Source organism: Sebastes umbrosus, chromosome 11, assembly GCF_015220745.1.
Source record: "Sebastes umbrosus isolate fSebUmb1 chromosome 11, fSebUmb1.pri, whole genome shotgun sequence".
NCBI lineage: Eukaryota > Metazoa > Chordata > Actinopteri > Perciformes > Sebastidae > Sebastes > Sebastes umbrosus.
In genome coordinates this window covers 17,797,225-17,906,460 of record NC_051279.1, presented here as the reverse complement: position 1 = coordinate 17,906,460, position 109,236 = coordinate 17,797,225, and the positions used below count along the sequence as shown (strand labels likewise).

At 39.4% G+C, this 109,236-nt stretch overlaps 13 protein-coding genes across 15 annotated transcripts in view; 1 reads left to right on the top strand and 12 right to left on the bottom strand.

The window, feature by feature from the left end:
• LOC119497649 (G patch domain-containing protein 8-like) overlaps positions 1 to 895 on the bottom strand; it is a 35,543-nt gene extending 34,648 nt beyond the window's left edge. The window contains exon 1 of the mRNA XM_037785901.1: positions 73 to 895. The gene's annotated coding sequence lies outside the window, so the exon portion shown is untranslated. The remainder of the gene's footprint in view (positions 1 to 72) is intronic.
• Positions 896 to 25,715: 24,820 nt separating this feature from the next.
• On the top strand, positions 25,716 to 34,205 carry LOC119497296 (metalloreductase STEAP4-like). Its single transcript, XM_037785310.1, has 9 exons — positions 25,716 to 25,916; positions 26,029 to 26,136; positions 27,834 to 27,904; positions 28,371 to 28,455; positions 31,189 to 31,467; positions 31,564 to 31,658; positions 31,754 to 31,907; positions 32,011 to 32,181; positions 33,911 to 34,205. Exons 1-9 carry the CDS (start codon positions 25,716 to 25,718, stop codon positions 34,169 to 34,171), a joined length of 1,425 nt encoding a protein of 474 aa, XP_037641238.1. The 3' UTR covers positions 34,172 to 34,205.
• An 8,547-nt stretch (positions 34,206 to 42,752) lies between these two features.
• LOC119496973 (serum amyloid P-component-like) lies at positions 42,753 to 45,594 on the bottom strand. The gene is made up of 4 exons (XM_037784675.1): positions 45,570 to 45,594; positions 43,832 to 43,934; positions 43,442 to 43,733; positions 42,753 to 43,291 (listed from the first exon to the last, which is right to left on the bottom strand). Exons 1-4 carry the CDS (start codon positions 45,592 to 45,594, stop codon positions 43,043 to 43,045), a joined length of 669 nt encoding a protein of 222 aa, XP_037640603.1. The 3' UTR covers positions 42,753 to 43,042.
• Positions 45,595 to 48,837: 3,243 nt separating this feature from the next.
• On the bottom strand, positions 48,838 to 51,601 carry LOC119496972 (serum amyloid P-component-like). The gene is made up of 4 exons (XM_037784674.1): positions 51,577 to 51,601; positions 49,839 to 49,962; positions 49,449 to 49,740; positions 48,838 to 49,298 (listed from the first exon to the last, which is right to left on the bottom strand). Exons 1-4 carry the CDS (start codon positions 51,599 to 51,601, stop codon positions 49,050 to 49,052), a joined length of 690 nt encoding a protein of 229 aa, XP_037640602.1. The 3' UTR covers positions 48,838 to 49,049.
• A 3,263-nt stretch (positions 51,602 to 54,864) lies between these two features.
• Positions 54,865 to 56,562, bottom strand: LOC119497255 (serum amyloid P-component-like). Its single transcript, XM_037785234.1, has 5 exons — positions 56,517 to 56,562; positions 56,258 to 56,312; positions 55,886 to 55,988; positions 55,496 to 55,787; positions 54,865 to 55,345 (listed from the first exon to the last, which is right to left on the bottom strand). The coding sequence occupies exons 2-5, from the start codon at positions 56,310 to 56,312 to the stop codon at positions 55,097 to 55,099; spliced, it is 699 nt and encodes a 232-aa protein (XP_037641162.1). The 5' UTR covers positions 56,517 to 56,562; the 3' UTR covers positions 54,865 to 55,096.
• A 4,368-nt stretch (positions 56,563 to 60,930) lies between these two features.
• LOC119496971 (serum amyloid P-component-like) lies at positions 60,931 to 63,693 on the bottom strand. The gene is made up of 4 exons (XM_037784673.1): positions 63,669 to 63,693; positions 61,932 to 62,034; positions 61,542 to 61,833; positions 60,931 to 61,391 (listed from the first exon to the last, which is right to left on the bottom strand). Exons 1-4 carry the CDS (start codon positions 63,691 to 63,693, stop codon positions 61,143 to 61,145), a joined length of 669 nt encoding a protein of 222 aa, XP_037640601.1. The 3' UTR covers positions 60,931 to 61,142.
• Positions 63,694 to 66,956: 3,263 nt separating this feature from the next.
• On the bottom strand, positions 66,957 to 69,739 carry LOC119496970 (serum amyloid P-component-like). The gene is made up of 4 exons (XM_037784671.1): positions 69,715 to 69,739; positions 67,977 to 68,079; positions 67,587 to 67,878; positions 66,957 to 67,436 (listed from the first exon to the last, which is right to left on the bottom strand). The coding sequence occupies exons 1-4, from the start codon at positions 69,737 to 69,739 to the stop codon at positions 67,188 to 67,190; spliced, it is 669 nt and encodes a 222-aa protein (XP_037640599.1). The 3' UTR covers positions 66,957 to 67,187.
• A 3,282-nt stretch (positions 69,740 to 73,021) lies between these two features.
• LOC119496969 (serum amyloid P-component-like) lies at positions 73,022 to 75,785 on the bottom strand. Its single transcript, XM_037784670.1, has 4 exons — positions 75,761 to 75,785; positions 74,023 to 74,125; positions 73,633 to 73,924; positions 73,022 to 73,482 (listed from the first exon to the last, which is right to left on the bottom strand). Exons 1-4 carry the CDS (start codon positions 75,783 to 75,785, stop codon positions 73,234 to 73,236), a joined length of 669 nt encoding a protein of 222 aa, XP_037640598.1. The 3' UTR covers positions 73,022 to 73,233.
• Positions 75,786 to 79,068: 3,283 nt separating this feature from the next.
• On the bottom strand, positions 79,069 to 80,400 carry LOC119496968 (serum amyloid P-component-like). The gene is made up of 4 exons (XM_037784669.1): positions 80,397 to 80,400; positions 80,070 to 80,172; positions 79,680 to 79,971; positions 79,069 to 79,529 (listed from the first exon to the last, which is right to left on the bottom strand). The coding sequence occupies exons 1-4, from the start codon at positions 80,398 to 80,400 to the stop codon at positions 79,281 to 79,283; spliced, it is 648 nt and encodes a 215-aa protein (XP_037640597.1). The 3' UTR covers positions 79,069 to 79,280.
• Positions 80,401 to 84,766: 4,366 nt separating this feature from the next.
• On the bottom strand, positions 84,767 to 91,591 carry LOC119496932 (serum amyloid P-component-like). 2 transcript variants are annotated; one of them, XM_037784616.1, is made up of 5 exons: positions 91,290 to 91,591; positions 88,040 to 88,094; positions 86,958 to 87,060; positions 86,568 to 86,865; positions 84,767 to 85,861 (listed from the first exon to the last, which is right to left on the bottom strand). In XM_037784616.1, the coding sequence occupies exons 1-5, from the start codon at positions 91,335 to 91,337 to the stop codon at positions 85,643 to 85,645; spliced, it is 723 nt and encodes a 240-aa protein (XP_037640544.1). In that variant the 5' UTR covers positions 91,338 to 91,591; the 3' UTR covers positions 84,767 to 85,642. The 2 variants fall into 2 exon arrangements, with proteins under 2 accessions (XP_037640544.1, XP_037640545.1); XM_037784617.1 differs by having other exon boundaries at positions 91,265 to 91,582.
• A 1,956-nt stretch (positions 91,592 to 93,547) lies between these two features.
• LOC119496933 (serum amyloid P-component-like) lies at positions 93,548 to 96,416 on the bottom strand. Of its 2 annotated transcripts, XM_037784618.1 has the most exons (5): positions 96,301 to 96,416; positions 96,008 to 96,062; positions 94,605 to 94,707; positions 94,214 to 94,511; positions 93,548 to 94,067 (listed from the first exon to the last, which is right to left on the bottom strand). In XM_037784618.1, the coding sequence occupies exons 2-5, from the start codon at positions 96,060 to 96,062 to the stop codon at positions 93,849 to 93,851; spliced, it is 675 nt and encodes a 224-aa protein (XP_037640546.1). In that variant the 5' UTR covers positions 96,301 to 96,416; the 3' UTR covers positions 93,548 to 93,848. The 2 variants fall into 2 exon arrangements, with proteins under 2 accessions (XP_037640546.1, XP_037640547.1); XM_037784619.1 differs by lacking the exons at positions 96,008 to 96,062; positions 96,301 to 96,416 and adding an exon at positions 94,782 to 94,863.
• Positions 96,417 to 97,814: 1,398 nt separating this feature from the next.
• LOC119496934 (serum amyloid P-component-like) lies at positions 97,815 to 100,263 on the bottom strand. The gene is made up of 5 exons (XM_037784620.1): positions 99,669 to 100,263; positions 99,382 to 99,436; positions 98,701 to 98,803; positions 98,314 to 98,611; positions 97,815 to 98,223 (listed from the first exon to the last, which is right to left on the bottom strand). Exons 2-5 carry the CDS (start codon positions 99,434 to 99,436, stop codon positions 98,005 to 98,007), a joined length of 675 nt encoding a protein of 224 aa, XP_037640548.1. The 5' UTR covers positions 99,669 to 100,263; the 3' UTR covers positions 97,815 to 98,004.
• Positions 100,264 to 101,467: 1,204 nt separating this feature from the next.
• Positions 101,468 to 108,311, bottom strand: LOC119496931 (metalloreductase STEAP4-like). Its single transcript, XM_037784614.1, has 10 exons — positions 107,837 to 108,311; positions 107,367 to 107,477; positions 107,201 to 107,271; positions 106,996 to 107,083; positions 105,850 to 106,128; positions 105,657 to 105,751; positions 105,459 to 105,569; positions 104,546 to 104,588; positions 104,262 to 104,426; positions 101,468 to 102,651 (listed from the first exon to the last, which is right to left on the bottom strand). Exons 1-10 carry the CDS (start codon positions 108,059 to 108,061, stop codon positions 102,394 to 102,396), a joined length of 1,446 nt encoding a protein of 481 aa, XP_037640542.1. The 5' UTR covers positions 108,062 to 108,311; the 3' UTR covers positions 101,468 to 102,393.
• Positions 108,312 to 109,236: the final 925 nt, after the last annotated feature.

The window sequence follows — 109,236 nt, the reverse complement described above, 5'->3', positions numbered from 1 at the left end:
CTCATACAAACAGAAAGAGACAAAAAAAAAAAGACAGAAAGAAAGAGTGAGAGACATGGATGTTATACTGACCGAGCTCTGCCGCTGGAGTCTGCGCTTGGCATGCTGTCGTCGGTTGGGCTTCAATAAATGAATGAGCGCCTGTGGAGTGCCAGAGGAGGAGAGGAATCCATCCAATCTCTGTTTCACCCTCTCTCTCTCTCTCTCTCCCTCTCTCTCTTTCTGTCTTTCTCCCAGTGCACTGGTCCAGTCTGTAAAGTGCATGCAGCCTCAGCCCAGCAGCAGCAGCAGCAGCAGCCCCGTTGGGTTTCTCAGTGCAGAGAAGAGGGGCACGCAGTCACTCTCGCAGGTGCGTCTCCGCTTCACGCACGTCGAAGAGCAAAGAAAGGGGAAAACATCTGACCCTCTCTCTCTCTCTCTTCTCTTTCCCTCTGCTCACTATTGATTGGGGTTTTAAAATCACCCAGTCTTTGTGAATGAGATTTCCTGTCGGTTCGGAGGAGGTGGGAGAGACGAAAGCACATTCATCCAGAGCAGTCAGTCCTGTAGTTATTATCGGGCTCCAGCAGCGCAGGCAGGCTGAAGTGGTTCAGACTCCCTCTCAAGGAAGAAACACACACTCCCTCTCTCCTCCTCCTCGTCCTCCTCACCTCTCTCTCCCTCTCTCTCTCTCTCTCTCTCTTTCTCTCTCTCTCTCGCTCCTGTCTGCCTATAATATGCAGCCCGTGCACCATGCGTGGGTCTGGGATAGGGGGAATCACTTCTGTCCACGCTGTGTGCTTGAGTAACTCCGAATTGAAGTGCCCCTCCTCTTCCCCCTCCTCCTCCTCCTCCATCTCTTCAATTTCTCCTTTCTTTCACTTTCTTCTGCTCTTTCTCTCTTTTTTTTTATTTATTTTTTTTATACTTTATTTTTTTCACTTTTTTTCAAGGTTGTTTTCATATATGCAATCCACTGTTTGTAATTACAACAGTCTATAAACCAACTTTTAAGTAGATGAACTTTACAGACAAACCCAGCAAGTACACTATCGAGAAAACAACCTCAACATTTAAAAACCCCAAAACAAAACTAAGAAAAGAAATAACAATAATAATAATGACAAAAAGAAAGAGAAGAGTTAAAAAAACAACAACAACAAAGCAAACAAAAAAACAAAACCTCCCCCCCCAAAAAAAAACACACATTACAAAAAACAACAACAACAACAATAAAAACCCCAATAATAGTACAAAAATACGAGAGTAATAATAAAGGAAATCAACAAATATATATTAATATCATTTACATGGGCACACACATGCATCCTCCTTCACATGTCAGGTCACCTCCAAGCATCTGTATATGTGCATGTGTGTTAACCCATGTAACTTTCCTTCTGTTAGACTCCATCTCTTCTCAAAAACATCCTCCATATTGCTCTTTCTCTTGAGGAGGAAAAGGAGGATAATAAACTTTATTTACAAGGTGTGCGTCATTGTGCGCGTGATTTATCTTCAAATGAGCCTCCAACAAATGTGTCAATCTCTCTCTTTCCAATGCCTCCTGGTCCAACATCACCTCTCTCTTTTTTCCTTTTCCTTCTTCTGAGGGCATCAAAGTGAAAAAGCGCCACGCTTTTTTTTTTTTTTTACAAGGTCTCGGTATCGTCAGGGGGAGAAGGAAAAACCTGGCTCAGTTTGCAACCTCGGAGCCAATGATTTGATTACAGATAAAAGGGTCTTTCTCCGGCTTTGGCCTGTCAAACTGCACCGTCAAAGAGTGTGTAGCTCGGAAACTGGCTGCAGCTGAGCCTCAGTGAGTCTCAACGGCTGTATGGCGCTGTCCACCAACGTGGTGCTGAAACTAAACAGCCACAGCACCACGGCAAGTCATGCATATTCAGCCCGGGATTAGGGCGCCTTTTGTGCTCCACGTCAACACTTAAACGCTGCAGACAGCTCCGGGTGTTTAGAGGTAAACATGAGGTGGAAGGACACAGAGGGACACAAGTCAAGGTAAGGTAAGGCAAGTTTATTTATATAGCACATTTCATACACAAAGGCAATTCAAAGTGCTTTACATGTATAAAAGCAAGATAAAAGAGCACAAAGTTAAGTTAAGATAAAAACGAATAAAAGAATATAAAAGTATAAGTTAAAAGAAACAAAATTAAAAGGATAATAGAAACAATCAAAAGACAGTTAAGTGCAGCATTTGATCAATTAAGAAAAGCATCTGAGAACAGTTTTTGGTCTTGAGTCTAGATTTGAAAGTGGCCACTGTTGGTGCATCTTTGATCTCATCTATAAAAGCAGCCTCACCATGTTTCCTTCTCACCTTGGGTACTACTAATAGATTTTTTTCCCAGTGACCTTAGAGGTCTAGGAGGTGTGTACTGCTGAATCATATCTGAGAGGTAATTTGGACCTATCCCCTTTAGTGATTTGTAAACAAGCAGTAGTGTTTTAAAGTCAATTCTGTGACTTACTGGGAGCCCGTGTAGGGACTTAAGTACTGAAGTGATGTGATCACTTCTTTTGGTTTTTGTGAGAACTTAACAGCTGCATTTTGCACCATCTGAAGCTGTTTGATGGTCTTTTTAGGTAGGCCTATTGCAGTAATCGACTCTGCTCGAGATAAAAGCATGGATACGTTTTTCAAGGTCATGCTTTGACATGAGACCTCTAAGTTTAGCAATGTTTTTAAGGTGGTAAAAAGCTGATTTGGTTATCGCTTTCACATGATCATTGAAGCTGAGATCACTGTCGATTAAAACACCAAGATTTTTGACAACATCCTTTGCTTTAAATCCCTTTATGTTCAGATGATTAGCAATCTTAATTCTCTCATCTTTCTTCCCAAATAAGATAGTTTCAGTTTTGTCCTTATCCAGCAGTAGGAAGTTACAGCCTGCTCCTTTTAAACTTGATGTATGCACCCACAAAGAGATATATCCTAACTTTCATTCTGCTATCAAGTTGTTTAAGGTATAGAGGACACCTGCCACTGTAGATGAGTAATGTCTCAACAAACATGTCTGACTCTTGATAGGCTACTTATCCTCCCAAGAAAGTTGCTAGATTTAGTGCAGCTATCAATTCTGCTTTAGGCTCTTTTAAGTAGCTGCCTCCACATAGTGACTAGATCAAAAATAAGAGAAGGCTGCTGTTGTTTGTGATGCACAGAAAAACCCTCAACAAAACTTTCCTCTGATCGCATCTTTTATTCAACAAACACCCAAAGGACACCTTGCAGAAAAAACTTTTTTTGGTTTCTATTACCGTTTCTGAGGCAATTTAACCGCCAAACACTTGTATTACAAATATGGCTGACCCTTGTGCTTTTTTTGCAGCTTTTGCAAACAAGTTATTCTCGGCAACCTCCTACACTTTGTCAAACTGTTGCTCCTCTGCAACCTACTCGTCCTCTTCGTTCTACTGCATTTTCTGTCCAGTCCTCGAGGCCAGGTGCTGCCACTTCTCAGCCCTCTCAAACCACGGCCCTTTGTAGCTGCCTGCATCACTATACATGATGAACCAGCCTCGGAGCCATGTTAGTCAAAGCCAACATTGCATTTTGGTTTTGATCTGTTACGAATGAGAGAGTGTGTGATGGTGCCTTTTTTTATATGCATGCCCTCCTACATGAGAGGTTTATTCCTCTGGGATTCTGCAGCTCCTAGTTACAGTAAACACAGAAAGAATGATGTGTCTGTCTATACATACTCCTCAGATATGGGCCTATTAATGAACTTATGCCCTACACAACACACACACACACACACACACACACATATATAAGTCTGTAAGAAGAGGCTTGTAATACAGTAACATCTTTGTTGAAACAAGTATGGTGACCCTCTGTGGGTTCTCCGGAGACAGAGGTTCCTCAGTGATGGATTTCCCCTCTGCTGTAATGGTCGGTGGAGTGTACTATGGCTGTGTGTGATGCTGTGAAACAGAGAGAAACACATATCAGGAAAGTGAGGAGCTTTGGCGTTAGCCGACACATACGTGAAATGGCGTACAAAAAGCCTGGTTGAAAGCATTTTATGATATAACATAACAGCATGGGATGGCAATTTGAGTGCAAAGAGCAAAAAAGCAAGCTCTCCAAGATTGTCAGTGTTGTAGGGAAGGTGATTGGCAAGTCACAGAAACAACTTTGCCTCACACCCACTACATTTAGAGTTTGAGCTGCTCCCGTCTGGCCATCGATTTAGGGTCTCAAGGATCAGCCGGAACATATATAAGAAGTCTTTTATTCCCTATACCATACAGGCATTAAATTCAGAATGACTGCACCAGGGAACACTTGTTATATTATAAGATAAGCTATCTTTTCTATTAGCATTTATATACTGTGTATTTTATTTAATGGTGTTTTGTGCTATGTGTATTCTATCTATCTATCTATCTATCTATCTATCTATCTATCTATCTACCTGTCTGTCTATCTATCTATCTATCTATCTATCTATCTATCTGTCTGTCTATCTATCTATCTATCTATCTATCTATCTACTTATCTAGAGAGAAAACGTGTCAGAATGTATCCAACATGCATCTATTTGCTTCTGTGTGTCTGTTATACTATATATCTTCTGAAGTGACCTCAACAACCCAACCCTGTTAATATTTAGTAGGTCTGATTCCAGTGACCGAGTCAACATAATAAAGAACAGGTGCAGCACCTATTTTAGGATAGCCATCTAACCTTGGATTTAAATATACAGCCAAAGCAAAGTTTAATTAAGCCCCCTTTTTGAGGCAGATGTTGGCCCAGAACTCCAGTTCAAGCTGGTCATACACATTTTTTTTTTAGATATTACAGTAAGTTATTGGCTTCTTGCACATCACATTGTAGTCAGTAGTGTCTCTCTTTGTGATGGCATGTATTGAAAAGAGGAAGTCTATAAGAAATAGAAGTTGTGTCATGTTTTGTATTTATGTGGACCCTAGCTGCTACTGAGGACACGGCGGTCTTGTCCTTGGTATTTTTCTGGTTTACACTCTACATTAGTAGATATTTTACAGGCTGATTCCAGTATTTTTTTTATTCTTTTCATTTTTTACTTATTTTAGGCCAATAAATGAATGGATAAATAAAATGACCTTCCAGTATTGTATCTTCCTGTGCAGAATCGCTGCCCATTGAAATCTACGCATCTCCAAATTTGGTGGTTTTGCATTTTTCAGACAAATAAAAGGATTAAATGTTCTCCCTACTTCTTAGGCTAAGCCATTTAAAAAAAAAAAAAAATGGCTTATCTGAAAAATGTCACAAAGCAGGACTGTTTTTTTCAGTCATGAAAAGGTGGCCATACATGGTTTTCACAGAAGAGATCTTCATGTATAATATAACAATATAACTGAAACTGAAAAACTATTAAAAATGTTGGTGTGTGGTCAAGCTCTCCTGGGGGGGAGGAGGTACGTGGCCTCATGAATTCAGTATTTCCAATATGCTGGCTACTGCGCTGCTGTGCTGATCATGTAATTTTGCATGAGTTTGTAGGTCTGCATGCTCTTACATAAGTACACCAGTATTCCTCTGCTCATACTCCCTCCAGTGATTTTCTTTCTGCTAAGCTGTCTAGGATCTTTTGCCAGTTCATTGTAACCCGAGGGTCAACAGTGTGTGTGGCTGTTTACACTGTACTGATGCTGATCTGTCCCAATGGCCAGCATTGTCAGTTTGTTGACTGCTCAGCAGTCTCAACTCTAACATCACCTCGTCACTCTCCAATTTCCTCCTGCAGCCACCGGCCCGAACCTCGGCAGATCATATCAGCACAACTCCCTAATGACAATAAAGCTGTCTGGGTGGAGAAAATATCACTAACCTCATATCTGCACCCGGACACCTACACATACTACAGACACTCGACACTCGAAACATTGTCTTTATGCTTTTTCTCAGCCACTTTTACCACCTGGGAATACACTTCTCACACACGACGAAAAGGAAACCAATTTTACGCAGGAAATTACCTCCGTGCTATCTTCTGGCTAAAGCTTTAGTTAATGTCTCATACACTTAAGCACTGCCAGGTAATGTATTTTCTGTGTCCTGGAGTGCTACTGAGAGCGGAGCAGCGGCAGTAATGAGTGCATCCTGAACAATCAGGTAATGCAAAAAACAATGGCACAAACACTTAAGGCTCCTCGATAGTGATTGAAAAAAAGGAGCTCCTTCGTATTTGTTAATGATGTTCTAATAATGTCAGGGAGCGAAAAGCACACAGTATGGTACAGGTGTGTGATTCAGTACCTTCAGGTTATACTATGTGCAGAAGGGGGGGAGGGATTATTTGCAATGATCATTCACAAGAGGAACACTGTTGTGTATATTTTAAACACTCTAATTCCCTCAAGTACCTCCCCTCTCCCTTGCTATCTCCCTGCCACTGGTGCACTCATTACTGTTGGAGATGATGCAGTAATACTGAGAGGATGGGGGTGGGTGGGTGGGAGAGTCAGGGCGAGAGACAGACAGAACGAAAACGTGAGAGAGAGTAGGCAAAATCTCGGTGGTATCTGTTTTCCCCAGTTGCCGCCTCTGGCTCTTTCTCCCTCTCCTCTCTCCTTATAAACCGTTGAAATATTACAGTTAGGTTTTGGGCGCATATTGCTGTCTTTTATGCAGCGTGGATGAGATTGCATCTGAATGTATTATGATCCAGAAGTGGGTAAGTGTGTGTGTGTGTGTGTGAGAGACAATAAATCTGTGTGTGGTATGTGTGTGTGTGGCCAGACAAAGTCTTTGGCCTCCAATGACTCAGCATAGCATCTCTGTGAAAATAGTATGCAAATAATTTGTATTAAGTGTGGAGGCAGATAAACATTCTTACAAAAAGATATTTCTTTACCGCTCATACAAACAAGACCAAAGAGCTCCACAGAGAGGGATTTCTTTTATCAGATAAACATTGCACGGTTCAAGGTAAATTGTGGCTCGTTTTTAAAACAGAGTCCAATTTATGAACACAATATAACGGAGCTATGATTTGACTTTAAGCTACCATCAGCTACGAGCGGGTGTGCGAGCACTTACTGTATGTTTGCATATACGTGGGCAGTTAAATTAGGATTTACCACCCTAATTTGTGCATCTGTCCACGTGTGTGCTGGTGAACATTGAGATTTATTGCTCAGTGTGTTTGTGTGCATGCTATGTGTATGTATGTTTACTCACCTGAATGTGTGTGTGTGTGTGTGTAAATCTGAGTACGAGCATATGTGTGTCCGCACATGCACCAGTAAGAATATAAAAATGCCACGAACAGTTGTGTCTGCATATGGGCGAAGCCATGCACACGCTGGTCTTGCAGTGCAGATTGATAGGAATGAAATATTCTGTAATCTAAATGTAAATGGAAGTGAAATTTACCGGTGGGTTCTATGTAATTACCAGTGCCACAATTTATTAGAGTTGTGTTTGTGTAAGGTGGAGAGCAAGAAAGAGGGTATGAGAGAGAGAGAGAAAGAGGGGGATGGAGGGAAGAATAAAGAGAACAAATGAGAGTGTGGAAGGGCTATCAGAATGGCAGAGTAAGAGAAAGGATGATTTATATTTAGTTATGGTTTCATGGTTGAGCGGTAAAGGCTCGCTGCATAGGGAGAGGGGATAGGAAATAAGAAGCTGGTCAAATCTGGTCAGAAGACGACAGAAAAATAGGAGTGGAGCGTTGAATAAGACTCTGTTCAGCATAAAACAGAGACGGTAAAATATGGGATGAGGGCCAGACTTGGGCCTGTCAGAGCTGACAACCTGGCTTTGGATTTGGACTTGATCTCCAGGGTGGCGGTCAATTAGTCACTCTCCGGTAAAGGCTTCTGATATGTCTTTGATATACGGACGGCGCGCGAGTTATGCTCTGTCCCAGCCTGAACCCTGCCGGCCCCACAGTTAAAGTGAAATGGTGTCAGAGGCAGTTGCACCGAGAAAGATAGGGATCATTAAGGTGTGCTGCTGCGCTAACACTATTAATGAGACTGCAACTCTGCCTCATACATATGCGGAGGAAGTGTCCACTTACAAGTGTGTGTGTATATTTCTCTTTCTGTGTGTGTGTTTGTATCTGTATTTGCATGCATTTGCTCAAACTCCTTCTCCTGCTGCATTCTGGTGTGGTAGAGATTCAAGATGTAGTTTTAATGTACTTCTAGCAATTCATTTCACATATCTCAAAATCCTCTCCTCCTCCCTTTTTTTTTTGCCCCGTCTCCCCTCTGCAGCCCTCTCCTCTCTCTTGGCATGCTCCCTGGAAGCTAATCAGCATAATTCTGCTGCAGATGAAAGTAATGGCCCTCAGAAGAGTTAGCACTAACACAGAAATACACAACACCCGGTCCAGAATGAATGACATCAGTCTGAAAGTGTGTGCATGGACATGTGTGCATTTGTGCATTACTCTCACTCTTTTGTTTGTCTTTGTAAGCGTGTGTGCCATGAACTTTTACCGCTCTCGACCCCATACTTGTTTAACATTGTGAAGCCTGATTCGAAATGCTATTGACTGGATCAAAAGACGCCGCTGGTGTCTCGGTGCCAGAAATATGAATATGTTTCCTCTTGTTTGTGACAGTAGAAAGTTGTTTGGAATGGCAGTTAGCTTATTTATTGGAATATCAGCGGCGCTTTGTAAATAATAGATAAGGTCTGTTGACGGGGTCTCTGGTTCGTCCCGAAGGACAATGGGAAACACACTGTGCTCAGCCAATTTTAGTCAAACACAGGAGCACACTCAAGAGTCCTCTCATCGGCAGTTATTGTACTTCAAAGCAATGACAGTTAAGATTAAATACGGTGTTAGAGAGAGCACAGGGAGAGGAGAGGAGAGAAGAGGAGAGGAGAGAAAATGAGAGGAAGAGGAGAGGAGAGCAGAGCTATCATAGCGGTCCAAGCTGATTTGGAGGAGCCCTTATCTGGCCTGGCTCGGTGCCCCCTCTGCTCTTGGCTGACAGCCACGTCGAGGAGTGCCTAGCAGGGTCAGAGGAAGTGAGGTCATGTGAATCATGGAAGCAGTTAAAGATCCACTTGGCAGCAAATGGCAAATTCACCACTGAAGGTCAGACATACATCACCCATCAGAGAGAGATAGGGGCAGAAAGAGATAGAGAGGGAGGGAGGGGGGAGAGGGGGAGACAACAGAAAGGGAGATCTTCCATCTTTTGACTCTATTGTGGAGAGAGCAGATATAGGGCCCGTCTTTGCGGTAACATATAGCCCACCCGAGGGAGCTTTATAGTGTTGTTTTGTGCTTGAAAGCAGAGATGCCATGCAGATAAACAGCAGCTGCTGCTCTATTCATTTTATCCTCTCTTCCATCCAACTGCACTTGCACAAACACCTTTTAATCTCAACAAAAAGATATTTGCCAGAGAATTAAACACAGGCGAGCATCCGCGGCCATGTCGTCCTCCCGGTGGTGAGAGTCTCTGGAGCCAGAGGACCGGCACAGTGACCCGTCTCAGGCCGCTTTAATCCAATCTGTCTCCTCAACTTCCTAATAGGCTGGTGGTTTCCCAACAGTCTGCTCCACCGGGACTGTTGCTGCTTTTATCTGTTGTGTTGCTGTTTACTGTTCAGGGGTCAGGCCTCTCTTTCTGTTCGAGAAACCAAAGCTACATCACAGTACATTACATCCAAGCTCACTGTGATTAATGTGCTGGGGTATCCACTTGTGTGTTTATTCCATGCGCAAGTGTGTGTGTGTGGTGTGTGTGCTTGCGTGTGTTTTAATGTGCTGCGCTGGGTCTATCAGACTTTAATCTAATCTGGTAGCCAGGCCTGCCATGGTGACCTGTAATGATTTAGAGCTGACCTCAGCTCTCTAACTCAATACACTCTTTCTCCCCCCTCAGCCACAGCGTGCATATGTGTGTGCACATAAATGTGTGTGTAAGAGCATGCCTGCTTATGTGCCAATACAAGCCTATTAACATAGAGACAGTGAGGATGTGCTTGTGTGTCATGATGCCACCTTGACTTTGCCCCCCCCAGCCCACCCCCCGCACACTCTTTGACCCCCTCGTCCACAACACACACACAAACACACACACACACACGTTCATGCAAAGCCCCACACATACAACCCCCACTCTTATTCTCACCATACCTGACTCAGTCTTTCTTTCTCTCTTTGACCTTCAGTTTGAGTTTATGAGAGTAACCTCCAATCCTATAAACAGGCCACAGTCTACCCCCCTCTCCCCTCCCACACACACACACACACACACAATGGTTATTGGATTCATAACTGGGAGACTCCTATCCTCCTGCTCTCTGTGCAAGATGAGAGGTGTTGAAATGAAATTCTCCCGCAGAAAAGCTCTGCTCTTACCTGGGATTTAGAAAATCTCTCTCTCTCGCTCTCTCTCGTTCTCTCTCTCACTCACACACACACACACACGTGCACACACAGCCTCAGGGTAGCAGAGGCTGTACATTGAAAGAGAGTGAAAAATAAGTAGAGTGAGCGAATGAGAGTCAGAGAGACAGAGAGGGATTACAAGGGGGTAAACTGGGAATGGTAGCAGGATGACAGCAAGAGGAAGAGGAGCTATGAAGGCGCTCAAAAAGACACGGGGAGAGCTGAGTTTCAGACAGAACTGATCTGTCTATCTCTGAGGCTGAAGAGAGGCGGGCGAGAGGTGACCAGGGGTGGTCAATGGGGCAATGGAGAACTCAATCTGTTCTCATGACAGAGCTGATGTAGCTGCACTTATTTTTCCCAACACGTAAATTAATAAAATGCTCTAACAGGACTGGTTTTTCCCAAAATGATAGAGTAAAATACTTTGAATCTTAACAACATAATAGGTTGTATGTCATTGCTGTCCAAATCAACATGAGTCATATGAAAGTTTTTCTGATCTGCCATTTTTTTCCCCTGAGCACTTTCAGGACTTATCATCTCTGTTGACGTTGGAACACTAATCTCACCTCAGTGTCCAATTAGCAGCTGTTCTGGAGCTTTCAGTCATACCACATGCTCTACATCACCATATGGAGTGTGCACACTTTGTATTTGGTTCAAGCCTCTGAACACCCACACAGGTGTTTTCAGTTAATCTGGCCGATGAGAGTCTTCTCAGGAGTGTGTGGGGCGTGTTCAACCGGTGAGGGCGGGACAAATTAACACCTTTATCATTCTTATTGGTTAATTTGTGACCCGATAAATTCCCATCAAAGCTTCGACCCTCCTTCAACCTGAGCAGAGGTCTACTCAGCCAGAGTGAAAACACCTGTGTGGGTGTTCAGAGGCTTTAAAGGTATAATACGCAACAATTTCCTTAAAAACAACTTATAGACTGATACAAAAATAGTCCATCTCAATCATCACCTATACTAGAAGTGTGTGGCGGTGTCTGTTTCTGCAGAGACCCTGCAGCCCTCTGCCTGTAGTTTTTCTTTTCTTCATATTTTGATTTACTCTGGACGCTTCTGGTCGCCTGCAAACAGCCTTTGGGCCCCATGTGGTGGTATAACCACCCCCGCCCACAACAGTGCGCAAGGGTGTATGAGCCCGTTCAGGTGGTCAAATATTGCCGCTTTGTCACGCCCCTTGGCTTCTGATACCAAGGCACAAGCATTAGGCTCTACATCAGTGGGCACAAGTCCCCCTTTAGATGCTTTGCGCCGTATTTGACGGATGAGAACGGGTTTGTTACATCGCTGTGAGTTCCCCTGTTCCTCTGTCTCTCATCTGCTGTGTGCAGTGGCTGTTGTGTCCTGCTATCGGCATGTCAGTTTGACCGAGGCACAGACACCAGGCAGAATGGAGAGTCTGCCTTTCATTCAAAATCTGGCAACTCGGCACCTTCCTGTAGGGGTGTGCGGAGTTAGTTGTAAAAAAATAAATAATAAAAATAACATTTTATTTCTCTGATTCGCCACTGACGGCGCTCTCTCTCCATTCACAGTATAGCTCGCTTGACCATTGTTGCTTTCTCTCTCCCTCTCTCGCTAGTTGAGCTGTGGCCAACTTTGAATGCTGCCAACTGTTGTATAGCTTTAAGGTAAGGTAAATATGGGGGTCATGGTTAAAAGAAACCAACACTGATAGTTGTCAGGTGCCAAGATGTGATTCGCGGCCTCTGATGTCAAAGTCTGACACTTTTTATGCCCAATCATCCAGCCTGACTTCTTTTCTAAGAGGTTTTACAGCATTACAACTACATCACGCTATTTCAGCCTTTGCCGCTCTGAGACAAAAGTCATTATCCACATGACATTTGAACAGACAATGCTGTTGTTTTCTGGTCAGGTCAGTGCCCCTAAAATTGAATTGAAAATTGAAAATGCCTATTTGCCAAGATCCTCCCTTCCCCATTTGATACTCGTTGAGTTTGTAGGATCCAAGAGTGTAAACCTTAAGGCCTCTGATCAGCCACACATGTGTTTTCAGTTATTCTGGCTGATTAGAGCTCTTCTCAGGTTGAAGGTGGGTGGAGCTTTGATGGGTATTTACCATCAATAAGAATGATAAAGGTGTAATTTCTCCTGCCCTAACTGGTTCAACAAGGCTTAAGTTGACTTGTATTTCTTGTCTTATACAATAAGACTTCTAATGACTCCTCTTGTAATGAATAAATTGTGATTATGAATTTGGCAAAAGATTTACTGTGTAATTTTTCTCTTGATCAGTCCAGTTGAAGCATTGTCATAATAACACACTGTATGTTTAAATGAGTGACTTTCTCACTGCTTTGGCGATGCAAAAATATTATAATTATTGTTCCATTAAAGCTCTTTGAATTGCAGAGGCACAAACACAAAGGAGACGGAGACTTTAAGTAAACATCTTACAGAAAAACCTCACCTGAAAAAACAGACGGACAATAGAACATTATTTACACTATACTAAGCCAGCCTGCGATCGGCTATAACCTTTTCTAGGGTAACATGCAAACATGCACATTATCTGCTTTAAAGTAACAGAAATACAAATTATGGTAGCCATAATTACAACAGTACAATAAATAACTGCTGCAACAACTCCCCAGAGGAGTTTGCTTTGGTTATATAGAGACCACGATAACACAGCGAACCTCTCTATTCTCAGCCTGAAGCAATTAAATGACTCCCATGATTGCACCCATAAAACATCCCGTGTCTTTAACAGGTCCTCGTTTCTGTGTTGTTAAGCAGAGTCATTACGTCTAAAAATGTTTTTTTTTTCTGTTGATGGAGTGAGTGTGCTTGAAAAGTGAGGGAAAAAACTGCAGTTGGATGAATCCTGTGAATGATTTCATAAAGTCTCTATTTTAATTATGTCAGAGTCGGGAGAACAGAGACGAGGTCACAATGGCCCTCTTGCTCTCCCGCGCTATCGGCCCATCTTTTAATTATCCAGCACTCCTGTGTGGAAAGCAGAGGGTTGGTATGGAAAAGCAGAGATAGCAGGGGCTTACATTCCCTCATCAACTGCCTGCCAGAAGTGTACGATGATTTGATGATTGAGTTCCCTCTCTTTCTCTCCTCTCTCCTCTCACTATCTTTTTTTCTTGAGTCTAATATTGCAATAGAAGATTCATCTCATCTTAAAAGAGTCTCTTAAACACTTGTCTCTCCTCAATCTCCCCCTATACCTTCACAATCACTCTTTTGCATACTATATACTCACTGTAGGGCATTGGAATTCATTTTAGAAAGAGATACTAACATGACCTGGAACTTATGTGAGGATAAAGGGAAATACCCGCATGGAGAACAGAAAAATCCATCAGAGGAACATGTGAAGAATGTTGAATGCTCCTTCGAAATACGATCTATAGACAACTGAATCTCTCCTGCAAGGGTACATTGAAGGAAAGCATTACAAAATGTGTCACCATACCATAAATCACTCTCAATGGTTTGATATTTACCTTGACCCGTAAGCCACTGCAGCTTATTCGCTGTGCCTCTGTAAAAGAAGAGCTGCCTCTGTGAGGTCTGTTAAAGCAGATCGCCTTAAAGGACCAGACGTATCACAGATTTTTTTTTTTTCATTACAAATCATGTGCCTTTTACATCTAAACTGATCATTTTGCAAACAATGCTGTGGGGATTTTTGGGTGTATTTTTTTCTACAATTTTAGGAAAGCATTTGTCTTTTCAACTTGGTATCATGCGGAAATCAATAAGCAGACAAATGAAACTTGCTTGAGTTGTCTAATCCATCACAGAGAACATCAAGTTTACAATAATTTGTATCAAAGTTGCTTTGTTATTGCAGTTTATATGCAGATAGAAGTGCAAATCTGCAATGCATTACCACACAATGATAACGGAAACTTCTCTTCAGGTCTGTGAGTTGTGCTGTCGATGACTAGAACGTTCACTTTCTCACATTTTGTCACCTTTTTCTCATGTAATAAGTTATCCCTGTATCTGAAGAGCCTCTTCTTGTCTTTTCAGTGTGAAGGCATTTTTTTGCAATGAGATGAGAATATAATGCAGACTTAATGTTCACTGTGATAGATTACACAACTCAAGCATTTTTTCACGAGTCTGTTAATTGATTGCCATGAAATGGAAACCATTATCTGCTAGGAATGGTAGGGAGAACTGTACATCGCACATTTGAAAATGATCTGAACGAATATATTGGTTGCAAAAACATTGCAATATTCCTTCAAGGAAATCCACCAAACCTCATGTCAATATACAGTGTACTCCAGAGTAAATTATATTTACTGCAACCCATCAGGTCCTGTATTTCAACTTCCTACAATTTATACTATTAATGTTGACCAAATGTGTATAGGTAACAAATCTGAGAGAAATCTTCCTGATCGTTTATTCAAACTTTTCTAATTCACAGATTAATTCTCACTCATCCAGTTATTTAATCCTCTTCTTCCCAACTATCTCACAAGCAGAGGTCAATGTACAATCATAGACTGTATATAAGAAGTGGATGTAGTCACTGTGATGTCAACCATTGGTTTGTGGACTGACGTTTTGAAGCCTCGAGTTCTGCATTTTGGCCGTCACCATCTTGGTTTTTTAGCTGTCGCCATGTTGTTTTTTTGCAACCAGAAGCGTAGTACAACCGAACGCTGAATAAGACATTTTTAGGCAACCAAAAAGGTTATAATTAACTTTGATGAACTGAGAACACACCGTGAAAGGGTTAAAGTTGTAAGACAAACACACAAACAACACCCAGACCAGAAAACGCCGTGGTAGTGACCTGTCAATCACAAGGTAGCCACGCCCTAAAGCACACCCTTTATCATCTATTTGACTCTAAATGGGACCATAATTTACTAAATGAACATCATGCTGTATTGAAGAAGACCTGAAATTAGCAATTGAAACCATAAACTCATGTTTACAATGTTTACTGAGGTAATAAATTAAGTGAGAAGTAGGCTCATTTTCTCATAGACTTCTATACAATCAGACTTCTTTTTGCAACCAGAGGAGTCGCCCCCTGCTGGCTGTTAGAAAGAATGCAAGTTTAAGGCACTTCTGCATTGGCTTCACTTCTCAGACCCGGAGGTAGCCCACTGTGTACAATAAGATATAGTGGTCTTGGCTTATTATTATTTTATGATCATTTGGTTAAAATGAAATGTTCCGTAAAGTTCTACAGACTCATTAAAGTCCTAATGTCTAAGAAATATTGATGTCAGGGTCTTTTTTTCCTCTACATATTATTTCAATGTCAGTTGGTTTAACTTGGGTAAATAGTAAAACTCAAACTCTTACACATCCTAACCTCTTTTATAGAGGAGTTATATCACCTCACTCTTTATTTCAGTGTTTAGACTTCTTCGTAAAGACTCATTTTTAGACTTTCTTATTTGGACGGTGAGAAGAAGCTGCTGCCTCCTTGGCATTTGGCCTTCCTCTAGCGTACCACGACAAGAGGCTTTTCAGAAACTCTATGAGGCATTGTGTTTGTCAATGTGTGAGAATATCTGTTTGCATGTGTGTATTTGTGTGCACGCATGTGCTTGCCTGTTGACTGTAATCTCTAATCTATAATAAATCATTGTCACTGTCCTAGAATCTGAGCTTTTTGTTTCGCAAATGTGAATACCACTCGACAATCTCCCCTCTCTCTCTCTCTCTGTCTCTCTCTTCCCCTTTCTTTCCCATGGGGAGTGTCTATTTTAGGAACCTGATGTTCTCTGACAGCTTTCACACATTCCTCCGTGGTATTAACACTGAGAGAGGCTCTCTCACACACACACACACACATTAGAAGGGAAAGCATGCACAGCACCTATACATAGAAGATTACTGAGTCTCTCTAACAATAACATTTGCAGACGGTCCTCAGGACACGTCATGTCAGCCGCACTCGGGCAAATTAGCCTCTGGACATACACAATGAAATACAACACAATACAAAATGTTCTTCTAAAAGGCACAGTGCATTACCACGCACAATACATAACATTAGCATACAATACAATATGATGTGGCACAATGCAACTCTGCTCAATATGAAAACATCACCATACAGCACAATAAGATACGCTGCATTATGTGCATTTCTTCATCCATTTAGTATTGAGTGCAGTCAGGCTGTCTCTGTTAGGGGTCTGCCAGCAATGATGATATGATATCATGTTATACTTTCTGTCATAACTTGTCAAGTAAGATTACGGCCAGCTTCAGACATGACATAGAAATTGGGGGGGATCACATCTTGAGGCTTTTGTACAGTGTGTGTGTGTGTGTACAGTATGTGTAATACCAATACGACAGATGGTTCTGAATATGGCACGGACATAACACACACACACACACACACACACACACACGCACACACACATTTGTGCAGCGACACACACACCAAGACATAAGAGTGCGAATGACACTTAAATGTCAATCTGCAGCTCAGGACGTCAGAGACTAATTACACTCCTATGCTGACACAAAGACGCTCCATTGGCTCCTTCTTTGAATCTCCACGGCTACCTGACAGGATACGTGACATCGACAAAGCCAGAGGGATTACTGTCCTCAGGATGACCACATGGTCTGGGGAGAAACATTATACAAAGTGATCCCTGTCACAACACATGTATGCATTCATACGTAAAGTTTGTCGGGCTATATTTTGTCATCTTCTTCACAGCTGTAGAGATAGTGTATGAACAGACTACGCAGCATGTGATTATTTGACATTTTGAAGCTGGAGCTTTAGCTATTCTCTGATTGTTTTTTTTCTTTTTTCCAATCTAAAGTGAAGAACTATTCTGTTGCTAGATTAAAAACATCTCTAGAGAAAAGAAGCACTTAGAATTGTACCAATGAATTTAGTACAAAACGACTGGTAAAAATAGAAAAGTTTGCCACGCTGGACTGCGTTCCCGGCAACACTGTGTGTTTGTGTCTAAAAAATGTGTGCCTTGAATGTGTTCCTCTGAATATGAAGGTCATCAGCAAGGGTATTCAGAGTAATTATACATTTTTCTCTTCTGCAGGCCAATCAGAGGAGGCCACGCCTGACCTTTGACAGGTCAGAGTTCACTGCTCTCAGCATGGTCACACAGCAATTAACCTACACATACTGTACAAACTGTCTCTCCTCCTAACTCCCTGTCTCTCTCTTACACACACACACACACACACACACATTCATGCACACATGTGTGAACTGCAACTGATGCATATTTGAACTGCATGTCTCCCCCTCTGCTCCTTTTCCATCTGCGCCCTTCTAAATGGGGTCAGTTTTATCAAATGGATTATTTTAGCAGTCATTAGCACATTGGAGGGAATGTAAACTAGTGTGTACAGCAAGTTTTTTGCCAATCTTTGTCAAATACTGTGCCTGCATCCTATACAGTCTGTCTTTCTTTCTAACTCTCTCTATCTCTCTCTCACACACACACACACACACGGGGCGTATACTCAAACTGAGGCTCAATTCATCATCCAGTGTGTGATTTTCACCTGTTCTTGCCGACACCTGCCATTTCAGGTTTGCATGCGCTGCATTTTTCATCCAGCTGCCTCATGACACATAAACTCTCTTTCTAGCTCACACACACACACACACACACACACACACACATCTGCACACATCATTCATGCTTGAATTCTCTAATATTTTATTGCCGCAAGTCGTTAATTATTTACAATCCTCTCGAAATCAATTTTCCTGAACGACAAGGTCAGACGCTCAATTCAAAGAGGCCTTATTGACATGACCACAGTGAAACACAGCATTGCCACAACACATTGTACACTTCTCTCTCTCTCTCTCTCTCTGTCTATCTCACACTTGCAGCTCTACACAAGTTCGTCTCACACACACAACACTGAAAACCAGCTCTATTTCAGCTGTTTCTCACGTTGGTCTGACCTGTTGTAAGCCTCCTCTAATTAAGAAAAATGCTAGTATTGTTTGAATTATTTATAATAAAAAAATTAAGTCCCACATTTGGCAAGCATTATATAATAATGCACACATTTAATACCAATTATAAGATACATTTTCCATTAAAATGTGACATACTGTATGTGCTGCAGGTGAAATGCTTCACAATGGAAGAATCTCTCTCTCTCTCACACACACACACACACTGAAAGAAAAGGAGAGTAAAGAAAACACAGTTGTGTTCTTTTATGACAGCTTGGCAGTATGAATATTAGATATTACACCCAATCATCATTTTTATTTATTCATTTATCTGCTAAATGTCTGTTTCTTATCGCTGCTAGCAAACCATCTGCTATTTGGAAACACAATGTTGAATGAAGGCGCAGGAATGTTCAGCACAATAGAACATAATAGAATCACATAGACGTACGGTTTTACAGACTATAACAGATTAGTGTAGAAGACAATGAATAATTCTCGCTCTCTATTAAAACCCCCACATGAGACAGCAAAATGCACAAGGAACTGGTGTGTCTTATCAGCGCTGACAGTATGTATGGTTGTATTTTCTCCAGGGAAGCACAAAACGGGCAGGATGGTTCTGAAATACTGAGAATGTTTTTTTTTTTGCAATTAAGGAGAAATTTAAGTAACAATGCTTTTACATTAACATTACAATACACTTCAATTCAAAGCTAATCCCTGGAAATCATGTTTCCCCACTGAATTATTACATCTGCTGGCGACACAGAGATAGACGGGTGACCAGACGCACAGACAAACTCACAGACTGATAAACAGGCAGGCAGAGATACACATAGGTATTGTCAGTGAAGAGAAAGACAGACTTTCATATTGTCTCAAGAGGCTTATTTAAATTCCATGTACTCTCTTAGCTTGGTTTGTATTCAAACTGGGGAGGCACCAATAACCACACCACAAGCAGAAAATGCAGGTCGCCATCATTTTTAAGGCTAACTTTATTGCGGTTTGTTAGAAATCACCACAAAACATAGTTTTATATACATAAGGAGAGAGACGTCTGCTCTGATATTATCAACACCAAACCGACAGTTACTCATATAAAACAACCCGCAGTTGGAACCGATGCTCACATGCATATTTCATATATTCATAGCACTTCATGTATTCTTAAAACCAAAGGAAAGGTGATTCCAGGCAAAGCCATCATTCTTTGTTACAGGTACAAGCACTGAATTCTGATTTACCAATATTTTCTTGCACCACATTCTAACAAAACATCCTTTATGAATTTATAAGTATTTGAATGTTGTAACTAAAAAGCATTATTAAAGAGGACCTATTATGCTTTTGTGCTTTTTCCCCTTTCTTTAGTGTTTTATATCATTTTTTTGTGCATGTAAAAGGTCTGCAAAGTTACAATGCCCAAAGTCCACGCCAAAGGGAGTTACTCTCCCAAACAGAAACACTGCTCCTGAACTGTCTGAAACACCTTTCTTGAAGTCCCGCCTTTTCTTCCGTAATGTGGTGATGTCACCAAGTAACACATCTGCACAATACATGCCTAGCGACTAGTTTGGCACACCCTAAAACAAAGCTAGTTAGAGTGGAGCTGGAGTGGAGTCCGATGAGCTCAAACAGATTGTTTCAGACAGAGGGTGAAAAGAGGTGCTGCAGCACAGCCGGTATGAGAAAAATAAAGCGTCTTTTTTACGTTGAAGCATTAAAACATGTTCTAGTAGAAACCCAATATATAAGTAGCCAATGCACTTGAAAATGAGCATAACACCTCTTCCTAACTGGATGCGATGCGAACGAGCGAACATCAGATTGTTTCAGTTTTTCCAAATGAAGATGTCCCAACATCAGTGCGTCAGCGAACAGGCAAACCGACGTGTCGCTTGTTTGAAAAAAAAAAGCTTGCCCTCTCTCTATTTATGCAAAGCTTCGCCTACCTCCCACCTATTTCCCTACCTACCCAGTCCTACCAGTTTCTCAAAATCTCCCTCTCTACGTCATAGATGGTGACATTGCTTGTACCACAACCACACATCCAGAGGTCGCTCCAGAGGTCGCTCCAGAGTTCGCTCCAGAGGTCGCTGTATGTTAGGAAGAGGTGTAAATAGGTCCTCTTTAATTGTAATAACAACAATCCTGGTTGATGTAACGATCACCTGTCGTGATCAGTGCTAAACGCGATGACAAATACATTGTATTTCCTGTGGCTGCTTCACAATAAAAGCTGTGTGTGTTTCACCATTTGAACACTTTTAATATGACGCAGCGGCAGTGGGATGTCCCGTTTGCATCAGCAGTATCTTAATACGATATAAAGACAGTGAACAGTTAACAGTGAGGCTGATATTACGGGATTATACGTTGCATCATTTTCTGCGATGTGGACGGCAATTTAAATCCAGCGTGTGAATGGCAGACTCCGCCAGTAAACGGTAAAACAGATATACATGCAAGACAGAGAGATAGACAGACACGACAGACAAGACCTCAATTAAAGTTAGTAACCATGGTACTGATCTAACAGGCCTGCTGCAGGCTTGTAATTATTTTTCACCAATCATGGGTCTATGTGAGTTGCCATTGTATCCCAGAAGGCAGTTTGAAGAGGAATGAGAACAAATGGCATCCTCCCTTGTTAGGAGATTTTTTCCTCTGTGTTTCCTGGTGTGAAAATGTACATAGAAACAACAATTTACCTAATCACCATTTATCACCATACTGCTCATTAAATGTGTGCAGATTGCATGCTGCCTATAGCCCACTCTCTTCTTCCCTCACCCTTCCTGCTGTAAAAAAATACAGAGCAGGGAAAATACATCTCTGATGAGTATGAGGTTTTCATCCTTATAGAATTAGACTTCTGTGTCAGCTTTTTCCTACCTTGTCAGCTCTTTCACTCGACTGGAGGTAAGGCTGAGGAGATGAGGCGAAAAATTCTTTAGGCCTATTTCAGCCTCATAATGGGCTGCCGATTTCCCCGCAGCCACGAGGGAGGAGCTGTGTGGATGCATGCTATTTGCAGACCACAGCTGTTCGTCAAAGATATGATTATATAGAATGACACAGATACATCAGAGATTTCCATCTCAAACCTCTCACAGCATGGCAACCAAAATGGCTCTGTTCAGTTTCATCTCTCGTAGATCACACAAAGAGTGGCGTGGAAGGAAGGAAGGAAGGAAGGAAGAAGTTAGATGAGGCAAAAAGATTGTCAAAGCTTGCTTTCCAAGGAGGGGGGATAAGACAATCCCATGCAAGCATTATCTTTGTGGAGATATTTTCAAAGCGTCACAGTCCCCTGTGTTGTTGAATTCTGAAATAAGCAATGTAATTCAGCAGCGATGTGTGTCAGACGAAAGAGGAAAATCTCTAAATCTGCAGTTTCATGCAGCTCCTCCCCGCCTCTGATTTCTGCCGCTTGGCTTGCCAGATAAGATTCTGAACTTCAAACATGCAGTCAATGCTCATGCTGTTAAAGCAGAGATAGAGGACGATGTTATGTAGTATGTAGGCCTGCTGAGGAGATGGCGATAATGTTACTCGCACACAGTTTCTTTGCACCGAGCAATGACACACACGGAAACTCGCAGGAACATGAAAAATCCCAGAACACTGAGAAACGCATAAACAGTATGTTGCATATACATATGAACTATTAACATATCTCATCAGCCCTGAAGCAGCAATTTCATCAAAGACAAACATCTGCAGAAATAGGTTACACTTTCATCCAAACTGTTTCTGCTTCTCCTTAAACCTATTCTAAGTGTTTCATAATGAACATCCCAGGCGAGTCTGTCTGGAAAGCTGGTAATGGAATATTTATAGAATATTTCTGGGGATACTTGTGGGAAACTCTGGTTCTAACAAGCGTCTTTGTTCTACAGAGGCATAATTTCAGCTTTCCTAAGTTGCATCTCTACTTTTGTCTCTTTTTTCTGTGTTCCACTCGCTCTGCTATTCTCTCTCCGTTTCTTTCTCATTGTATATACAGTATCTTTTCTCTGCGCCTTCTTACCTGCTTTCTCAACAACCTGAAAACCTGAGCTCAGTCAGAACCTCAATCTGAACCTCATACCTAATGCATTACAGTAGTAGCCATCATATAACAGGAATCCCACAGAACTCATCTATCCTGCAGGCTTTTCCTTGTCCATTGTTGAACTACATGGGCTACAATATGCACACTGTAACTCAAAACTCTCTTTAATAACTGTGCCTCATATCATTCTGTGTGCCTTCTGACAGCTGGAAGCAGCTGGAAACTTCCAAATAATTGCCCTCAGGAATTGAACCTCAGCACCACAGCAGTTCACTCTTGCTCGCAGTGCATGCAGTGCACTGTTGGTGGTGAGAGTTGCAAATGAGATATTTTTTTTTGTCTGCTAAACTGGCAGGATAAATGTTTAATGTTCACTATTGCAACACTGCATGTTCTTACAGTAATGCTGTAGGCTGATCCAACACAACGATAGACACAATTTGAGCTTGTGTTGCTTCTCACGTGAGCTGTAATCTGCAACTCCACCCTGACATTTATAAAATGGCGGTTCAGCATGTGTTTGATATAAACATGTCCCAGAGCGCATCACTGTTAAATGTCGCAAGATGTTTCCGGATAAGCACAAAACTCTCCCATGCTTTCAAACCCTCTCTGGATTTCTGTGGAAACCTTCAAGGATTCGGGTCTGAAGACGTGTGTGTATGTGTGTGTGCATCAGTGAGTTTTTGTCTTGCCACATTTGGAGACACATTTTGGACTACACACTACAATAGCTGATTAGAGACTGGTAAATGTTTTCTTCTAAATTTACCAAAGTTTGTTTGGTTTAGGTTATGGCCACATTTAGCGTTTGACATACAGTATATTGGTTCCAGTTCCAGTTCTAATCCTTAAAGTTGCTTTATTTTTTCTATTAACAATAGATCAAATGACAATGTATAATGTGAAAGGGGTCAACAGAGAATGATCACCCGAGTCTGCATGGTCCTTCAACAATAGGGAGCATTTCAGCACCTTTTAAGTTATTGTTTTCGATTTACACAACGATTGGATTTACTGGGCCGGCGATTGGATGAACCATCTGTCAATCAAACTGTTACCGAAGCCAGACGGGAGAAGAGCGAAAACATCTTTTCCATTAAAAAAAGCCTTCAGTGTCGTTCTTTGCTCTTCTTTCAATGAAGAAATACTCTCCCGTTCTGATATAACCGATGCTATTACAGCATCTACGCTAACCTCTTCAGGAGCCGTCATTGTTGTTTAGGAGCCGTCACAGTCGCCTCTCTGTGTCGTCACACACACCTCAACCACGCCTGTAGCTGCCAGTAGCTCCTCACAGGACGCCGATTGGTCCTACACAAATGCATTACTTGAAGCCTGACGATGTATTTTCGTGTGACCTTGTGATATCGCGAGAATCCAGCTGCACGGGATTCAAATTGCATACTCACGCACAAGGGATTTACAGGAAATGATACATGAACATACTGGATGTGACAAAAGTTGGTGTCAGAGGACATTGTTGACTGTCTTCTGTAGTCTGCTTGAATAAAAACAATGTGACGGAATGAATCGTGTCGGCCCACAGTTTGTTTTGGTGCACAGATGCACAAGTTGCTCTTCTTCTTTTGCATCTCTGACCGACGCGCCTCTTGAGGTGTGTTTGCTGCCCCCAGTGGTTGACACGTGTCATTTCATGTCCCTCTGGAACCTGTTATTAAAACTCCCTTATTGTAACTACCAGTAAGCACAGGTGTCGCCGAATCAACCACAACTGAAATCTGAAGCATTAACTGGAGCAAGCCTTTAAATAGATAAGTAGAATAATTAGTAATAATTAGAATAAGTGCCTTAAAATGTTCAACCTGTGTGTTTCTGTTGATACGCTCGAGAGCAAAGAGGCATTCTTTTAGTTTACCCTGTTCTGTTGAACAAAAAATAATTACAGCCAGCTTCACTTGAATTTACTAAAAGATTTCGATAGTTGTTAATTTAGGGACAGATTGGAAAAGAGAGGTGGGGGAGCAAAGGGACCGAGCGAGTGTGGTGAGCAAAAAGAAGAAAGAAAGGCAGACACTGTGGGAGAGAGAGAGAGAGAGAGAGAGAGACTTTTAGGCAGATAGAGAAGGAAAAGGAGAAGAAAGGAGAGATGTCCCCGAGGCAGAGCGAGTAAATGAGTCATTGGAGTGGATCTGCTATCAGGTCTATTCTAACAGCGCTACAAGTGAATGGATGCCTTAAAGGTTAGGCATAAAATGATTTCTCATTTTGCTGCGATATCCCCCAAGGTAGACATTAATGCTTTAGTTATGGACTTGACTGTAAAAGCTCCTGAGGTAACGCGCTGCTTGTCTTCCATAAATATCTCCGGCTATCTATATGCACATTGTGATTCCAATGAGGCCGCTTTTATGGTGAGGAGCGTATTTTTGTGCAAATAGTCAGTAAAGTTGATGTGATGCTGTGTGTCATTTCTACAGCCCAGGTAGTCACCCCGTCTGCAGGGCCAACTCCCCAGGTGCTGCAGATCACAGCTGAGACTCTAGTCCGCTCTGATCATCCTGACCCATTTCAGCGTGCACACACATGCATGGGCACACACACACACACACACATACACCGATGAACACTTGCAAGCCGCCATGCATTCATACAAAGTAAAGCAGAACACACACAAAACACTTACATATGTGCCGAGCTTTATTTCTGCTCTGTTGAGTCTGTTCGTGTCACAACTTTGCAGATGTTTTAGCCATGGGGACATGAACACTATTTGCACAAATTGTCTTCCCAGTCGTTTGGTTGGAACAGTGGGTTTTTGAAATGATAATGAATCTGTGGGCCAGGATCTCCCACATGGCACCATGTCTAGAGTGGAAACAGAAGAAATAGAATAAGGCAGCCCTGGAAAGCAGCAGAATAAGATTTTTTTTTTTCTTCTGTCAAATGTGAAAGTCAAATCCTGGCTGAACTAGATATCCTCTTTAAAGCGGTCTGTGTTTCTAAGAAGCGATAAAATGTTAAAAAAAAGAAGGAAGATGTGAATCTGAGATTATAGTTACATCAGCAGAGCACAGATGGTTCCCCATACAAGTGATTTAGAGTTTAAAGTCCTGCTGTATCAATCAATCTCTGGGATGCACAAGCAATAATAAAAAGATAGAAGTTGTTGGGTGGAGTGACTCAGAGACTCACAGTGACAAATACACAATCATATGACTTCAGGCTCACATGTTCATATAATCTCAGGTGTTGATTGCAGGTGTAATAAACGAATACACCCCCACGTGCAAAGGGGAGAGGCAGGTCAGACTCCACAGCAATATAAATACGCAGCCAGGATCATTGACTATTTAAACTCAGAGTGTAAACACAACAGTGGTGAATGCATGTCGAAGATGGTGAAGCCCGGGAGTGTACTGCTGCATCCTCTGGGCACGACAGCTGCCCCTGAGCAGGAGCTGCTGTGTATCTTTGGGACGGGGGACTTGGGGCGCTCTCTGGGCCAGCGTCTGCTCCAGTCTGGCTACAGGGTGGTGTACGGCAGCCGCAGACCACACAGCTGTGGCCCCTTGCCTCAGGGAGCTCAGGTACAACACATGGCATCACATAACACTTTTTAGTCTGCCAAAATGTACAAAAACAAGTGTGTGTATGCAGCTCAAACATATCTTAATGTCTTGATATGTGTGTGTCGAACAGGTGATGAGCCATGCAGCAGCGGCCCAATCAGCCGGCCTGATCTTTATTTGTGTTCACAGAGAACACTATGAATTCCTGGAGACAATAGCACCCCATCTTGAAGGAAAGGTGAATCAAGGTTTGATGTTAGAATCTGTAACAGTAAGGTTCACAAAATCCTTAGTTACTAGTGGAAAAAATCAGGAAGGTGCTAATTAAAAAGTAGTTCCTGTTGCTGAGATATAGTATAAGTTAAGAACTTACTGCTAGAGAGCTTACTAAACTAGAAGATATTTCTCATCTGTGAATCTTCATATTGACAATCAACTTGTTGCCCCAGGTAAAATCTGAATCAGGTGAGGCTAAACAATAATTAACCAGTAGGCTACTGCGTGATTACATATCAGTTACTATTTTTGTGCCCCTCCCTGCGTGAAGTAGTTTTAAATTGACTTGAAAGTGAGGTAATTATGGAGTAATAATGATGCTTAAATAATGATAACAACTCACAGGGAATGCTATATTTCATTTGAGAGGACACAAATATGTACACAGTATAATAAAGTAGCAATGATACGTTTTTGGTTAGGTGATACACATCAGTATGAAGTAAGTCAGTTGACTTTTGAGTAGTTCCACCAAAGAATGATAATTTTTTCTCAGACTGTTTCATTTGAATAATTTTTTAGAGGCATGAAGAGGTTCAAGTATGCAGTTTTTCACAAGAAACAAACAGTGAGTCAGAACCTATTTTGTGTAGTAGAAGTATGTTTTGCCTCTAAATCATCCTGAAAGATTATGTTGTGATCCCTTGGAGGAGTCCCGATCCTCCACGTTGGGAACCACTTGAAGTAAGTGATCAGTATGCAGATTCACAGATAGGAACTAACAATGTAGTTCTCAAATAATGCATCAATAGTCACAATATAATCCATTCAGAGTTAGCTGTTAATTTGTGTTTGTTAGCTATTAATTAATTCCCGTTTAATTCCAGATTTATTCTATACATATTCCTCAGCACCTGTTCTGAATTTTGTGTACCATATTGTAACAAACTCAGTGTAACTTTTCGATCATCATAAAATGAATAAACAGATTTTCCTGTAGCACAAGCTTTACATTGTTTTCATTTCAAACAGTTGTACTACTGCGTTCACTTCCCATTGTGATACCTGATATATCTTGAGGGCAGAATGAAGAGGTTAAAAACAAAGACTATAACTCAAGCAACAACTTATAATGATCAAAAAACACTTTATACACATATTGTATATACCCAGCCAATTTCAAGACAAAGAGCTTAATAGGCGAAAATAAAGAAAAGATTTAAATATTTCATCACTACAAAAAATAAAATCATGAAATTACACGTGGTGAACTGAAATAAAATAATAATATATACCTAAATAAAAATAAGATAAGCAAAAACAATGCAGATGAGGTATATCTGAACTGGAAAATAAAACAACATAAAAATATGAAGTGCTAAAGTTTTAGAAAATCAGATCAGAATCAGAGTTTGTAATTCCTGACAGTGGAACAGTATGTAATCCACTTTACTCTGTTACACAATAAAGTAGTGTGATTACAGTAACACCTTAGATTATAAAACATTATTGCTGACGCTGCATAATCAGCTTTTTTTTCTTCTTTTTTTTGTTATCAGTTCTATTCATACCTTTATCATAATCTCTGAATAACTCAACATTCACCCTTAATTGTAAGAGGAATATGTATGAGACAAGATAAGAGTTAATTGAATTGATTGAACTCCTTTGTTTCTTTTGTTTCCTGCACCCTGTTGATGCCGATGGGCTGATCACAAGGTCCTGGTGGACCTCAGTAACAACCTGAAGAAGGACATGTACCCAGAAGCCAATGCTGCCTACCTGCAGAGGTAACACACTCGAGTGAATGCGAAGAGAAGAAATAAAGGATGTCACATTCATAAATATACTGTGCATGTAAAATGCTTCCATCCTCATAAATGTAATGTTTTATTCTTGCCATGATCTTAAAAAAAATAGAGCTAACTTTTCTGCAAACAAATCTATGTTTAATGTCAACAATCATTTTGCAACAGTGGGTGCCACCTTTTTTTTTTTTTCAAAATGCTGTCTGTCTTTTTTGGGAAAGTGCTCCTAAAAACCACTTAGAGCATGAGACATCAAAACCCTCAACTGAATCCAAAAGAAATGAAAAAAAATTGCGGGGTTGCAGCTCCCTTGGCAGGACGGCCTGCTGTGTGTCTATTCATTTGAAGTGGAAACATTGATTCTCACCATTTTGAGGCCCATCCTTCCCTGTTTCTGTATGTGTAGATAGAAAACAACTAAAGTCCTAAAGTGCTGTGTGTTCCTCAGACTGGTTCCCGGTGCTGCTGTGGTGAAAGGCCTTAACACGCTGTCTGCCTGGGCCCTGCAGAATGGACTTCTGGCAGGAAAACAGGTGAGAGAGGAGAGGATGTGAGGAATGTGTTAAAAGATGTCAGTGGGATCAGGGCGAAACAGAGCCGGGAAGCTTCCGAGCCTTAAGGAAGGCTTTGGTTGACTGGAGTACAGATACAAAGACAGAGCAGTAGGGGGGATTATCAACTTGATCTTTTCATGATGAGACATGTTTGACTTCAAACCCCGGCAACAATAACTGCTCTCAACATTTCCTGGAGTACAGCGGGATAAGTGGCTCTCAGTTAATAATAGGAGATGAATGCTTCAACTGTACACCGACGCAACATTTAGGAAGGGAATTTGATTTCATTTGCATTGATGCAGATGATTGATTTAGCCGTCTTTCCATAACAATGCACTAGAAAACGAGGACAGCGCTTGTATAAACACACCAACAAACAAACAAACAAACACACTTAATGATGTTACAAAGTAGATAGACCACTGTTTATTGCAGCTTCCGCTTCACAGCTACAAAGAGAAACACAAACATGCTGGAACCTCTGGAGACCAAACCTGAATCTGCCTCGAATCCTCTTCAACACAAACACCCCCCCTAACCCCACATACACACACACACACACACGCACACACGCACACACACGCACGCACACACACACACACACACACACACACACAGATACCACTGCAGTGCTCTATTTTCTTTGAAAACAGGTAGCTGTGAGAGAACAGGAGTGTTTGAATGTGTGTCTTTAGCAGTGCATGTGTAGGTACAGTATATATCCACATGCACATGCTTGTAAGTGTGTGCTACTCATCGGCCAGCAATTTCATTAGATCCACAGCGGGGCTGTGGCTCTGTCACATTTACATTCAGATGGAGATTTAGTCTGTCGGCCGTCCCCTGCTGTTACTGGTGCAGTAATGTAGGGAGACATGGCTGGCTGCCCGGTCCACTTATACACACACCTGGGGGAAAAACTGCTCAATCCCACTGACTCCACTATACGCCTGTCAAACTGCTCTCTCTCTCTCTCTCTCTCTCTCTCTCTCTCTAGCGCTCTCTATCTCTCTCCCTTTGTAGAATTCGTTTTTTCCCCCTTTTACAAACAACTTAATCGTCTTATCACAGAGCTGTGAGTGTGGTAATAACCTTCAGCATGGTGAAGCTCTAGAAATAGGATTACATATCGAGCAGCGTATGTATATATAGCATGCATGTGTCTTTGCATAGTCACACACTTCCAGGGGCTTCATCTCAAATTTACTGAAACAGCACGGTGGAGATCAACAATAGAAGGGTAATTCTGTAGACAGACGCTGTAGGTGTACGCGGTGCAGTCATGCGCTATTTATTCCAAACAGGGCCTGGTGAGTCATCTAACAATAATCTTAGAGTAATTATTAGCAACTGAAAAACAAAAGCTGAGCAGAATGCGGCAAGAGGAAAACATTTCTATTTTTATTGTTATTGTTTCTGAGTCGTTTTTTGAAGAAAAGATGCACTTGGTTTTTGGAATTACTGACTGATAGACGATATAATTGCAGATAAAGATATAATAACTTGCACATGTTGAAACTTTTCTGATTTTTTGAAAATAGTGCTCGTCAGGTAACTAAAGCTGAACTGAACTGAAGTATTCATCTACATTAAGTTATAGGCCCTTTTCACAGCAGCCATTTAGACATGTCATTGCAATGTAAATACAGGTGTAATTAATAACATTAATTATGGCCCTGGTATTGTGCATGCTGGCTGACTGAAATGGCTGTGACACTAAACACAACAGGACCATAATTAATTTGATCACTTACACCTGCGTTTATCCTGCAATGACATGTCAACATGGCTGCAGTGAAAAGGGCCTATTAGGACCTGGGCAACATGTCCCTTCATTACAATGAACATGGGCACTAGTTTATTTTGAGTCAATCCCTCGTAAACCATCCTGCTGCCCTAAATACTCACTGGCGCACCAAATATGTGGTTGGAAATACAGTAGTTCAGAACAAATACACAGTTGACTCTTGTTTGAAAATGTATTATATTCCTTTTTAAGGAAATTGTTTAGCCTTTTTTTAAAAAAATGAAAGTATGTATTTGTCACCACCTTTAAAGATTGAAAGATTCTTCAGCGGGAATCAACGGGCTTGGGCCGAAGTTGGAAAGTAATGAGAGATGGACCGTTGGTTATTTTATGGTATTTGTTGACAATTCAATCAGGAGAGACTCGCATGAATTGAATGGTGATTTATTACAAAGTGCACAAATTTATGAATAGTAACAATCTTTGGCGATTTAGACCCAATGTGACATAATAAGGGGGAAGTGATGCCGTAGTTGGATTTAGGATTATTCCCCCCGGGTCTAGACACTGCTGATGGTGGTAGTGAAGATTGACGCAGATCCGATGAATGAAGTGGAGCAGGATTGCTCTGATGTGATGAATCTGGAGGTGATGGGGTGGTGGAGGGTCGCATCAGTTTGTGCCGAATACTGACACTGAAAACAGCATAGAGGAGAATGTTTTTTAAACTTTTGACAGCAACAATGTGATTGGTTTAGGGAGATATGGCAAGATCTGATTGGTCACGGAAAAGAGAGACGCCCATGAGAGAGAGACCCAGAATGAATGAGAATGAATGAGATTGCACCTCTAGTCTTCCTGACTGAATTTACACATAAGCTTCATTAAAAAAATATTGGACATCACCACCCATGGCTCTACTGCAACCCATTTTAAAAATAACCAACACCTCCATGCTCCAGGTGTTCCTGTGTGGGAACAGTGCAGAAGCAAAGCAGGCAGTAGCAGAGATGTCCACCAAGCTGGGCCTCACTGTTCTGGATAAAGGGTCTCTATCAGCAGCCAGAGAGCTGGAGGACTTCCCCCTGCGGCTGTTCCCAGAGTGGAGGCTGGCGCTTTGTGTGGCTTTCGGCCTCTCCGCCTTCTTCTTCTTCTACCTGCTCATCAGGGACGTCATCTACGCGTATGTTGAACAGGGGAAAGACATCTCCTTCAGAATCACGGTGGCCCTGGGCAACAAGGTAAAGATTTGCCTCCCCCCCTCTGGTTAAGTGTCCTGTGGATGGTCTATCTATTACTTTAAAGGATGTGTTCTGTGTTTATCCCCCATCTTTCAGGTGTTTCCAATTGTGTCTCTCATCATGTTGTCTCTGTGTTACCTGCCTGGTGTCATAGCTGCCTTCCTTCAGCTCTACAGAGGGACCAAGTACAGGTCAGACATCAAACCAGGACATAAAGTACCTGTGCAATTTGTTGTAAAAGCTGTATCATTTTTGGAGGCCTATAGCTCACTTTTGCATGTTCCAGGCGCTTCCCTGATTGGCTGGACCGCTGGATGCTATGCAGGAAGCAGATGGGTCTGATTGCACTCGGCTTCGCTTTTCTCCATTCCATCTATACGTTCGTCACTCCTACTCGCTATTCCGTTAGACACAAACTCATCTCGCTTGTGGTGGATGAGGTAGAGCACAGCATGCTGGTTCAAACATTGCAGTGTTTCTACAATCCTATATGACATAAAAGCTAACCACACTTACAATACTGTCTCTCTCTGTCTCCCTTAGATGAAGAAAAATAAAACTACCCCATTTTACTTTGATAACACAGAGGCATGGGGCCAAGACTCCTTCTATGTGCTGGGAATCCTGGGCTTCTTTCTTTATGTCCTGCTAGGACTAACATCCCTGCCCTCTGTGGGAGGCTCTCTCAGCTGGAGAGAGTTCAACTTCATTCAGGTCAGAGCACAGCTGGAAGTGTACAGTCCTTTATGTGTATATGTTAGAGTGTGGGTGTGCATGCTTGTGTTCACCTTAACGCCTACAGACGTTATCAGTCATGTGCTTACTATCAGTAAAAAACGTCTTTTAGGGCCGAGATAATCTATATTTGGGGTTTTCCGAATCTTCATTAGAGTTATTAAAGTGTTGTAAAAGCAATATGTCACTGGCAGTCATATCCCCGGAGCCTAGTTAACTAACTGCCTGACAAAGGCACACAGAGTGAAAGCCTGGCTGACTTTAGCCCAGGATCTTAAATGTTAAGTTATTCATTAAATAGAATTATGATACCTGGTATAATCGTCAGGGAGGAGATTTGTTAATACAGGTCACAGGTCCATTTGTGTAAAGGTCAGGTCCATAGGTAGACCTCAGATAGGGAATGAGACTCCTCAGAGATAGAGGTCTAGGTCAAGATAATCATCATGATCTGGTGAGAAGAGTTGTGAAAAACATATTATAACTGGTATCAATTTACATAAACTGATTTTTTTTCAGGGGTTGTAAACAGAGCAATGTAATTTATTGAATGTTAATGCTCACAGCAGAAGGATTTGCTATCCTAAAAGGGTTAAACAAGATCCCTGATTATCATCATAAGGGCAATAAGGGCACCGTTCATTACTGCACTACTTTAATATGAATGTTTCCTTATTGTGCTGTTTACTTTAAGTCACTGTGGATGAGAATATCAGCAGCCAAATGCTAAAAATGAAAATGAAAGCACATTATCCAAGTAATTAACAATAACTAAGCCTCAAAGGCCACTGGTGCTACAAAAGCAATTACTCTGGAACGGCTGTGAAACAATTTGTATTTTTAGTTTATTGTAACACTGGTGGATTCCACACAATTCATCAGAAAAATACCACAGAAAAGTTCAGTATGTGACAGGGTTTCTATTCATAAAATCAGTTGTACAATAGCTTTAATCTATCCAAAACACAATTTTTTTTATTGGAAAATAGAAAGATAGATATTTTTTTATCAAGCAATATGTCTTATTTGTATATAAAACTCTTAAAGGAATAGTGTAATGTTTTGGGCAAAGTGCTTATTTGCTTTCTTGCAGAGAGATGAGAAGATTGATACCACACTCCAGGGCAAACAGAGAAATGTTCTTCTCCTCCCCACTGATTGCTTGCTGATTGGGCTCACCCGTGCCTAGTTCAGAGTCAACAAGGCACAGGTGAGCCTGTGGCTGCTCTCAGAACTCATTAGGATGTAGGCAGACATGATGCAGTTTCTAACACATAAAAGACTGACAACCGAAGAAAACAGCTAACTTGGCTCTGTACAACGGTCACAAAATCCTCCCACCAGCTCCTCTGAAGATCAAGTTTTGCAAGCACTTGTCATTATGAAAACCGGAATGTAAAAACAACACATTGTGTCTTTAGGGGGGGTTATGTGCCGGACTATTGGCTGAGTGTGGTAATGTAACGTATGAATTAGTGAGCTTTAGAGGTGCTGGTAGGTGGATTTTATTAGCTTCGAACATTACGGACTAGCTCCTTCTGCCTGTTTCCTTTGTGCTAATCCAAATATATATTTACCATAAAGACACGAGAGTGGTATCGATCTTGTCGTCCAACTCTCGTCAAGAAAGTGAATAAACGAAATTTCGTAAAATATCTCAATACCATTTTAACATTTCCATTTTATGTGTTTTTTTTTTTTTTTTCAGTCTAAGCTGGGCCACCTGACCCTGATCATATGCACGACTCATGGCTACCTTTACGGCTGGAACAAATTTCTTCGTCCTTCTACCTACAAATGGTACACTCCTCCTGGCTACATGCTCTGTCTGATTGTGCCCTCTGTGGTGCTGGTGCTCAAGGCGCTGGTCCTCCTCCCCTGCGTGGATCGAAGCCTAACCCGCATTCGACAAGGCTGGGAGAGGACCCAGCCAAGCGAGGGGGAGATTGGTAAGGTCACCAACCTGTGAACTCTGACCTCTGAAGTCGTCTGGGTTTCTGATTATTGAGAGTTTCATTCAGTCATTATTTTGAGGGGGAGAAAAAAATCTAAAAACTGTACATAACTATACATTTTAAATAGTATTAAAAATACTGATGATCATAAAGGGAAACATGTTTGTATTTTGTAAATACATGCAAAGGATGTTCTGAATTTGCAAAAAAAAACATAAGTTATTAATTTTCTAAAAATGTACTCTTTGGAAAAAATAAATCTATTTATATTGAGGTTGGTATGTAGAATACTAAAGAAAAAAAAAAACATATCCAAAGATAATTTTGTCCTTGCTCAGTTGGTGTGTGATTGTGTCCTTTGAGCAGTCGGCACTGCTTACTCTCAATTGTGCAATAGCCAAACAAAACAAAAAAGTATAGTTTATTTCAGCCAAATGGACAGGTCTCTGTGGATATAAATGCTTTTAATGTCTATTTCCTTTGAGCTTTGGGGAAAAAAAATAAATGATTTCATGTTTGTGCTGTATCTTTTTCACAGAATGTGGAGAAAAATAGATAGATATCCCCCGCTGACCCATTGTTTTGATAAACATAGGCAACAGTTTCCACTTCCCTCCCTCCTCCTCTCCCTTCAAGTTGTGCGATTGTATCCCTGAGGTTGCTCTCTTTTCAGGATGTTATTGATCTGCCTATTTTCTAACACAAATACCTCGCTAGCCAAACCTGCCTGCCTCTTAAGGGCATGCAAACGTGCACACTAACACACTATGCTCGCAGATGCACATTCACAAGGAGAGTAAGGTTAAGCTAATTATATTACCCCATGCAGAGTCAACACACACACGCACAGATGTACACGTACAAGTGCCAACACCACAGTGAATAAGAGATTTGGAAACCAAAAGCAGGCTCTGGAGGAAGAACGGGTCTTTTATAGATCTAACACAGGGCAGCAGAGGGCTCAAGCAGGTAGATAATCAGACCGTGTAGCAGAGCAGAATGCAGGCCGTATAACGAAGACAGTTTGGCGAAGACAGGTGACTCGATGAGGTGATGAGCCGAGGTGGCAAAGTCAATAGTAACGGCTGGTAGGGCAGAATGCCAGGTGTGGAACAACAAGATATGTTAGTATGTACAACACTAATCAGATGATCCAAAGTCAGAGGAGGGAAGAGAGGAGGATGGAGCAGCTGTCGCCATGACAGACTCTGGTGTTACGAGAGAAATATGCAGCGCCTTCTTTGCCCAAAGCAGAACATTTAGTCAGAGGCATCCTGTTATCTAGCATCTAACAGCATTATCTGCACACACAATCTGCAATTCCTTACATCCTCTCACATTGTATTATTCTCCTATTACCAAAGAACTGCTGTTGATTTTAGCCTATTTCCTGCTGTTGGGGTATGTGTGTGTGTGTCTATATAAATGAGATTGCCCTGGGAAAGAATTAAGATGTAGCAACGTACAAAAAAAGCTGTGAAAAATGCTAGCTTTCTACTCGTGTTTAATTTCACACACCCTGAAACCCATAATACGATTCTGTGTGTCCAGCCATGAAGGCTCACATTCTATATGGGCAAAAATAAACAGCTGACGGTAAAGACACATATCATTGACCGCATTTAATGAAGAGTTCCCCCAGGATTCATCTGTGTAATGTGCACTTAGAAGGTATATAATAAAATGACATACTGCACTGTGCCATGCCCAAAGTTTGGACTTTGCTTTGTAACAACATGATCTTGACATCAAATTACATGTCTTGTGTAAGTGCTGTAAAGTTGTAAGATAATATGTTAAAAAAAAACACAAAAAACAATTAATGAATCAAGATGTGTATTAGTCGCGCCCAAGTCTTTTGCTTAGTTGTACGAAATTTCATACATTATCTCTTATGCAGGTTATAGAAGTAAGATTTGAATGTTGATTACTATGTAACATTACATTAGTGTAATACTTTTTTCTGTCAAGCAAAGCTGATAACTTATCTCAGTAGAAGCTTAATCGATTTTGTTTTGTCTCGATGTTTTGTCTTGTCTCAGTAGTGTTTTTGTTCAGAGAAATCCAATATGCAGATTAAAATGTCCACAAGAAAGTACCTTGCAAACGGTTTACTTGTGAACAGTCATAAAAACCTAAATACACTGTTTTGAAAGGAAGAATTGTAACCCTAACACACTGAAAGTCATAGTGTTAGAAGTTGTTGAAAAGGACATCAGAGGAGGCTATACCGCATTAAAAGACTACTCCGATGAGAGACCTTTTGGATTGTGCAGCTAAAAGCAACAAAATACCCGGCCTCAATGATGAGATAGACTTTTCTCCTTTTTTTGTGAATTGTCACTTCAGGAATAAGATACAAAATGTGTTTCAATATATTGAACCATTGAAAGTAAAGGTGATTTGTAGATAATATGGGTTTGTGGCCATGAACAGAAATATTTATGAAATATCACTTCAGGAACAATAGACAATTGTATTTTAATATATTGAACTATTGAAGGGTAAGGTCACTTTGTAGTCAATATGTGTTTGTAGGCATAGAAAAATGTGGATCAGACTATAGTTATAGATTGAGGAATTCATCATGTGTAGACCTACATAAAAAAGTATTAGGTCCACTTTGGCTTAGTAGTCACGTTGGTCATTTTAAACAATTATTGCCATGTAAAATAAAGGCATTTTAATTTTGTTCAAACACTACAGTGTGCCTTGGATTATTTTTGAGGGAGACTTGCATTTTGTACTTTTTTGAGACCGTATTCCACCAATGCAATGAGCCCTTCACAAGACTGAATGAGCCCAGCACACCTGAAGGATCCAAAGAGCACTTGTATGTGGTTACCACAAAGACCCAGCAGCACTTCTCCTCCATTGTCTTCAAGAAAGTTTTTACACTGAAAAAACACTGTTTCACAAAATCTATTTAATGCACTGTTGAATGTTTCTTTTGAATTAATTTCCATTATTTCTTCTGTGAACTCTGAATTGTGAGCTCTCCAGGTTCAAAGAAAAACTGAGTCTTGTTACGTGGAATAGATTAAATAAAAGTCTTTACCCATATGGTAAATCTTTTTTCATACAGATCAGAAAGCCGGACTCTGTAACGCCTCAGGATTGCATTTAACACTGTATAACTCAGCACAGCATGGGGCACATGCACCGTGGCCCAGGACATCGAGGGGGCAAATGGCATCCCAAGCGACAGTGTTCCTCATTGTCTGGGTGAATTAAACTTTTACAATGTGCCCAAACTCTCAACCTCTCAGCCTGTTGAGGTAGTAGTTGCCCTCCATTACATCAGCGAGCAGCTACCGTACCACAGGGGGCTTTTTCTGAGTTCTCACGCAACACATAATGCTTAATTGATTCAGCAGGAATGTCAAAAGAGAGGCGTTTAAGGTGAGTAGTGTTACTGCTACAGCTCCTATCGTGCAGCCTAATTTATGGTGGAAGTCCCTTGACGTTTGCAAGCTGCCTGAAGCATCACTGGTGCCATATAGTGTGAGCAAATGCTGCAATTCATTCAGAGAGGAAAATGTGGTCAAGGAAATAAAGAAAGACTGGTTCATCTTGCCAATGAATCGAACAATAATCCATCACACACCTTGATGACAGTAAAAGTTGATGACATAAAGCACTGCCCGGTTTATCAAACCTGCAGGCTTGGTGTGTAGTTCCTTGTTTCTTGTTCCAAACGTCACAGCAACATGCAGTGAGAAAACACAGATCAACAAGATCAGCAAACAACACAAAGCCATGTCTACAAGGGCGTCTTCAAACTGCCTAAATGAGGAACCGGCATCTTTGACAGCAACGATGAATCATTTGAAACATTTTCAATAATACACCGGTCTCTCAAAGAGCTCACAGTTGTTATACTTTGATGTATTATTTAGATTTTATTTCCCGTCTTTATTGTCGCTAAGTACGGCAGTCATTCAGTTACAGAAGTTACTGAGGTTTCTGGTCTTGCTTGTCTATAGTACAAGTAATACTGAGCATTCTTGACTGAGACCATTTATTATTATATTATTGATTTATAAAACAGGCTTAGGAGAAAGAACTGAAATGAGGTGGAGTCATAAATTGTTGGGTGAAAAAGCCACAAAATGAAGAGGAATATAATCACAAGCCACCACTCTTAAGATCCAGGCATTGAACTTCCCCAGTCACATTGGTTCTGATTCAACCATTAAATCATGAAGCAAAAACACTGGAGCCCACTGTACAATAAATGCACAAATGGTCATTGTAACATTAAAGGCCTTATTGATAATATTTTCATGTAGATGAATATTTAAAAAAATGCATTTACAGAGCTTTTAGAAAGGTGCTGAATAAAAGTATGGCTTTTCTTGAAAAAAAATTATTATGATTGTGAATTAATTATTTAAAAAATTTCCTTTAGTCCAAAATTTCCATTTTGTTTATTTCTTTGGAAGATATCTGACGGTTGGTTACCACTTGTAACAATAGTAGTAAAAAATAGTAAGACAACGTTGGTATCACGTGGTATCTCTGGGTCGTCAGTTAGTGTGGAAAAAACTGATAAATGGCTGAGACTGACGGTAAGTGCCTGGCAACGACTTGTTGTGAAGTAAATGCAATGCAATGGGAGAAGGAGAATGTGACATCTAGTGGCTGAATGTTTTGAATGTTATCAATTGAATCTTTAATAAACTGACAAAGATGTTTAGAAAATCTAATTAAATTTTTGAATTTTGCACTATTGATGCACAGTGTAAAATAAATAGCCTCCGCCCCTATCCCCTGTGGAAAATATTCCCTTGCAGACACTGAAGCAGCAACCCGAGCAGTACCCGTGTCTTCATGGCCTAACGTCGTAATTGCCTATAGGCTAAAGAAGACAGATGTAACGTACAAAGTCAAGCTTTGGTAGCACCTCGGGGACCCAGAGCTGGATTGGGCCTCTGCAATAAGATAGAGATTAAAAGAAATGTGTTGCATCAAGGCTTGTTGAGCTGTTATCAAGGGACCCACCATTTCCAGGGCACCCCTGCCTTCCACTGATGTGCTAAATATTATTAAATGATTTATGTCAGAATAACGGACATGAGACAGGACTGCAAGAAAAATGTGCCGTTTTTAATGAACTGCAAGAAGTACATCACACCAAAAACAGCAGACAAGACAGATCCCAAGATATATCACTAATGTTACATAATTACGTGTAACAATTCAACAGTTAATAACACACAATACATTGAAGATGGTGATCAGAAATAAGGATTGTAATTTGTAAAACATGGTAGTTTTTTAATTCAAGCTGATTAATGCCACTACACTTCCCAAAGACTAAGCTGCAAACTTCTCAAAGCCACTGTTTAAGTCTACAGGCTGTTTGCTGTTCATACTCAATTGGAAAGACCTGGGCATTGCTAGCACTCTTCCGGTAGTCATGCTAGTCAGCGCACTCCAGTTGACCACATTCCCTGGGGTGTAGTTTTCATAATTTTTCTTTCTCACCACGGAAGGCCAGCAGCTCCTGCACCTAGATGTCTCGCCACACATCCACATAAGTATCCCTCTGCTCTCAGAAGGGGGCTGGGTCACGCGTCATCAGCGCGCCATCAGTTACACTGCGCATGTCTTATACCCTGTGATCTTAATGCTCAGGCTGATCAGAATCATTAAAGAAATTCCTGAATACGGATCATGATCCATGTAGCCACCAAAATCGAATGGATTGTTCATTGTGCTACAATCCACCCCTCCAAAAAACTAAATTCAAATCCATCGTGAACTTTTGGAGTAATCCTGGTCACAGACAAACAAACAAACAAACAAACAAACAAACAAACAAAAAAAAACAACAACGGTGAAAACATAACCTCCTTCCAAGGCCAAGAGGTAAACAGTGTACTGAAGGCCAAGCATGGGATAGTAAAAGATACAAACACAGCCATGCATTTCTCATAAGGGCGAAGATGACAACATCGGACACCTTTTGTTTTTTTTGCTCTAAAAGCAATAATTAAAATTATTTGGGTGAGGTTGTGATACCTGTCAAGTGTTGCATACTTGGAGACAAAGTGACTTCCTAGCGTGCATAAGTTTAAAAATAGAATCCTTTACTGGAAACACAGCACATTAGCATTGCGCGGCTACATACTGCCCATACGTCTGCTGAATGACACGCTATAAACATTCCCGTTTGTTTTATTTTATTTATTTATTTTTTATTATTTTGCACAATTTAAGACTAAGAGGGCGATCTGTGTCTTGCTTGCAGGGCTGTCTGGACTAGAGGCCTACAATGGTTATGTCATCTGCATATTTGATTGTTTTCACAGAACTGTCCTTGGATGTAAAGTGAGTGGTGTTCAGTGAAAATAAGCAGGGGGTGAGAACACAGCCATGAGGAGCTCCTGTGCTGAGGTCAAGAGGGTGTGAGGTTAGGTTATTAACCTTCCCCCTCTGTGGTCTGTTCCACAGGAAGCTCTGAATCCAGTGGCATATGACTGGGTCTATGTTCATATCCAAAATTGTGGTAAAGAGTTTGAGTGTGTTGATGGAATTAAAGTGGAACTGAAGTAAATAAATAGGATGAATGTGTGTGTTTGGGTTATTCTAAGTGTTGCAGGGCGTGATGGAGTGCTATGTTGACTGTATCCACAACAGACCGGCTGGCTTGGTAGGTGAATTAATATGTGCTCATCAGTGGGGAGGAGCAGGATATCAGGTGCAAAAAAAAAAATACAAAAGGAAATATGTGTCAACAACGTTGTGCACAGGAAATTAAAAAATGCAAACACTCCCACGCATATCTCATGAAGGTAAACCTGGGACACCTTTTGTTCTTTTGCTCTGAGAGCAATCATTAAAAAGGTATTTGGCTGAGGCCATACATGCTATCTGTCAACATCAAAACAGGTCACAGTATCTTACAAAGCATTTCATTTTTTACAAAGTATTTCATATGTACAGTATGAGATTGATGAACCAGCTGCATGTAGGTTATTGAAACCGTACATGCTGCACTTCCTGGGGATCAGTATAGTGCACTCCAAGAGGGGCAATGAAGGTCCGCACCGGATCATCAGGTTGAGTTTTAACGACGTCGGACATTTTCAAACTGTTGTTTTGTAGAAACTTTAATTTAGTTAAATGCATTGAGCAACACTGAATCAAAATGCTGTGATGTCTAGACTATTTAATTAAGCTGAAGGATCCTGCTTACAGACTTAAACACAAATTCTCATTGTATCATTAATCAACTCACAAAGATTTTTTAAAAAGCTAACTGAATTTTCGGTAACTCTTTACAATAACTGCTCCCAATCAAATTTCATAGAGTAGGTAAAACGAGTAGGTAAAACTGGGAGATCCTATATTAATGAATGATTAAGTAATGATTAGTTCATGAATATATGTGACTTGATCATACTAACAACTTTCATGAGTCGTTCCTGATTAACTCTGAATAGGCTGCTGAGTGGCACAAAACTAGCAACAACTCATTAAGTACTGATTACTTAAACATTGGTTACTGTTTTTGTGTCCAACCAAGTAAAGTGAGACATAATACTGAATAGCTACTGAGGAGTTCCTCATTACTTCATCATTAGCTTTAAATGAATTCCTTAAAAGAATCAGATCTTCATCATATTCGGACCACATATACATTAATATCCACATCCATGAATATTATGAAGTTGAGCATCATTCCAGCACAACAGCTCATAGGCCGCTCTAGTCCTTAAGACTGTTGCCTTCATCACGTTAGATTGGTGGTTGGCCTTCAGTATGTTTGCAGTTAGCAGAAATGCTAACTCTAATTATTTGTCACATAGGCTAGTTAGTGTTGAGGTTAAATAAGTGATAACATAATTTCAACTTGTCCACCTGACGGCCCCAAACATTATGTTTCACTTTACATGGTTGGACACAAAAACAGTAACTAATGTTTAAATAATCAGTAATCATTGAGTCATTGCTTGTTTTGTGCCACTCAGAAGCTGATTCAGAGTTAATTAGGAATGACTCATGAAAGTGGTCAGTATGATCAAGTCACATAATATTTATGAACTAATCATTACTTAATGATTCATCAATATAGCCTCTCCCAGTCTGTTCTCTAGTAAATCATCATTATCTACTATATAGTCCTCGTTAGAGAAGTACTCATCAACAATTCATCGATTATCAAATCATCCCTGATTCATTACTACACGGAAGAGACTTTTGTTTTGGCTATTTTATATTTCACATTTCTTTTAGATCTTTATTGGGTAAAATATTAATCTGACATCGTCCCTCCCCAAATGGGCTTGACACAGACACTGAAGCAGCAACCCGAGCAGTACCCGTGTCTTCATGGGCCAACGTCGTAATTGCCTATAGGCTAAAGAAGACAGATGTAACGTACAAAGTCAAGCTTTGGTAGCACCTCGGGGACCCAGAGCTGGATTGGGCCTCTGCAACAAGCTAGAGATTAAAAGAAATGTGTTGCATCAAGGCTTGTTGAGCTGTTATCAAGGGACCCAACATTTCCAGGGCACCCCTGCCTTTCACTGATGTGCTAAATATTATTGAATGATTTATGTCAGAATGACGGACATGAGACAGGACTGCAAGAAAAATGTGCCGTTTTTAATGAACTGCAAGAAGTACATCACACCAAAAACAGCAGAAAAGACAGACCCCAAGATATATCACTAATGTTACATAATTACATGTAACAATTGCACCGTTAATAACACACAATACATTGAAGATGCTGATCAGAAAAAAGGATTGTAATTTGTAAAACATGGTAGTTTTTTAATTCAAGCTGATTAATGCCACTACACTTCCCAAAGACTAAGCTGCAAACTTCTCAAAGCCACTGTTTAAGTCTACAGGACGTTTGCATTTCATACTCAATAGAGAACACGCGGGCATTGCTTGTGCTCTTCACAGGCCTTTTGTTTATCTTCTGTTAGCACTCTTCCGGTGGCAATGCTAGTCAGCGCACTCCAGTTGACCACATTCCCTGGGGTGTAGTTTTCATCATCCATGAAGCGCATGATCTCACAGGGTGAAAGGACGTAGTTCCACACGTGGACATCACATATCATGCCAAGGAAAGACTGACTCCTGTCAAACCGCCCGCCATGGGAATCCTGTTCCTGTAGTGATTGTTGAGATAAAAACCATTATATTCTGTCCAATTCTTGTTCAAAAATGAATACTTCACAGACATAAAATGAATCAAAAACTTAGCAACATACAGAAATTTGTAGAATTCTATAAACTAAATGTTTATCAATTGAACTGACCTGTCCGAGGATGATAATGGGATTTACAATTGCTGGTCCACCAAAGTATTTCTTAATTGTTGACTTTCCATCTAACCACAGCTGCACCAGACCAGACGCAGCGTCCCATGTAGTACAAATGGAGTGCCATGTGTTCAATTTGTAGTCCTGACCTTCAAATTCTTTATTTGCATTCCCGACATACACGTCAATGTCATCACCTGAACTGTCCTTGAATAGCAGGAAGGCATTGCTATGCGTGGCTGTGGCCAGAGAGAATAGTGCATGGTTTCTGCGGAGATCGGTCTTGAACCTGCAGACATCGAAATAAATAAATAAAATAAAATATGATGCTTCTACAGTGAGAGATATAGTGCGTTATTTAATTTATTTTTTCCCTTTAAACATTACCTGAGACAGACAGTTATAGCAGTGAGACGTGATAGCGCAGGTATCAGTTTCACATTAGCTGTGTTGGTTTCCTCTGGGAAGATGAACATTTTACCAGAAAGATCTACAAAAAAGAAGAAAGTTGCTAAATATTCATGAAACAAATGAATGTCGAGTTGGAATATGATATAACGTATATGTTAAAACATTTTTATATTTTACACATCATGACAATACAACAGATTTACTCAACATTAGTAATTGCAACTATATATTTGTTTCACCCTAATAATTTAGGAAAATAGATTTTTGCAAATGGTAACACACTTGTAACTTATTTGTGAAATTCCCTTCTGTTTCCCCTCTGTTAAATAAAGCATATATATGTTTTACCGTTAGGAATTGCAGCACATGCTGTCAGCATCAGCAGGAGAAGCCAAAACGCCATCTGATACAAAGACAAATAAAGAGACACCAAAATATGTTTTAGTTTAAATCTACTAAATTAAATGCTGTTGTGTTGCTATTAACGACCAGTGGACACTTCAAATTCAAAATTAAAATTTACGGTCACTTGCAATTGCATGACACATTATACAGCACAATACAGATGGAAAAATTGCAGTCAGCTTAATTTGCTCTTTGATCTTACCTTTAAGGTTGTTTCAGGATGTTGTGCACAACAGCGAATACGAGCGAGTTTTATACCCTCACTGCTTCCTCATTCTTCTCGGGGTGTGTTCCAATCTTGGATCTGTTACTTTAATAGGTTACTTAATGTTCACACGCTAATTAAAATTAAAAGGTCATGCTTGCTTGAAAAAAAAAAAAATGTGTTCACATTTATTTTCTTCGTCACCCAACAATGTTGTTACTAAGAGCAGGCAAATGCACATTACATGCTTTTAATGAAGTTTTATCACCCAAATTACATTCGCACACATCCAGTTGGAGCTCTTTATTTACTATACAAAGGTAAAAATTTAACAAATTTAATAATTTAAGGCAATAAAATCAATAGATTACATTGTTTATTAGCCACATGACCAGGGTTGTTTTTGTTACAATTTGTTGTTCTCTCCAGCACAAATACATAAATGGACACATCAGACAAACAAACGTAACAATGTAATTACCATAAATAAACAACAACCACCTTTAGCGGACTTTCTTACGTAACGTTACGTAAAAAGCATATACGTGTTTGTTTCACCCATTCACAACCCCTTCTGCCCTTAGTGGACTTTCTTGCTTGTTGTACTCATTATTATACCACGGAACTCTCAATAACGATCACTCACTGTACCACGTCACTTGCTCTGAATGCAAAAAAAAAGTTCACATTCAGCATATCCGTACTTTACCCAAATATCAAATTTTTCCTAGTGACTGAGCTGTCAACAATCTGCTGTAGTTTTTTACATGTTTGACTATCCATGCTGTTATATCCTTTCTGTAGGAGAGGATGTGATAACAAACTCAATGATGGCTGAGTAGAACAGGAACTGTTGCTTGCACCGGAATTTTTTTTTTGCTGTCTAAGGAAGTACAGTCAATGTTGAGCTTTTGCAATGATGTGTTCATGTTAGTTTTCCACTTCAGGTTGCTAAGGTGTGTTCCAAGGAATTTAAAAGAGTCAGTGGTGGAGATGAGGTCTCCATTTATTTGTATGGGTATTTTGGGATTTGGCATAAAATGGAAGTCAATAATGAGTTCCTGGGTTTTGGATGGGTTGAGCATGAGGTCCTTGCTTGCTCACCAAGTGACAGCTTGGGCCACCACATTGCGGTACTGGGTTTCATCATTATTGGAGATGAGGCCTACAATGGTTGTGTCATCTGCATATTTGATTATTTTCATAGAACTGTCCTTGGATGTAAAGTGGGTGGTGTACAGTGAAAATAAGCAGGGGTAGAGAACACAGCCATGAGGAGCTCCTGTGCTGTCAAGAGGGCGTGAGTTTAGGTTATTAACCTTCAACCTTCAACCTGAATGATACGCTGCAAATTACAAAATACAAAAGGTAACTAGAATGGCACTCGGAGAGCGCATAACTCCGCCAAGGTGCTTGACTTTAAAAACAGATCATCAGCTCACAGCTGGCGGTACCGTGACGTGGTCGGCTTATTATTAACACGGTGTGTTTCCGTGTAACGTATCGGCGGATACCGCTCTCATTCAGCAGCCTTGTTATGTCTGTATAACATTACACTACGTTGTCTCGTAACATAACCTCCTTCCAAGGCCAAGAGGTAAACAGTGTACTGAAGGCCAAGCATGGGATAGTAAAAGATACAAACACAGCCATGCATTTCTCATAAGGGCGAAGATGACAACATCGGACACCTTTTGTTTTTTTGCTCTAAAAGCAATAATTAAAATTATTTGGGTGAGGTTGTGATACCTGTCAAGTGTTGCATACTTGGAGACAAAGTGACTTCCTAGCGTGCATAAGTTTAAAAATAGAATCCTTTACTGGAAACACAGCACATTAGCATTGCGCGGCTACATACTGCCCATACGTCTGCTGAATGACACGCTATAAACATTCCCGTTTGTTTTATTTTATTTATTTATTTTTTATTATTTTGCACAATTTAAGACTAAGAGGGCGATCTGTGTCTTGCTTGCAGGGCTGTCTGGACTAGAGGCCTACAATGGTTATGTCATCTGCATATTTGATTGTTTTCACAGAACTGTCCTTGGATGTAAAGTGAGTGGTGTTCAGTGAAAATAAGCAGGGGGTGAGAACACAGCCCTGAGGAGCTCCTGTGCTGAGGTCAAGAGGGCGTGAGGTTAGGTTATTAACCTTCCCCCTCTGTGGTCTGTTCCACAGGAAGCTCTGAATCCAGTGGCATATGACTGGGTCTATGTTCATATCCAAAATTGTGGTAAAGAGTTTGAGTGTGTTGATGGAATTAAAGTGGAACTGAAGTAAATAAATAGGATGAATGTGTGTGTTTGGGTTATTCTAAGTGTTGCAGGGCGTGATGGAGTGCTATGTTGACTGTATCCACAACAGACCGGCTGGCTTGGTAGGTGAATTAATATGTGCTCATCAGTGGGGAGGAGCAGGATGTCAGGTGCAAAATAAAAAATACAAAAGGAAATATGTGTCAACAACGTTGTGCACAGGAAATTAAAGAATGCAAACACTCCCACGCATATCTCATGAAGGTAAACCTGGGACACCTTTTGTTCTTTTGCTCTGAGAGCAATCATTAAAAAGGCTGAGGCCATACATGCTATCTGTCAACATCAAAACAGGTCACAGTATCTTACAAAGCATTTCATTTTTTACAAAGTATTTCATATGTACAGTATGAGATTGATGAACCAGCTGCATGTAGGTTATTTAAACCGTACATGCTGCACTTCCTGGGGATCAGTATACTGCACTCCAAGAGGGGCAATGAAGGTCCGCACCGGATCATCAGGTTGAGTTTTTTCAAACTGTTGTTTTGTAGAAACTTTAATTTAGTTAAATGCATTGAGCAACACTGAATCAAAATGCTGTGATGTTTAGACTATTTAATTAAGCTGAAGGATACTGCTTACAGACTTAAACACAAATTCTCATTGTATCATTAATCAACTCACAAAGATTTTTTAAAAAGCTAACTGAATTTTCGGTAACTCTTTACAATAACTGCTCCCAATCAAATTTCATAGAGTAGGTAAAACGAGTAGGTAAAACTTGGAGATCCTATATTAATGAATGATTAAGTAATGATTAGTTCATGAATATATGTGACTTGATCATACTAACAACTTTCATGAGTCGTTCCTGATTAACTCTGAATAGGCTGCTGAGTGGCACAAAACTAGCAACAACTCATTAAGTACTGATTACTTAAACATTAGTTACTGTTTTTGTGTCCAACCAAGTAAAGTGAGACATAATACTGAATAGCTACTGAGGAGTTCCTCATTACTTCATCATTAGCTTTAAATGAATTCCTTAAAAGAATCAGATCTTCATCATATTCGGACCACATATACATTAATATCCACATCCATGAATATTATGAAGTTGAACATCATTCCAGCACAACAGCTCATAGGCCGCTCTAGTCCTTAAGACTGTTGCCTTCATCACGTTAGATTGGTGGTTGGCCTTCAGTATGTTTGCAGTTAGCAGAAATGCTAACTCTAATTATTTGTCACATAGGCTAGTTAGTGTTGAGGTTAAATAAGTGATAACATAATTTCAACTTGTCCACCTGACGGCCCCAAACATTATGTTTCACTTTACATGGTTGGACACAAAAACAGTAACTAATGTTTAAATAATCAGTAATCATTGAGTCATTGCTTGTTTTGTGCCACTCAGAAGCTGATTCAGAGTTAATTAGGAATGACTCATGAAAGTGGTCAGTATGATCAAGTCACATAATATTTATGAACTAATCATTACTTAATGATTCATCAATATAGCCTCTCCCAGTCTGTTCGCTAGTAAATCATCATTATCTACTATATAGTCCTCATTAGAGAAGTACTCATCAACAATTCATCGATTATCAAATTATCCCTGATTCATTACTACATGGAAGAGACTTTTGTTTTGGCTATTTTATATTTCACATTTCTTTTAGATCTTTATTGGGTAAAATATTAATCTGACATCGTCCCTCCCCAAATGGGCTTGACACAGACACTGAAGCAGCAACCCGAGCAGTACCCGTGTCTTCATGGGCCAACGTCGTAATTGCCTATAGGCTAAAGAAGACAGATGTAACGTACAAAGTCAAGCTTTGGTAGCACCTCGGGGACCCAGAGCTGGATTGGGCCTCTGCAACAAGCTAGAGATTAAAAGAAATGTGTTGCATCAAGGCTTGTTGAGCTGTTATCAAGGGACCCACCATTTCCAGGGCACCCCTGCCTTTCACTGATGTGCTAAATATTATTGAATGATTTATGTCAGAATGACGGACATGAGACTGGACTGCAAGAAAAATGTGCCGTTTTTAATGAACTGCAAGAAGTACATCACACCAAAAACAGCAGAAAAGACAGACCCCAAGATATATCACTAATGTTACATAATTACGTGTAACAATTGCACCGTTAATAACACACAATACATTGAAGATGCTGATCAGAAAAAAGGATTGTAATTAGTAAAACATGGTAGTTTTTTAATTCAAGCTGATTAATGCCACTACACTTCCCAAAGACTAAGCTGCAAACTTCTCAAAGCCACTGTTTAAGTCTACAGGACGTTTGCATTTCATACTCAATAGAGAACACGCGGGCATTGCTTGTGCTCTTCACAGGCCTTTTGTTTATCTTCTGTTAGCACTCTTCCGGTGGCAATGCTAGTCAGCGCACTCCAGTTGACCACATTCCCTGGGGTGTAGTTTTCATCATCCATGAAGCGCATGATCTCACAGGGTGAAAGGACGTAGTTCCACACGTGGACATCACATATCATGCCAAGGAAAGACTGACTCCTGTCAAACCGCCCGCCATGGGAATCCTGTTCCTGTAGTGATTGTTGAGATAAAAACCATTATATTCTGTCCAATTCTTGTTCAAAAATGAATACTTCACAGACATAAAATGAATCAAAAACTTAGCAACATACAGAAATTTGTAGAATTCTATAAACTAAATGTTTATCAATTGAACTGACCTGTCCGAGGATGATAATGGGATTTACAATTGCTGGTCCACCAAAGTATTTCTTAATTGTTGACTTTCCATCTAACCACAGCTGCACCAGACCAGACGCAGCGTCCCATGTAGTACAAATGGAGTGCCATGTGTTCAATTTGTAGTCCTGACCTTCAAATTCTTTATTTGCATTCCCGACATACACGTTAATGTCATCACCTGAACTGTCCTTGAATAGCAGGAAGGCATTGCTATGCGTGGCTGTGGCCAGAGAGAATAGTGCATGGTTTCTGCGGAGATCGGTCTTGAACCTGCAGACATCGAAATAAATAAATAAAATAAAATATGATGCTTCTACAGTGAGAGATATAGTGCGTTATTTAATTTATTTTTTCCCTATAAACATTACCTGAGACAGACAGTTATAGCAGTGAGACGTGATAGCGCAGGTATCAGTTTCACATTAGCTGTGTTGGTTTCCTCTGGGAAGATGAACATTTTACCAGAAAGATCTACAAAAAAGAAGAAAGTTGCTAAATGTTCATGAAACAAATGAATGTCGAGTTGGAATATGATATAACGTATATGTTAAAACATTTTTATATTTTACACATCATGACAATACAACAGATTTACTCAACATTAGTAATTGCAACTATATATTTGTTTCACCCTAATAATTTAGGAAAATAGATTTTTGCAAATGGTAACACACTTGTAACTTATTTGTGAAATTCCCTTCTGTTTCCCCTCTGTTAAATAAAGCATATATATGTTTTACCGTTAGGAATTGCAGCACATGCTGTCAGCATCAGCAGGAGAAGCCAAAACGCCATCTGATACAAAGACAAATAAAGAGACACCAAAATATGTTTTAGTTTAAATCTACTAAATTAAATGCTGTTGTGTTGCTATTAACGACCAGTGGACACTTCAAATTCAAAATTAAAATTTACGGTCACTTGCAATTGCATGACACATTATACAGCACAATACAGATGGAAAAATTGCAGTCAGCTTAATTTGCTCTTTGATCTTACCTTTAAGGTTGTTTCAGGATGTTGTGCACAACAGCGAATACGAGCGAGTTTTATACCCTCACTGCTTCCTCATTCTTCTCGGGGTGTGTTCCAATCTTGGATCTGTTACTTTAATAGGTTACTTAATGTTCACACGCTAATTAAAATTAAAAGGTCATGCTTGCTTGAAAAAAAAAAAAATGTGTTCACATTTATTTTCTTCGTCACCCAACAATGTTGTTACTAAGAGCAGGCAAATGCACATTACATGCTTTTAATGAAGTTTTATCACCCAAATTACATTCGCACACATCCAGTTGGAGCTCTTTATTTACTATACAAAGGTAAAAATTTAACAAATTTAATAATTTAAGGCAATAAAATCAATAGATTACATTGTTTATTAGCCACATGACCAGGGTTGTTTTTGTTACAATTTGTTGTTCTCTCCAGCACAAATACATAAATGGACACATCAGACAAACAAACGTAACAATGTAATTACCATAAATAAACAACAACCACCTTTAGCGGACTTTCTTACGTAACGTTACGTAAAAAGCATATACGTGTTTGTTTCACCCATTCACAACCCCTTCTGCCCTTAGTGGACTTTCTTGCTTGTTGTACTCATTATTATACCACGGAACTCTCAATAACGATCACTCACTGTACCACGTCACTTGCTCTGAATGCAAAAAAAAAGTTCACATTCAGCATATTCGTAGTTTACCCAAATATCAAATTTTTCCTAGTGACTGAGCTGTCAACAATCTGCTGTAGTTTTTTACATGTTTGACTATCCATGCTGTTATATCCTTTCTGTAGGAGAGGATGTGATAACAAACTCAATGATGGCTGAGTAGAACAGGAACTGTTGCTTGCACCGGAATTTTTTTTTTGCTGTCTAAGGAAGTACAGTCAATGTTGAGCTTTTGCAATGATGTGTTCATGTTAGTTTTCCACTTCAGGTTGCTAAGGTGTGTTCCAAGGAATTTAAAAGAGTCAGTGGTGGAGATGAGGTCTCCATTTATTTGTATGGGTATTTTGGGATTTGGCATAAAATGGAAGTCAATAATGAGTTCCTGGGTTTTGGATGGGTTGAGCATGAGGTCCTTGCTTGCTCACCAAGTGACAGCTTGGGCCACCACATTGCGGTACTGGGTTTCATCATTATTGGAGATGAGGCCTACAATGGTTGTGTCATCTGCATATTTGATTATTTTCATAGAACTGTCCTTGGATGTAAAGTGGGTGGTGTACAGTGAAAATAAGCAGGGGTAGAGAACACAGCCATGAGGAGCTCCTGTGCTGTCAAGAGGGCGTGAGTTTAGGTTATTAACCTTCAACCTTCAACCTGAATGATACGCTGCAAATTACAAAATACAAAAGGTAACTAGAATGGCACTCGGAGAGCGCATAACTCCGCCAAGGTGCTTGACTTTAAAAACAGATCATCAGCTCACAGCTGGCGGTACCGTGACGTGGTCGGCTTATTATTAACACGGTGTGTTTCCGTGTAACGTATCGGCGGATACCGCTCTCATTCAGCAGCCTTGTTATGTCTGTATAACATTACACTACGTTGTCTCGTAACATAACCTCCTTCCAAGGCCAAGAGGTAAACAGTGTACTGAAGGCCAAGCATGGGATAGTAAAAGATACAAACACAGCCATGCATTTCTCATAAGGGCGAAGATGACAACATGGGACACCTTTTGTTTTTTTTGCTCTAAAAGCAATAATTAAAATTATTTGGTTGAGGTTGTGATACCTGTCAAGTGTTGCATACTTGGAGACAAAGTGACTTCCTAGCGTGCATAAGTTTAAAAATAGAATCCTTTACTGGAAACACAGAAACACAGCACATTAGCATTGCACAACTACATACTGCCCATGCGTCTGCTGAATGACGCGCTATAAACATTCACGTTTGTTGTATTTTATTCTATTTTTTATTATTATTTTGCACAATTTAAGACTAAGAGGGCGATCTGTGTCTTGCTTGCAGGGCTGTCTGGACTCGAGGCCTACAATGGTTATGTCATCTGCATATTTGATTGTTTTCACAGAACTGTCCTTGGATGTAAAGTGGGTGGTGTTCAGTGAAAATAAGCAGGGGGAGAGAACACAGCCATGAGGAGCTCCTGTGCTGAGGTCAAGAGGGCGTGAGGTTAGGTTATTAACGTTCACCCTCTGTGGTCTGTTCCACAGGAAGCTCCGAATCCAGTGGCATATGACTGGGTCAATGTTCATATCCAAAATTGTGGTAAAGAGTTTGAGTGTGTTGATGGAATTAAAGTGGAACTGAAGTAAATAAATAGGATGAATGTGTGTGTTTGGGTTATTCTAAGTGTTGCAGGGCGTGATGGAGTGCTATGTTGACTGTATCCACAACAGACCGGCTGGCTTGGTAAGTAAATTAATATGTGCTCATCAGTGGGGAGGAGCAGGATATCAGGTGCAAAAAAAAAAATACAAAAGGAAATATGTGTCAACAACGTTGTGCACAGGAAATTAAAAAATGCAAACACTCTCACGCATATCTCATGAAGGTAAACCTGGGACACCTTTTGTTCTTTTGCTCTGAGAGCAATCATTAAAAAGGTATTTGGCTGAGGCCATACATGCTATCTGTCAACATCAAAACAGGTCACAGTATCTTACAAAGCATTTCATTTTTTACAAAGTATTTCATATGTACAGTATGAGATTGATGAACCAGCTGCATGTAGGTTATTGAAACCGTACATGCTGCACTTCCTGGGGATCAGTATAGTGCACTCCAAGAGGGGCAATGAAGGTCCGCACCGGATCATCAGGTTGAGTTTTAACGACGTCGGACATTTTCAAACTGTTGTTTTGTAGAAACTTTAATTTAGTTAAATGCATTGAGCAACACTGAATCAAAATGCTGTGATGTCTAGACTATTTAATTAAGCTGAAGGATCCTGCTTACAGACTTAAACACAAATTCTCATTGTATCATTAATCAACTCACAAAGATTTTTTAAAAAGCTAACTGAATTTTCGGTAACTCTTTACAATAACTGCTCCCAATCAAATTTCATAGAGTAGGTAAAACGAGTAGGTAAAACTGGGAGATCCTATATTAATGAATGATTAAGTAATGATTAGTTCATGAATATATGTGACTTGATCATACTAACAACTTTCATGAGTCGTTCCTGATTAACTCTGAATAGGCTGCTGAGTGGCACAAAACTAGCAACAACTCATTAAGTACTGATTACTTAAACATTAGTTACTGTTTTTGTGTCCAACCAAGTAAAGTGAGACATAATACTGAGTAGTTACTGAGGTGTCCCTCATTACTTCACTACTTCATCATTAGCTTTAAATGAATTCCTTAAAAAAATCAGATCTTCATCATATTCAGACCACATATACATTAATATCCACATCCATGAATATTATGAAGTTGAGCATCATTCCAGCACAACAGCTCATAGGCCGCTCTAGTCCTTAAGACTGTTGACTTCATCACGTTAGATCGGTGGTTGGCCTTCAGTATGTTTGCAGTTAGCAGAAATGCTAACTCTAATTATTTGTCACATAGGCTAGTTAGTGTTGAGGTTAAATAAGTGATAACATAATTTCAACTTGTCCACCTGACGGCCCCAAACATTATGTTTCACTTTACATGGTTGGACACAAAAACAGTAACTAATGTTTAAATAATCAGTAATCATTGAGTCATTGCTTGTTTTGTGCCACTCAGAAGCTGATTCAGAGTTAATTAGGAATGACTCATGAAAGTGGTCAGTATGATCAAGTCACATAATATTTATGAACTAATCATTACTTAATGATTCATCAATATAGCCTCTCCCAGTCTGTTCTCTAGTAAATCATCATTATCTACTATATAGTTCTCATTAGAGAAGTACTCATCAACAATTCATCGATTATCAAATCATCCCTGATTCGTTACTACATGGAAGAGACTTTTGTTTCGGCTATTTCATATTTCACATTTCTTTTAGATCTTTATTGGGTAAATTATTAATCTGACATCGTCCCTCCCCAAATGGGCTTGACACAGACACTGAAGCAGCAACCCGAGCAGTACCCGTGTCTTCATGGGCCAACGTCGTAATTGCCTATAGGCTAAAGAAGACAGATGTAACGTACAAAGTCAAGCTTTGGTAGCACCTCGGGGACCCAGAGCTGGATTGGGCCTCTGCAACAAGCTAGAGATTAAAAGAAATGTGTTGCATCAAGGCTTGTTGAGCTGTTATCAAGGGGCCCAACATTTCCAGGGCACCCCTGCCTTTCACTGATGTGCTGAATATTATTAAATGATTTATGTCAGAATGACGGACATGAGACAGGACTGCAAGAAAAATGTGCCGTTTTTAATGAACTGCAAGAAGTACATCACACCAAAAACAGCAGAAAAGACAGACCCCAAGATATATCACTAATGTTACATAATTACGTGTAACAATTGCACCGTTAATAACACACAATACATTGAAGATGCTGATCAGAAAAAAGGATTGTAATTAGTAAAACATGGTAGTTTTTTAATTCAAGCTGATTAATGCCACTACACTTCCCAAAGACTAAGCTGCAAACTTCTCAAAGCCACTGTTTAAGTCTACAGGACGTTTGCATTTCATACTCAATAGAGAACACGCGGGCATTGCTTGTGCTCTTCACAGGCCTTTTGTTTATCTTCTGTTAGCACTCTTCCGGTGGCAATGCTAGTCAGCGCACTCCAGTTGACCACATTCCCTGGGGTGTAGTTTTCATCATCCATGAAGCGCATGATCTCACAGGGTGAAAGGACGTAGTTCCACACATGGACATCACATATCATACCAAGGAAAGACTGACTCCTGTCAAACCGCCCGCCATGGGAATCCTGTTCCTGTAGTGATTGTTGAGATAAAAACCATTATATTCTGTCCAATTCTTGTTCAAAAATGAATACTTCACAGACATAAAATGAATCAAAAACTTAGCAACATACAGAAATTTGTAGAATTCTATAAACTAAATGTTTATCAATTGAACTGACCTGTCCGAGGATGATAATGGGATTTACAATTGCTGGTCCACCAAAGTATTTCTTAATTGTTGACTTTCCATCTAACCACAGCTGCACCAGACCAGACGCAGCGTCCCATGCAGTACAAATGGAGTGCCATGTGTTCAATTTGTAGTCCTGACCTTCAAATTCTTTATTTGCATTCCCGACATACACGTCAATGTCATCACCTGAACTGTCCTTGAATAGCAGGAAGGCATTGCTATGCGTGGCTGTGGCCAGAGAGAATAGTACATGGTCTCTGCGGAGATCGGTCTTGAACCTGCAGACATTGAAATAAATAAATAAAATAAAATATGATGCTTCTACAGTGAGAGATATAGTGCGTTATTTAATTTATTTTTTCCCTTTAAACATTACCTGAGACAGACAGTTATAGCAGTGAGACGTGATAGCGCAGGTATCAGTTTCACATTAGCTGTGTTGGTTTCCTCTGGGAAGATGAACATTTTACCAGAAAGATCTACAAAAAAGAAGAAAGTTGCTAAATATTCATGAAACAAATGAATGTCGAGTTGGAATATGATATAACGTATATGTTAAAACATTTTTATATTTTACACATCATGACAACACAACAGATTTACTCAACATTAGTAATTGCAACTATATATTTGTTTCACCCTAATAATTTAGGAAAATAGATTTTTGCAAATGGTAACACACTTGTAACTTATTTGTGAAATTCCCTTCTGTTTCCCCTCTGTTAAATAAAGCATATATATGTTTTACCGGTAGGAATTGCAGCACATGCTGTCAGCATCAGCAGGAGAAGCCAAAACGCCATCTGATACAAAGACAAATAAAGAGACACCAAAATATGTTTTAGTTTAAATCTACTAAATTAAATGCTGTTGTGTTGCTATTAACGACCAGTGGACACTTCAAATTCAAAATTAAAATTTACGGTCACTTGCAATTGCATGACACATTATACAGCACAATACAGATGGAAAAATTGCAGTCAGCTTAATTTGCTCTTTGATCTTACCTTTAAGGTTGTTTCAGGATGTTGTGCACAACAGCGAATACGAGCGAGTTTTATACCCTCACTGCTTCCTCATTCTTCTCGGGGTGTGTTCCAATCTTGGATCTGTTACTTTAATAGGTTACTTAATGTTCACACGCTAATTAAAATTAAAAGGTCATGCTTGCTTGAAAAAAAAAAAAATGTGTTCACATTTATTTTCTTCGTCACCCAACAATGTTGTTACTAAGAGCAGGCAAATGCACATTACATGCTTTTAATGAAGTTTTATCACCCAAATTACATTCGCACACATCCAGTTGGAGCTCTTTATTTACTATACAAAGGTAAAAATTTAACAAATTTAATAATTTAAGGCAATAAAATCAATAGATTACATTGTTTATTAGCCACATGACCAGGGTTGTTTTTGTTACAATTTGTTGTTCTCTCCAGCACAAATACATAAATGGACACATCAGACAAACAAACGTAACAATGTAATTACCATAAATAAACAACAACCACCTTTAGCGGACTTTCTTACGTAACGTTACGTAAAAAGCATATACGTGTTTGTTTCACCCATTCACAACCCCTTCTGCCCTTAGTGGACTTTCTTGCTTGTTGTACTCATTATTATACCACGGAACTCTCAATAACGATCACTCACTGTACCACGTCACTTGCTCTGAATGCAAAAAAAAAGTTCACATTCAGCATATCCGTAGTTTACCCAAATATCAAATTTTTCCTAGTGACTGAGCTGTCAACAATCTGCTGTAGTTTTTTACATGTTTGACTATCCATGCTGTTATATCCTTTCTGTAGGAGAGGATGTGATAACAAACTCAATGATGGCTGAGTAGAACAGGAACTGTTGCTTGCACCGGAATTTTTTTTTTGCTGTCTAAGGAAGTACAGTCAATGTTGAGCTTTTGCAATGATGTGTTCATGTTAGTTTTCCACTTCAGGTTGCTAAGGTGTGTTCCAAGGAATTTAAAAGAGTCAGTGGTGGAGATGAGGTCTCCATTTATTTGTATGGGTATTTTGGGATTTGGCATAAAATGGAAGTCAATAATGAGTTCCTGGGTTTTGGATGGGTTGAGCATGAGGTCCTTGCTTGCTCACCAAGTGACAGCTTGGGCCACCACATTGCGGTACTGGGTTTCATCATTATTGGAGATGAGGCCTACAATGGTTGTGTCATCTGCATATTTGATTATTTTCATAGAACTGTCCTTGGATGTAAAGTGGGTGGTGTACAGTGAAAATAAGCAGGGGTAGAGAACACAGCCATGAGGAGCTCCTGTGCTGTCAAGAGGGCGTGAGTTTAGGTTATTAACCTTCAACCTTCAACCTGAATGATACGCTGCAAATTACAAAATACAAAAGGTAACTAGAATGGCACTCGGAGAGCGCATAACTCCGCCAAGGTGCTTGACTTTAAAAACAGATCATCAGCTCACAGCTGGCGGTACCGTGACGTGGTCGGCTTATTATTAACACGGTGTGTTTCCGTGTAACGTATCGGCGGATACCGCTCTCATTCAGCAGCCTTGTTATGTCTGTATAACATTACACTACGTTGTCTCGTAACATAACCTCCTTCCAAGGCCAAGAGGTAAACAGTGTACTGAAGGCCAAGCATGGGATAGTAAAAGATACAAACACAGCCATGCATTTCTCAAAGGGCGAAGATGACAACATGGGACACCTTTTGTTTTTTTTGCTCTAAAAGCAATAATTAAAATTATTTGGTTGAGGTTGTGATACCTGTCAAGTGTTGCATACTTGGAGACAAAGTGACTTCCTAGCGTGCATAAGTTTAAAAATAGAATCCTTTACTGGAAACACAGAAACACAGCACATTAGCATTGCGCGGCTACATACTGCCCATACGTCTGCTGAATGACACGCTATAAACATTCCCGTTTGTTTTATTTTATTTATTTATTTTTTATTATTTTGCACAATTTAAGACTAAGAGGGCGATCTGTGTCTTGCTTGCAGGGCTGTCTGGACTAGAGGCCTACAATGGTTATGTCATCTGCATATTTGATTGTTTTCACAGAACTGTCCTTGGATGTAAAGTGAGTGGTGTTCAGTGAAAATAAGCAGGGGGTAAGAACACAGCCATGAGGAGCTCCTGTGCTGAGGTCAAGAGGGCGTGAGGTTAGGTTATTAACCTTCCCCCTCTGTGGTCTGTTCCACAGGAAGCTCTGAATCCAGTGGCATATGACTGGGTCTATGTTCATATCCAAAATTGTGGTAAAGAGTTTGAGTGTGTTGATGGAATTAAAGTGGAACTGAAGTAAATAAATAGGATGAATGTGTGTGTTTGGGTTATTCTAAGTGTTGCAGGGCGTGATGGAGTGCTATGTTGACTGTATCCACAACAGACCGGCTGGCTTGGTAAGTAAATTAATATGTGCTCATCAGTGGGGAGGAGCAGGATATCAGGTGCAAAAAAAAAAATACAAAAGGAAATATGTGTCAACAACGTTGTGCACAGGAAATTAAAAAATGCAAACACTCTCACGCATATCTCATGAAGGTAAACCTGGGACACCTTTTGTTCTTTTGCTCTGAGAGCAATCATTAAAAAGGTATTTGGCTGAGGCCATACATGCTATCTGTCAACATCAAAACAGGTCACAGTATCTTACAAAGCATTTCATTTTTTACAAAGTATTTCATATGTACAGTATGAGATTGATGAACCAGCTGCATGTAGGTTATTGAAACCGTACATGCTGCACTTCCTGGGGATCAGTATAGTGCACTTCAAGAGGGGCAATGAAGGTCCGCACCGGATCATCAGGTTGAGTTTTAACGACGTCGGACATTTTCAAACTGTTGTTTTGTAGAAACTTTAATTTAGTTAAATGCATTGAGCAACACTGAATCAAAATGCTGTGATGTCTAGACTATTTAATTAAGCTGAAGGATCCTGCTTACAGACTTAAACACAAATTCTCATTGTATCATTAATCAACTCACAAAGATTTTTTAAAAAGCTAACTGAATTTTCGGTAACTCTTTACAATAACTGCTCCCAATCAAATTTCATAGAGTAGGTAAAACGAGTAGGTAAAACTGGGAGATCCTATATTAATGAATGATTAAGTAATGATTAGTTCATGAATATATGTGACTTGATCATACTAACAACTTTCATGAGTCGTTCCTGATTAACTCTGAATAGGCTGCTGAGTGGCACAAAACTAGCAACAACTCATTAAGTACTGATTACTTAAACATTAGTTACTGTTTTTGTGTCCAACCATGTAAAGTGAAACATAATACGGAGTAGTTACTGAGGTGTCCCTCATTACTTCACTACTTCATCATTAGCTTTAAATGAATTCCTTAAAAGAATCAGATCTTCATCATATTCGGACCACATATACATTAATATCCACATCCATGAATATTATGAAGTTGAGCATCATTCCAGCACAACAGCTCATAGGCCGCTCTAGTCCTTAAGACTGTTGCCTTCATCACGTTAGATCGGTGGTTGGCCTTCAGTATGTTTGCAGTTAGCAGAAATGCTAACTCTAATTATTTGTCACATAGGCTAGTTAGTGTTGAGGTTAAATAAGTGATAACATAATTTCAACTTGTCCACCTGACGGCCCCAAACATTATGTTTCACTTTACATGGTTGGACACAAAAACAGTAACTAATGTTTAAATAATCAGTAATCATTGAGTCATTGCTTGTTTTGTGCCACTCAGAAGCTGATTCAGAGTTAATTAGGAATGACTCATGAAAGTGGTCAGTATGATCAAGTCACATAATATTTATGAACTAATCATTACTTAATGATTCATCAATATAGCCTCTCCCAGTCTGTTCTCTAGTAAATCATCATTATCTACTATATAATCCTCATTAGAGAAGTACTCATCAACAATTCATCGATTATCAAATCATCCCTGATTCATTACTACACGGAAGAGACTTTTGTTTTGGCTATTTTATATTTCACATTTCTTTTAGATCTTTATTGGGTAAAATATTAATCTGACATCGTCCCTCCCCAAATGGGCTTGACACAGACACTGAAGCAGCAACCCGAGCAGTACCCGTGTCTTCATGGGCCAATGTCGTAATTGCCTATAGGCTAAAGAAGACAGATGTAACGTACAAAGTCAAGCTTTGGTAGCACCTCGGGGACCCAGAGCTGGATTGGGCCTCTGCAACAAGCTAGAGATTAAAAGAAATGTGTTGCATCAAGGCTTGTTGAGCTGTTATCAAGGGACCCACCATTTCCAGGGCACCCCTGCCTTTCACTGATGTGCTAAATATTATTGAATGATTTATGTCAGAATGACGGACATGAGACTGGACTGCAAGAAAAATGTGCCGTTTTTAATGAACTGCAAGAAGTACATCACACCAAAAACAGCAGAAAAGACAGACCCCAAGATATATCACTAATGTTACATAATTACGTGTAACAATTGCACCGTTAATAACACACAATACATTGAAGATGCTGATCAGAAAAAAGGATTGTAATTAGTAAAACATGGTAGTTTTTTAATTCAAGCTGATTAATGCCACTACACTTCCCAAAGACTAAGCTGCAAACTTCTCAAAGCCACTGTTTAAGTCTACAGGACGTTTGCATTTCATACTCAATAGAGAACACGCGGGCATTGCTTGTGCTCTTCACAGGCCTTTTGTTTATCTTCTGTTAGCACTCTTCCGGTGGCAATGCTAGTCAGCGCACTCCAGTTGACCACATTCCCTGGGGTGTAGTTTTCATCATCCATGAAGCGCATGATCTCACAGGGTGAAAGGACGTAGTTCCACACGTGGACATCACATATCATGCCAAGGAAAGACTGACTCCTGTCAAACCGCCCGCCATGGGAATCCTGTTCCTGTAGTGATTGTTGAGATAAAAACCATTATATTCTGTCCAATTCTTGTTCAAAAATGAATACTTCACAGACATAAAATGAATCAAAAACTTAGCAACATACAGAAATTTGTAGAATTCTATAAACTAAATGTTTATCAATTGAACTGACCTGTCCGAGGATGATAATGGGATTTACAATTGCTGGTCCACCAAAGTATTTCTTAATTGTTGACTTTCCATCTAACCACAGCTGCACCAGACCAGACGCAGCGTCCCATGTAGTACAAATGGAGTGCCATGTGTTCAATTTGTAGTCCTGACCTTCAAATTCTTTATTTGCATTCCCGACATACACGTTAATGTCATCACCTGAACTGTCCTTGAATAGCAGGAAGGCATTGCTATGCGTGGCTGTGGCCAGAGAGAATAGTGCATGGTTTCTGCGGAGATCGGTCTTGAACCTGCAGACATCGAAATAAATAAATAAAATAAAATATGATGCTTCTACAGTGAGAGATATAGTGCGTTATTTAATTTATTTTTTCCCTTTAAACATTACCTGAGACAGACAGTTATAGCAGTGAGACGTGATAGCGCAGGTATCAGTTTCACATTAGCTGTGTTGGTTTCCTCTGGGAAGATGAACATTTTACCAGAAAGATCTACAAAAAAGAAGAAAGTTGCTAAATATTCATGAAACAAATGAATGTCGAGTTGGAATATGATATAACGTATATGTTAAAACATTTTTATATTTTACACATCATGACAATACAACAGATTTACTCAACATTAGTAATTGCAACTATATATTTGTTTCACCCTAATAATTTAGGAAAATAGATTTTTGCAAATGGTAACACACTTGTAACTTATTTGTGAAATTCCCTTCTGTTTCCCCTCTGTTAAATAAAGCATATATATGTTTTACCGTTAGGAATTGCAGCACATGCTGTCAGCATCAGCAGGAGAAGCCAAAACGCCATCTGATACAAAGACAAATAAAGAGACACCAAAATATGTTTTAGTTTAAATCTACTAAATTAAATGCTGTTGTGTTGCTATTAACGACCAGTGGACACTTCAAATTCAAAATTAAAATTTACGGTCACTTGCAATTGCATGACACATTATACAGCACAATACAGATGGAAAAATTGCAGTCAGCTTAATTTGCTCTTTGATCTTACCTTTAAGGTTGTTTCAGGATGTTGTGCACAACAGCGAATACGAGCGAGTTTTATACCCTCACTGCTTCCTCATTCTTCTCGGGGTGTGTTCCAATCTTGGATCTGTTACTTTAATAGGTTACTTAATGTTCACACGCTAATTAAAATTAAAAGGTCATGCTTGCTTGAAAAAAAAAAAATGTGTTCACATTTATTTTCTTCGTCACCCAACAATGTTGTTACTAAGAGCAGGCAAATGCACATTACATGCTTTTAATGAAGTTTTATCACCCAAATTACATTCGCACACATCCAGTTGGAGCTCTTTATTTACTATACAAAGGTAAAAATTTAACAAATTTAATAATTTAAGGCAATAAAATCAATAGATTACATTGTTTATTAGCCACATGACCAGGGTTGTTTTTGTTACAATTTGTTGTTCTCTCCAGCACAAATACATAAATGGACACATCAGACAAACAAACGTAACAATGTAATTACCATAAATAAACAACAACCACCTTTAGCGGACTTTCTTACGTAACGTTACGTAAAAAGCATATACGTGTTTGTTTCACCCATTCACAACCCCTTCTGCCCTTAGTGGACTTTCTTGCTTGTTGTACTCATTATTATACCACGGAACTCTCAATAACGATCACTCACTGTACCACGTCACTTGCTCTGAATGCAAAAAAAAAGTTCACATTCAGCATATTCGTAGTTTACCCAAATATCAAATTTTTCCTAGTGACTGAGCTGTCAACAATCTGCTGTAGTTTTTTACATGTTTGACTATCCATGCTGTTATATCCTTTCTGTAGGAGAGGATGTGATAACAAACTCAATGATGGCTGAGTAGAACAGGAACTGTTGCTTGCACCGGAATTTTTTTTTTGCTGTCTAAGGAAGTACAGTCAATGTTGAGCTTTTGCAATGATGTGTTCATGTTAGTTTTCCACTTCAGGTTGCTAAGGTGTGTTCCAAGGAATTTAAAAGAGTCAGTGGTGGAGATGAGGTCTCCATTTATTTGTATGGGTATTTTGGGATTTGGCATAAAATGGAAGTCAATAATGAGTTCCTGGGTTTTGGATGGGTTGAGCATGAGGTCCTTGCTTGCTCACCAAGTGACAGCTTGGGCCACCACATTGCGGTACTGGGTTTCATCATTATTGGAGATGAGGCCTACAATGGTTGTGTCATCTGCATATTTGATTATTTTCATAGAACTGTCCTTGGATGTAAAGTGGGTGGTGTACAGTGAAAATAAGCAGGGGTAGAGAACACAGCCATGAGGAGCTCCTGTGCTGTCAAGAGGGCGTGAGTTTAGGTTATTAACCTTCAACCTTCAACCTGAATGATACGCTGCAAATTACAAAATACAAAAGGTAACTAGAATGGCACTCGGAGAGCGCATAACTCCGCCAAGGTGCTTGACTTTAAAAACAGATCATCAGCTCACAGCTGGCGGTACCGTGACGTGGTCGGCTTATTATTAACACGGTGTGTTTCCGTGTAACGTATCGGCGGATACCGCTCTCATTCAGCAGCCTTGTTATGTCTGTATAACATTACACTACGTTGTCTCGTAACATAACCTCCTTCCAAGGCCAAGAGGTAAACAGTGTACTGAAGGCCAAGCATGGGATAGTAAAAGATACAAACACAGCCATGCATTTCTCAAAGGGCGAAGATGACAACATGGGACACCTTTTGTTTTTTTTGCTCTAAAAGCAATAATTAAAATTATTTGGTTGAGGTTGTGATACCTGTCAAGTGTTGCATACTTGGAGACAAAGTGACTTCCTAGCGTGCATAAGTTTAAAAATAGAATCCTTTACTGGAAACACAGAAACACAGCACATTAGCATTGCGCGGCTACATACTGCCCATACGTCTGCTGAATGACACGCTATAAACATTCCCGTTTGTTTTATTTTATTTATTTATTTTTTATTATTTTGCACAATTTAAGACTAAGAGGGCGATCTGTGTCTTGCTTGCAGGGCTGTCTGGACTAGAGGCCTACAATGGTTATGTCATCTGCATATTTGATTGTTTTCACAGAACTGTCCTTGGATGTAAAGTGAGTGGTGTTCAGTGAAAATAAGCAGGGGGTAAGAACACAGCCATGAGGAGCTCCTGTGCTGAGGTCAAGAGGGCGTGAGGTTAGGTTATTAACCTTCCCCCTCTGTGGTCTGTTCCACAGGAAGCTCTGAATCCAGTGGCATATGACTGGGTCTATGTTCATATCCAAAATTGTGGTAAAGAGTTTGAGTGTGTTGATGGAATTAAAGTGGAACTGAAGTAAATAAATAGGATGAATGTGTGTGTTTGGGTTATTCTAAGTGTTGCAGGGCGTGATGGAGTGCTATGTTGACTGTATCCACAACAGACCGGCTGGCTTGGTAAGTAAATTAATATGTGCTCATCAGTGGGGAGGAGCAGGATATCAGGTGCAAAAAAAAAAATACAAAAGGAAATATGTGTCAACAACGTTGTGCACAGGAAATTAAAAAATGCAAACACTCTCACGCATATCTCATGAAGGTAAACCTGGGACACCTTTTGTTCTTTTGCTCTGAGAGCAATCATTAAAAAGGTATTTGGCTGAGGCCATACATGCTATCTGTCAACATCAAAACAGGTCACAGTATCTTACAAAGCATTTCATTTTTTACAAAGTATTTCATATGTACAGTATGAGATTGATGAACCAGCTGCATGTAGGTTATTGAAACCGTACATGCTGCACTTCCTGGGGATCAGTATAGTGCACTTCAAGAGGGGCAATGAAGGTCCGCACCGGATCATCAGGTTGAGTTTTAACGACGTCGGACATTTTCAAACTGTTGTTTTGTAGAAACTTTAATTTAGTTAAATGCATTGAGCAACACTGAATCAAAATGCTGTGATGTCTAGACTATTTAATTAAGCTGAAGGATCCTGCTTACAGACTTAAACACAAATTCTCATTGTATCATTAATCAACTCACAAAGATTTTTTAAAAAGCTAACTGAATTTTCGGTAACTCTTTACAATAACTGCTCCCAATCAAATTTCATAGAGTAGGTAAAACGAGTAGGTAAAACTGGGAGATCCTATATTAATGAATGATTAAGTAATGATTAGTTCATGAATATATGTGACTTGATCATACTAACAACTTTCATGAGTCGTTCCTGATTAACTCTGAATAGGCTGCTGAGTGGCACAAAACTAGCAACAACTCATTAAGTACTGATTACTTAAACATTAGTTACTGTTTTTGTGTCCAACCATGTAAAGTGAAACATAATACGGAGTAGTTACTGAGGTGTCCCTCATTACTTCACTACTTCATCATTAGCTTTAAATGAATTCCTTAAAAGAATCAGATCTTCATCATATTCGGACCACATATACATTAATATCCACATCCATGAATATTATGAAGTTGAGCATCATTCCAGCACAACAGCTCATAGGCCGCTCTAGTCCTTAAGACTGTTGCCTTCATCACGTTAGATCGGTGGTTGGCCTTCAGTATGTTTGCAGTTAGCAGAAATGCTAACTCTAATTATTTGTCACATAGGCTAGTTAGTGTTGAGGTTAAATAAGTGATAACATAATTTCAACTTGTCCACCTGACGGCCCCAAACATTATGTTTCACTTTACATGGTTGGACACAAAAACAGTAACTAATGTTTAAATAATCAGTAATCATTGAGTCATTGCTTGTTTTGTGCCACTCAGAAGCTGATTCAGAGTTAATTAGGAATGACTCATGAAAGTGGTCAGTATGATCAAGTCACATAATATTTATGAACTAATCATTACTTAATGATTCATCAATATAGCCTCTCCCAGTCTGTTCTCTAGTAAATCATCATTATCTACTATATAGTCCTCATTAGAGAAGTACTCATCAACAATTCATCGATTATCAAATCATCCCTGATTCATTACTACACGGAAGAGACTTTTGTTTTGGCTATTTTATATTTCACATTTCTTTTAGATCTTTATTGGGTAAAATATTAATCTGACATCGTCCCTCCCCAAATGGGCTTGACACAGACACTGAAGCAGCAACCCGAGCAGTACCCGTGTCTTCATGGGCCAATGTCGTAATTGCCTATAGGCTAAAGAAGACAGATGTAACGTACAAAGTCAAGCTTTGGTAGCACCTCGGGGACCCAGAGCTGGATTGGGCCTCTGCAACAAGCTAGAGATTAAAAGAAATGTGTTGCATCAAGGCTTGTTGAGCTGTTATCAAGGGACCCACCATTTCCAGGGCACCCCTGCCTTTCACTGATGTGCTAAATATTATTGAATGATTTATGTCAGAATGACGGACATGAGACTGGACTGCAAGAAAAATGTGCCGTTTTTAATGAACTGCAAGAAGTACATCACACCAAAAACAGCAGAAAAGACAGACCCCAAGATATATCACTAATGTTACATAATTACGTGTAACAATTGCACCGTTAATAACACACAATACATTGAAGATGCTGATCAGAAAAAAGGATTGTAATTAGTAAAACATGGTAGTTTTTTAATTCAAGCTGATTAATGCCACTACACTTCCCAAAGACTAAGCTGCAAACTTCTCAAAGCCACTGTTTAAGTCTACAGGACGTTTGCATTTCATACTCAATAGAGAACACGCGGGCATTGCTTGTGCTCTTCACAGGCCTTTTGTTTATCTTCTGTTAGCACTCTTCCGGTGGCAATGCTAGTCAGCGCACTCCAGTTGACCACATTCCCTGGGGTGTAGTTTTCATCATCCATGAAGCGCATGATCTCACAGGGTGAAAGGACGTAGTTCCACACGTGGACATCACATATCATGCCAAGGAAAGACTGACTCCTGTCAAACCGCCCGCCATGGGAATCCTGTTCCTGTAGTGATTGTTGAGATAAAAACCATTATATTCTGTCCAATTCTTGTTCAAAAATGAATACTTCACAGACATAAAATGAATCAAAAACTTAGCAACATACAGAAATTTGTAGAATTCTATAAACTAAATGTTTATCAATTGAACTGACCTGTCCGAGGATGATAATGGGATTTACAATTGCTGGTCCACCAAAGTATTTCTTAATTGTTGACTTTCCATCTAACCACAGCTGCACCAGACCAGACGCAGCGTCCCATGTAGTACAAATGGAGTGCCATGTGTTCAATTTGTAGTCCTGACCTTCAAATTCTTTATTTGCATTCCCGACATACACGTTAATGTCATCACCTGAACTGTCCTTGAATAGCAGGAAGGCATTGCTATGCGTGGCTGTGGCCAGAGAGAATAGTGCATGGTTTCTGCGGAGATCGGTCTTGAACCTGCAGACATCGAAATAAATAAATAAAATAAAATATGATGCTTCTACAGTGAGAGATATAGTGCGTTATTTAATTTATTTTTTCCCTTTAAACATTACCTGAGACAGACAGTTATAGCAGTGAGACGTGATAGCGCAGGTATCAGTTTCACATTAGCTGTGTTGGTTTCCTCTGGGAAGATGAACATTTTACCAGAAAGATCTACAAAAAAGAAGAAAGTTGCTAAATATTCATGAAACAAATGAATGTCGAGTTGGAATATGATATAACGTATATGTTAAAACATTTTTATATTTTACACATCATGACAATACAACAGATTTACTCAACATTAGTAATTGCAACTATATATTTGTTTCACCCTAATAATTTAGGAAAATAGATTTTTGCAAATGGTAACACACTTGTAACTTATTTGTGAAATTCCCTTCTGTTTCCCCTCTGTTAAATAAAGCATATATATGTTTTACCGTTAGGAATTGCAGCACATGCTGTCAGCATCAGCAGGAGAAGCCAAAACGCCATCTGATACAAAGACAAATAAAGAGACACCAAAATATGTTTTAGTTTAAATCTACTAAATTAAATGCTGTTGTGTTGCTATTAACGACCAGTGGACACTTCAAATTCAAAATTAAAATTTACGGTCACTTGCAATTGCATGACACATTATACAGCACAATACAGATGGAAAAATTGCAGTCAGCTTAATTTGCTCTTTGATCTTACCTTTAAGGTTGTTTCAGGATGTTGTGCACAACAGCGAATACGAGCGAGTTTTATACCCTCACTGCTTCCTCATTCTTCTCGGGGTGTGTTCCAATCTTGGATCTGTTACTTTAATAGGTTACTTAATGTTCACACGCTAATTAAAATTAAAAGGTCATGCTTGCTTGAAAAAAAAAAAAATGTGTTCACATTTATTTTCTTCGTCACCCAACAATGTTGTTACTAAGAGCAGGCAAATGCACATTACATGCTTTTAATGAAGTTTTATCACCCAAATTACATTCGCACACATCCAGTTGGAGCTCTTTATTTACTATACAAAGGTAAAAATTTAACAAATTTAATAATTTAAGGCAATAAAATCAATAGATTACATTGTTTATTAGCCACATGACCAGGGTTGTTTTTGTTACAATTTGTTGTTCTCTCCAGCACAAATACATAAATGGACACATCAGACAAACAAACGTAACAATGTAATTACCATAAATAAACAACAACCACCTTTAGCGGACTTTCTTACGTAACGTTACGTAAAAAGCATATACGTGTTTGTTTCACCCATTCACAACCCCTTCTGCCCTTAGTGGACTTTCTTGCTTGTTGTACTCATTATTATACCACGGAACTCTCAATAACGATCACTCACTGTACCACGTCACTTGCTCTGAATGCAAAAAAAAAGTTCACATTCAGCATATTCGTAGTTTACCCAAATATCAAATTTTTCCTAGTGACTGAGCTGTCAACAATCTGCTGTAGTTTTTTACATGTTTGACTATCCATGCTGTTATATCCTTTCTGTAGGAGAGGATGTGATAACAAACTCAATGATGGCTGAGTAGAACAGGAACTGTTGCTTGCACCGGAATTTTTTTTTTGCTGTCTAAGGAAGTACAGTCAATGTTGAGCTTTTGCAATGATGTGTTCATGTTAGTTTTCCACTTCAGGTTGCTAAGGTGTGTTCCAAGGAATTTAAAAGAGTCAGTGGTGGAGATGAGGTCTCCATTTATTTGTATGGGTATTTTGGGATTTGGCATAAAATGGAAGTCAATAATGAGTTCCTGGGTTTTGGATGGGTTGAGCATGAGGTCCTTGCTTGCTCACCAAGTGACAGCTTGGGCCACCACATTGCGGTACTGGGTTTCATCATTATTGGAGATGAGGCCTACAATGGTTGTGTCATCTGCATATTTGATTATTTTCATAGAACTGTCCTTGGATGTAAAGTGGGTGGTGTACAGTGAAAATAAGCAGGGGTAGAGAACACAGCCATGAGGAGCTCCTGTGCTGTCAAGAGGGCGTGAGTTTAGGTTATTAACCTTCAACCTTCAACCTGAATGATACGCTGCAAATTACAAAATACAAAAGGTAACTAGAATGGCACTCGGAGAGCGCATAACTCCGCCAAGGTGCTTGACTTTAAAAACAGATCATCAGCTCACAGCTGGCGGTACCGTGACGTGGTCGGCTTATTATTAACACGGTGTGTTTCCGTGTAACGTATCGGCGGATACCGCTCTCATTCAGCAGCCTTGTTATGTCTGTATAACATTACACTACGTTGTCTCGTAACATAACCTCCTTCCAAGGCCAAGAGGTAAACAGTGTACTGAAGGCCAAGCATGGGATAGTAAAAGATACAAACACAGCCATGCATTTCTCAAAGGGCGAAGATGACAACATGGGACACCTTTTGTTTTTTTTGCTCTAAAAGCAATAATTAAAATTATTTGGTTGAGGTTGTGATACCTGTCAAGTGTTGCATACTTGGAGACAAAGTGACTTCCTAGCGTGCATAAGTTTAAAAATAGAATCCTTTACTGGAAACACAGAAACACAGCACATTAGCATTGCGCGGCTACATACTGCCCATACGTCTGCTGAATGACACGCTATAAACATTCCCGTTTGTTTTATTTTATTTATTTATTTTTTATTATTTTGCACAATTTAAGACTAAGAGGGCGATCTGTGTCTTGCTTGCAGGGCTGTCTGGACTAGAGGCCTACAATGGTTATGTCATCTGCATATTTGATTGTTTTCACAGAACTGTCCTTGGATGTAAAGTGAGTGGTGTTCAGTGAAAATAAGCAGGGGGTAAGAACACAGCCATGAGGAGCTCCTGTGCTGAGGTCAAGAGGGCGTGAGGTTAGGTTATTAACCTTCCCCCTCTGTGGTCTGTTCCACAGGAAGCTCTGAATCCAGTGGCATATGACTGGGTCTATGTTCATATCCAAAATTGTGGTAAAGAGTTTGAGTGTGTTGATGGAATTAAAGTGGAACTGAAGTAAATAAATAGGATGAATGTGTGTGTTTGGGTTATTCTAAGTGTTGCAGGGCGTGATGGAGTGCTATGTTGACTGTATCCACAACAGACCGGCTGGCTTGGTAAGTAAATTAATATGTGCTCATCAGTGGGGAGGAGCAGGATATCAGGTGCAAAAAAAAAAATACAAAAGGAAATATGTGTCAACAACGTTGTGCACAGGAAATTAAAAAATGCAAACACTCTCACGCATATCTCATGAAGGTAAACCTGGGACACCTTTTGTTCTTTTGCTCTGAGAGCAATCATTAAAAAGGTATTTGGCTGAGGCCATACATGCTATCTGTCAACATCAAAACAGGTCACAGTATCTTACAAAGCATTTCATTTTTTACAAAGTATTTCATATGTACAGTATGAGATTGATGAACCAGCTGCATGTAGGTTATTGAAACCGTACATGCTGCACTTCCTGGGGATCAGTATAGTGCACTTCAAGAGGGGCAATGAAGGTCCGCACCGGATCATCAGGTTGAGTTTTAACGACGTCGGACATTTTCAAACTGTTGTTTTGTAGAAACTTTAATTTAGTTAAATGCATTGAGCAACACTGAATCAAAATGCTGTGATGTCTAGACTATTTAATTAAGCTGAAGGATCCTGCTTACAGACTTAAACACAAATTCTCATTGTATCATTAATCAACTCACAAAGATTTTTTAAAAAGCTAACTGAATTTTCGGTAACTCTTTACAATAACTGCTCCCAATCAAATTTCATAGAGTAGGTAAAACGAGTAGGTAAAACTGGGAGATCCTATATTAATGAATGATTAAGTAATGATTAGTTCATGAATATATGTGACTTGATCATACTAACAACTTTCATGAGTCGTTCCTGATTAACTCTGAATAGGCTGCTGAGTGGCACAAAACTAGCAACAACTCATTAAGTACTGATTACTTAAACATTAGTTACTGTTTTTGTGTCCAACCATGTAAAGTGAAACATAATACGGAGTAGTTACTGAGGTGTCCCTCATTACTTCACTACTTCATCATTAGCTTTAAATGAATTCCTTAAAAGAATCAGATCTTCATCATATTCGGACCACATATACATTAATATCCACATCCATGAATATTATGAAGTTGAGCATCATTCCAGCACAACAGCTCATAGGCCGCTCTAGTCCTTAAGACTGTTGCCTTCATCACGTTAGATCGGTGGTTGGCCTTCAGTATGTTTGCAGTTAGCAGAAATGCTAACTCTAATTATTTGTCACATAGGCTAGTTAGTGTTGAGGTTAAATAAGTGATAACATAATTTCAACTTGTCCACCTGACGGCCCCAAACATTATGTTTCACTTTACATGGTTGGACACAAAAACAGTAACTAATGTTTAAATAATCAGTAATCATTGAGTCATTGCTTGTTTTGTGCCACTCAGAAGCTGATTCAGAGTTAATTAGGAATGACTCATGAAAGTGGTCAGTATGATCAAGTCACATAATATTTATGAACTAATCATTACTTAATGATTCATCAATATAGCCTCTCCCAGTCTGTTCTCTAGTAAATCATCATTATCTACTATATAATCCTCATTAGAGAAGTACTCATCAACAATTCATCGATTATCAAATCATCCCTGATTCATTACTACACGGAAGAGACTTTTGTTTTGGCTATTTTATATTTCACATTTCTTTTAGATCTTTATTGGGTAAAATATTAATCTGACATCGTCCCTCCCCAAATGGGCTTGACACAGACACTGAAGCAGCAACCCGAGCAGTACCCGTGTCTTCATGGGCCAATGTCGTAATTGCCTATAGGCTAAAGAAGACAGATGTAACGTACAAAGTCAAGCTTTGGTAGCACCTCGGGGACCCAGAGCTGGATTGGGCCTCTGCAACAAGCTAGAGATTAAAAGAAATGTGTTGCATCAAGGCTTGTTGAGCTGTTATCAAGGGACCCACCATTTCCAGGGCACCCCTGCCTTTCACTGATGTGCTAAATATTATTGAATGATTTATGTCAGAATGACGGACATGAGACTGGACTGCAAGAAAAATGTGCCGTTTTTAATGAACTGCAAGAAGTACATCACACCAAAAACAGCAGAAAAGACAGACCCCAAGATATATCACTAATGTTACATAATTACGTGTAACAATTGCACCGTTAATAACACACAATACATTGAAGATGCTGATCAGAAAAAAGGATTGTAATTAGTAAAACATGGTAGTTTTTTAATTCAAGCTGATTAATGCCACTACACTTCCCAAAGACTAAGCTGCAAACTTCTCAAAGCCACTGTTTAAGTCTACAGGACGTTTGCATTTCATACTCAATAGAGAACACGCGGGCATTGCTTGTGCTCTTCACAGGCCTTTTGTTTATCTTCTGTTAGCACTCTTCCGGTGGCAATGCTAGTCAGCGCACTCCAGTTGACCACATTCCCTGGGGTGTAGTTTTCATCATCCATGAAGCGCATGATCTCACAGGGTGAAAGGACGTAGTTCCACACGTGGACATCACATATCATGCCAAGGAAAGACTGACTCCTGTCAAACCGCCCGCCATGGGAATCCTGTTCCTGTAGTGATTGTTGAGATAAAAACCATTATATTCTGTCCAATTCTTGTTCAAAAATGAATACTTCACAGACATAAAATGAATCAAAAACTTAGCAACATACAGAAATTTGTAGAATTCTATAAACTAAATGTTTATCAATTGAACTGACCTGTCCGAGGATGATAATGGGATTTACAATTGCTGTTCCACCAAAGTATTTCTTAATTGTTGACTTTCCATCTAACCACAGCTGCACCAGACCAGACGCAGCGTCCCATGTAGTACAAATGGAGTGCCATGTGTTCAATTTGTAGTCCTGACCTTCAAATTCTTTATTTGCATTCCCGACATACACGTTAATGTCATCACCTGAACTGTCCTTGAATAGCAGGAAGGCATTGCTATGCGTGGCTGTGGCCAGAGAGAATAGTGCATGGTTTCTGCGGAGATCGGTCTTGAACCTGCAGACATCGAAATAAATAAATAAAATAAAATATGATGCTTCTACAGTGAGAGATATAGTGCGTTATTTAATTTATTTTTTCCCTTTAAACATTACCTGAGACAGACAGTTATAGCAGTGAGACGTGATAGCGCAGGTATCAGTTTCACATTAGCTGTGTTGGTTTCCTCTGGGAAGATGAACATTTTACCAGAAAGATCTACAAAAAAGAAGAAAGTTGCTAAATATTCATGAAACAAATGAATGTCGAGTTGGAATATGATATAACGTATATGTTAAAACATTTTTATATTTTACACATCATGACAATACAACAGATTTACTCAACATTAGTAATTGCAACTATATATTTGTTTCACCCTAATAATTTAGGAAAATAGATTTTTGCAAATGGTAACACACTTGTAACTTATTTGTGAAATTCCCTTCTGTTTCCCCTCTGTTAAATAAAGCATATATATGTTTTACCGTTAGGAATTGCAGCACATGCTGTCAGCATCAGCAGGAGAAGCCAAAACGCCATCTGATACAAAGACAAATAAAGAGACACCAAAATATGTTTTAGTTTAAATCTACTAAATTAAATGCTGTTGTGTTGCTATTAACGACCAGTGGACACTTCAAATTCAAAATTAAAATTTACGGTCACTTGCAATTGCATGACACATTATACAGCACAATACAGATGGAAAAATTGCAGTCAGCTTAATTTGCTCTTTGATCTTACCTTTAAGGTTGTTTCAGGATGTTGTGCACAACAGCGAATACGAGCGAGTTTTATACCCTCACTGCTTCCTCATTCTTCTCGGGGTGTGTTCCAATCTTGGATCTGTTACTTTAATAGGTTACTTAATGTTCACACGCTAATTAAAATTAAAAGGTCATGCTTGCTTGAAAAAAAAAAAAATGTGTTCACATTTATTTTCTTCGTCACCCAACAATGTTGTTACTAAGAGCAGGCAAATGCACATTACATGCTTTTAATGAAGTTTTATCACCCAAATTACATTCGCACACATCCAGTTGGAGCTCTTTATTTACTATACAAAGGTAAAAATTTAACAAATTTAATAATTTAAGGCAATAAAATCAATAGATTACATTGTTTATTAGCCACATGACCAGGGTTGTTTTTGTTACAATTTGTTGTTCTCTCCAGCACAAATACATAAATGGACACATCAGACAAACAAACGTAACAATGTAATTACCATAAATAAACAACAACCACCTTTAGCGGACTTTCTTACGTAACGTTACGTAAAAAGCATATACGTGTTTGTTTCACCCATTCACAACCCCTTCTGCCCTTAGTGGACTTTCTTGCTTGTTGTACTCATTATTATACCACGGAACTCTCAATAACGATCACTCACTGTACCACGTCACTTGCTCTGAATGCAAAAAAAAAGTTCACATTCAGCATATTCGTAGTTTACCCAAATATCAAATTTTTCCTAGTGACTGAGCTGTCAACAATCTGCTGTAGTTTTTTACATGTTTGACTATCCATGCTGTTATATCCTTTCTGTAGGAGAGGATGTGATAACAAACTCAATGATGGCTGAGTAGAACAGGAACTGTTGCTTGCACCGGAATTTTTTTTTTGCTGTCTAAGGAAGTACAGTCAATGTTGAGCTTTTGCAATGATGTGTTCATGTTAGTTTTCCACTTCAGGTTGCTAAGGTGTGTTCCAAGGAATTTAAAAGAGTCAGTGGTGGAGATGAGGTCTCCATTTATTTGTATGGGTATTTTGGGATTTGGCATAAAATGGAAGTCAATAATGAGTTCCTGGGTTTTGGATGGGTTGAGCATGAGGTCCTTGCTTGCTCACCAAGTGACAGCTTGGGCCACCACATTGCGGTACTGGGTTTCATCATTATTGGAGATGAGGCCTACAATGGTTGTGTCATCTGCATATTTGATTATTTTCATAGAACTGTCCTTGGATGTAAAGTGGGTGGTGTACAGTGAAAATAAGCAGGGGTAGAGAACACAGCCATGAGGAGCTCCTGTGCTGTCAAGAGGGCGTGAGTTTAGGTTATTAACCTTCAACCTTCAACCTGAATGATACGCTGCAAATTACAAAATACAAAAGGTAACTAGAATGGCACTCGGAGAGCGCATAACTCCGCCAAGGTGCTTGACTTTAAAAACAGATCATCAGCTCACAGCTGGCGGTACCGTGACGTGGTCGGCTTATTATTAACACGGTGTGTTTCCGTGTAACGTATCGGCGGATACCGCTCTCATTCAGCAGCCTTGTTATGTCTGTATAACATTACACTACGTTGTCTCGTAACATAACCTCCTTCCAAGGCCAAGAGGTAAACAGTGTACTGAAGGCCAAGCATGGGATAGTAAAAGATACAAACACAGCCATGCATTTCTCATAAGGGCGAAGATGACAACATGGGACACCTTTTGTTTTTTTTGCTCTAAAAGCAATAATTAAAATTATTTGGTTGAGGTTGTGATACCTGTCAAGTGTTGCATACTTGGAGACAAAGTGACTTCCTAGCGTGCATAAGTTTAAAAATAGAATCCTTTACTGGAAACACAGAAACACAGCACATTAGCATTGCACAACTACATACTGCCCATGCGTCTGCTGAATGACGCGCTATAAACATTCACGTTTGTTGTATTTTATTCTATTTTTTATTATTATTTTGCACAATTTAAGACTAAGAGGGCGATCTGTGTCTTGCTTGCAGGGCTGTCTGGACTCGAGGCCTACAATGGTTATGTCATCTGCATATTTGATTGTTTTCACAGAACTGTCCTTGGATGTAAAGTGGGTGGTGTTCAGTGAAAATAAGCAGGGGGAGAGAACACAGCCATGAGGAGCTCCTGTGCTGAGGTCAAGAGGGCGTGAGGTTAGGTTATTAACCTTCCCCCTCTGTGGTCTGTTCCACAGGAAGCTCTGAATCCAGTGGCATATGACTGGGTCAATGTTCATATCCAAAATTGTGGTAAAGAGTTTGAGTGTGTTGATGGAATTAAAGTGGAACTGAAGTAAATAAATAGGATGAATGTGTGTGTTTGGGTTATTCTAAGTGTTGCAGGGCGTGATGGAGTGCTATGTTGACTGTATCCACAACAGACCGGCTGGCTTGGTAAGTAAATTAATATGTGCTCATCAGTGGGGAGGAGCAGGATATCAGGTGCAAAAAAAAAAATACAAAAGGAAATATGTGTCAACAATGTTGTGCACAGGAAATTAAAAAATGCAAACACTCTCACGCATATCTCATGAAGGTAAACCTGGGACACCTTTTGTTCTTTTGCTCTGAGAGCAATCATTAAAAAGGTATTTGGCTGAGGCCATACATGCTATCTGTCAACATCAAAACAGGTCACAGTATCTTACAAAGCATTTCATTTTTTACAAAGTATTTCATATGTACAGTATGAGATTGATGAACCAGCTGCATGTAGGTTATTGAAACCGTACATGCTGCACTTCCTGGGGATCAGTATAGTGCACTCCAAGAGGGGCAATGAAGGTCCGCACCGGATCATCAGGTTGAGTTTTAACGACGTCGGACATTTTCAAACTGTTGTTTTGTAGAAACTTTAATTTAGTTAAATGCATTGAGCAACACTGAATCAAAATGCTGTGATGTCTAGACTATTTAATTAAGCTGAAGGATCCTGCTTACAGACTTAAACACAAATTCTCATTGTATCATTAATCAACTCACAAAGATTTTTTAAAAAGCTAACTGAATTTTCGGTAACTCTTTACAATAACTGCTCCCAATCAAATTTCATAGAGTAGGTAAAACGAGTAGGTAAAACTGGGAGATCCTATATTAATGAATGATTAAGTAATGATTAGTTCATGAATATATGTGACTTGATCATACTAACAACTTTCATGAGTCGTTCCTGATTAACTCTGAATAGGCTGCTGAGTGGCACAAAACTAGCAACAACTCATTAAGTACTGATTACTTAAACATTAGTTACTGTTTTTGTGTCCAACCATGTAAAGTGAAACATAATACGGAGTAGTTACTGAGGTGTCCCTCATTACTTCACTACTTCATCATTAGCTTTAAATGAATTCCTTAAAAGAATCAGATCTTCATCATATTCGGACCACATATACATTAATATCCACATCCATGAATATTATGAAGTTGAGCATCATTCCAGCACAACAGCTCATAGGCCGCTCTAGTCCTTAAGACTGTTGCCTTCATCACGTTAGATCGGTGGTTGGCCTTCAGTATGTTTGCAGTTAGCAGAAATGCTAACTCTAATTATTTGTCACATAGGCTAGTTAGTGTTGAGGTTAAATAAGTGATAACATAATTTCAACTTGTCCACCTGACGGCCCCAAACATTATGTTTCACTTTACATGGTTGGACACAAAAACAGTAACTAATGTTTAAATAATCAGTAATCATTGAGTCATTGCTTGTTTTGTGCCACTCAGAAGCTGATTCAGAGTTAATTAGGAATGACTCATGAAAGTGGTCAGTATGATCAAGTCACATAATATTTATGAACTAATCATTACTTAATGATTCATCAATATAGCCTCTCCCAGTCTGTTCGCTAGTAAATCATCATTATCTACTATATAGTCCTCATTAGAGAAGTACTCATCAACAATTCATCGATTATCAAATCATCCCTGATTCATTACTACACGGAAGAGACTTTTGTTTCGGCTATTTCATATTTCACATTTCTTTTAGATCTTTATTGGGTAAATTATTAATCTGACATTGTCCCTCCCCAAATGGGCTTGACACAGACACTGAAGCAGCAACCCGAGCAGTACCCGTGTCTTCATGGGCCAACGTCGTAATTGCCTATAGGCTAAAGAAGACAGATGTAACGTACAAAGTCAAGCTTTGGTAGCACCTCGGGGACCCAGAGCTGGATTGGGCCTCTGCAACAAGCTAGAGATTAAAAGAAATGTGTTGCATCAAGGCTTGTTGAGCTGTTATCAAGGGGCCCAACATTTCCAGGGCACCCCTGCCTTTCACTGATGTGCTGAATATTATTAAATGATTTATGTCAGAATGACGGACATGAGACTGGACTGCAAGAAAAATGTGCCGTTTTTAATGAACTGCAAGAAGTACATCACGCCAAAAACAGCAGAAAAGACAGACCCCAAGATATATCACTAATGTTACATAATTACGTGTAACAATTGCACCGTTAATAACACACAATACATTGAAGATGCTGATCAGAAAAAAGGATTGTAATTAGTAAAACATGGTAGTTTTTTAATTCAAGCTGATTAATGCCACTACACTTCCCAAAGACTAAGCTGCAAACTTCTCAAAGCCACTGTTTAAGTCTACAGGACGTTTGCATTTCATACTCAATAGAGAACACGCGGGCATTGCTTGTGCTCTTCACAGGCCTTTTGTTTATCTTCTGTTAGCACTCTTCCGGTGGCAATGCTAGTCAGCGCACTCCAGTTGACCACATTCCCTGGGGTGTAGTTTTCATCATCCATGAAGCGCATGATCTCACAGGGTGAAAGGACGTAGTTCCACACGTGGACATCACATATCATACCAAGGAAAGACTGACTCCTGTCAAACCGCCCGCCATGGGAATCCTGTTCCTGTAGTGATTGTTGAGATAAAAACCATTATATTCTGTCCAATTCTTGTTCAAAAATGAATACTTCACAGACATAAAATGAATCAAAAACTTAGCAACATACAGAAATTTGTAGAATTCTATAAACTAAATGTTTATCAATTGAACTGACCTGTCCGAGGATGATAATGGGATTTACAATTGCTGTTCCACCAAAGTATTTCTTAATTGTTGACTTTCCATCTAACCACAGCTGCACCAGACCAGACGCAGCGTCCCATGTAGTACAAATGGAGTGCCATGTGTTCAATTTGTAGTCCTGACCTTCAAATTCTTTATTTGCATTCTCGACAGACACGTCAGTGTCATCACCTGAACTGTCCTTGAATATCAGGAAGGCATTGCTATGCGCGGCTGTGGCCAGAGAGAATAGTACATGGTCTCTGCGGAGATCGGTCTTGAACCTGCAGACATCGAAATAAATAAATAAAATAAAATATGATGCTTCTACAGTGAGAGATATAGTGCGTTATTTAATTTATTTTTTCCCTTTAAACATTACCTGAGACAGACAGTTATAGCAGTGAGACGTGATAGCGCAGGTATCAGTTTCACATTAGCTGTGTTGGTTTCCTCTGGGAAGATGAACATTTTACCAGAAAGATCTACAAAAAAGAAGAAAGTTGCGAATCCAGTGGCATATGGCTGGGTCAATGTTCATATCCAAATTTGTGGTAAAGAGTTTGAGTGTGTTGATGGAATTAAAAGTGGAACTGAAGTAAATAAATAGGATGAATGTGTGTGTTTGGGTTATTCTAAGTTTTGCAGGGCGTGATGGGGTGCTATGTTGACTGTATCCACAACGAAAAAATGAAAATGAAAAACACACCCATGCATATCTCATGAAGGTCAACATGGTACACCTTTTGTTCTTTTGCTCTGAGAGCAATCATTAAAAAGGTATTTCGCTGAGGCCATACATGCTATCTGTGAACATCAAAACAGGTCACAGTATCTTACAAAGCATTTCATTTTTTACAAAGTATTTCATATGTACAGTATGAGATTGATGAACCAACTGCATGATACTAAAAAATACAAAATACAAAAGGTAATAAGTGTAAAGAACGCCGTGCATAGGAGATTAAAAGATACAAACACACCCATGCATATCTCGTAGAGCCGAGGATGACAACATGGGACACCTTTTGTTCTTTTGCTCTGAGAGCAATCATTAAAAGGGTATCTGGGTGAGGTTGTGATACCTGTCAACAAGATAATAGGTCACAGCATCTTACATCTTGTTCCATTGAGTGGGTTGATGGAATTAAAGCGGAGGTGAAGTTTAAAAAAAGGATGCAGGTGTGTTTGTTCATTCTAATTGTTGCAGGGCGTGGTGGAGTGCTATGTTGACTTCATCCTCAACAGACTGACTTGGTAGGTCAATTGATGTGGGAAGGTGCAGAATTTCAGGTTTAATAGAAAATAGGAAATTGTAAACAAAGCAGTACACAGGAAATTAAAGAATACAAACACAACCATGCATATCTCATGAAGGTCAACATGGTACACCTTTTGTTCTTTTGCTCTGAGAGCAATCATTAAAAAGGTATTTCGCTGAGGCCATACATGCTATCTGTGAACATCAAAACAGGTCACAGTATCTTACAAAGCATTTCATTTTTTACAAAGTATTTCATATGTACAGTATGAGATTGATGAACCAACTGCATGATACTAAAAAATACAAAATACAAAAGGTAATAAGTGTAAAGAACGCCGTGCATAGGAGATTAAAAGATACAAACACACCCATGCATATCTCGTAGAGCCGAGGATGACAACATGGGACACCTTTTGTTCTTTTGCTCTGAGGACAATCGTTATAAGGGTAGGGTAAAATTATTATATAGTCACGATACCTGTCAACAAGATAATAGGTTATATATCTTAGTGTGTGAAGTGTTTCATAAGTTTGATGCATTGAGCAACACTGAATCAAATGCATTCAATTAAAGACTAGTAAAGTAAGCTGCAGGATCATGCTTACAGAGAAACACATAGGACATTTATTCACAAAATAAAAAAATAGTCAGTCCATAGGACGGACAGACGCCATTGTTTTTGGTTGATTGATTAATGTTTTGAGTAGTTGCGGCACTAAAAATTAGTGTTGTCCCATTTTCTATGCTCTTGATCAGCTAAAATAACTCGCTGCAGCACAACATCAACAGGATATATACTGTCACTTCCAAATATTGTGTCCTTTCTGTAGAGGACTTCAGTGATGGACGAGTCTGCACTCTCCTCTCTCCACTGATGAGATCCGGTAGTGACTGTGGGGAAGCCTGCAGCTCAGAGCGAATGTTTCCTGGAGAACGGCATCAGAGCAGCTGGAGATGGATCAGACCGAGAAGACTAGACAGAGCACACTCAAGTCAGTAGGGAGAAACTCTCAGAGTTTGACTGAGCTTCCTGACAAGATAAGATGTAGTTGGTGGACAAGAGAGAGAGAGAGAAACACTCTTCAATCACACAAAAGTTTACTTTGGAGATCATTTACCAATACGTTACGTTTTTGGTTTCAAAGTTTTTATATCTGATAAAAAAAAAATGCTATTGTATAGAAGAGTATACAGAAGGTACCACGAGAAGCAGAATCAGATTCACCAAACTCTCTTACCTGGACAAACTTGTCATTATTTACTCGTTTCAGCTAGAGGAATGCCACCTAGCCTCATCATTGCCCCAAAAATAGCCATATAGGGCTACCTGTTCCTCTCCACTTGAAGGCAGGATTCATTCACGAAAATGTTACCAAAGAGTAAAAACAAAAAAGTCCTACTGTCAGAAATTGCAGAAACAGAAGCGGTATTACAGGACCTGAAACAATTAGCCCACAATATATTGATAGTGCAACTACTAAAGACATGTTATATGTTATCAGAGCGGCGCTGTACTGTGACAGTTGCAGACATAAAGAGGGGATGGTTTGACAAAAAGTCACACGCTAAAAAGTCTTATAAAGCGGGTGTACGGTGCAACAGAGGATGATACTGGACAGAGACTTGCGTAAAGAACCTGAGGCAGCTGTCAGAGTCAGAGAAAATGTTCCTAGTTGTAGTAGAAGTTGCTGTGCTGAAATATGCCAATAAAAATCATGAAGTCTAAAAAAAAAACTTTCAGTAAATTGACAAGCCACAATGATGTCTTATGCTTTATCGATATTGTATTCAAACTCCTAATTCATTTAGATTAAGGCATCAAGATTTCAGGTCAAATTAGTGTTTTTTCCCTGTGGAGAAAGACAAATGACTCGTATGTCGGGCCCGGACCACTGGTGAATTTCAAGAAAGAAGTACAAGAAAATGCCTAACTGCTGCGAACAAATAAGTTTGTACGACTGGTTCTTGAATCCAGCTTGTACCGGAGAAGAATAAAAAAAAAAGCTAAGACACATACCATTGTAATAACAGTACTTTATTTATAAGGCACAGTTTTAATTAAGGTGTCAATGTGACGACTTGTCACATTGACACACCTTAACCTTTTCAATAGAACACAAACAGTATTATTAAGTATTACCGTGTGAAGAAGTTCATTGTAGTGTACTAAGCAGCATACGAGGACAACTTTTGGGAAGGTGCAGTATGGCAAGTGTGGAAGAACAGGAGAAGTTGTGCAACACAGAAATGAATCAGATGATCGAAATGCAGAGGACGGAAGAGAGGAGGATGGAGCAGCTGTCGCCATGACAGACTCTGGTGTTACGAGAGAAATATGCAGCGCCTTCTTTGCCCAAAGAAGAACATTTAGTCAGAGGCATCCTGTTATCTAGCATCTAACAGCGTTATCTGCACACACAATCTGCAATCCCTTACATCCTCTCGCATTGTATTGTTCTCCATTTACCAAAGAACTGCTGCTGATTTTAGCCTTTTTCCTGCTGTTGGGGTGTATGTGTGTGTGTGTGTGTGCTGATGTATAAATTAGATACAGTATTCCAACATTGCCCCAGGAAAGAATTAAGATGTAGCAACGTCCGTACATTCATCATTTGCACTCATGTTTAATTTCACACAACTAGGCAACCCTGATAAGATTATGTGTGTCCAGCCAAGAAGGCTCACTTCTATAAGAGCATAAATAAACAGCTGAAATTGTGGGTAAAGACACATATCATGAATCATATTTCATGAAGAATTCACTCAGGATTCATCTGTGAAATGTACACTTGGAATATAAAAACACACTAACATGATTGTAATGACACCATCCAAATCATCCGTTTATTTTTTTTTCTTCTGCCAACTAAAGTTAGTTCAGAAAAAATCATACAAAAGAGGCAATAGCATACAAAAATTAGTTATTATAAAGACACTAACGTGAAAAAAGCAGCATATCAAAATATCTTTTTGTCTGCTTATTATTAAGTTTGAATTGTAAGCTCCTTAAAATCAAAGAATTGTCAGTCATGTTGCCCAAACTATAGTAAATCTAAATATTTGACTGTGAGAGACCATGCAGGGAGGTACAAAAGGTTGCTGACAAGTAAACAATGATCCCTAATCTATTATATCCAACGCATAGTCCATCTCTAACAGGAACACTTGCTGCAGCTTAAAGGAATCATTGTTTGTGCACTAGCTAATAGACACTGACTCTGAGATTATGCTGAAGAGGAATTAGTTAATTGCAAACCTATAGATTGTACAGTGAAAATAAGCACGGGGTGAGAACACAGCCCTGAGGAGCTATCAGGTAAATGATACGCTGCAAAATATAAAATACAAAAGGTAATAAGTGTAGTGAAGGCTGAGATGAAAGGATGCAAACACACCTATGCATATCTCGTAAAGCCGAGGATGACAATGGGACACATTTTGTTCTTTTGCTCTGAGAGCAATTGTTAAAAGGGTATTTGGGTGATGTTTTGATACCTGTCAACAAGATAATAGGTCACAGCAAGTATTTCATTAGTTTGATGCATTGAGCAGAACTGAATCAAAATGAATTGAATTCAAGACTAGTAAATAAGCTGCAGGATCATGCTTACAGACATAATCATAGGAAATTTATTCACAAAATTGAGTTTATTATAACTCTCGCTGCCCGACGACCTATCCTAACCTTAGCTATTCAAGGTTAATGTCTAACCTTAACCATTCAAGGTCAATGCCTAATCTAAATTATTCAAGGTCAATGCTTAACCTTTACCATCACGCGAGAGGTTCCCAAATCATGTGTTACTTTCTAGACACGACCCGATATTATCCATCTTGGCAAGAAACCTTTAAGGCTACATTATTACCAAAGTCCTATTTCATTTATGATAAACTCTTACAGAGTAGCTTCTGCTTTTTGAAGCAATACGTTTTGGTTCTCCGGTAGATATATTTATTTAATTGTTTCAGAAACAAAGTAAGAGAAGTGTTTACATGATATCCAATTCATTATTTACAATACAATATTATATTTTCCTTACAATATTGCATCGTTGAGCTTAGCTAGTTGTTGAGCTACAGACGTTGTTAAACACAATACAACTTTACTTTACATCAAAAACGTGTTACAGATACAACTGGTCGCAAATAAGACCATTGGGAGATGAAATGAAGAACACAGAAGGTGTAGCCATCAAAAGAGGAGACATTTACAGTAGAGTACTCACAAGCTACTACTGAAGAGCACACACAATGTGTCATATCTATGAAAGCAATATCTTTGGGAAAGAAAAGCATATACAGAACTGATGTAATACATCTGAACTTTTTTTTCATCTCCAGCTGGATTACATTTTTTGATGCAATGGCATGAATTCACAAGTTAGCATTGACGGGATTAAAGATTGTTTCACACATTTTACGAGGGAACACAAAATAAAAAAAACAAAAACACTCAGAGTGTTAAACATTCATAAGTAAAAAAAAAAGCATTGTATTACAATGAACTGACAAACAAATAAAGCAAAAGAGAATAATGATATTATTATTATTATTATTATTATTATTAATAATAATAATAATAATAATAATAATAATAAAACAGAAAAACAATCTAAACTTTGTTTTAACTCATTTTAAGAAATTCTTTTACTTTTCCATTCGAGATTTTTTTTTTTGACTCTGCAAACGTTTAATAACAGTTTCTTTGTTTATCTTCTATCAGCACTCTTCCTATGGTCTGGAACGACAGCGCACTCCAGTTGAGCACATTCCCTGGAGGGAATTTTAGACGATCTGAGTAGCTCTGGATCTCACAGGAGGAGAGGGTGTAGTCCCACAGGTGGACATCAGACATCATGCCAACGAAAGACTGATTAATGTCAAAGCCTCCACCATGGGAATCCTGTTCCTGTGAATTTGCAGACATTTGAGATAACATCTATATAAATGCAATATTTTGTATAGGCCATTTGAACACATAAAACAAATCACAAGGTAGCAATAGAATAGTTTGACAATTGGGGAAATACACTTATTACTTATTCGCTAACCTGCCAAGGTTTAGATGAGAAGATTATTACTTACTGAATGTAAGATTGCCCTAAATATATTGCTGGAGCCAACAGTCAGTCAGCTTAGCGTAGCACAAAGACTGGAAACGGGTGGAAACAGCTAGCCAGACTCTGTCCGAAGTATCAGCTCACAATTTTATTTTTTTCTCAGATGCTTTGTCCAAAGCAATAAACAAATTAATGTTAAATCCATTACAAAATAAAACAAGAAAGACCAAAAAAACAACAACAGTTGATTGTTTTATGAGACGTGCACCGGAGTTCCAGGTGCCAGGAAACCAGCTGAGATGACGACGAGGACAGAGGAGTTACTGCTCCTGCTAGAAATAGTCCAGCACATAACCCTCCTTAAAATGGGGAAATTATTATTTTTTTTACTTTTTGGACAGAGCTTCCAGTCTTTGTGCTAAGCTAAGCTAACGGGCTGCCGACTCTACACATTTCAAACTGACCTTCTCATCTAACTCTCTCGCGAAAAAGCTAATCAGCGTATTTCCTATAAGGTTGAACCATTTCTTTAAGTATGGTGCTTAAAAACTGTACCTGTCCTAAAACAATGATAATGGGGCCGCTGATGCTGGATCCAGAGCTGATGAACTTCCTACTTGAGGGTTTTCCATCCAACCACAGCTGTACCAGTCCAGATGCAGAGTCCCATGTGGTACAAATTGAGTGCCATGTGTTCAGTTTGTAGTCCTGCCCTCTTATGTCTACATGGTTATTCTTGATCCAGAGGTCAATCTCATCGTTTGCACCATCCTTGAAAATCAGAAAGTCATTGGCAACAGAAGGGGTGGCCATAGAGAAAAGGCTGTGAACTCTACGGAGGTCTGTAAAGGATCTGTAGGCATCACAAAGACATTATCATTGATGAATATTTCTACAGTCAGACACACGGTGGGTTGTTTCATTCATTTTGCATATCAACTTCACCTGAGACAAACGGTCACAGCTCTCAGAACCTGTCTTGATGTAGTCAGCCTCACATGAGCTGTGTTGGTTTGTTGCGGGAAGGTGAACATTTTACCTGACAGATCTTGAAAAAGAGAGAAATTCTAATTCAGAATGTGAAAAGTAAATTATATAATGAGAACACAATTACACAGAAATATATTCAGTGGACAAACCGGTGGATCTCTGCCCCCGACTGACCAAAAATGAATGAATGCAGCTTCAACTGAGTTTTGATATCAATTGTACTGATCTGCTTTGTTTTACACACTTAAATAAACAATAACTTCATTCAATGGGACATGTTTCATCACGTCTCCCAGTTCTTTGATAGTAAATCACACACACTCCGACATGGCCTTTTGATTGTTTATGCAAGGCAGACAGGAGCATAACAGGAAAAGATGTTTTGAGAAGTCATAAACGCGTAACATCAAATCACTGGATTAATTGTGGCAACAACTCTGAAACATGTTGAATATACTGTGTACTTTGCCATCCGTAGAACCACACCACTAGCGCAGCTAAGCTGAACTTTGCCCTCTGCACTACCTGCCCACAGCTGCTGTCTGTCTCGTGGTGTTTGCGAGACATTCGCGACTTCTCATTGGAAATGAATTGGAGCTGACGGGCTCACTTTCCCTCCCTGTTCTACATTGGAATTTTTTATTTATCCCGACTGCCAACTTGTTGATGAACGAAAGGCTGCAAGTTAAACAATTGTCTTCATAGATATTTAAGATTATATTTTTTTCTGCATTGTACTATTTAAATGAATGACAATGATAGTAGAAGTATGACTATGGACAATACTAATAATTTACTCATACATTCGAAATGTTTTGCCCAATTGTTGCTTTTAATGTAAAGCTCATATTCCTCATTATTTGTTTCATCCTATTAATTTAGGAAAAAAAATATTTGTACATACCCAAAAAGAGTGAGCATGAAGGTAACAAAAATCAAAAAGATAACAAACTCCTGTAAGCCAGATGTCATGTATCTTTCTTGGGATGTTTCATTTTGGCATTCCCTTTGTTAAATGAAGAAGATATATTTTGTACCTTGAGGAATGGCAGCACATGCTGTCAGCATCACCAGTAGAAGATACAACGCCATCTAATACAAAGACAAATAATCACCGTACAAAATGCAGAGAGTTATATGTAATGAAAATAATAATAATAACAATACTTAAAATGCTAATAGCTCAAATGTCAGTGTGTAATAGACTAAAGATGAATGAAGTTGGACCACTACAATATGTAATACAGGTAGAAAATCATGCATTGAGCTTACCTTGAATCCTGTGTCAGAATGTTTTGTGCAACAGTGTATGGGATTGTGAGTTTTATACTATGGCTGCTTCCTCATTGGGGTTATTATCTGTGTGTTTTTTTCTTGTCTCCTTCCTTGTATGCAATTTATGGCTTCAGATTCCAGTAATTTGCAAATGTATAACAATAAGTGAGGGCTCGTAAAACTCTTTTATAAGGCAAATTACACTTATCAAAATAGACTTTGAGCTGCTTTGTCACTTTACAAAATGAAAAACAAACAAGACAAAACAGTTACAGTTGTATTTTTACCTCCTGCCAAGGAGGTTATGTTTTCGGTTTGATTTGTTTGTCTGTTTGTCAGCAGGATTATGGAAAAATGACTAGCCCAATTTTCATGGAACTTGGTGGAAGGATGTAGCATGAGCCAAGGATGAACCCATTATATTTTGGAGCGAATCCAGATACATGCATTATTGTTCACTTTCGTCAACATTGCAAAACAGGGCATTTGGCCTTGGTGGACCTCCGAGTGCCCTTCTGCCGTTTTAACATTTAATCGACCCAAACGCCTATCTGTAATTACATTTTGGATATCCATAATAGAATTTATGCTCGTCAAAATTGTATTCTCACTAGTCAGAATGGCAATTAGAGATACCCACAATGACATTCTTACTAGACATCTACAACTTTGGTTGTGTTAGTCAAAACTAAATTCAAGATATCCTTAAAAAAGTATAAGTGGCCGTTTAAACATTTAATAGCTAGACTGGATATACGTTGCAGTTATCTGTAATTCAATTACAGATATCTGCAATATATATTCCAGTCTAGCTATTAAATGTTAAAACGACTTACCATACTTCTAGTTAACCATGCTATTGGTATGCCCAAAAGGATGCCAATGTCACTCTGTTGGTCAGTCCTCCACTTTGGTCCAGGCTGAAATATCTCAAGAACTTAAATGGATTGTCATGAAAATTTGTACAAACCTTCATGGTTCCCATACGATGCATCCCATAACTTTGACGACCCCCTGACTTTTTGCCTATACTGTGCCACCAGCAGGTTCATATTTGTGGTTTTGAGTGAAATGACATGGATAGCTTGCCATTAAACTTGGCACAGACAGTCCCAACAAGATGATTTGTAATCTTTAGGTTCCATCATAGTGGACTCCTCTGCCAGTAAAGCCTTATGTCACTTCTTCGTACAACAAGTACAGACTACTCACGTTGACTTACATTTATACATCACATCTCTTTTGCATTTCAAATCCTGAAGATAATCATCTGTATATAATAATAATAATAATATAAGTGCTGTACATACAATTAAAAAAGACAATAAGCAAACAGTAAATAACTTATTATGATTAATACAACAAAAGATAATAAAACAACAGGATAATCAATAAAAGGCAAGTCTATAATATATCATATATTTAGATAGTACATATTCAATGTATAGTTCATTCTGTTTAATACTCAAGGACAATTCTGCACCTTATTTTACATCTTTTAACAATATTTACTTGACATGTACTAATGTACAATATTACAGTTGTATCATCATTGTGCAGTGTATATTCAGTACATATTAGAGTTAACGTTATAGTTGTATCTCTTATCTCTATTCCCTGTTGTTGTTTTTTTAATTCAGCATTATATTTTTATGTTATTGATTTATTGTATTGTATATAATCTGGTCTTTTTTATTTTTGTTTCTTACCTGCTTCATTTGTTTGTTTGTTTTGTGATTTATGTGAAGTAGCTGCATATTGTCCAATACTTTGGTTTGTGACAATATTTGTTTTATTTCTAAAACTAAATCAATTTAAACATAAATCAATGCACAGCACAGAAAACCAACCATCTATAAAACCTAGTTTATTTCATTTTATTTTTACAGTGACTCCAGTGCAATGATAGAAATACTGTGGGTCCGTTTTAATCAATTTAGATAGCTCAATTACTGATAAAGTATTACAGTTCCTGTGAAAGGTTGTCTTTCTCCCTTTTCACTGGGCCTTGTTCACCAAAATGAACAGTGTTTGGTGTCTGCTTAATTGTTGATTTCAGTCCAATGTTTCAGTTTATTTGTTACAATATCAAGTAGTGTGTATAAATGACACAAGCTTGTTTATTTTGTTTTATACTCAGCAGCTCAATCTAGGAAAGTGCAAACAGGTTTGCCTCATTATGTCCTCTTAGCAGGGAGGGGCATGTCTCTGTTAAGATGTAGGATGATATAAGGTAAGATAGTTCTGCAGTAAATGACATTACATAATGGTTGGTGGGCTCATTGGTATGTGTGAGTGCCCCTAGATAGATTGAGATGTCAGCAGTAACTTAAAGATCTTGTATTAATGGTTCGTTCATTATTCTGTTTGGATTTGGATGTTTGATCGGTTTAGCTCACCCTGTACTTACCTGGTCAGGTGGTAGGTTCCAGTTAGGTGAGGCTGAGAAGATAAAATCCCATTCACTGGAGTAAGAGGGGGAAAAGGAAGATAGCAGCTTGCTGTGGGGCTGCAGCTTTTTTTTATTCAGTTTAAATGTAGTTTTAATTGAATTTCCTGGGTTTAATTTTTACCCTTTGTTTCAGTCAACTTTCTGTTAATTAATGCCACTTTTTGGCACTACTCCTTCATATCAACCTAGTACTTCAACATCCCTTTTTAAAGTTTTCCAGTGCCAAACCACCTCATCTGTCGTTTATATGGGGTGTTGGTGCGACAGTTCCCTTCAGACTTGTTAAAGAAAATCAATTTTTCTGTAATAGCTAACAGCTACTGACAATACATGTAGAGATACAACAGTCACGCTGAAGAGGAATTAACTAATAGTTAATTGCAAACTCATGTTGCCCTACATTTCATCAGGAGCCTGCTATCTTAACACAAGATGCTCCATTGAGTTCTCACGCAGCACATATTGTATGCTTAATTCATTCAACAGGAATGTCAAAAGTGAGCTGCTAAGACTGCTATTGTGCTGCTTAACTTACTGTGGAAGTTTCCTGTTTTTCCCACTTGACTTTTGTAAAGGATTTGAAGATATACAGAGAGGCCCAGACTCATGGGTCAGTTTCTTCTCATGAGCTTCATCCTTCCAACAAGCAACACGTGTTGGAGGTTAATGAGCTGGTAGCTACTTTAAAGACCAAATGTAAGGTTATATATGTTCCCACGAACAGGGCTTTGTTAATTAGAAGCCTCTGTAATCCTTTTCATTATGAATGTGGATCCATGGGACTGACTAGTAGATTTACTGATTGAGAGACTGCCAGCATCTGTCTGCACAGAATGACTTGCATGAACAATCAAAAGGCCATGTCGGAGTGTGTGTGATTTACTATCAAAGAACTGGGAGAAGTGATGAAACATGGAGAAACTTTAGCCCTGTGCCAATAGTATAGGCCCTTTCACATATAAGGGAGTAACTACAAAGTATTGCTGTCCCATTGAATGAAGTTATTGTTTATTTAAGTGTCTAAAAAAAAAAAGCAGATCAGTGCAATTGATATCAAAACTCAGTTGAAGCTGTATTTATTAATTTTTGGCCAGTAGGGGGCAGAGATCAACAGCTCTGACATTATCTCTATGAAGTTGCCATGCCTAAAATGTTAAAAAAGAAAAATTACCTACTTCGACAAGGCATAGAGCAACATCACCACCTTTCAGTTTTAGTCTGAAGAGAGTATCTGGGCCGTAAGACTGAATCATATGTGCTGTGGGCAAAACCAAGATAATGTGGTGGGTGGGCTATACTGTATATCTGATTATGGCTGCAAAGTGATATTTCGCTGTCGGATAATCCCAACAAGCATTTTTATTTTTCTGTTATCTAACAACCCCTGCCTCTCCCTACCAATCTGTTGCCATATTTTGCAGAGACCTGGTGGCAGGGATCCTTAGGACCAAGTGGGAACACCTGGACCCACCCTGACTGATGGTGCCTTCAAATGAAACTCGTGAGCTCGTGTTTACGACATGGGAAGTCATGTACACAATATGCTGCGGTTCAAGTGGTTAAGTCGCGAGAACACTGCTGCTAAGTAACGGCAATATTAACGTTACTGTCGGCGTCTAGAAGCCACAGAGGCTAACAATTTAACAATCTAGCAAGTGGGTAACAATGCAAGAAATGCAAAGGCATAATGACAGAGGAAAAAGAGGAGGCCGTTGGGAATATCAACATTTTCTTCAGACATATTTTAAAATTACGAAGAAAAACAAAATTCGACTAAAATTACAATATATTAACTTATTATGCTCCGAAAAATAAACTTCCATGGCCTCCAACATTTCTGACAACGTCAACGAACATGTCACAACTCTTGAACTCTGCGCTTTCAGAAAACTTCCACTTACGATGTCGTGAATACCACATTAGGGGGGCGTTCATATGGACTCTCCTCGTGAAAACGGTAAACACGACAACATTTGAAGGCACCATCACCCTCCATTCTGCTGCTGCTGTAGCTTCTCTCCTGTTTGGTGATTTTGCTTTAGTTTCTTGCTTTGCTTTTATGCACCTTTTCAACACCCGCACCCACATCTTCCAATCATGCACAGCACACACTTTACTGAAATAAAGGTTATTTTGTTAAACGTTCATATGTTGTGTGTCCCTTTTTTGTTATGGCCACCTGGGCCAGGTCTTCTCTGATCGTGATTTTTATATTTACAAAAGCTGGCATGTGTTATACCCCATAGCTCAAGACCATGTACCTGACTCTTTCAATAAGCTTTGAAACAGACGAGGAAATAATGTTAGTGAGTGTCATCAATTGCACACACAGATTGCAAACTGACATTCAATGAAGAACTATGTATCTCTGCATGTTGTGAAATACTGCTGAATCAGGCATTTTGGTAATAAATCCATGTGCTTCATTATTTTTATTTTAACGTCACATATGGTAAAGACTATAGGTTTAAGTAATCTAAGATAACCACTTACAGAAAAAAAGCCTTGCAATAAGCTGAAGGTTTAGATTTAGTCTTAATACAAGAATGTCAGCTAATTTGAAACTCTTTTCACTTTCTTAGCACTATTGCCAATCTGCTGGTTGTTTCAGAATACTCTTCCCCCTGTCTTGCCTTTCCACATCACCTGACCTCCACACCCACAAACTCCACCTGTTCCCAGTTTCCTCCTAAACTCCCCATTATGCATGCCCCCGTAATATTCTCTGCCTTAGCACTCCAACATTTCTCTCATGGCATGTCATTTTTGCTGAACATTTTCTTGTTCAACGACACAATAAAGATTGCTCTGAAGCAACACCTTTGTAGAACGACTTTATTGAAAAATCTGGTAAACCCACTTGATTTGCGATTCATTTCTGAAAAGGAGGACTGCTGATTTTTTCCCCCCATCATGTTAGGAAGAGATCTTTTCAGTTGAATGATCAGAGACACCAAAATAACTCTTTCATGTGATTATAGTAGTAAGACAAATCAGAACTTATCCTTTGATAAACATTTAACATAAAAAGCTGACATTAGTAAGTTATACTTCACATTGGACATAATAACACAGATGATTTTTGACTTTCTATAACATAGATGGTATTGTTTTAAAGTTTAGACACAGGACTCTTGTTTATCTTCTGTCAGCACTCTGTCTGTTATCTGGAACTCCAGCGCACCCCAGTTGAGCACATTTCCTGGAGTGAAGTTCAGGCCATCCACGTACTTCTGGATCTCACAGGGGGAAAGGACGTAGTCCCACATGTGGACATCAGATATCATGCCAACGAAAGACTGCTTCAAGTCAAACCCCCCACCGTGGGAATCCTGCTCCTGTAGATTGCAGAGGTTTGAGAAATAGTAAATAAGAGTTAAATTGTACAATATTTGTATTGAAATCTATACACTATACACACAATAAATCAAGGATATACAGCATTTGTTTTAAGACCGTCATCTATTAATTAATAAAACTGTACCTGTCCCAAGACAATTTTAGTGGATCCTCTGATGGGGGATCCAGAATTGACATATTTCTTAATTGAACGTTGTCCATCAAACCACAGCTGCGCCAGTCCAGTCGTAGAGTCCCATGTGGTACAAATGGAGTGCCACATGTTCGACTTGTAGTTCAGCCCCATCATTTCTGACTTTGTATCCTTGATATGGGGCTCCATCTCCTTATTTGTTTGGTCCCAGAAAATCAGGAAGGCATTGGTATTAGAGGGTGTGGACATAGAGAAAAGGGCGTGGTCTCTTTGAAGGTCTGTAAAGGACCTGTAGGAATTACAAAAACATTATCATGTATGATAGTTTTCACAGTCAGAGATACAGCGGGTTGTTTTATACATTTTACACATTCAGTTCTACCTGTGACAGACGGTTATGGCACTGAACTCCTGTTTTGTTGTAGTCAGCCTCACATGAGCTGTTTTGGTTTGTTGTGGGAAGGTGAACATTTTACCTGACAGATCTGAAAAGAGAGAGGGAGAATTTTTTTTTTATATCTATTTGTTTATTAGCATATTTGGTGGTGGAATAAGTTACCGAAGTCCATTCAATCCACAGAGTCCCTTTCCACTTTCGAGAAAACGCTAAAGACCCAGCTCTTTCATGAACACCTCCGCACCTAATGACATTGAAGTTATTCATGTGTTGATCACAATGATACTGATGATGAAGATATTGAGGATGTTGTTAGGATATTCATTATGATGAAATAAATCTGCTTCTATCCACCCTGTGCACTGCCTGTCAGCACCTGTGTCCGATCGGACTTGAAGCTGCTGTTGGCACTTACTCACGTTGGTCCATCTACATCCTTGCTTGTGCTGTACAAACTCTCAGATGTACGTCGCTTTGGATAAAAGCATCTGCTAAATCAAATTGTAGAACTGTAGAATATTTCTATAACCATAAAGTGAAGCTAAAAGTTGACTAACTGCATTACACATTAGTTGTTATTATTATTATTATCATATATAAATTGTGGTAACTAATGACATATGATGAATTTACTATATATTTTGGATGAAAGTCATCTTGCACAGTAGTACCGTATGAAGCACTGACTGTTGAACTCACACATGTAAGCATTGCTGTCAGGTTTCATAGAAAAAATTTGAGGAAGGAAATATTTGCTAAGATGTCAAGTACAAATCGTATACAAAGAGAGACACTACATATGATTATTAAAACACTTTTTGATACTCCACTTAGCTTTTTGGTTTGCTTATTGTTTTGTCCCGTATTTATTTGTTTTGCACACGTTCCAATAGGCCTATAGGTCATTTTCCTGCAAATGCAGTAATTAGTGTCTGATTGAAAGGGGAATGAGCACCAGTGTTTTGACTATCAAGTCAAGAAAATGTCCCAAATTAAATAAATCAGTTATGAAATCATAAAAAACATCCAAGTTTGATATTAAAATATAACACTCTGTTGTTTGTTACCAGTAATCCTTGTAATTTTATAAAAACATGTTAGCTGAAAATTATAAAAGTGTGAAAATGGTAAAGAATACAATTATTATGACAAATATAGCAGACATATTCCTGAAGACAACATTGGTAATTTAGGGAAAGATATTTGACATATTTTGCCAAATTAAAAAATCTACTATATTGCAATACCTCATGTTTAATATTTTTCTTGTGCCTAAATTAGTATTGCAGAAAAAAGCAAATGTAAAGGTCAAGGGAAACAGACTGCCTCAAACTCCAACATTTCCTTTTGGTATCCCCTTTGTTAAATAAGGATTATTATTTTTTTACCTTGAGGAGTTGCAGCACATGCTGTCAGCATCCCCAACAGCAGCAACAACTTCATCTAATACAAAGACAAAAAGACACCATGAAAAACACTCATTGTGCTTTTGATCCAATGAATCCAACACTTTTGAGTTGCTACTAATACTCTGTATAGCAAAGACTACAAATGAATTTCCTCTTATTTACCCTGGACTGCTACAATAAACAATACAGGTGGAAATGGTAAAGAAAAGTTTTCACACAATACAATCACTTTAAATTCTTATATTTTGCAGTTTGGCACGTGTAGATCTTACCTTGAAATCTGTGTCTGGATGTTGTGTGCAGCGTGAATAGGATTGTGAGATTTGGGCACTCACTGCTTCCCCATTTCTGTCTGTGTTTCCTTCCTTTATCTATTTCTATTTTTTTGGGCGGGAGGTGTTCAGATTCCTGTTATGTAAAAAGGCGTTATCCCATACACAGTGTTTCCACTGAATCAACAGAATTAACAGTAAAAGTCATCCTCATGTTGAAATAGTCATACTTCTGTATTCCAAATGCAAATTATTATGGGGAACTCCATAAAGCTGAAGTGAAGCAGGCCTACATGAGGCCATTTTTGTGGTTTGGGTTTTTTTGTCTTTCAGATGTCTGAATCACTGCAATAATAATTACGAAATATTCTCTAAATTACAATTTCTGTCTTGTTATTACTATTTCTGAATCCAAATATGTCTAAATATTGGCATCAATCCATGTAGTATGGCTTGTACAGTACAATATTCTCCTACATAACATAACTATTGTTAACACACACATAACTATGTGTGTGTTGTTGTGTTCTGAATACATGTATCCTTGTTTCACATGCATCAGCTGTACACAACAATTAATCTGCACACATATATTAAAGGTTGATCACTCATGACTAACACATATCAGTTATCAGAGATGTTCATGCTTCTGATTCATGATCCTGCATTCACTTATTGATCAGATCAAACGACCACCCCCTTTAGTGCCCACATGTTCGAAAGAAATGCAGCAGATATGCCCTCCTGGATGCCCCGCTGGTAGATAAAACATGATAAACGGCCCTCTAGGGTGTCCTTCCAGTCGAGAAAACGGTGTAAAGTGCCCTCTTGGGTGCACTGTTGGTTGATAAAACACGATAAAGTGCCCTCTATAGGGTGCCATTACAGTGGAGAAAATGGTATAAAGTGCCCTCTTGGGTGCACTGTTGGTTGATAAAACACGATAAAGTGCCCTCTATAGGGTGCCATTACAGTGGAGAAAATGGTATAAAGTGCCCTCTTGGATGCACCCTCTGGTAGATAAACATGATAAAGTGCCCTCTAGGGTGTCTTTCCAGTGGAGAAAACGAGACGCAGTGCACTAATGGATGCCCTTAAATAGAGAAAATATGATAAAGTGCCCTCTAGGCTGGCCTTAAGAATGGGTGAAGTGCCATATAGGCTGCCCTACATGCTAGAAAGCTTTCTACGCACTGGTGCCCCATTGTATGCAGGTCACCCCTGCCCTTCAGACAGCCTGAGTCCACCACTGATCAAAGGCCTATCTTTTTTCTCCCTTTAACTTATTATGTTTGGGTTTTTTTTCTGGTAGTATAGGATAAATGCAGCCACAAAACAGTTGTCACTGGGCGGTAGTCTATTTCTTTGGATTTGTGTTTGGTGATTTCATTCATTGCACCAAGGTAGGTGAACTGAGGATGTGTTTACTCAAATATTCATTTTAGTGTGAAATTGTATGCTGTGTTGCATGTGTAACAAAACCTGGGTGAACTGAATAAAGCAGTGAGAACCAGTGGATTTTCAGCCATTTAATGTTAAAAATCATTATTAGAACAAACCAGGAAAGATGCTCCAATTAAAATACCACTTTTTTATTTATAAGAAATGATTTACAACAAAATGTTGACATAAATGGTATCCTTTACATTACAGAAGACCCAATTTTCGACTTTGTGTGACATTTTATAGTTTTGTTTTAACAGTTTAGTAACAGATCGGTTGTTTATCTTCTATCAGCACTCTGTCTGTTATCTGGAACTCCAGCGCACTCCAGTTGAGCACATTTCCTGGAGGGAAGTTCACTCCATCCACGTACTCCTGGATCTCACAGGAGGAAAGGGCGTGGTCCCACATGTGGACATCAGACATCATGCCAACGAAAGACTGAGCCAAGTCAAAACTTCCACCATGAGAATCCTGCTCCTGTATAGATTAAAGATAAATAGCATTATACAATATTTGTTTAAAATCTAAAAACATACGTTATATTAGTGCTCAGCAATAAAACTGTACCTGTCCCAAGAGAATTACAGGGGATCCTGTGATGTTTGATCCAGAGATGGCATATCTCCTAGCTAAAGGTTGTCCATCAAACCACAGCTGCACCATTCCAGACTCAGAGTCCCATGAGCTACAAATGGAGTACCAAATGTTCGGCTTGTAGTCCAGCCCCAGATATTCTGACTTTACATTTTTGATGTGGGACTCCAGATCCTTTTGTGTGTGGTCCCAGATAATCAGGAAGGCATTTTCATTAGTGGGTGTGGCCATAGAAAAAATGGAGTGGGATCTTCGGAGGTCTGTTAAGGACCTGCAAAGACATGATCATGTACTGTATGATACTTCTCACAGTCAGAGATACAGCCGGTTGGTTTATACATTTTACACATTCAGTTCTACCTGGTACAGACGGTTACAGCACTGAAATCCTGTTTTGATGGAGTCAGCCTCACACGAGCTGTGGTGGTTTGTTGTGGGAAGAGGAACATTTTACCTGACATATCTGAAAAGAGAGAGGGAGAAAAATGTTTGTACATCTAAATGTTTGTTAGCACATTTCCATAAAAATAAGGTGAAGCTAAAAAATGTACTTTATTAGTTCTTATTATAGTATAGTAGTAGTATTATAGTGGTAATGCATGACATATGATGAATTTACTATATATTTTGGATGAAAGTCATCTTGCACAAAATGAGTAACAGTATCATATGAAGCACTGACTGTTGAACTCTGTCACACATGTAAGCATTGCTCAGCACGCCATCATTCGGGATTCATAAGGAAACTTTGTGGAAGGAAATACTTGCTAAGATGTCAACTACAAATCTTCAAAGAGGGACACCTTTATGGTTAGCCCTCATCCTACTGGTCCCCGCAGACCCCAGAGAAATACTTTTTGTCATTTCTCACATTTGTTTTATTCTATCATTCCAATTTTTTGAAAAATGGAAATGAATAAAAATAACTAGATTAGATATATTCCTAAAGATAACATTGGTAATTTAAGTAAATATAATTTCCTTTTGGTATTCCCTTTGTTAATTAAGATGAGATAATAAGATTTATTTATTTTATTTTACCTCGAGGAATTGCAGCACATGCTGGGAGCATCACCAACAGCAGCAAAAACTTCATCTAATACAAAGACAAAAGGACACCATGAAAAACATTCACTGTGTTTTTGATCCAATGAACACTTTTGAGTTGTTACTAATACTGTATACCAAAGACTACAGCTTGATTTCCTCTTATTTACCTTGGACTGCTGCACTAAACAATATAGGTAAAAAAGGCAAAGAATAAGTTTCCATATAATACAATCACTTTAAATTCCTATATTTTGCAGTTTGGCATGTGAAGATCTTACCTTGGAATCTGTGTTTGGATGTTGTGCGCAGCGTGAATAGGATTGTGAGTTTTGTGTAGTCACTGCTTCCCCATTTCTGTCCGTGTGTCTCTGTGTTTCCTTCCTTTATCTACTTCTATATTTTTTGGCTTCAGATCCCAAAGGAGGAGTTATCCCATACACAGTGCTTTCCACAGAATTTACAGTTTTGAAATAATAATAATACATCAGATTTATATAGAGATTTTCAAGGTTCTCAAAGATGCTTCACATACTGTAGAGAAAATTAGAAAATAAAAAACAAGCAGTCAACTCTTTAATACAGACAGAAACAAACCTAAGAATCAAATGAAAGAAAAGATTAGAATAAAATGGTATCAAGTAGGAAATGAAAACATGGCCAGCTTTAGTTGGGAAAGGCAAGTCTGCAAAGTTGGGTTTTGAAGGCCAATATCATGTTCTGCAGTTTGTGGTGATGTGTTGTCACGATTAGAAGTAAGCTCAAGATCAGAGCTACAGACAACTACCTAGAAAACAAATCTGATGGATTGTTCATTTTGCCACACCCCACCCCTCCATAAAATGTCATTCAAATCCATCGCGGACTTTTGGAGTAATCCTGATAATGGACAAACCAACAAACCAACAAACCAACAAACGAACGCCAGGGAAAACATAACCTCCTCCCTGGGCTTTCGGCCTTGGTGGAGGTAATAACAAGGCGGAAGATGTGCTGTGAGCCTGGTCCTGCATGTTATAAGTTTGGATGCGTTGTCTGACGGGAACAGCTTTGACTCAGATACTGTAGATTCTGTATTAATAAAGGCGGCACAACATCCTCCATGGTTATGGATAATGAATGAATGCAGGACAAAGTTCGCAAATAGTGAAATTGTCCAAAAATAACACATCAAAAAACCTACCTTTGCAGGAATGTCTTAGCATGTTACAACTTAGCATCTCCGTCATTGCACTCCTGGTGTCTTCCAGTTGTGTCACATTAGTGCATAATTACAAGTGAAACCCGTCCTTCCTAAATTATGATGACAATGAATCGCTTCCAACACACACCCTAACCAAACAAAAGACTACACGCTACTTTGCATACTTTGAGTTCACCGCAGCTGGTTCTCTGTCATGGCATGTCCTTAAGTGGATTAAACACGATTTACAACTAACAGCATAATCAGTATTTAGATTATTACATTTTCAAATATTTGTTTTAAAGGTGATTAAAACCTTGTGATTAATATTTTTTTGTTTAACGCATGTTTCCTTTCCTTCTTTCTCTTTCTTTCCCTCCTTCGTCTTCCTGCACTACAGGTGTGTTTGTGTCTGTGTCTTTTATTTTGAATGCATCAATGCATGTGACATCATGTGTGCATGCCCTCTTGTCCAAGTTTATAGATTAATGCTTGATCATGTGTCACAAACAACAACCAGTTATCAGTTCTGTGCTTTCTTCACTCCCTTCACGATTAACTAAAATGACTTGCTGCAGCACAACATCAAGGGCCTATCTGTACTGTCACATCCAAATATTATATCCTCTCTGCAGAGGACTTCAGTGATGGAGCAGTCTGCACGCTCCTCTTTCCACTGATGTGATGAGATCCAGTAGTGACGGGGGAGAAGCCTGCAGCTCAGCGCGAATGTTTCCTGGAGAACGGCACCAGATCAGCCGGAGGGATGAACCCTGGAGAGGGATCAGACCGAGACGACTAGACAGAGCACACTCAACTCAGCAGGGAGAAACTCTCAGAGTTTGACTGAGCTTTCAGACAGGCTGAGATATATATATATAGGAGGGAGAAAGAGAGTCAAGGCTATGCTGTTAGTTTATTGAACAGTGGTTGAACTTGGCATATAGCAAAATTAATAAGGAAGAACAACAAAAGATCCAAAAATCTAGATTTACAGAAAAAGATTCAATGTAAATCCAATAAACATAAGCCGCCATACACTGTAGATCAGAGGTTTTCAAAGTGTGAGGCGAGCCTCGGGGGCTCCAAACTGTTTCAGGGGAGGCTCAATGAATGGAAGTGAAACAATATTACAATAGTTATCAAAAGAAGATCACAGTAGTTTGGGGGATTTTTATTGATAATTAATTGTTAATTGTTAATTAATGTCTTAAGACAGACCTTTTTTATGTATTTGGTGTAGTCTGAGTTATGTCAATATTAAGTTATCTTGGCTCAATTGTTGAGCAGGGTGCCTTTTTCCAAGCTTTGTCTGAGGGGAGGCTCACAGTCTCAGACTTTGCAAACCCTGTAGATAAAGGTTGATGAGAAACTCTGAGGTGTAAAAGAGTATAAAAGTATAAAAAGTCAAACTGATAAGGGAAATACAACAAAGTCGCCTGTCTCTGAGTTAGAGTCTGTAACAATACTGGATGTACATGGGTATAATGAAATTATAGAGTTAAAATGCTGTGCGTCTGCTTTAATGCATGTGTCTGTGATACTCTATGTGGTTCCAAGGTATTTGTATAACTGAAAGCCTACACAGTGGCATTGTGTCATATATTGTGCTTACAAAATGGAACATTTACAAGATGATTACACAATGAGACACTGAAAGGAGTTTCAATCAGTTGAAGAACATCGTGCAATTTTACAGTCTCGGATGACTCAGTGACTTCCGAAACAATGAGTCGGGGTTACCTGATGATCTTGGAAGGCAAGCGTATCTTTGTGTCTGCGCTTTCCTGTGCATACCATTGTTTTTGTGTCTGTAATTGTCTCTATGTTAGCAGTGCTTTCTCACTGCCATCCTCTGCATCAGTCCTCTCCCAGCCCTGTCGAATGCGGGTGAGGCTGCGGTCCACGCAGGGCAGGAGGAGCAGCAGCTTGAGCACAATCAACACGGAGGGCAGCACCAGAGAGAGCATGTGGGCCGGAGGAGTGTACCATTTGTAGGAAGAGATACGAAGGAACTTATCCCAGCCATACAGGTAGGTGTGGAAGGTACAGAAGAACACTGTCAGGTATCCCAGCTTGGACTGAAAGAGAAAAAAAAGTTAAGACGATTCACAGATTCACATAGTTACACCTGCACTAATAAACACAGAACTAATTACTGTGTAACAGGCTCAGTAAGCGATAGACCGACCTTTACAGAGACAAGCTTTTGACCTACATGTGTGCTGCACGCACTCATGTACTTCGTGCGCACATACGTACATAGAGATAATTCAACTACCGTGTGTAGAGAATGTGCATACACGCTTGCAAATTTACAGGCACGTACATCCACTCCATTCACATGAACTAGACCTAAAGACTGTGGCGAAGGATAATGTATGCCCCCCAAATTACATTTGATGAATAACTTAACATTTAAAGCACTGCTCTAATTTGGGCTGGGGTAAAAGGGGAGGGGGGGCGGGAATGAGAAAATGAGCTTGACATGACCCAGTTACATTTATGAATGAGTTTGTTCCCTGTAGTGAGGCTGATTTCATTTTCGATTGGCCAAAGTGAAAAAAAAAAAAGGTAAACATTTGTGTTTGCCCGAGTAAAAACAATCTCAGCGGAAGGTTTAGCAAGAGAAAGGATGGAAATATCACCAACACACTTTCAACAGATTACTTCCAACGGAAAGTTGGAAACGGCTATCTGGCCCACGTAACTGTTTCCCATCTGGGCCGAAGCACAGAATCGTTCTCATCAGTCATGTCTTGAATCCTGGCTAATGGACATGATGTGAAAATCGTTGCAATAGTTTTTTCTGCCAGTATTCACACACTTTAAAGGTCCAGCAGCTTCTCTGTAAATTTCCACACTAACTCTAACCTCAGCTGCCTAGAGCGTAAACAGGTGCAATACTGTAGTGGCAGTACACAGAACATTTCATAACGCACTTTAAAATACCTCCAGCGGGCACATTGTGAGTGGATACCAACTGAGCCTATTTAATATTGTGTGCTTGTCTCTGTGTTAACTGAATCATCAATCTGGTTGTCATGTGCAGCTTTTCAAGGCCACAGTGTAGAGGTGAGATAATCAGCTGTACCAAATTATATTTCCGAATGAGCTTGTTTGTATTCATTTTATCAGTAGCTGGCTCATGAAATATCATAGAAATGGCTCTGAAGTGACCGACAAAGTGCTTGTCTGCCATCCAGTCTCCTTTTTTGTGGGCTACGTGTGCCAAATCTGTTGAAAGTGTGAAATCTTCTTTAATTTAGTTAAAAAAGAGTGTAACATTTAAGTGCAAAGCTAATTGTAGAGTATACACACATGCACCTTCTTAATTTGTGGGCTGATCAAGTTTCAGAAGATGTGACGAGAATACAAACAAATCTTTGTCGTTTTAGGTTTCAAGGAAAAGGTTTCAATCTGTTATTTAATCATTTCTGTAAAAACACACCAACATGTGCTTATAGGGGAAAAGCTGTTCGGACAGATTGCTTGTGAGACCGAAAGGCCAGCACCACTGGAAACTGTAATAAAAAAATTCCACAGTCCTCTGCTAGTGCTTCACTATGTAAACAGGATGCAAGGACTCTTTACAAGGAAATATTGACGGGTTGCACAGCCAAAGAAGAGATCTTCAGGACATCCAAATACCCACATATCATATGACTCAGACAAACATGCCAGTATCCACCTGTATGAAGTTGAACTCCCTCCAGCTGAGAGCGTTGCTGACAGAGGGGAGAGAGGTTATTCCCAACAGGAGGTACAGGCCAAATCCCAGCATTCCGATAGAGTAGTAAGAGTCAGTACGCCAGGCAGAGGTATTGTCAAACACTGATGTTCGGTTCTCCCTGATCTTAAATTGACGGACAGAGAGACGGTTATAAACAGTTTTTGTACTGGAACAGTACAGAATTATGCAAAATCATCTGAATTCATGGTTGTATACGAATAAGTACTTTTTTTATGTCTTACCTGTGAGATGGTATTTGCAGCTATTTTGAATCTTACATAATATCTGGGGAAGAAAATGACAAAACTATTTAGAGAAAAAATCATGAACATTCATGCTCAATCTTAGCAACGGCCAATCAAAATCCTTCCTCTCCTTAGCAACCACCTAGTTACTACAAAGACCTTGACAACTCTTTCCTCTGTGACTTCCTTTTTTCTGACTACTTCTGTCCATTTCTCTTTCTTTCTTTCTTTCTTTCTATAGCTCTTGTCAAACTTTTTTCAAATTTCTTTCTACAGTTCTGCTCTTTAGCTCACATTTCTTTTCCAGCTTTTCAAGTTTATTGGGTATTTCTAAGAAACTGAAGGCTAATTCTCTGTTACCCAATTTATATCAATGAGGGTCATCATCATCTCTTTACTAATTCCTTTGATATGCACTGCTTATAAGGATGAAGCATGCATTTACTTATGTTAAACCACAGCTCAAAAGGGTTAAAATGTTGTCCTTGAAGCCCAGTTTATTGTGGCCTCATGTTGTGCAGAACCAGTATTTCTACTTCGCATATCTGTGATGGTAGTATTGGTATTGGTGTTGACAAAATGACAGTGGAGGACTTGTTTGAGGCCATCTTTTAGAGTTTTGTATTACTCTGAATAGATACTATTAGAAGTACCTATCAGCACAAACCACAGCATCTAAAATTTACATGAAGTAATCTATATTTATGTAAAAACTAACGATTAACACCTTCATGAAGGTAGGATTTGTTGCAGGGCTGTTAATTAGTTTTACTGTAGCTATGTGCTCCTGTCTTAATTACTTCCAAGTTCCAAGCTGTCACTGTTGGTTGATATTAACAATAAAAATGTGATTGGACATTTCAGATATATTGAATGAATGAGCATGAGGATGTGTGCTCCTGGTACATACCTTATGGGGATGACGAGAGTGTAGAGCACGTGTAGAAAAGCAAAGCCAAGTGCTACCAGTCCCAGCTGTTTCCTGCACAGCATCCAGCGATCCAACCAGTGAGCAAAACGCCTGAAACAAACATACTTTGACTTGTAGGATACCATATTTAAAATACATTGGAATATATTCTCTGCAGGCACTAAATTGATGTCTGACCTGTACTTGGTGCCTCTGTAGAGCTGAAGGAAGGCAGCTATGACACCAGGCAGGTAACACAGAGACAACATGATGAGAGACACAATTGGAAACACCTGAAAGATGGGGGATAAACACACAAGTGGTTACTGTGAGGACAACATGCCCTAGATTCAAGGCTGTTACTTTCAAAGAGGAACACATGCTAATTTACCTTGTTGGCCAGGGACACCATGATTCTGAAGGAGATGTCTTTCCCCTGGACAACATATGCAAAGACGACATCTCTGATGACCACATAGAAGAAGAAGAAGGCGGTGAGGCCGACGGCCACGCGTAGCGGCAGCCTCCACTCTGGGAAGAGCTGCAGGGGGAAGTCCTCCAGCTCTCCGGCTGCTGACAGAGACCCTTTATCCAGAGCAGTGAAGCCCAGTTTGGTGGCAACCTCTGCTACAGCCTGCTTTGCCTCTGCATCGTTTCCACACAGATACACCTGGAGCATGAAAACACCCAGTTACTGAAGCACTCAAAATGCCCCATATAAGGGAGTATATGTCTTCATTATTTCATATTTATGCATTTATGTTTATGCATTTGTACACGCAGTGATGAAAGGATGGTTTTGACCCCGGAGGATTGAACATGAAAGTACCTGGAGAGGCTTTCTGTATGAAATACTAAATTTAGTTGAAGAAAGCCGGTAAAAACTAACGGCAATGCTTCGTCAACACCTATGTGATGTTGCTGATTTTTCTCCAACACACACATACATAAATATACACCCCCCACAACACTCACACACACTCTCTGTGTGGTTTTTTACCATCCTCTGGGATTGCACAACCAAAGATCAAAATGAAACAGAAAAACCCACATATGCTGCAGCTTTGCAGTAGGCTACAGAGCAAGAGCACAAAGCATGTGATGGAGAGCTCAGATCTAAGAGAGACTGTGGAGTTAATTGATTCAAGGATACATCAGAGATGGCATTCACAGCAAAGACACCTCGGCCTACTCCTCAGATTTGGCATCTTTTACTTGGAATTGGTTTGATCAAAACTTCAAAATGAGTTAATAATATAGTTTGGACTAAAATGCTTTCCTTTCTGGAAGAGACTATTATTTTTAACTTGTTGGTCAACACCCCACTGGGTGAACACATCAGAGGATTGTAAAATGCTTGTAGTTCGGCAGTGGGAGAAGAATTTGACAAGCTTTGCTGAATAGTTTAATTCCAAAATGAGACATGCATTCCTAAATAGCAGAAGAAGAAAACCCAATTTGGCACTTTTTAAAGGGACACATCCAAACGATTTTTTTTTAACAAATCTGTTGGAAACAACACAATCCCATTCAGTACCTGTCTATTGGCATCTGAGGGTCCATTCTGCAGGGCCCAGGCAGACAAGGTGTTAAAAGCCTTCACCACATGAGCTCCGGGGATCAGCCTGGACAACAAACAACAAACTGTTCATGTTCCATCAGTTGTTGGTAATTCAAACCACATGATCCACGAGATCTCCCAATATTTTAGGTAATTGCATTATTGCCTGATTTCCTCTTACCTCTGCAGATACTCAGCATTGGCCTCTGGGTATAGATTCTTCTTGAGGTTGTTGCTGACGTCCACCACCACCTTGTGATCAATGAAATCAGCAGAGTGGATGAAAAGTTAGAAATGAATCAACTGCTATGTTAAACAAATGAATCTGTCCGTGCAACACAGCATACCTTCCCCTTGAGTTGAGGTGCAAGTGTTGTCTCCAGGAAGTCATAGTGTTCTCTGTGAATACACATAAAGACCAGACTGGCTGACTGGGCTGCTGCCTCGTGGCTCATCGCCTGCACACACAACAAACACAAACAACAATGTCATCCATGGCCATTAAGCTACATGTGGCAACACGCTTACTTATAACAGGCTCAGCATGTTCAATGATAGTTCGTTAGTTCAGCACATATCGCATGACAGAAGGAAACAAACATGTGCAGACACACGTGAACACACACATTGTCAGTGACCTTGTTTTGCTCAAAGCCTGATAACAACAGTTTTTTTTTTTTCCCCAGCTCTATTTATGCACTTTTATCGACACTGCTGTTTGAGTTGGTTCAGGACCATCATGCAACACGTGTTGAAGCTGTCGATTACAACAATCATCAAAAAAAAGTTTGAGAAGACGTCATGGAGTGTGTTGTACCTGAGTTCCCTGAGGCAAGGGGCCACAGCTGTGAGGTCTGCGGCTGCCGTACACCACCCTGTAGCCAGACTGGAGCAGACGCTGGCCCAGAGAGCGCCCAAAGTCCCCCGTCCCAAAGATACACAGCAACTCCTGCTCAGGGGCAGCTGCCGTGCCCAGGGGACGCAGCGACACGCTCTCTGGCTTCACCTCCTCTGACACGCTGCTCAGTCTGTCAGCCGACATGGCCCCAGTCTGACACAAACAGTGATGATATCTCCTGTGGTTTTGACAGAACAAAACACTCCAACAGCTTTTCTGTCAAAATGTGTAATGTGTCCAGATTCAAGGCAGATGTAACGAAATAATAGTCTTCAAAGTAACAGCTCTTCTGGGTGCTTCTGGGGGAAGAAAAAGGGTCAGCAAATCAACTGTAAGCCCCTCAAGCCCATGTGTCTGCTCTTCTAACTCATTACTGACAGATATTTCGGGTTTGACTCAGTTTTTGTATTGGCCCATCCCCTCCCATGGCTCAGGCTGAAGAATGTCTAAACTGGGAAACTCCATGGCAAAACATGGGAACGGTGTGTGTCTCTGCTGGCACGTGTGTCAGGAAAAGGTTTCTCTGTACAAACTGTGTCTGTGAGTATTGGGCTGGACTGGGAAATACTGTGGCAAAGTTTCAAGCATTCTGGGAAATCAACGAATCGTCTGTGACAGAATACGCAACACTGGAAAACCCCAAGTTAATTCATTACAATCTGCCAAAATACTGAGGTTTTTCTGGCTTTACCAAATCACTGCTATGACTACACACATTATGCAACACATACAGAGGAAAGCAAGAAGTGAAAGTCCCAGTTAGTTCGAGCACATAACGGAAAGCACATCTAAAAACCATAATAGGCTCTTTCTGACAGATTTTTAAATTGCTTATCTAATGTCAGCTGCTCAAAGACCATTATAACAGGTTTAGGCATGTACACCGAATAAAACCAAAGGGATGAAAACAAAATGAAATCTGAAACCAGTGTCCCAGATTAAGTGTAGTTCAGACAAAAAAGGGATTAGCTGACAGTTTACCCATCACAACTGGGAAGCAGTAACACTGGGCTTTCCACAAACACACTATCTGGACCAAGTCGAGGTCACGCTGTGCAAACACAATATGCAGGAATGTTCCCAACTGCCTTCCTCTCTTCCCCTGCATAATCTCCATTATATGACCATAAAATTCACAAGCCCTACCAGGTGCGTAATTACTTTGCCATGTGTGCAAAACAAATAACACACATTTTTTATTAGCAGGAGGTTATTTGCCGTGCACTTGGAGTGAAAGAACCCAATCCTTATAATCAGTCACTGATATGGTGGTCAGTAGAGGCGCTCGCTGATTCATGCGAGCAGGCAAAACCCCCAAT

Bases quoted from the DNA above. Each gene is read 5' to 3' on its own strand.
- LOC119497296 (XM_037785310.1), top strand. From the start codon at position 25,716: ATGTCGAAGATGGTGAAGCCCGGGAGTGTACTGCTGCATCCTCTGGGC. The intron at 28,456-31,188 runs GTGAGAGAGGAG...TCCATGCTCCAG, and splicing joins GACTTCTGGCAGGAAAACAG to GTGTTCCTGTGTGGGAACAG. The intron at 31,908-32,010 runs GTAGAGCACAGC...TGTCTCCCTTAG, and splicing joins TCTCGCTTGTGGTGGATGAG to ATGAAGAAAAATAAAACTAC.
- LOC119496973 (XM_037784675.1), bottom strand. From the start codon at position 45,594: ATGTGGTGGCCCAAGCTGTCACTTG. The intron at 43,935-45,569 runs GTGAGCAAGCAA...TCTTTTTTGTAG, and splicing joins GTGGCCCAAGCTGTCACTTG to ATCTTTCTGGTAAAATGTTC. The intron at 43,734-43,831 runs GTAATGTTTAAA...CGATGTCTGCAG, and splicing joins GCTATAACTGTCTGTCTCAG to GTTCAAGACCGATCTCCGCA.
- LOC119496972 (XM_037784674.1), bottom strand. From the start codon at position 51,601: ATGTGGTGGCCCAAGCTGTCACTTG. The intron at 49,741-49,838 runs GTAATGTTTATA...CGATGTCTGCAG, and splicing joins GCTATAACTGTCTGTCTCAG to GTTCAAGACCGATCTCCGCA. The intron at 49,299-49,448 runs GTCAGTTCAATT...CAATCACTACAG, and splicing joins CCATTATCATCCTCGGACAG to GAACAGGATTCCCATGGCGG.
- LOC119497255 (XM_037785234.1), bottom strand. From the start codon at position 56,312: ATGGCGTTTTGGCTTCTCCTGCTGATGCTGACAGCATGTGCTGCAATT. The intron at 55,788-55,885 runs GTAATGTTTAAA...CAATGTCTGCAG, and splicing joins GCTATAACTGTCTGTCTCAG to GTTCAAGACCGATCTCCGCA. The intron at 55,346-55,495 runs GTCAGTTCAATT...CAATCACTACAG, and splicing joins CCATTATCATCCTCGGACAG to GAACAGGATTCCCATGGCGG.
- LOC119496971 (XM_037784673.1), bottom strand. From the start codon at position 63,693: ATGTGGTGGCCCAAGCTGTCACTTG. The intron at 61,834-61,931 runs GTAATGTTTAAA...CGATGTCTGCAG, and splicing joins GCTATAACTGTCTGTCTCAG to GTTCAAGACCGATCTCCGCA. The intron at 61,392-61,541 runs GTCAGTTCAATT...CAATCACTACAG, and splicing joins CCATTATCATCCTCGGACAG to GAACAGGATTCCCATGGCGG.
- LOC119496970 (XM_037784671.1), bottom strand. From the start codon at position 69,739: ATGTGGTGGCCCAAGCTGTCACTTG. The intron at 67,879-67,976 runs GTAATGTTTAAA...CGATGTCTGCAG, and splicing joins GCTATAACTGTCTGTCTCAG to GTTCAAGACCGATCTCCGCA. The intron at 67,437-67,586 runs GTCAGTTCAATT...CAATCACTACAG, and splicing joins CCATTATCATCCTCGGACAG to GAACAGGATTCCCATGGCGG.
- LOC119496969 (XM_037784670.1), bottom strand. From the start codon at position 75,785: ATGTGGTGGCCCAAGCTGTCACTTG. The intron at 74,126-75,760 runs GTGAGCAAGCAA...TCTTTTTTGTAG, and splicing joins GTGGCCCAAGCTGTCACTTG to ATCTTTCTGGTAAAATGTTC. The intron at 73,483-73,632 runs GTCAGTTCAATT...CAATCACTACAG, and splicing joins CCATTATCATCCTCGGACAG to GAACAGGATTCCCATGGCGG.
- LOC119496968 (XM_037784669.1), bottom strand. The intron at 79,972-80,069 runs GTAATGTTTAAA...CGATGTCTGCAG, and splicing joins GCTATAACTGTCTGTCTCAG to GTTCAAGACCGATCTCCGCA. The intron at 79,530-79,679 runs GTCAGTTCAATT...CAATCACTACAG, and splicing joins CCATTATCATCCTCGGACAG to GAACAGGATTCCCATGGCGG.
- LOC119496932 (XM_037784616.1), bottom strand. From the start codon at position 91,337: ATGAGTCTGGGCCTCTCTGTATATCTTCAAATCCTTTACAAAAGTCAA. The intron at 88,095-91,289 runs GTGGGAAAAACA...TCTTTGTATTAG, and splicing joins AAATCCTTTACAAAAGTCAA to ATGGCGTTGTATCTTCTACT. The intron at 86,866-86,957 runs GTGAAGTTGATA...TGATGCCTACAG, and splicing joins GCTGTGACCGTTTGTCTCAG to ATCCTTTACAGACCTCCGTA.
- LOC119496933 (XM_037784618.1), bottom strand. From the start codon at position 96,062: ATGAAGTTGTTGCTGCTGTTGGGGATGCTGACAGCATGTGCTGCAACT. The intron at 94,708-96,007 runs GTAAAAAAATAA...CTCTCTTTTCAG, and splicing joins ATGTGCTGCAACTCCTCAAG to ATCTGTCAGGTAAAATGTTC. The intron at 94,512-94,604 runs GTAGAACTGAAT...TAATTCCTACAG, and splicing joins GCCATAACCGTCTGTCACAG to GTCCTTTACAGACCTTCAAA.
- LOC119496934 (XM_037784620.1), bottom strand. From the start codon at position 99,436: ATGAAGTTTTTGCTGCTGTTGGTGATGCTCCCAGCATGTGCTGCAATT. The intron at 98,612-98,700 runs GTAGAACTGAAT...ATGTCTTTGCAG, and splicing joins GCTGTAACCGTCTGTACCAG to GTCCTTAACAGACCTCCGAA. The intron at 98,224-98,313 runs GTACAGTTTTAT...TAATCTATACAG, and splicing joins CTGTAATTCTCTTGGGACAG to GAGCAGGATTCTCATGGTGG.
- LOC119496931 (XM_037784614.1), bottom strand. From the start codon at position 108,061: ATGTCGGCTGACAGACTGAGCAGCGTGTCAGAGGAGGTGAAGCCAGAG. The intron at 107,272-107,366 runs GTATGCTGTGTT...ATTGATCACAAG, and splicing joins CACCTCAACTCAAGGGGAAG to GTGGTGGTGGACGTCAGCAA. The intron at 107,084-107,200 runs GTAAGAGGAAAT...TTTGTTGTCCAG, and splicing joins AATGCTGAGTATCTGCAGAG to GCTGATCCCCGGAGCTCATG.